The following is a 144179-nucleotide window of genomic DNA, read 5'->3' on the forward strand; positions in this document are numbered from 1 at the left end:
GTTGTTTGACTTTTATAATTTATGCCACCTACACATTTTTTGTAATTGTGTTTGTATCTCACCCCTCTACCACTACCTCTTTAGGAGTCTAAGAAGCTGACTAGTTTTTGTTTGTTTGTTTGTTTTTACTTTTTTAAATATATTTCATTGAATTTTTACGGAGAGGAAGGGAGAAGGATAGAGAGTTAGAAACATCGATGAGAGAGAAACATTGATCAGCTGCCTCCTGCACACCCCCCACTGGGGATGTGCCCGCAACCAAGGCACATGCCCCTGACCGGGATCGAACCCAGGACCCCTGAGTCCGCAGGCTGACGCTCCATCCACTGAGCCAAACCGGCCAGGGCGAAGCTGAATAGTTTTAATACTTGATGCGATTCTCTTCAGAGTAGTTGCCTTTGGATTGAAACTTGACCAAGTACATTTTCTTCTCAAACAACCATATTTGGAAGACTAGATCTCTCCTGGGGGGAGGGGGGGGGGAGAGCTTTTATAGGTATGTTTAAGTCTATGCCATTTAACAATGTCTATGATAATTCTATTCGGCTATTCTCACTGGTCCAACCAGTTCCCCAGTGTGCCCTAAAAGCTTTTAAGCCTTTTGACAGCTTCAGTAAAAATGGGCTTCCATTGCAAATCCAAGTTATTTGTGTTTACTCTCATTATTGCCTTTTGAAAAGGACTACCCTACACTATTTTATTCATGATGCAATTTATTTCATGTCAGTAATGGGGTCTTAACAAGAGGAAATTTTTGTCCATTTTGTCTGTTTGCATGTTCAAACCTCATTAATGAAAAAGAAAGTTTTTATTATAAGATCCTACCTTGCTTGTTATTGCTAGTTTTCTGAATCATTTCTGTGTGGATTACATTTTTTTTCAAATTCTGGTTCATGGCTCTGCAGTGTCAGGTCACCCTATCAGCAGTGGCATGAACTGGGAGATGTTGGTTAATAAAAGCATTCTTCCTTAGCAATTAACTTTTTTTTTCATTTCAGGAGGGCTGTTGTGTAATTCACATTTTAACAAGTTCCCATTATAGCACTTCCCTCCAGTGCTTGCTTACGAAGCTGGGAGGGTTGCCATTCCCACAGATCCCATTAAAGGATAAGAATGAACCATAGCATGAGTCATAATGATGTGTTACTGATGGCCTAACATGTTTCTTCAAGCTTGATTACTCTGGATTCATTCTGGTAATTAATTTCAGCTATCTTTTTTTAAATATATTTTATTGATTTTTTACAGAGAGGAAGGGAGAGAGATAGAAAGTTAGAAGCATCGATGAGAGAGAAACATCGATCAGCCGCCTCCTGCACATCTCCAACTGGGGATATGCCCGCAACCCAGGTACATGCCCTTGACCGGTATCAAACCTGGGACCTTTCAGTCCGCAGGCCGACGCTCTATCCACTGAGCCAAACCGGTTTCGGCAATTTCAGCTATCTTGAAAGTGGTCTAAAAACTGTCTCTACATCTTGTATCTGAATGACCAATTTAAGTCCTTTGTGGCATTTTTTCCTATGTGCTAATTTTTAAAAGCCTTAATTGATTGGTTCAGATATAAAGCATTGTTTTATAGCCTGAATTTGTTTATTTTTTGGAAGGAGGATTTTAATGGACTTACTAGTAATGCTCGTATCCTCCCAAAATTTATGTCAAAGCCCTAACCTGAAATGTGAGAGTATTTGGAGATGGGGCCTTTGGGAAGTACTTAGGGTCCCACAAGGTCATGAAGGGTTTGTGTTCTTATAAGAAGAGACACAAAAAAAGTATAGTATTGTCTAACCACTATTCTATACACCTGTAGCTAACATATAATAATATTGAATATAAACTGTAATTGAAAAATAAAATTTAAAAGTCACTAAAAAAGAAGAAATAAGAAGAGACACAAGGGCTTGCTCTCTTACTTAGCCAGTGAGGACGCACAATGAGAAGGTGGCTGTCTTCAAGCCAGGAAGAGAGCTGTCACCAGGGACTGAATCAGCCAGAACCTTGATCTTGGACTTTCCAGCCTACAGAACTATAAGAAAATAAATTTCTGTTGTTTAAGCCGCCGAGTGTGTGGTATTTTGTTATGGCAGCCTGAGCAGACAAATACAAGGATGAAGTTGGATTCAGAAGAATTGAAGGAGGACATTAGTACCTTTTGGTACTTGAAAGACACAAGTCCTACCTTAAAACATATACATACATGTAGGGTTGTTTAATTTGTAGGCGCTTATTTTGTAAATGGAAACATACTGCACGCTGTCCACTGACTTTTTTTTTTTTTCCCCACTTAGTCTATCTTGGGTGTCTTCCATGCCTGTCACTCAGATCTACCTCATTCTTTTTAAAGTCTACAGAGTATACATTGCATGGATGTCTGATAATTTACTTAACTAGTCCACAATTGATGGACATTTAGGTTGTTCCCATTTGTGTCTACTACAAAAGAAAGCTACTGTGAAAATCCCTGAGTAGATTGTCAACACAGTTCTGTAGGAGAGTCATACAATTAGGATCGCTTACCACAGAGATTATACAGCTACAGTGTTCATAGGTTCAAACCAGCCCTCCGAAATGTGCTAATTTACATTTTTAAGGGTTTGTGGACTAAATATGTTCTTGTAAGTCAAATAGTGTCAGCCAAAAATTCACATCCACCCAGAACCATGTGATTTTATTTGGAAATCAGGTCTTTGCAGATGTAATTAGTTAAAATGAGGTGGATTATGGTAGGTCCTAAACCCAATGACTGGTATCCTTATAAAAAGAGGAAAGGACGCATACACATAGGGGAGATGTCCATGTGACAATGGATGCAGAGATTGGAGGGATGCAGCTATAAGCCAACAACTACCAGAGCTGGGAAGAGGCAAGGAAGGATTCTTCCCTAGAGCCTGCAGAAGGAGAGCATGGTCCTACCAACACCTTAATTTTGGCCTTCTAGCCTACAGAAGTGAGAGACTATATTTCTATTGTTTTAAGACACCCAGTTTCTGGTACTTTGTTACAGAATCCCTAGTAAAATAGTACAGGTTTCTGAGAGAGGTTCCATACAAATGAATTAAGCTAACCTTTTAATAAAAGCTGCCAAATCAAATCCTAAACTTTCAAAAATTTGCATGAAAAGTTTAATTTCCTAATTGCTATGATTGTTTCCTTTAATAAAGTGATTTTTTTAAATCCTCACCTGAGAATATGCTTTTTGGGTTTTTTTAGAAAGGGAGAGAGAGAAACATCAATGTGAGAGAACATTGATTGGTCACCTTCCATATATGCCCTGACTGGGCATCCAACTTGCAACCTAGGTATGTGCCCTGACCAGGAATCAAACCCGCAACCTTTTGGCATACAGACGACACTCCAACCAACTAAGCCACACTGGCCAGGGCTAATAAAGTGATTTTTTTTTAAAAGTATTTTGTAGAGAAGTGCTACAGTAAAGAAATACTTGTTAATCTAGCAGTTACAAAAGAAGGACATTTATTGTATAAAATAAAAAATACAAATAAATAAAAAAGAAGATAATCAACAAATCCTTCCATGTAAAAAAATTTTTTTCCATAGATTTATTTTGATTCTTCTAGATCAGCGGTTCTCAACCTGTGGGTCGCGACCCCTTTGGGGGTCGAACGACCCTTTCACAGGGGTCGCCTAAGACCATCGGAAAACATGTATAATTACATATTATTTTTTGTGATTAATCACTATACTTTAATTATGTTCAATTTGTAACAGTGAAATTGGGGGTCACCACAACATGAGGAACTGTATTAAAGGGTCGCAGCATTAGGAAGGTTGAGAACCACTGTTCTAGATGTTTTTGATTTATATTTATACTTATTTAGCATACTGTTTTATAACACTATTTCATGAAGATGCATATTTTTATTTTTTAGAAAGACAAAAGGTATGGCTAAATTTTTATTTCAGTTTTTCTTTAAATGTCTCTTACAGCTCTGCCAGGTGTTCAGGCTCTGTTGCTTTTATCCAGCCCTGCCTATGATCAGGAGGCTCCACCCCCACCCAGCCGCAGCTGGAGCTACTTCTCTTTCCCAAGACCCCAACTAGTCCTGCGACTCTTTTTAGATAAGAGTAATTGTTTAGAATATTTGTGTTCTCCTTTTTAAAACATTCACAATTCAAGTAAGTTTGAGCAGCACTAGGCAAATCTTTCTTTTAGATACTTTAAAGGGTCTGAGAAGTGTTACAGTAAAGAAATATTTGTTAATCTAGCAGTTACCAAACTTCTGTGGCCAAGGAGGCCTTTTCTTTTTCTCTCTTTTTTTTTTTTCAACCTATCAACATCTTGTAGAACCGGTGTTCTGAAGAATACAGCTAATTTTGGCTAAGAATTCAAGCCAGCTTAGGTTCAGACTCAATTTTGTTATTGCAAGAGTGGTTTTGCCTTGAAGTGAATCTAATTGGTAATTTTCCTACTGCTCCCATCTCTTGAGCCTGGGGACCTGCGGTGTCCCTTTAAGCTCACTTCCCAAGGACATTATCCTGCTTTTGATAATTGTTGCTCTGCCCATTTCGTTCTCTTCCTGTCTGCTCCCAGTCCTTGAACTCCTCTCCTCTTCACTCCCTGTTTGTTAAGAGGCCACAGTAGTATTAAACCCCCTAAGCCAGTGGTTCTCAACCTTGGCTGCACATTAGAATCACCTGGGAATCTTTTTAAAATCCTGATTTCTGGGCCTCATCCTCCGGAAATTCTGTTTCTTTGTTATGGGGTGGGGCCACAACATTAGTAACAAAGAAACAGAATTTCCGGAGGATGAGGCCCAGAAATCAGGATTTTAAAGATTCCCAGGTGATTCTAATGTGCAGCCAAGGTTGAGAACCATTGTCCTAAGCAACTGCATGACTAGACTTATTGTGTGTGGTCATACCTTTCGGATACTCTGTACTCATTTCCTGGCCATCAGTATCACAGTGAGTCTGACTCCCCAGCATTGGCCCCACTCTGGGAGCTGGTCCTAAATTTTCTAGCTCAGAATAATTTTTTCCGAGGCAGTAGCCAACCATATTGGGTTCTCTATCTTGAGGTAAAAAAGCACTGAACAGATAAAGTTAGGGGTGGGGGGTGTTTTGCAGAGAGAGATATAATCACTGTGCTAGATACTGGTGTAGTGTTTTACATAGGTTATCTTATTTTCCAACAACCCCTGCGAGAACAGTATTATTATCCCCATTGTGCAGTTAAGTAAAAATGGTGTAGAAAGGGCCCAAAGGCAGTGATCTAGGCTTCTGTTGGGGATGAACCTTGCTCCAAAGCTAGTTTTCTTTTCCCTCTAGCTTGCTGCCCTGTACCATCTTCCACCTGGTGAGTGCACCCTAACTACAGGTAATCTACTTGGGGATTCAGATTTGAAGATCTATAAATACCAAATATTGCCACCTGCTTCTCAGCTGTATCAGAAACAAATTGTCGTAACAGGAGGATCCCCTACCATCCAACACTACCCACCACTCCTGCCTTCCACCTGCAAAAAACAAAACAAAACAAAAAACCCAAGCAAAACTGCCGCTTCTGTTGAAAAAGTGTGTGTGTGTGTGTGTCTCTATCTATCTATCTATCTATCTATCTATCTATCTATCTATCTATCTATCTGTCCATGATGTAGTATTTGTGAAATGGGAATAAGACTAAGTTATATGACAACATGTACACTGCAACCCATTTTACATGTATATTTGTACATATATGTTTACAAATACTAGTACATAGAAAGATTCATCCACTTGTTAAGAGTTATCTCTGGTACAATGTAGGGGTGGCTGGGAGGAGATTAATTACAAGGAGGTCTTTACCTTATATTTACATATGTTTCTGTACAGCTTTATTTTTGTTTTACAACCAGCATGTATTATTATTTTTTTTATAATTAAAAAGATCCCAGCGGGTGTGGCTAAATGGTTGAGCATTGACCCACGAACCAGGAGGTCATGGTTCCATTCCCGGTTAGGGCACATGCCTGGGTTGTGGGCTTGATCCCCAGTTGGAGCGTGCAGGAGGCAGCCAATCAATGACTCTCTCTCGTCATTGATGTTTCTATCTCTCTCTCCCTCTTCTTCATCTCTGAAATCAATAAAAATATATTTAAAATGTAATTTAAAAGATAAATACATATTTACACATTAGGGGGAAAAACACCCAGATGCTTCTGCCATGAAGGAGGGCATGAGTATTGTGGTGGTGTTTAAAAAAAAATCATGAATCTTGTAAACTAGCAGTGAGATTTGCTTGTTTTTCTTGCTTTTGCCTTATCTGAAATGCTCCCTACTTCCTTCCACAGTCAGCACAGGAAGGTGGGGAAGGGAGGAGCAGAAAAAAAGGAATCAACTTCTCACTTTGCCAAAATCAACCACCTGGAATTTTCCAAAGGCTCAAATGCTGAGCAGCGGATGTAGTTACTCATGGGATGGATGAGCTGTTGCTGTCTTTAGGTCTCCTCAGGCATTGTCCTTTATCAGTCCTGGCTTATCAGTCTGAGTTGATGAGAATGACATACACCACAGTAAACGCTGTGGCTCCCTGAACCTCTGGCCCGAACTATAACACTTTCATACCTAAGGTTCTTGCCATCAATCCTCCCTTCCATTTTGTATCCCGGTGAGAGATTAATACTTCTAAAGTCCTGATTTAATGCTGCCAATTCCCTGCTTGATGCCTATGCCATTTATTTTATTTATTTTTTAAAAATGTGTTTTTATTGATTTTAGAGAGAGAGGAACGGAGAGGGGGAGAGAGAGGAAGGGTAAGGGAGAGAGAAACATAGATGTGAGAGAGAAACATGAGTGAGCTGCCTCCTGCACGCCCCCTACTAGGGATCAAGCCTGCAAACCAGGCTTATGCCCTGACTGGGAATGGAAACTCAGTGCTAATGCTCAACTAACTGAGCCGCACCAGCCGGGGCCATTTATTTTTTGTTTCAACTGCCATTTAAAAAAAAATTCTTTATTGTTTAAAGTATTACATGAGTCACCCTCCCCCCCACATTGACCTCTCCCCCACCTCCCCCTCCCCGAAGCACAAGCCCTCACCCCCCATACTGTCTGTGTCCATTGGTTATGCTCATAATGCATGCATACAAGTCCTGTGGTTGATCTCTTACCCCCTCACTCCCCGCCTTCCCTCATAGGTTGTACAATCTGTTCGATGCTTCTATGTCTCAGGTTCTATTTTTGTTCATCATTTTATATTGTTCATTATATTCCACATATGAGTGAGATCATGTGATATTTATCTTTCTCTGACTGGCTTATTTCACTTAGCTTAATGCTCTCTAGTTCCATCCATGCTTCAACTGCCATTTTTATTATGTGCATTTCTACATACTGGCATGGATTGACCTACATAATATTATACTTATTATATCTCACTTTTGTTCTTAAATATACATTTGCATAGTAAAATATCTCAGAAAATCTATTTTAAAGTAGAAACAGTGCTTGTCCATGAGTAATAGACCTTCAAGGGTTTCTAATGATTTTTTTTCTTTCTCAAACACCTTTTTTTTTTTTAAATATATTTTATTGATTTTTTACAGAGAGGAAGGGAGAGAGATAGAGAGTTAGAAACATCGATGAGAGAGAAACATCCATCAGCTGCCTCCTGCACATCTCCCACTGGGGATATGCCCGCAACCCAGGTACATGCCCCTGACCGGAATCGAACCTGGGACCCTTCAGTCCGCAGGCTGACGCTCTATCCACTGAGCCAAACCGGGTTCGGCTCTCAAACACCTTTATTTGATAATTTCAGATCTTTAAAACCTCCAGGTGACTGCATACCTTTTCAATCTTCACTCCTGCTATTCTCCAGAGCTCTTTCCATTCTAATAAAATCAGGATAGACAGTGGTCCTGATGTTACTGGAAAGGGATGGGGTCTGGAGCCAGTGGCCTATAGTGTGTGAGTTCTTGCCTTCGTGCAAAAAGATTTTGAACTACGAGTCCAGGTGATTTTGAGAGTACGGTTATTAAAGCTGGGGACAGTGAAACAAGGAAGGGCCTAGGATAGAAGAAGCAACAGGAGAGAGACTAGGAGGGGCTGCTTTGGCTCTCTAGAAACATTATGGGAAAGAAGTGAGCCAAACTGAGGCTCACTAAAGAGAGAAAAGGGGGCCTTGGAGACAGGTTCAGGGGGTTAGCCCGGGAAAAGCTGCTGCTGCCCATTGCTCCCCTGGTTGTAAGTCTCATGGGGGGTCCCTTAGAGCTTTAATAGATGCACCCCCGTGGGGGAAAAAGAAGGGGAAGGGAAAGGGGAGGGCATGCTCCAAGGAGGAGAACAGCACTTGGTCCTTTGTCTTGAAGGTTTTAAAGGCTAGAGGTTTAGGGGAAGATTCAATAGAATGTTCATCGGCTTTTCCAGGTGTGCCCTTTCTGGGTCATGGTCTCCACTGATTGGTCAGTGCCAGGGCCATTCACTTGCCTGGTTTTGATGCTTTTCTGGGCCTGGAGCTGAAATACAACTGAGGCCTAGATGTTATCTCCAGAGAGGAAATGTGATATGCCGGGGGAGGAAAGACCACGCTGGGGGCGAGGTCAGGGCCAGTTTTGCCCACTGCTAGGCACCCTGGGCTTTCCACCCTGGTGACCCGTATCGGCTGTAAATTGCTCGGCCAGTTTGTTCAGCTGCCTGTCTCAGTTTCCCCAGTCCGCTTGCCACGGGATTTTCCTAGCTTTATACTATCCTGCCTCACGGGAACTTACTTTGTACTTCCCCCCACTGTCTGAACACCCTGCCTGTCAAAATCCGGTCTAACATGTCAGGCCTGGCTCCAACGTTCCTCCACAATCCCTCCCCTAACTCTCCAAGAAATGTATGTATGACTTTGCACCAGAGTTCTTTTCTCATGGGTGTGTTTATGGTGAGGGTTACTCCATACACTGTCCCTGAATGACGTCCATACCCGTAAGAGACAGGGTAAGAGGCAGAAAGGCTAACCCAGCTGCCCTTCAGTCAGATGGAAGGAATGTTTAAGGCAGTGAGAAGGAAGGAATGAGGGAATGGCCTGGGGTGAGATCCCTCAGAGACTGTCCACTGTGAAGGCTAGCAGGGAACCCACTTTCTGTGCACAAGAACTGGTAGAGGGATAATAAAAAATATATTTGATCTGCACTTTTTTATCCACCCCAAAATTAAAAACTTGACCCTTGCTGGTTGTTCAGTGGTTAGAGCATCAGCCCATGGACTGAAGGGTCAAGGGTTCAATTCCAGTCAAGGGCATGCACCTCATTTGCAGGCTCTATCCCCGGCCCTGGGTGGGACACATGTGGGAGACAACGAATTGATGTGTCTCTCTCACATCAGTGTTTCTCTCTCTGTCTCTCCCCCTCCCTTCCACTCTCTCTAGAAATCAATGGGGGGCGGGGGGCGGGGGGAGAGATTATCCTCGGTAAGGATTAACAATAACCAAAAAAATTTAAAAACTTGTCCCTGGCTGGGTGGCTCAGTTGGTTGGAGTGTCATCCCATGAACCAAAAAGTTGCTGGTTTAATCCTCAGTCGCGGGGCATACGGGAGGCAATTGATCAATGTTTCTCTTTCACATTGATGCTTTTCTCTCTCTTTTCTCTTTTTCTCTCTCTCTCTCTTTTCCTCCCTCTCTAAAATCAATTTAAAAATATCCTCAGGCGACAATTTAAAAACATAAATAGCTCTAGCTGGTTTGGCTCCGTGGATAGAGCGTTGCCTGTGGACTGAAGGGTCCTGGGTTCGATTCCAGTCAAGGGCACATGCCCAGGTTGTGGGCTCGATCTCCAGTAGGGGGCATGCAAGAGGCAGCCAATCAATGATTGTCTCTCATCACTGATGTTTCTATCTCTCTCTCCCTCTCCCTTCCTCTATGAAATCAATAAAACTATTAAAAATAAATAAAAATATAAATAAATAACTCGATTGAGCTCCAAGGGAAAATAATTTCAACTTTATTGACTTAGAAGTGTCAACGAAGAAAATTGACCTGTATTTTCATCATTAAAATAGTATATATTTCAAAAGTAGCAATATAAAGCCATTTTTAAAAATTTCACCTCAAATCCTGCTGACACTTGGCAGTCACCTGAGCTCTATGGGCCAGGGCCGCTCATCCACTGGTATAAACCGCCAAACCTGAGTCTGGAGATGCACCTGCCTGAGACACTGTGCCCTACGAAGCTCCAGAAGTGAGAACATCAAGATTCTGCTCAGGCCTCAGACCCCCTGAGTCTTCTATAGTGGAGATGCTTCTACGTTAACACAGCAGCTTTCCCGAGTCCCCGTTATTTGTCCTACCACACCATGCAGCATCCCTTGAGGGTAAGTACTGTCTCACGCCTTTTTCACCTTCTGGTGAGGGCCCAGTACAATGCCTCTTATGTAGTGGGTCATCAAGAAATTCCTGTTTATGATAATGGTGATGAAGAAATCGCTTGAGAGAAAGTGACTTCACCCATGTGTGTAGAATTTTATTTTCTTTACAACAGCACGCCTACTTAGTGGAATGTTCTAAGTTGCAGACACCTAGAACCCAGGGCTCCTGCTTTCTTCACTCACCCTGCCGGACTCTCTCGAAGAGTCCCATTTGTTAACAGGTGTGGCCCCACACATGGGCATGTTCCTGCTTGTGCGTGGTATAATCTGAGAGTAGCTCACAAAGGCATTGCTTATGCAAAACATATCCTAAAAATACTTCTCCCACGGACCTAAATTCATGCCTGAAAATTTCACCATTGCTTAATTTTTTACAGGAAGAGCCCTGTTACTAGGGAGGAAAAACACATTGTTATTCTCAGGGCCAGAGAGGAGTAGAACAGAGTGAAGCAGAATGTGCATCCGGAACAAACTGGAGCAGGACAGAGTGGACTCGACCATATTGGAAAGAAGCACCGCTGTCTAAGCAGAGAAGCAAGTCACCCTAGGGCAATGGTTCTCAACCTTGGCTGCTGGGAATCTTTTTAAAATCCTGATTTCTGGGCCTCATCCTCCGGAAATTCTGTTTCTTTGTTACTAATGTTGTGGCCCCACCCCATTAACCTATTAAATAAATAAAACAACCCATAACCTTGATCAGTGGCTTATTGTTGAAGATGGGTAGACTCTGCCTCCACTAAGATAAAGAAAATTACCCTCAGTAATTAAAAGCATGTCAGGGACAGACCCAAACCTCATACTTGAGTGTACCCCATTCCAAAGAGACTAAGCCTACTTCCTGGGGACAGGGTCTGCATCATACATATTTCTTGTGTTCTTATGAGTCTAACGCAGAGTCTGGCACACATTAGGAACAAAAATATAATAGCTAACAATTATATAGTGCTTACCATGTGCCAAATACATTCTTCTAAGCATTTTATATGTATTAACTCATTTAATCCTCACCATAGTGAGGCAGCTATTACTATTACCCCCATTTTACAGATGAGGAAACCAAAATACACAGGAATTTATGACTTACCCAACGTCACATAGTTCCAGAGTCCACACATTTAAATCCTTTGCCTAGAGTGCATTTAAATGGAAGTGACTAAATCTCGCCCTGTACCATATTTTTATAGCAAATGGTTTGAACCTCGTGGTGCAACACTTAGGGTACAGTATCCTCCCCTGCCCCCCCCCGCCCCCCCCACTAGATGGTCATTAGTCATTCTTTGACTTTTATCATCCTGTTTCCAGCAGTATTACCGCGAAGTAGCAAGACTAGTGTGCGTACCTGTGACCACCAGGGGGCACTGTGGCCACACACCCTCTCCCCCTCCCTCCGGCGCTACCCGAGAGGGGCGGAGCCAGCGTTGGGCGGAGCCTGAGAGACGCCCAAGGGGAGCAATCCCGGCGGGCCCCGCGCGCGGCCGCGTTTGAATGGCCCTGAGTGGGGCTCGGCCCGGGAGCCCGGGGACTCTCTAGGCTTCCGGGCGCAGTTGGTCAGCGCCAGGGCTCGACTGAGGCGCCGCGGTACGATGAGGCGCCGGTAAGTGACGGCCGGGCCGCGCGTGCCCCCGCCCGCAGCTGCCCTGCCGGGGCAGGACTTCCCCTGGGGCCTGGCCGCGCCCTGGGCCCACCTGCAGGCCCCGCGGGGCCTCGGCGCGGCCGGTGGCGGGGCTGCCCCGGTCGGGGACGGGGCGCGAGGCCGCGGTCTCCGGGGCGAACCCCCTGCCCGGCCGCGGCGGGGCAGGCCGGGGCTGCGGGCGCCGGGGGCGCGAGGGGGCGCGAGGGGCCCGGGCGGGGCGGGGCGAGGCGCGGACGGAACCTGCTGTCACTATTTATCTTCGGGTGGAGCCGCCGTCTGCGGCCCAGGGAGGGGAGGACGGAGCGCGCGAGGCGACCTGTCGGAGGACAGGTTTTCCCCCGCCGCCCGGGCCGGCCGCGGCGTTTCCTTGTGTTCCGACGGCTTCTCGGCTTCTCGGTGCCCGGACTGATAAGCTTTTGTTTAGCAGGACAAAAACTTGACATAACTGCATAAGAATTGCTGATTGCAACTTTAAAAGACCTCATTGTGTTTTCCGAAAAGTTGGTCAGGAACTACCTAGCCTTTTTCTTTGCTCTTAAATGGGCTAAAATATGGAGATAACAAAGAGTGGATTTGTTTTCTTGTGGCTTGTAAAGTTCCTTGAAGACAGAGTTGTCTATGTCAGTTTTCTTTGCAGATTAAGAATAGATGACTGTAACAGAAAGTCTGTAATTAGCACCAGCAGAAATTCTGAGAACCGGGTCCACTTGAGAGCTTAAACTTGTAAAGAGCTTATCCTGCTCTTTGCAAAACCAGCTCCAGTCTTGAACCAGAACTTTAGACACTGAGGCTTCTTACTAGGCTCATAACTAATGGTGCAACAATAACAATGGTTACTGTTCATTTTGTGCTTTCTATATGCAAGCACTGTTTTGAGAGCTTCGATGTGGGACAGATACTATTATCCCCGTTGGACAAGGAGGAAACTGAGGCACAGAGAAGTGAAGTGACATGTGCAAGGACACACAGCTAATAATTGCTGGGACCCAAGCAGGCTGGCTTCCAGCGTGTAACTATGCTGCTCTCTCTAGTCTGTTGCCTTCTTTGTATGTGGCTTTTTTTTTTTTTTTTTAAGTTCACAAAGTGCTTTCGTTTCATTTGCTTCTCTCGACTTGGGATATAATACAGATGTGTGCAAAGTGTATTTGTGTCGATGTATATCCAAACACTATACAATGGAGTTGTCTGCTCTTGTTAACCATACTTAAGTTTTGTACACTGAGTGAAAAATCCATTGGGTATTTTAAGATCAATGGAGTTCATAAAGTTCATGTTTGTGTTATAATGAGGAGTTTTAAGTCCTTTGTATCATTTCCTGAAAATGTAGAGAACAGTTCAAAACCTATGTGTTCCCAAAAATTTTAAAGGGAAGGAAGAAAAACACACAACACTAGGTGTTCTTGAAAATATACCATTAAATATTAATGTTTTCATTCTGAAAACTTTTTGAGGGGTTACTGAGCATTTCAAATGATTATACTTAACCAACGGCTCCATTAGGTTCAAAAGCAAATTATTCAATAAGAAAACAGCAGCTTACACTATTAGCAGCAGTGCATTTAAATTCATTCATCAGTTGTCCAGCTTTTGATTGCCTCTGTGCCCAGCACAGTGTTAGCACAATAGCTAAACAGCAGAAATGTGCCTGAGTAACCTCCCTAAAATTCTGAGGGCATGAGATTAACAAACAAATAAATATATATGTGTATATACTAGTGTAATGCTCTATATTAGTGGGTGTATGCTGAACTGAACTGAGCTAATCAGTAAAGCTTCTGCAAAGAACTGACAATTGAAGGATGGTTATAGGCCACTGAATAGAAAAGTATGAATGGGAATTTTAGTGAGGAAACTGTGTTCAAAGACTTGGAATTGAGAATGAAAAGGATTCTTCTAGGAACACTAAATAAGTCTGTCTGGTCTATTTGGAAAGTTACTGAGAAAAATAAGATGTGTGCAAGACTGAGGAACGTTGTGTAAGACATATATCAAAGAAGTTTAGGCTTGATATGTATATGAGCAGAGAGAGAGATGATTTTGGAAGTTTTATAACTTTTCTTTTTTAAAAAAATATATTTTTATTGATTTCAGAGAGGAAGGGAGAGGGAGAGAGAGATAGAAACATCAATGATGAGAGACAAACATTGATTGGCTGTAGATAAGTATGAATGATGAGTTTTAGGAGCATGTGTGCAAGGAATAGTAAGTTGGGGAGCAGTGGGCTCAGAGACCTCAAGAGAAAGAAGGCTGTTGTTAGAATCCTGGGGAAGGGAGAGACTGGAGGAAATAGGATGAGAGCAATGAGAACAGACAAGGAGTGGTAAAATGAGACAATTTTTTAAAATAGGATTTTTTTCTAAGTTTGAAAATAATGCATATTTATGGTAAAAAAAAATTTAGGAAATGTAGAGAAAGTGAAAGAACAATTGTAGAGTGATTCCTTTCAAATCTTTTTTTATGCTGATAACTATTTTCTCTTTTATAAAACTAGGATTATACATTTTTTTTCCCTATGGCGGTTGGGTGTTTTGTTTTGACTCAGCATATCATGAATATTTTTCATTTTTCATTTGAAAAAAATGTTTTTTTTTAATGGTCAGTCTTTGTTTTTTGTATGTATTCTTTTGAAATTGGGAATTTTGCTTTATAATCACAGGAGACATTTTGAAGGAGAACTATTAGAATATGATGACTGATTAACTATAGAAAAAAAATGAGGGTAAAAGTCTACGGTATCTCCAAGGTTTTAAATCTGGGAAGTTAAAAGAATGGTGGAGCTACTGAATAAATATACATGCTCATAATACTTTTCATTTTAGGTATGTAAACTGCCATTCACAGAGACACATAATAACATTTGAATGAGGACCCTTGATGCCTATCACCTCACATTCTTCCTAAAACTCCTATAGTTAATCTTCCTTTAATTTTCTTTTCTTTTAATTTTCTATTTTTTTTTTTTTTTTTTTTACTTTTTGGTTTTTTTTTGTACTAAGCTTATTTTTCAGTTCTTTCTTAGCAAGTCTTCCCCTTCACCTTTCTTGGAAAGGTTTTTAGAAATACATTTTCTGTTAGAATCCTAAATAAGGCTTAGGTTTATATTGAATTTTACTTTGAGGATTAAAGGACTAGTTTGGGATTTTTTAATGTATAGATTGCTACAGTTTATAAGCAAGGGTGAGTATAATTCTTTGTGGGAAGGAGAAACTATCTTTAAAAATGCTTGCCAAGGCCCAGTTGGTGTGGCTTAGTGGTTTGAGTTTCTACCTATGAACCAGGACTTTGTGGATGGATTCTTGGTCAGGGCACAGGCCTGGGTTGCAGGCCCGGTCCCCAGTAGATGGCATGTAGGAGGCAACCAATCAGTGATCCTTTCTCATCATTGATGTTTCTATCTCTCTCTTTCTCTCCCTTCCTCCCTGAAATCAATAAAAATCTATATAATAAAGAGGTAATATGCTAATTTGTCCATTACGGTGTCCCAGTCATGACCAGTCTGTGGGCAGGGCCAGGGGCGGGGACTTTTGCCCCCAGCGCTAACGCCTCGCTGCCTGTGTGCATCCCCATTCAGCACTGGTATGATGCTGCGGGGTGGGGGTGGGGGTGCTGGGCTTGACGGGGGACCTAAGTCCGTGCCCCCTGCCCCAGCTCCTGGCCGGGAGACCTAAGACTGCGCCCCCTACCCCCAGCGCCAGGCTGGGAGACCTCAGGTTGTGGCCCCCCGCCCAGCGGGTCTTGAGGGGGACCTCAGGCCACGCCCCTCGCGTGGCGGGGTTTGACTCGGGACCTCAGGCCCTGCCCTGGTGCCAGGCTGGGGGACCTGAGACTGCGCCCCCATCTGGAGTGGCTTGACGGGGGTGGGGGCTGGCCCAGTCTAGGTCTCACCCCATGGGGGTGGGGCCGGCTGGGTCTGGGTCTCCTGCGTTTTCGAAGCTTGTGAGGATGGTGGGCGGGGACTTGATTCTAGGTCCCACAGCATGTTCCAGACTCTTGACAGGAGGGAGATTTTATATACATTTTACTAATTTTCTTTTTTTAATTAAATCTTTATTGTTCAGATTATTACATTTGTTCCTCTTTTTTCCCCCCACAACTCCCCTCCACCCAGTTCCCACCCCACCCTCCGCCCTCACTCCCCACCCACTGTCCTCACCCATAGGTGCACGATTTTTGTCCAGTCTCTTCCCGCATCCCCCAAACCCCTTTACCCCCCCCCCCCCAAGAATAGTCAGTCCATTCCCTTTCCATGCCCCTGATTCTATTATAATCACCAGTTCATTCTGTTCATCAGATTATGTATTCCCTTGATTTTTAGATTCACTTGTTGATAGATGTGTATTTGTTGTTCATAATTTGTATCTTTACCTTTTTCTTCTTCTTCCTCTTCTTAAAGGATACCTTTCTGCATTTCATATAATACTGGTTTGGTGGTGATGAACTCCTTTAGCTTTTCCTTGTCTGTGAAGCTCTTTATCTGACCTTCAATTCTGAATGATAGCTTTGCTGGATAAAGTAATCTTGGTTGTAGATTCTTGGCATTCATCACTTTAAATATTTCTTGCCACTCCCTTCTGGCCTGCAAAGTTTCTGTTGAGAAATCAGCCGACAGTCGACAGTTGTATGGGTACTCCCTTGTATGTAACTGAGTTTCTTTCTCTTGCTGCTTTTAAGAGTCTCTCTTTGTCTTTTGCTCTTGGGATTTTAATTATGATGTGTCTTGGTGTGGTCCTCTTTGGATTCCTTTTGTTTGGTGTTCTCTGCGCTTCCTGGACTTGTAAGTCTATTTCTTTCACCAGGTCGGGGAAGTTTTCTGTCATTATTTCTTCAAGTAGGTTTTCAATATCTTGCTCTCTCTCTTCTTCTGGCACCCCTATAATTCGGATGTTGGTACGCTTGAAGCTGTCCCAGAGGCTCCTTACACTATCTTCATATTTTTGGATTCTTTTCATTTTGCTTTTCCGTATTTCAAACACCGTTGGGTGTTTTTTGCTTTTTCGTATTTCAAATCTTTGACTTGATTCTTGAGATCCTCTGGTCTGCTGTTGGGAGTCTATATAATATTCTTTATTGCAGTCAGTGTATGCTTAATTTCTAGTTGGTCCTTTATCACAACATCAAGGGTCTCACTAGATTTCTTGAGGATCTCACTACATTTATCGGCGGACTCACCAGTCTTTTCGAGGGCCTTACTAAATTTATCGGCGGCTTCTAGACAGTTCTTGAAACACCTTAAAAGTGTGGTTTTGGGGGGATGAGGACACATTTGTAATACCTTAACTAATAAAAAAAAAAAAAAAAAAAAAAAGTGTGGTTTTGAACTCTATATCCAGTAGTTTGCTTTCCTCCATTTCTGTCATTTGTGTCCTGTTTCTTTGTCTCCGCATTTTTTATGCTTTCTTGGTGCACCCCCTTGTGGTCTTTGTGCACAGTCTTGTTGTAGTTAAGTCTTGATTGTTGTAGGTAACACTGGGGGGGATTTGACCTCCAGGCCAATTGGCAGTGAGAATCAGCTGTGTCTGCAGTGGGAGAACTTCTGTCCTGATCTCTAGGGAGATGCTAATCTAGCCTCTGCCTGAGGCTATCCAGCAAATGCCTGTGTGCAAGGCTTGGGCGGCGCGGGTCCCAGGGGATCAACAGGGCGGGTGGAGCGAGCAGTTATGGCTGCTCTCAGTCCCGTCCCCAGAGGCTCTGCTTCTCAGTGTCCCAGCAATTGCTGCAAGTACCTCGGAGAGAAAGCTGCCCTCGAGTTCCGACCTATGCCAGACAGTCCCACGTCTCCCGTTTGAGTCTGGGTCCCCAGAGACTCACCCAGAGCTGGAGCTCAGAGCCTGAGACTCCCTCCCGATTGAAAAAGACAACCGCGCCCTCAGCTGCCAGCTCTCTCCGCATGCACCTCCGCACCTTAGTATTTTACTTCCGCACCTCCTCTGAGTCTCGGTATGCTTTTCTCTTTCCTTCTAGTTGTAGAATTTCTACTCAGCCAGCCTTCCTGTGGTTCTGGGTGATGTCCGTTCCGTCTTTTAGTTGTATTTTTGAAGTGGTTGTGTGAGGCAGCAATCTCCGGTGTTTACCTATGCCGCCATCTTTGTTTCTCCCCACATTTTACTAATTTTCTTTCATCTCTGACACTTCTATTATAGAGAAAGGACAAATAGCAATATTAAAATATTTCTTCTCATTAATTCTCTTGTAATGTGCATGAATTTCATGCACCAGGCCATTAGTATATAAAATAAGATGCTGTGTTTTCTACTTTGTGCTCATCTCCAAGTATCTTCTGATTGCTAATATCAATTAACTTTGGGAAAGTTTTATATTTTCTTTGTTCTTAGGACATGATAAGAGAAATAAAAGAGAGGGTAACTATTAAGGGTTCTAGTTTCAATGTATTAAGTTCAAGATTAGATGACTGTTAGACACTCACATGGAGCTGACTTGTGGGTGTTTAGAGAAATGAATCCAAAGCTTAGGGGAAACATTGAGATAAGTTGTTTATTTTTTTAATGAATAGGTTAAATTTTATTACAGTTAAGTCTTGGACCTGGGAGTCATTATACCTCCCTAAGGTAGTGTTTGACTCCTTTGCTGGAGAAGAGAGTATTCTCTAAGAGAAGGGGACATTTCAAACTTCAATATATATTCTGATCTCAGCCCAGGACATATAGTGGTAACACACCACTGTAACTGATGGGGCTGTGCAGTAATCTCAATTTAAGCATTGGAGTATAAGAAAGATTAAGAACCATTGTTATAAAAGGACTCTAGCATAATCTTTTGTTGATTTCTTTAATTCTCAAAGGGCAATTTATCCTTATATCAAGGTCTTAGGATATCCTTCACATACTTATCAGGTACTGCAGAAATTAATCATAAGTGTTAATAGATTGGTAATAGATTTGTCCCAAATCATGAAGCTAGCGTGTTAAAATTAGTGTATATTAACCTATCTTTTTGAGAGTCGTATATCTTATTGGTATATCCTTTCATACATAGAGTCCATCTATCTTGAAAGCTTCAGAAATATCTTTAGTAGTTAAACAAGAAGTCAAAAAGGATCCTTAAGGTGATATTGTTTTGTATATGTATTTACATATATTTCTATTTATGAGTTTAAGAAGACAATTAGAAAGGGTTAGAGTATTTTTCCTCCCTGTGAATATTTCCAGAAAAACATTGGAATGTTCTAAGAGGGAGAGTAAGGGATATTTACCAAAATATGCTAATAAGATAATCATCTACTTGGCTTAAGAAACTCCAAGTGTTCACAAAGATTCAGGCATTTATATAGCCATTTAAGAAGAAATGTTTAGTATACTATTAGTACATTTTACTTTCGTTGAAAGTAAAAGTCTAAAAGGGAAACATCCCCCTCTCACCTAATCCCCCAGTCACACATAGTTTCTTTCTAGAAGTGATATTTGTCCCCAGTTTCTTGTATATCCTTCCAAAGATATTCAGTGAATATATAAGCAATCACTCATGTACACTTTTTGTTTTTACCTAAGTGGTAGCATACTGTTCTGCACCTGCTCCCCCACCCGCTCTTCCAGTATAAAGTCATGGAAAAATTTAAAGTTATTGGTCCCAAACCACTGATAAAGATGATGATAAACAACCACCTAGCTCTCAGAATTTAGTAAACTTCATGTTCCCATTATTAATCCTAATTCCTTAATGTAGTGTGCTCAGTGGACCTCATTATTAAAATTGAAGAAGAGGTGGTAGGAATGGTAATTCCCCTTTAACATCAATTTTGTACTTTTTATTTCAGGGTGACTTACTTGGTCATAAGAAAGTTGGAATTCAGTTTGGTCTACTGATTGTAATGATGTGTTACCATGTTGTACCTTCTGAATCTCCAAAAATCTGTGTTTTCATGCTTGACCTGAAATTTGACATTGTTTCTCAGACCAGCCTTCCATGGGAAACTGAATTAAGAGAACGTGGTGTGATGAATCATCATTCAGCCAATACAAACACTGTCAGGGTTTATTTCAGGTACTAGGGGTTTTGAGTTGTTCTGAACATGGAATCAGATTAAGGGGATTTGTTAATTCATTTCCTATAATAAACCTAGCAAGTGTAGGAGACATTCCAGGTAACTTGATGGGGGTGCCCTTTCCCTGGACAGTGCATGAATAAGTACTACCTGTATTTGTTTCTGTGCTTCTCTTTTTCTTCTTCTCAGTGTTGTTCATCTCCTTCCCCCCAGTTGGTGCCCTCTTTGACACATTCTTTCAAAATGTTGACTTTCAATTAGATTATAACCTTAGAAGGGATTAAAAGGCTCCAAACATAACTAAACAACTCAATAGAATGTATCATTACTCCAGCAGTCTGATAGTGTCTCATATAGCTTTAAAAGCACAGTTAACATAACATTCTCTTTGTTACTTTTAGAGTACAAGTGTTTGCTGCCTTTGTAACTCCCCTCCCCACCCCTTGTCAAATATACCTAAGAAAGATATGTCACGCCAAAACCGGTTTGGCTCAGTGGATAGAGCGTCGGCCTGCGGACTGAAGGGTCCCGGGTTCGATTCCGGTCAAGGGCATGTACCTGGGTTACAGGCATATCCCCAGTAGGAGATGTGCAGGAGGCAGCTGATCGATGTTTCTCTCTCATTGATGTTTCTAACTCTCTATCTCTCTCCCTTCCTCTCTGTAAAAAATCAATAAAATATATTTTAAAAAAAAAAGAAAAGAAAGAAATATATGTCACATTTAGGGAATCATGTGATCTTTTGAATCTGGCTTCACATTAAAGAGTTTTTGTTTTTGTTTGTTTTGAATTCTTATAATACTAGAGGCCTGGTGCACAAAAATTTGTGCACTTGGGGGGGGAGGGAGGGTCCCTCAGCCTAGCCTGTGCCCTCTCGCAGTCTGGGACCCCTCAGGGGATGACCACCTGCTGGCTTAGGCCCGCTCCCCGGGGGATTGGGCCTAAGATAGCAATCAGACATCCCTCTGGCAGCCCGGCAGCCCTCAGGGGATGTCCACTTGCCAGCGGGGAGCAGGCCTAAACTGCAGTCGGACATCCTTAGTGCTGCTGAGGAGGCAGGAGAGGCTCCCACCACCACTGCTGTACTGGCAGCCATCAGCCTGGCTTGTGGCTGAGCAGAGCTCCTCCCATGTGAGAGCGCCCTGACCACCAGAGGGCAGCTTCTGCATTGAGCGTCTGCCCCCTGGTGGTCAGTGTGTGTCATAGTGATCAGTCATTCCCAGTCATTCTGCTGTTAGGGTCAGTTTGCATTTTACCCTTTTACTATATAGGATAGAGGCCTGGTACACGGGTGGGGGCCGGCTGGTTTGCCCTGAAGGGTGTCCGGATCAGGGTGGGGGGCCCGCTTGGGTATCTGGCCAGCCTGGATGAGGGGATGATGGCTGTTTGCAACTGGTCACACCCCCTTCAGGGTGGGGGTCCCCACTGGGGTGCCTGGCCAGCCTGGATGACGGGATGATGGCTGTTTGCAGCTCGTCATATCCCTTTCAGGGTGGGGGTCCCCACTGGGGTGCCTGGCCAGCCTGGATGACGGGCTGATGGCTGTTTGCAGCTGGTCACACACCCTTCAGGGTGGGGGTCCCCACTGGGGTGCCTGGCCAGTCTGGGTGAGGGGCTGAGGGCTATTTTCAGGCTGGTGGGCAAATGAAGCTCCCAGCCTCTCCTTTTTTCTTTTTTTTTTATTCTGGGATTTATTTACCTTCTATAGCTGTCACTGGAGCTGAGAGCTGGCTCCAGCTCTGAGGCCATTGCCGGCTGAAAGCAGGTATCTGGATTTGTTTAGATTCTGTAATTGAAACTCTGTTGCCATCACTGGCCGCTCTAAGGCCATGCTGGCTGAAAGCAGGCACCTGGGGTTTGTTTAGGTTCTATAATTGCAACATTGTTGCATCCAGAGCTCAGAGCTGAGCTGCGGCAGGCGGGGAACCTTGGCTTCCTCCATCAGTGGAGCAAGCAAGCCTCCTGTTTGCTTCAGCTGCCTGGCTGCCGGCCGCCATCTTGGCTGGCAGTTAATTTGCATATCTCGCTGATTAGCCAATGAATGGGAAGGGTAGTGAAGTTATGGTTAATTACCATGTTTATTATTAGATAGGAAGTTATACCAGCTCTATACTGGGTCACATGATTGTTCAGCCCAACATTTGTTTTGAACACTTGTAATAGTTATGAAAATTAGTTTTACAGATTGATTAAAATTTAGTGGAAAACCTACTGAGAATCACTAGGCGAGTCCTGCTGTACTAGAAGCTATTACTCTGTAAAATGATTCTATAAATATCTTTGCTTTAAACCATGCTCTTCTACTTCATAGCTTAACTTAAAGAGTAATTTTTCTTCCTAAGTTCTTTAGATAAGTCATTAGGGATATCACCATGCTTAACATATTGTATTACAGTTGCTTGTTTTTGTTTTTCCCATTATAAACCTTGTGGAGATGATGAGAATTTATTACAAGAGAGGGAAGTTCAAGGGTACAAGCAGAAATGAGGCAGGAAATTACCAGTTGCTATAATGTAGTTATATATAATGCCAAAAATTCAGGTCACTGAATTTTATAATTTTTACAATTATTTTGTTGTTTTTACATAAGAATTTGTGTGTTTTGAGGTTTAAGAAACTATATCCTATTAGTGTATTGTTTTCTTATGTTAAAAAAGAAACTTAATCCTTTTATTTAAAATACAATTTTTTTTACTGTAGAAAGTTGAAACAGAAAAATAAATGATCCAACTGTTAATATCACTTTTTACAAAGAACTTTTATCCTTTGTTTTTTCCCCCTCATGCTACATGCGCACATAACAGAAGAAATATAACAAATTTAGAAACTGGTAGTAAAATTTGCTGACATCACAAATCATGTTTCAATGAACCAAAGGCACTTGCTTCATTAGTGATCTTTATGTGTAACTTAATAATACCTAACATTTACAGAGTGATTAACCCAAACATCGTGGTAAGATTATTTTACTTAATCCTTACAACACTACTCTGAAAATAGGAACTTAGGTAACTTGCCTAAGATCACATAACTAGTAAATGGTTAAAGCAGGACTCAAACCCAGGAAGTCTGACTCTAGGACTGTGTTTCCCATCACAACATACTGCCTAGTTTAATACTGCTTTCAGTTTAATCAAATAAGAAAAGTACAACTTCATGTTAAATCTTTCAACAGCAAACTAAAATATGATATCTATTGTATGTCAAATTTTCAAAGGTAAAAAATTGATAATAAGGAATCTTCTGTTATTAAGGACAAATTCATGCACAGGGGGAGGAGGGATGGACCACGGGAGGTTGGCTGGCCAGGGGAGGGACCGCAGGAGGTTGGTCGCCAGCCCCAAGGAGGGAGCTGGCCCTTGGACCCCCTGGGAAAGGGGCTGTGTTTACTGCCACCTAGCCCCAGTTCCCCGTTCCAGCCCAGGCCTGAAGGTCCCAGTGGGGTCGGGAGAGGAGGCGACAGTTGCCGGGCCAGGAGTGGAAGAAACAGACGCCAGACGCCGATGCCTCCACCAGCGCCCCGCCACGTGTGGTTCCCTGTCCCTCCCTCCTCCTTCCCTTGCCACCATGCAGCCACTGTGACAGGCGGGTGGACCCGAGGGGAAGGGAGAGGATGGGAGTGAGACAAACCCTTGTGTCGAGGGCTGACTTTTTTTTTTTTTTTTTTTTGAGGGCTGACTTTTAATAGATTGCAGTGAGGGAGCTGCTCTGCTATGTATGAAACCCCAACCCAGAAGCAGGTCTCTATTAATGGTTTAGCACCAGGGACCGATGGGGGTTGGCTGTGGGAGCGCACTGACCACTAGGGGGCAGCTCCTGCGTTGAGCATCTGCCCCTGGTGGTCAGTGCACGTCATAGCGACTGGTTGACCAGTCATTCCAGTTGTTCAGTTGTAAAGGTCGCTTAGGCTTTTATATATATAGATGTTGGTAGTGGTCATTCTCTATTTCTGTTGCTAGGACTCTGGATGTGGAGGGCAGCTGTCCATCTCTGCCACATTTGCCAAGCTTATGTTGTTACCAATATAGTAAATATAACAATTTAAAATAGGACCTTAAAAACATCCTATATAATAAAAGGCTAATATGCAAATAGACTGATATGCATACTGTGGGATGTCCCACAGGGGGAGTGCTGCTCAGCCACAAGCCGGGCTCATGGCTGGCGAGTGCAACAGCGGTGGCGGGAGCCTCTCCCGCCTATGTGGCAGCACTAAGGATATCGAACTGATGGCTTAGGCCCACTCCCTGCAGTTGGACATCCCCCGAGGGCTCCCAGACTGTGTGAGGGTGCAGGCTGGGCTGAGGGACCCCCCCCCCCCCCAGTGCACTATTTTCATGCACTGGGCCTCTAGTTGGTTAATAACATTATATAAATTTCAAGTGCACAACTTTATAATACAACATCTGTATACTCTATTTTGTGCTAACTACCTAAAGCCTAATCTCCTTCCATTACCAAATATTTGATCCACTTTAATCTCTTCATCCTTCCCCACCCCCTTTCTCCTCTGTTAACCCCAAATCTGTTGTCTTTATGAGTTTTTCTGTTTGTTTTGTTTAAGACATGTACCTCTTATTCATCTCTTGACATATGATAGGTGCTCAATAAACGTATGTTGAATTGAATTACATATGCTTTCTTTCCTTTAATCATTTAAAAAAATTAACCACTAGGACTTTGTAATGTTATTCATTTGCTCACTGGAGGATATAACTTAGATTTAGATGATTTTCATTTGCTCACTGGAGGAGATATATATATAATTTTTGTATATATTTAAACTAAGAGTTGTTGAATTCCTTTTAGGTTGTGTACATAAAAGTATGAAATCAGTCCCTTCCCATGAGAAGTTTTGTAGTCTAGTTGGCAAGAGGAAACATACCTGGGTCAGTTAGTGCCAGATGTCTTACATGTAGGCCTTCAATTATTCGTTCATTGTTAAAGGCCTAAGTTCCATTAAAACAATGGTTCTCAACCTTGGCTGCACATTAGAATCACCTGGGAACCTTTTAAAAATCCTGATTTCTGGGCCTCATCCTCCAGAAATTCTGTTTCTTTGTTACTAATGTTGTGGGCCCACCCCATAACAAAGAAACAGAATTTCCGGAGGATGAGGCCCAGAAATCAGGATTTTAAAAAGATTCCCAGGTGATTCTAATGTGCAGCCAAGATTGAGAACCACTGCATTAAAAGGTGGTGAAGGAAGAGATCAGTGAAGATAGGAATTAAGAAATGCTTAAGAGAGGAAGATTTGAACTCAGTCGTTATAGTCAGAGGCTGTGATGAACTAGAAAGTAGGGAAGGGGACTTCTCAGGGAGAAGAAACAATTTGTTTCCATAAAAATCAAGTATTAGGAGAGGCAGGAAGTTTTATAGAAAAAGCTCAGAAAATGTTATAAAGACCTAATGTTCTATCCTTTCTGTGTTCAAGGATGCTTATAGTGAGTTTAGGAGTCCCTACCTTTTCCCGTTTCTTTTTGTGAAAGCTTTAATATGGTTAGTTTAAGATTTTGCCATCTTCTCAAAAACTGACTCCCTTGATCTCTTTAGTTGGATAAAGAAACCGATGTATGTGTGTGTGTGGGGGGGGGGGGGGTGGGGGAGGGGGAGGGGGGGTAAATAAGTTAACTACCAAATTATAAAACTTGAGATAATATTTTGAGTGATCAATGTGATTTCAAAGTAATGGGAAAATTCTGGGGAGAGAAAGAGCACTAAAGTTGGAACTTCACAGAGAGATCAAGGGAGTCAGTTTATGAGAAGATGGCAAAAAACGTAAACTAACCACATTGAAGCGCTCTCTCTCTCTCTTCTCCCTCTCTCTCTCTCTCTCTCTCTCTCTCTCTCTCTCTCTCTCTCTCACACACACACACACACACACACACACACACACACACAGGAAAAAGTAGAGATTCCTAAACTCACTGTACCTTTTGCAACAGCATTGATGGACCTGGAGAGTGTTATGCTAAGCAAAATAAGCCAGTCAGAGAAAGACAAATACCATATGATCTCACTTATATGTGGAATCTAATGAACAAAAGAAACTAACAGACAAAATAGAAACAGCCTCATAGATACAGAGAATAGATTGACAGCTATCAGAGAGGTGGAGAGTTGGGGGGCTGGGTGAAAAAAGTTGAAGGGGCCAAAACCGGTTTGGCTCAGTGGATAGAGTGTCGGCCTGCGGACTGAAAGGTCCCAGGTTCGATTCCGGTCAAGGGCATGTACCTGGGTTGCGGGCATATCCCCAGTAGGAGATGTGCAGGAGGTAGCTGATCGATGTTTCTCTCTCATCGATGTTTCTAACTCTCTCTCTCCCTTCCTCTCTGTAAAAAATCAATAAAATATATTTAAAAAAAAAAAGAAAAAAAAAGTTGAAGGGATTAAGAAGAAAACTCATAGACAGACAACAGTATGATGATTACAAGAGAGAAGGGTTGGGGGAGGAAGAAGAGGCTGAAGGGTGGATATATGGTGACAGAAAGATACTTGACTTTGGATGGTGAACACACAGTACAATATACAGATGATGTATTATAGAATTGTACATCTGAAACCTATATAATTTCATAACTATCATCGCCCTAATAAATTTAATAAAAAATAGAGAAAAAATTTATTGCCAGCAAGGTTTTTTATTCTTTTGGAGTGAGACAGGGTAAAAACACATCTCTGTAGTTGAGGAAAATGAGGCTCAGCTGCTTCCAAGGTTGTATAACTAGTTAAATGGGAAAGGTAAAAATTTGAACATGGGTCTGTTTGACCTAATCTTTGAGCTATACCAGTCTTTAAGGTTGGGTGAGTCTTTCATTTTTCACTCAGGTAGTGAGTTGTGATAGCTATTGCATAGTGAGCAGAAAGCTTTCCAGAGAGCTGGGAGAGACATGGGCAACCTAAAGGCCTTTGCAAATTAACCTTTTAAGGCCCACTGGTCTTCACGTGAGAGGACTCACCCCACTTTGTTGCATAGAGAGGGCACTGAGGGCATCTACCATCTTGAGTCAGACTTAGCCCACATGATTGAACAGAACAAAGAGAAAGCCAGAGGGGCTGGCCTTAGTAATCACCAGTCAAAACATAAATATTCCAGATGCTTTGAGGAACATTTCTGGAACTTCCAGGCCTGAAGGGTGGACCAGTTACTTGGAGAAAAATAAGAATGGATATGGCTTCGTGGAGCCATATTCTGTTACGTGAGTAGCTGAGTGTCCAAGGAGCCTGGTGAAAAGCCATGAATGATATGTGTTCTGCACTCCAATTTTTTAAAGTCAGGTTATTGATATACATTTACATGAGTTTTAATGTACATACAGTTGTGTGATCACTTTCACAGTCAAGATATAGAACATATTTCTCACCACAAAAAGTTGCCTTTGATCCCTTTGTAGTCAATTTCTACCTTCCTCCAGACTCTGGCAACAACTGATATTTTTCTTTCCCTACAATTTTTCCTTTCCTAGAATATCATAAAAATGAAGTTGTAGCCTAGCCATTATGGCTCAGTGGTTGAGCATTGAACTATGAACCAGCAGGTCACGGTTCTATTTCAGTCAGAACATGTGCCGAGGTTGCAGGCTTAATCCCCAGTAGGGGATATGTAGGAGGCAGCCAATCAATGATTCTCTCTCATCATTAATGTTTCTGTTTCTGTCTCCCTCTCCCTTCCTCTCTGAAATCTGATAAAAAAAAATAGTTTTTAAAAAATGAAGTTGTATAGTATTTAGCCTTTTGAGTCTGGCTTCTCTCATTTAGCATAATGCATTTGAGACTTATTCTTATATTATCTGTGTGTATCAGTAATTCATTTCTTTTTACTGCTGAGTAGTTGATAATTTTTATAGGAAAAAATATTTTAAAATCAATCTAGGAACGTAAACATTTTAAATGATTTGGGGTGACTAAAATCTCAATTTCCTTTGGGACAAACCTGATTTATGCCTGTTGACCCAGCATACTTTTTAATAATTTTTCCTTTCACTCTCAAATGTGTCCTGGTTTGGATGATAAATTATATAGTCAATGTAAACTGAGTGACAAGATATAGTTATAGTTTATTTGTTCTACAGTGTTGTCAGGTTTGCCTTCCAAAAATACCAGAATTGTATATATTTATATTTTATGTAAATATGAGTGATACTAACAGTAATAACTTACATGTAATCTCATTTTGATCTTCATAACCATATTTCCATTTCACATTTGAGATAACACATTCAGGATAGAATTAGTGACCCTGCCAAAGTAACGAGCTAGGAAATTATAAACCTGCATCACCTGTCTACACATTCACCCTTAATCTCTCATCTTAATTGAGAGATAGGCAGTATAGTATATTGGTTGAAAGTAGAGGCAATAGTGACAGAATGCCTGGGTTCCAGTCCTGACTCAACTTTATTGCTGTTTGACCTTGGCCAAATTATGTAACCTTTCTGTGCCTCAGTTTCCTCACCTATAAAAAGGGCATGATATGCTCATAATATGATAATGCCTATGGCAAACATATAGTAAGTATTTTATAAAGGCTAGCTATTATTTTTAACTGGAGGCCCAATGCATGAAATTCATGCACAGGGGATGGGTCTCTCAGTCTGACCTGCACCCTCTCCAATCTGGGAGCCCTCAGGGGAGACCTCTCCAATCCTGGAGCCCTGATGGCATAGGCCCACTCCCCGTGATTCTCTGCTCTCTGCAGGGCCTGGTCGCTCAGCACCCGCTGCCCAGAGGTTCTCCACAGCCCAGAGGCCCTCTGCAGCCAGGGTGGGACGCTTGCCTCATCACCATGGCGACGAAGCAAGCATTCCGCCCGTACACTGCCCACTCTCAGCGGCCACCCCTTCCCCCAGGACTGGGGACTCCAGCGGGGCTGAGGGGACTGGGCGCCGCCATCTTGTGGCGATGGGCGCCACCATCTCTGTGATGGAGTGATGGGTAATTTGCATATTACCCTTTTATTAGATAGGATAATATTATTGTTATTTGATTAATACCAGTGAATGGAATTTTCCTCCCTCAACAAAAACTTCCCGTCCTCCCCATATAAAAAAAATAGTGGGGGATGTTTTGCTCTTTTTTTTTTTTTTTTTTTTTTATAGGGGAAATTTCAAGGATGTTTTAATTATTCCAGATAATTGAGAATTTGATATACAATGACAGCTACTTTAAATTCATCTGGGGCACAGAGGAAATTGAAGGACATGTTGATCTTAGACTTGAGAACCAAAGGACTTGTATGCATGCATATAAGCATAACCAATGGACACAGACACCAGGGGGGTGAAAGCATGAGCAGGGGTTGGGGAGGCAGTGCAGGGATAAGGACACATGTGTAATACCTTAATCAATAAAGAAAATAAAGAGAAGTGCTGGGGTCCAACCCCAGCAGGTCCAGGGGTCCCCAAAGGTGTGGACGGGGTCGGCAAAGAAGGAAGGACACGGAGACAGCGTTCAGTTGATCAGCAGCCTAGCCAGGATCTCTAGCCAAGTTCTGGTCAGGATCTCCAGCGAAGTTCTGGTTAGGATCTCCAGCCAGGTTCTGTGTCCATGTTCTCTTGCTAGGTTCTCCAGCCAGGTTCTGTAGCCATGTTCCCTCGCTAGGTTCTCAAGCCAGGTTCAGTCACCAGGTTCTAGTCAGGTTCTCTTGCCATGTTCTATCCAGGTTCTGTAGCCAGGTTCTCTCACTAGGTTCTGTCTCTAGGTTCTGTGGCCAGTTTCTCTCCAGGATCTTTTGCCATGTTCTCTCCAGCGAAGTTCTTCTGTCTCTAGGTTCTGTGTAGGTTCTGTGGCTAGGTTCTGTCTGTTTTGCTCTTTTTTCCCCATCTAATTTAAAAAATTATTAATTTCTAATAGTAAGGTACCTGATTATAAAGGTTTTCTACATTTAGATAAATAGTTTAGTCTTGGTGTAGTAAATCAATTCCACAAACTATGTTCCTTGGAACATATGCATCTTTTTATGTATGTTTGGCAGATTTTTTTTAAAACAAGGATGGTGGCTAAGTTTGGTACCCAGAGTTAAATAAAATTATGCAGCCTTCTCAGAGCCTTTTATTTTAAACTAGAGGGCCGGTGCACGAAAATCGTGCACTTGGGGCCAGGGGCATGTCCCTCAGCCCAGCCTGTGCCCTCTTGCAGTCCTGGAGCCCTTGGGGGATGTCCAACTGATGGCTTAGGCCTGCTCCCTGCTGTCAGTTGGAAATTCTTAGCGCTGCTGCTGCACTCAGCACTCCCCCTGTGGGAGCATACTGACCACCAGGGGGCAGCTCCTGCATTGAGCTTCTGCTCCCTGGTGGTAGGTGCGCATCATAGCGATTGGTTGTTCTGCCATTTGGTTGATTTGCATATTAGTCTTTTATTATATAGGATATATACTGAGTGGCCAGATTATTATGACCACCTGATGTTTGTAGGCAAATTAGCTATAATTTCGCGCTGAAGTTGATAGAGGGCCAGATCATTATAAACATCTGAATAACACAACATACCTAAGTATCGTTGCTGATCAAGTTCATCCTATCATGTTGATGGCATATCCCAATGGAGATGGCTTCTTCCAACAAGACAATGCGCCATGCCACGGTGCTCATATTGTGCAGGAGTGGTTTCAAGAACATGAGGGAGACTTTACCTTGCTTAGGTGACCCCCACAATCACCAGATCTCAATCCAATTTAGCATTTGTGGGACGAAGTTAAAAGGGCCATCAAGCATCTGGTTCCACAAACCATCAAATCTCTCAGAACTAGACAGTGCTATTCATCAGGCATGGTGTCAGATTCCTCGCATCATCTTTCAGCATCTCGTGGAGTCAATGCCAAGAAGAATCGCTGCAGTATTGAAGGCAAAAGGTGGCCCAACGAAGTATTGATGAGGTGGTCATAATAATCTGGCCACTCAGTGTATTTATTGATTTCAGAGAGGAAGGAGAGAGATAGAAACATCAATGATGAGAGATGTTTCTGCACATCTCCTGCACACCCTACACCGGGGATGGAGCCCGAAACCCGGGCATGTGCCCTGACTGGGAATTGAACTGTGACCTGCTTCATAGGTCGATACTCAACCACTGAGCCACACCAGCCCTTTTAATATATTGAATTAATTTTCAAGAAGTAGTTTAGCCCTAGCTGGGTAGCTCAGTTGGTTGGAATATTGTCTCGATATGCCAAGGGTGTGGGTTCTATCCTCAGTCAGGTTACATACAAGAATCAACCAATTAATGCATAAATGAGTGGAATGACAAACTGATGGTTTTCTCTCCCTTCCTCTCTCTCTCTAAAAAAATAAAATAATAATATAAGAAATAGTTTAACATGCAGCATATTCAAATTTATTTGAACAGAATAAAACATCCACTAAAATCTCTCAGAATACTTTAAACATAGTTTGGAAAATTCAGTAGGAAACTATTGGAGATTTGAGGATTTTGCCATGAACACTATAGGCAGTGATTGTAAAGGATGATCTATAGGGGCCAGGAACAGAATGTTGTCAGGAAAAATCAGATAATTCTTACAGTAATTTAGGCTTGAAGTGATAAGACTGGAGATCTGACAGTGGAAAAAGGGAAGGTCAGAATGGGTCTAGGAAATATTCTGAAGGAAGATTGAAGAAGATTTAGTGATTGTTGGAAGGAAGGAGAGGGGAGTCAAATTAACTCCCAGGTTTCTAGTCTGAGAGAAGATTGATGCCAGTAATTTAAAATGTATCTAGGAAAGGCAGCTAGTTGGTTTGATATTGGAAGAGGTTGAAGAGATTTGTTTTAGATGTGTTGACTTGGACCCAGCAATGGCAGCTCAGGAAGCTGATACATAGAAGTTAGAGAAGAGACTAAGTCTAGAGAAATAGCTGAAGCCATGAAAGAATATTTTTCCAATTTTAGTTTAGAGAGAAAAGAGTCATTGAAGGTAAAGGAACCAAAAGGGAGTAAGGGAATGAGGAGAGTCAAGATATGCTGTGTCATGTGAACAGAACGATGGCATTGACATGATAAAAATGCTAAATGGTGAGTGAAGAATGAACAGTCTTTAGAGTTGGCTTGCCTGACCTTGATAAGCATTTTCATTGTTTAAAGGCTCCCTTATAACTTTAAGTGACCTTGAAGATGCAATTTTTTCAGAGGAGAGGCCAAAATAAAAGCAAGGTCATAAAGGGTTAAAAAGAAAATGGAAACTAAAAAGCCCTCATTGTAGAAATTTGGCAGGGAAGAGAAGTGGAGAAAGAGTATAGGCGTTGATAGAGGAAACCTGAGCATGGTTGAAAACAGAAGGGGAGGAATCAGTTCAAAGGGAGAAATCAAAGATAGTATATGTGGGAGCTGAGTCCTAGATGAGGTGAGAAGTCAAGAATTGAGAAAATTATATAGAGTGCCCTAATTTTGGAAAAGTTAAAATAGATTCTTCTTATAAATTGTTACCCTTGTGTGTTGGCATTTACAATGTTTTTACTTTTTTACTATAAGGGAGTTGCATAATTAAGCTACTTTTTATAAGATAGTGACTTCACTATGTTAAAAATATTTCTTCAGATTATGAAAGTAATTCATGTTCATTGTAGAAAATAGAGAAACCTATAAGTGAAGAAAAAAATCACCTGTAATTCCACCAGCAAAACATAACTTGTTAATGTTTTTATAGAGCCCTTTTGAATTGAGTTTATGTATTTTTTTAAACCAGGATTATACTATATATTCAGTTTTCTGTTCTGCTTTTGTTTGTTTTGTTTTGTTAATCCTCACCAGAGGATACTTTTTTTTTTTTTTTTTTTAAGAGAATGTGGAATGGATAGAGAGAGATTGGTTGCACGTGTCCCGACCAGGTCTAGGACTGAGCCTGGTATCGAGGGTCCCTTCAGTTTGTGGGCTGAAGCTCTATCCACTGAGCCAAATTGGCTAGGGTTCTGTCCTGCTTTTTAAGATGCTATTATTTTGGAACCTTCTTCCACTTCACAAAATAGTCCTTGTAAGTAGTGTGTTTAATATTCCATTGTAAGCACTGATCCCATTTGGATCAACCGTGGTCTTCTCAATTCTCTTTTTATCTCCTTATTTTTTAACCTGATCCAAATTCCATTATTAAACACTAGTGCCCCGGTGCACAGATTTGTGCACATTGAAAGGAAATTAATTAGAAGAAATATTTTAATATCACTTTTGCCCTTTCTCTGTAATAGAAGTGTCAACCAAATTAATGATCAACAATGACAGATCGAAACACACACGTGTGATGGCACCAGTGAGAGCTTTATATGTATCGAGCATGTGTGAGTCAACTTAGCCTTTTATATATACAGTATAAACTTGCTTAATTAGACCTGCTTTCTGATTTAGCTAAACTTTTTCCAGCCCAGTGAAGCACCCCAATTTTTCTTTCAGGTAATTGTCAGCAACACAGCAGTAAATATCACCACGAAGCAGATTATTATTGTAGATCATGCAGTGAGAACAAAGGGTAAATTATTTCACTGCAGCAGTGTTTGACTATATTCTGCACAGTGAGAAAACCTGAAGTCATTTTCAAGGTCCACCATTTCTTCTTATCAGTTGGGTCAAGTTTCTAAACTTTCTAAATCTCCATTTTCTGGCTAATGAAAAGAAAATAGGGTTCTACCGAACCTCTTACCTACCTACTCTAGGACTTCTGTGAGGATCAAATGAGACGAGGCACAGGAAAATGCTTCACAGACATTTGGTTAAAGTGTAAAATGTTTGCACCTGGCTATAAAGCAAGTTGTGTTCCTGGGCTGAAGAAACTCTAAGGAGGCTAGTCACTAGGGAGAGGAAGCCGGGTGTTGCTATGTAACATCATTACCCAGTGCCCACAGCAGCCATTTCTATGTAAATGGCCAGTGCATGTCACAGCAGCTCCTGTGTAGAGCATCTGCTCCCTGATTGTCAGTGCATATCATAGCGACGGTCAGAGGGACACAACATATTAGCCTTTTATATATATATATAGATAAGTGCTACAGATGACCAGAGGAGTTATTGAGAGTCTGAATTGGATTTAGAAGGAAGGAATCAGTATCCCCAGGCTCTAAAAATTGTCTCAGAAAATCTAATTCTTTTAAAAATATATATATTTTTATTGATTTCCGAGAGGAAGGGAGAGGGAGAGAGAGAAACATCAATGATGAGAAAGAATCATTGATCAGCTACCTCTTGCACACCCCTCACTGGGGATCAAGCCCTCAACCTGGGCATGTGCCCTTGACCAGAATTGAACCCAGGACGCTTCAGTACATAGGTCGATGCTCTATCCACTGAGCCAAACTGTCTAGGACAGAAAATCTAATCTTTACCTTCTGTTCCTTTCCCCTTCACTGAAATTCTTGAAGAAAAAAGTCCAAGTTCATTCTTCCCTTTCATTTTTTGTGTGGTAGTTGCCTCATAGAGAAACCAATGATTTGTCTTTAAGCTCTATAAATTCCCTTTGGGGCCTTAAAAGGGAGAAGAAAAGGTTATCCTTATAAGGGAAGGGGAAGAATGGATGGGAGGTAGTTCATAGTTTATGTTCATCTGTCTCTCCTCATATCCTCAGAAAAATAATACTCTTGTCTTATTTGGCTATTAGAAATGAAAAGTGTTGACTGTTCACTAGTTGGGAATGAATTGGATTCAATTAATGAAAACAAAGATGTGGTAGAATGACTTGGTGCCTTACTAACTGGCTGACTGTTGTTGGGCAGCTTCCTTACTAACTGGCTGACTGTTGTTGGGCAACTTACCTGATCTCTCTGGGTTAAAAAAAAAATTAGTCTGAAGCTTTAAACTCTAAAACCTCTTTATGTATTTTACTAGAGGCCTGGTGCACGAATTCGTGCATGGGTGGGGTCCAGCCAGCCTGCCCTGATGGGGGCTGGTTGGGCTGGGCCGGCAGGGGGGAGGAGACGAAGGAGGTTAGGGGGGACAATCGGGGCCCTGATGGGGCCAGTTGGCCACCTCAGTGCGCATCATAGCTATCGGTCATTCCAGTCGTTCTGTTGTTCTGGTCGCTTGGCTTTTAAATATATATAGACTAGAGGCCCGATGCACAAAAATTTGTGCACTCGGGGGGGAGGGGGGGTCCCTCAGCCCGGCCTGTGCCCTCTCACAGTCTGGGACCCCTCAGGAGATAACGATCTGCTTGCTTAGGCCTGCTCCCGGGTGGCAGAGGGCAGGCCCAATCCCTAGGTGCAGCCCCTGGTCGGGCTCAGAGCAGGGCCGATTGGGGAGTTGGGGCGCTGCCCCGTCATGCACAGAGCAGGGCAGATTGGGAGGTTGTGATGCCACCCTCAGTCACGCTCAGGGTAGGGCCAATTGGGGGGTTGGGGCACCGTCCCCTGTCACACTCAAGGCAGAGTCGATGGGGAGGTTGCGGCGCCACCCCCTGTCACGCACAGAGCAGGGCCAATCAGGGGGTTGGGGTACCGCCCTCTATCACCCACAGAGCAGGGCCGATCAGGGGGTTGGGGCGCCGCCACTGTCACACTCAGGGCAGGGCCGATGGGGAGGTTATGGCTCTACCCCATCACACACAGAGCAGGGCCCGTGGGGGGGGGGGACGGTTGGGGACCTCCCCCCTATCAGGCACAGAGCAGGGCTGATCAGGGGGTTGGGGCCCCGCCTCCTGTCACACACAGGGCCGCAGGGCGATCAGGGGGTTTGGGCGCTGCCCCCTGTCACGCTGATCCCGGTGCCGGGAGGCCTCGTGGCTCTGCTGATCCCAGTGCTGGGAGGCATATTACCCTTTTACTATATAGGGTAGAGGCCTGGTGCATGGGTGGGGCCGGCTGGTTTGCCCTGAAGGGTGTCCTGGATCAGGGTGGGGGTTCCCACTGGGGTGCCTGGCCAGTCTGGGTGAGGGGCTGAGGGCTGTTTTCAGGCTGGGAGTGACTGAAGTTCCCAACCGCTCCTTTTTTTCTTTTTTTCTTTTTTATTCTGGGCCAGCTTTACCTTGAGGCTTGGCTCCAGCTCTTAGGCCTCCGTGGCTCCAGCGGTATTTGTTACAGTGTTTCTTAAACTGCCCGCTCAGAGGCCTGCAGTCGCAGGCGGGGAACGTTGGTTTCCTCCAACGACCCTCCGTCACTGAGGCAAGCAAGCCTCATGTTAGTTTCAAGCTGCCTGGCTGCTGCCGCCATCTTGGCTAACAGTTAATTTGCATATCTCGCTGATTAGCCAATGAAAAGGGTAGCGGTCGTACGCCAATGACCATGTTTCTCTTTTATTAGTGTAGATTATTATAAGACTAGAGGCCAGATGCACGAAATTTGTGCAAGAGTAGGCCTTTCTCTGGCTGCTGGCACTGGCTTCCCTCCTGGACCTGGGCTTCCCTCTGGCTGCTGGCACCCGGGACCTAGGCTGCCCTTGCAGAGGGAGGCCCCGCTCACCCACCTCAGCCTGCCGGTCGGTGGCCTGGGCCTCCCTCTGTGGGGCGATTATGGGGCAATGGCCGGGCCCCGACCAATCATATTTCACCCGCCTTGGCTGGCCTGGCACCAGTGGGTGTCATAGCGTGGTCCCGGATGGTTGTCTGGATGGCCGTTCCACTGTTTGGCTGTTTGGTCGATTTGCATATTATGCTTTTATTATATAGGATAGTGGTTATAAATTTCAACCTCAAGACTCTTGGCAAGAATACCATACACACCCTTTGTCATATTGAGCGTGACTTTGGTGGTGGTGATTGGAGGAGAATTACTGATACTAGAAATATTAATTATTATAATTCTTTGTACACAATCGTGCTTTGTTTTTCAAGAAGAGGAATGAAATTGCCTAGTGAAATCTCAGGCTTAAATACAATATAAATAACTGAAATGCTATAGTATATTAATATAAAAAGAAAGCTTAACTTAATTTGATCTTGAGTTGTAAATAACTTAAGTTATTAGAGACAAAAGTCCAGACATGTTTCATTCCTGTGTGATGAGCTTTTCTCATTGGGAGTAGGTAGAGAGTACCTGAACACTTCGAGCTATTTAATCTCTTGATTTGGCAGCCATTACAGTAAATTATATGAATACATCCCTTTTCATCTTTCTGGTATGAAATGACTGATATATAAAGGCAATTCATCCATCCAGCTTCTTCTGCACGCCACTGTTTTTCTACCTTCTCAAGAGAATACCCATAGCAATTATTGTCTTTATTTAAGAAAATACACATTATTATATTAAGTGTTCAGAATAGTTAAGTAAAGTTAGTATTTTGTTCTCTTCTTGATGCCTCCTTTATCCTTCAAGGCCTTGTTTCCTTTTATTCTTTTTTCATTAAAAGATTATTCTTTCCATTTTTCTATAATCAATGTCTTCAACCACTCTTGATCTCATTTCTGATTATTCTCTTTTGTATATTATCAAAAGGCACCTCAGAAATACCTAGGAGCCTCAACAATTGATTTAAACTATCTGTAGCACTACTAAATTTATAAGGCATAAAGCAAAATGGAATTTGTAATGTAAAAACCTTTGTAAAAACAATACCATTATAATGTTGATAATTTTCTTCACCTTTTTAAGCTTTATTGAAATATAACTTACATACTATAAAATTCACCTGACTTAAATATAGTTTACTGATTATATGTAGAATTATGCAATCACCAATCCAATCAAAGTTTAGAACATTATCATCACCCCCCAAAGAAGCTGTGCTTACTTACAGTTATTCTCACTCCCATCCTGCCCTAGACAACCAATACTCTACTTTCTTTTTCTATAGATTTTACTTTTATGGACATTTCATATAAATGGAACCATATAATATGTGGTCTTTGTGTTTGGTTCTTTTCACTTAGCATGATGTTCATATATATATTGTAGCATGTATCAGTACTTCATGCCTTTTTGTTGCTGAGTAGTATTCTAAGTGGATATAACTCATATTGTTTACCATTTACTAATTGATATACATTTGGGTCTATCACATTTTTGGCTGTTCTGAATAATGTTGTTATGAACATTTGTATACAAGTCTTCTGTGGACATAAACTTTCATTTCACATGAATAAATATGTAAGAGTAGAATTGTTGGATTATATGGTAAATCTGTATTTAACATTTTAAGAAACTGGCAAACTGTTTTCCAGAGCTACTATACCATTTTATATTCCCATGCACCAGTCCTCTAGTAGTGTATGAGGTTTCTAGTTTCTCTACATCTTTCTCAACACTTACCTGTTGTTTTTATTATAGCCATTCTAGTGATTGTGAAGTAGTATCTCATTGTGGTTTTGACTTGCAATTTTCTAAGATGTAAAGTCCTTCACTCTTTAAAAAAAGGCAACATTGTATGTTCTTTAAAAAAACTGTTTTAGTCTATGAAGAAATGAATATTTTTCTATATAAAAGAGAGATAGACTATCAATAAATGTTATCTTCTAAAGGCAAAATATTTAAATTCTATAGATTTATTTATTTATTTTTTAAAAAATTTGTGTGTGTGTGTGTGTAATAAGGTTTAATTTATGAATAAAGGATTCTGGTAGTCTGTACTAGAAAAGGTTGAACTAAAGACAGAAGGTAAAAGCTGTTTCAACTAATTATCACTTTTACATAGTATTGAATGGACTTATTCATTCAATATGTACATATAGAGCACTTTGTATGTGCCAGGTGGTGGTGTAGGCCCAGGAAATGTAAAAATGAAAGCAAGCAAGATACCATTTTTCAAGGAGTTTATATTCTAGTAGAGAAGACATATGCTAAACAGACATATACTATATATCTAGTAGTAGCAAGTATTATCAAGAAAAATGGTAGGGAAGGGTAAGGAGATAGGGAAGTGAAGTTAGGTACTATTTTAGAGTATGGGTCAGGGAAAGTCACTCAGGAAGCAAACCATCCTATCTAATAAAGAGAGAATATGCAAATTGACCATCACACCATCACAAAGATGGCGACACCCATAGCCACAAGATGATGGCACCCAGTCCCTTCAGCCCCGCCAGAGTCCCCCCTTCCTTTCAGCCCCTCCAGTGGGGTGGCAGGCACACGGTGCGGCTGGACCTGCCCTCAGCCCCCCAGCTGCCCAGGGCCAGCCTGAGGTACAGGCAAGCCTTGGATGGCGGCTGCCCAGCTGATGCCCAAGGTGCAGGCAAGCCTCGGATGGCGGCTGCACAGCCACCCAGGGCGGGCCTGAGGCACAGGCAAGCCTTGGATGGCAGCTGCCCAGCCGCCCAGGGCTGGCTGAGGCTTGCACTGCCGGCAGTGGCAGCAGCAGAGGTTTGATGGGGGTGTCGCCTTCCCCTGATCGAAGGCTCGCCTCCTGCCCCGAAGACTCCCGGACTGTGAGAAGGGGCAGGCCGGGCTGAGGGACCCCCCTCCAGTGCATGAATTTTCATGCACCAGTCCTCTAGTAAGAATATATGAGGGGAAAGCATTCCTCAGGTACAGAGTACCACAAATACACAGAGCCTTGAGATGAGAAATTTTATCATCCATCCTCCAATGATTAGGCAAATTTAGGCCTAAAATAAGCATAAAACATCTTTGGTACATTAGAACAAAGAACTTAACTTAAAACCTGTATTTTTTATTTTTTAAAAAATATGTTTTTGTTGATTTAGAGAGAGGGAGGGAGAGAGAGGGAGGGAGAGAGAAACATCAATAAGAGAAATGTCCATCAGCAGCCTTCTGCACGCCCCCTACTGGGGATCAAGCCTGCAACCCAGGTATGTGCCATGACCGGGAATTGAACCAGCGACCTCCTGGTGCATGGGTTGATATTCAACTACTGAGCCACACCAGCCGGGCAACCTGTATATTTTTTAAATGTGGAATTATAATTTCTGCATAAAAAATCATCCTATATAATAAAAGCCCAGTGACGGAATGGCGGAACGACCAGTCAGCCAGTCGCTATGATGCGCACTGACCACCAGGGGGTAGACACTCAAAGCAGGAGCTGCCCTCTGGTGGTCAGTGCACTCCCACAATGGGAGTAGCTGCTCAGAGGGAGGGTCCACAGCTGCTCGGCTGACCAGGATGAGCGGCACTCCCATAGCAGGCCGATCCCCACAGGCCACGCCCCCTCACCAGTGCACGAATCCTGTGCACTGGGCCTCTAGTCTATAATATTATAAAGGCATAATATGCTAATTAGTCCGGACAGCTGAACAACCTTCTGGACATCCTTCCGGACGCCCTTCCAGATGAAGCCACAGTGGTGGGGGCCGAGGCAGAGGCAGTTAAGGGTGATTAGGCAGGCAGATGAGCAGTTAGGAGTGATCAGGCAGGCAGGCCGGCGAGCAGTTAGGGGCAATCAGGCAGGCAGGCAAGTGGTTAGGGGTGATTAGGCAGGGAGGCAAAGGGGTTAGGGGCAATGAGGCAGGCATGCAGAGTGGTTAAGGGTGATCAGGCAGGCAGGCAGGCAGGCGAGCAGTTAGGGGCTAGCGGTCCTGGATTGCAAGAGGGATGTCCAACTGCCTATGGGATTGGGCCTAAAGTGGCAGTTAGACATCCCCCGAGGGGTGCCGGATTGGAAGAGCGTGCAGCCCGGGCTGAGGGAGACCCGCACCACACCCATGCATGAATTTCATGCACCAGGCCTTTAGTATAATATAAATGAGATACTGAATATAAAGCATCTGTAGTTCCATATTAAGTGATAAAATGGTGGTAACTATTATTTTATTGGAAATTGTTATTGTCACACCACCCATTTTAAGCTTTCAAAATTAGTTTTCAAATTAGTATTCTTTTATTTTTTTAAATATATTTTTATTGATTCCAGAGAGGAAGGAAGAGGGAAAGAAAGATAGAAACATCCATGATGAGAGAGAATCATGGATTGGCCGCCTCCTGCAAGTCCTCCACTGGGGACCGAGCCCACAAGCCAGGCATGTGCGTGCCCCTGACTGAGCTGAACCTGGGATCTTTCAGTTTGCATGCCGACACTCTATCCACTGAGCAAAACCGGCCAGGGCTCAAATTAGTATTCTTCAGTAATGTTTGTTTTCTGTATCTTTTAAAATTTGTAAAATCTTAAATCAGTTACTAATGCTTTAGGAATGTCATAATCTTCCTGAAATAGGACCATTACCTCACCTTTAGGCTATTATCCTTTAATTATTATTCTATGTTTATTTTTAACATATGAATGACATTAGAGACCTCTTTCTCTAATTACTTTTATTTCTCAAGGGTCCTTTGTGAGAAAGGCAACTTCATATTATTTTATTTATTTGTATTAAGCATTTTTTTGGGGGGGGTTGTTTTGTTAATCCTCACCAGAGGTTATTTTTTCATTGATTTTTTAGAGAGAGTGGAAGGGAAGGAGGGGAGGAGGGAGGAAGGGTGAGAGTGAGAGAGAGGGAGAGAGAAACATTGATGTGAGGGCCAGGGATTGAGCCTGCAAATGAGGTAAGTGCCCTTGCCCAGAATTGATCCAGGCCCTTTAGTCTGAGGGCCAATGTTCTATCCACTGAGCAAAACCGGCTAGGGCAACTTCATATTTATTGATGAGTTAGAGTCCAAAAAGTTGACTTTTTATAGATTGTGAAATAATCAGGTTGCATCTTTTGACAGAAACAATGGTCTACCTAATAGTAATTAATTTCCAGTGGTCTTAGTTGGTTTGTTTTTTTGCCTCATTTGTGTTTCATGGATACAGTTTGTTCTTATCTCTTAAAGATTTTTTAAAAGTCAGATTTATTGAGATGTAATATATATCTAATAAAATTTTACACGGTTTATATTGCATGGTTTTGACAGTTGGGTAACTACCACCATAATCAAGATTTAAAAGTTTTTTGTGAGCTTTGATCATCACTAATGTCAATATTTTTAGATAGATGTCTATGTATGTATATGTTTCCCTCTTGAATTGAGCTTCTGCACTCTTTTCTGAAGTCTATAAGCCTGGCTGCAGGCCTCTGTGAGGCAAGTGGTAGAATAAAGGTTAGAGGTCTCAGTATTTACTATGTAAACTTTCACTTGTTCCTCTTCCCCACCCCCGTTTATAATATGTTCCTTGCACCCTCATTCATGACTGGTGTTTCCCATCCCAAAGGCTGTGTTTTAAATTTTCCATACTATAAAACTAGTCTTTTACTGGAATGGTGAAGGGAATGTAGAGACGGATCTAGGTGTCTTGAATGGATATTCATTTTACTTGTTCTTAAGTCCACCTTTATCCTCATATAGTGAGGTCCTCAGTATTGCCAATTACTGAACCTTTTGGTGATTCTCCTTTTCACCTTTACTCATTGCTGATTTAGGATTTAGCTTTCTCAGATCTGCCAAGTCATTTATCACTTCTGCTTTGCCATTTGCAAAATGTTGTTGCCATCATTTCCTCTTCTTTATCTTTATGGGTTTTACGTGTTTAAAAACTTTTTCTGTAATTGCAATGGGATCTCAGGGAAGAGTGGAAGTGTTTAGTCTGCTATTTTTAAATGTCACTCTTCCTTAAAAAAAAAAAAAAAAAAAAAAAAAAAAAAAAGCCTTGACCAGTTTTGTTCAGTTGGTTGGAGCATTGTTCTGTATACCGAAAAGTTGCTGGTTCAATTCCTGGTCAGGCCACATACCTAAGTTGCAGGTTCAATCCTGGATATCTCTCTCTCTCTCTCTCTCTCTCATCCCTTCTCTCTAAAGTCAATAAGCATATCCTCAGGTGAGGATTAAAAATAAAAAGTTTACGTCATGAACAAACCCTTTATGATCTAGATTCTGCCTATCTTTTCCAGCCTAATTTCTCACTGTGCTGTAATCCACCCCCAGCCTAAGCTCCAGTCACATGTATCTGCTTAAGATAATGCCAGACAAACTATGTTGCTTCATTCCTTTCAATTCTGCACATGCTGTTTGTTCTTTAAGACTTTCCTCAGTGAAGTTTTGCTCACTCATATGGATACCCCTTAGTCAGTGCTTATTGTTGTACTGTAGTTATTTATTTACTTTTTTAAAGTCTCATCTGAGAGGTTTCTTACCCTGGGTACATTGGATTATTTTTTTCAAAGGTAGAAGAAAGCTTTGGAGAGCTAGCTACAAGAATGAAAGAAAAATGTAAAGGTTAGGCATAAACAAGTATGATATATATAGTTTGATTTTGGTTCCTCTTTCTGCTGCTTGGGGTGGTATATGTGATTTGGTTCCAAAATTTTAGGCTTCTGTAGATTTGGATGCCATAATTACTACTACCATACACATAGACTTGATTTCATGACCTGTAAATTTAAACTTAATATATGGCTAGTGATATGGAAAATGGGGAGATTGACATTTTGTGGTGGGCCAAAATACATGCCATGTTATTATTACTGGTAGTGTCTAAAAACAATGAGAACAGAAAGAATCTTAATTTCCTGAAATGCCCTGCTCTGTATTTAAGGTTTTTAAAAGTGTGTAAATTAGAACTGTGTTCTCTGCTTTACTTATAAGCCGTTTTTACATAGTGAGCTGTTTTGTATTTTTATATTTGTATTAAGGAAATGATCAGGCTCTTTTGCTTTATGTATTTTCCATTTATTCTTTTTATTTTGTTGTCTAGGTATTTAAGAGATTATGGCATCTGAAACCCACAATGTTAAAAAACGGAACTTTTATAATAATATTGAGGATCATTCCATTGATCGTCCTAGAAAAAGGATCTCTAATTTCACTAATAAGAACATGAAGGAGGTAAGTCCACAGTTTCTAGGTAACAGGTAAGATAGTATTTTAGTCTATTCAGACTAAGAGTACGATGACAGAATACTCTAGACTGAGTGGCTTTAAACAACAGAAACTTATTTCTTACAGCTCTAGAGGCTGGGAAGTTCAAGATCAAGGCCCAGACAGATTTGGTGTCTGGTGAAGGCCTATAGATGACTGTCTTTTCACTGTGTCTTAGATGGTAGAAGGGTTATGAGAGCTCTCAGGGGTCTTTTATAAGAGCAGTAATCTCATTCATGACCCAGTCATCTCCCAAAAGCCTTGCTTCCTAATAGGATTTCAGCATGAATTTTGGGGAGACACAGGTTTTTCATTTCATCACAGTTAATTTAAACTATTAGGTGTGTGGTTAATTCTGGTTAAATTATTTAAAAAACAAGAGGTACCAATTCTGTTTAACTTGCCAGAATTAAGTAGAATTAATGAAATATTGAAAACTTTGTATTCTGAAAGCTCTAAAAAAATTTTGGCCAGTATACTGTTCTGATAGGATATAATTTTGATATTTTAGTTTAATATTAAAGAGTAATCTTAAAAGTGCTTTTTGGTCACCATTGTAAGGCATATCAGCACTGATATAATTTCTCTTAAACCACATTAAAATTCAACTTATTAAGTACCCTGTAAATATACCATAATATGTGACTAGTGGCATAGAAAATAGGGAGGTAGATATATCAAAAACATCTCTGTACAATGTTGTTGTAACTAATGATTGAGATAAAGCATTAGAACAGAAAAAACTTTAATCTGAAAAACTTAACTGTTGAATCTCAGATTTGTTAAATCAATCACAAAGTTTACATAGCTTTATTTAAAAACTTAAATGTGCTACAACCATCTATTTTAATTTTTTAGGTTAAGAAATCTCCAAAACAGTTGGCTGCTTACATAAATAGGTAAGAGCATCTTTAAAGTTTGTGGGAAACAGCAAATGTTGAAAGCTGGATAAAAGTAAAAATGGTGCCCTAACAGGTTTGGCTCAGTGGATAGAGCGTTGGCCTGTGGACTGAAAGGTCCCAGGTTTGATTCCAGTCAAGGGCATGTACCTTGGTTGCAGGCACATCCCCAGTAGGGAGTGTACAGGAGGCAGCTGATCAATGTTTCTCTCTCATCGATGTTTCTAACTCTATCCCTCTCCCTTCCTTTTTGTAAAAAATCAATAAAATATATATTTTTTTAAAATGGGGAAAAAATAAGTATTCCCTTTTATTATAATAATTAACTTATTCTCAAACATTTCCTTTTTGCTAGTCACTGTACTAATCAGTATTATCTTTAATTAGAGGCCCAGCACGAGAAATCGTGTGGGACCCCAGACCCGCCGCTCCACGAGACCCGGATCCATCAATGCACCTCCTGGTGATCGGTCATTTGGTCATTATGGTGTTATGGCATTACGACCACTGGCCTTTTATAATATAGACTAGAGGCCCGTTGCAGGAAGATTCCTGCAAGAATAGGGCTTCCAGCGGCTGGAGTGAAGCAGAGAGGGGAGCGAAACCGGCTGAGGCGGGCTTAGCTCCCACTCCGAGCTGCTCCTGCTGGGTTTCCCCTCCCGCTCCCAGCCACTCCTGCTGGGTTTCCCCCCACCCCCAGCCACTCCTGCTGGGTTTCCCCTCCTGCTCCCAGCCGCTTCTGATGGGTCCCCCCCCCCCCCCCTCTCCCAGGTGCTCCTGCTGCATTTCCCCTCCCGCTCCCAGGCACTGTGGCAGGTATCCCCTCCTGCTCCCACCCACTCCTGCTGGGTTTCCCCTCCTGCTCCCAGCCACTCCTGCTGGTTTCCCCTCCCACTCCCAGGCGCTGTGGCGGGTTTCCCCTCCCCCTCCCAGGCACTGTGGCGGGTTTCCCCTCCCTCTCCCAGGCGCTCCTGCTGCATTTCCCCTCCCGCTCCCAGGCACTGTGGCAGGTATCCCCTCCTGCTCCCACCCATCCTGCTGGGTTTCCCCTCCTGCTCCCACCCACTCCTGCTGGTTTCCCCTCCCGCTCCCAGGTGCTCCTGCTGCATTTCCCCTCAGCTCCCAGGCACTGTGGCAGGTATCCCCTCCTGCTCCCACCCACTCCTGCTGGGTTTCCCTTCCCACTCCCAGGCACTGTGGCGGGTTTCCCCTCCCGCTCCCAGGTGCTCCTGCTGCATTTCCCCTCCCGCTCCCAGGCACTGTGGCAGGTATCCCCTCCTGCTCCCACCCACTCCTGCTGGGTTTCCCCTCCCGCTCCCAGCCACTCCTGCTGGTTTCCCCTCCCACTCCCAGGAACTGTGGTGGGTTTCCCCTCAGCTCCCAGGCACTCCTGCTGGGTTTCCCCTCCCACTCCCAGGCACTCTTGCTGGGTTCCCCCCTCACCTCCCCCCCCCCCCCCCGCTCCCAAGCGCTGTGGCGGGTTTCCCCTCCACCTCCCAGGCACTGTGGCAGGTATCCCCTCCTGCTCCCACCCACTCCTGCTGGGTTTCCCCTCCCGCTCCCAGCCACTCCTGCTGGTTTCCCCTCCCACTCCCAGGAACTGTGGTGGGTTTCCCCTCAGCTCCCAGGCACTCCTGCTGGGTTTCCCCTCCCTCTCCCAGGCACTCTTGCTGGGTTCCCCCCTCACCCCCCCCCCCCCCCCCCGCTCCCAAGCGCTGTGGCGGGTTTCCCCTCCACCTCCCAGGTGCTGTGGCGGGTTTCCCCTCTTGCTCCCAGCCACTCCTGCTGAATTTCCCCTCCCCCTCCCAGGCACTGTGGCAGGTTTCCCCTCCCGCTCCCGGCCCCTCCTGCTGGGTCCCCCCTCCCCCCTCCCAGGCACTCCTGCTGCATTTCCCCTCCCTCTCCCAGGCACTCCTGCTGCATTTCCCCTCCCTCTCCCAGGCGCTCCTGCTGCATTTCCCCTCCCGCTCCTAGGCGCTGTGGTGGGTTTCCCCTCCCGCTCCCAGAAGCTCCTGCTGGGTTTCCCCTCCTGCTCCCAGGAGCTACCCCTTCCCCTCCAAGTCGCTGACCCTCCAGCTCACAGCCGCTGTGACTGGGTTTGCCCTCCCACCTCCTGCCTCCCACCTCCACAGCCTTGGCTCCGTTTCTGTCCTTGAGACCTCTACTTAGCTCCCTTCTGTACTGCTCAGCCTCCATTTTGTCCTCAGTCTTCCCTCGCAACTGGTATATGCAAATGACCACCATCTTTTAGCTCTATAATTGAAACATTGTATCTTTTGGAGCTGTTGCTTCAGGAGCTCAGAGGCTGGCAGCGGCAGGCGGGGAACGTTGGAGTCCTCCGTCACTGAAGCAAGCAAGCCTCATGTTCCGCTTCAGCTGCCTGGCTGCCGGCTGCCATCTTGGCTGCAGTTAATTTGCATCTCGCCCTGATTAGCCAATGGGAAGGGTAGCGGATGTACGGCTAATTACCATGTTTCTCTTTTATTAGATAGGATACTTACCACAGTCCTACTGGGTAGGTTTCATTGCCTCCTAACAATTGATGAGGAAAACTAAAGATAGGAGAAGTTAAGTGATTTGTTCAGGATTATGCACCCAGAAAGTGGTAGAAATGACATTCATTCTCAGATCTACCAAATAAACCACTGTTTCTCAAAGTGTGATCTGAGGACCCTGGAGGTTCCTGAAGCCCTTTCAGGGAGTTTTTGAGGTTACTATATTCATATCAATACTAAGATATTATTCACCTTTTTCATATTTATTCTCTTACAAGTGGATAGTAGACTTTTCCAGAGACTACATTTAATATCGCAATAGATTGAATGGAGAAGGAAATAATGAGAATCCATCTGTCTTCTGTTAAATAAGATATTAGATATTTGTAAAGATGTAGAATAGTGCCATTCTTCTCACTAGGTGTGTGTGTTTGTATGTATGATTTTATAAAAATATTCTATGTGAGCCCTGCTGATATGGCTTAGTTGTTTGGGAATCATCCTATGCACCAAAAAGGTTGCTGGTTCAATTCTCAGTCAGGGCACATGCCTGGATCTCTGTTTAAGGGAATTGATGTTCCACTTTCACATCAGTCTTTCTCTTTTTGTCTCCCTTCCTCTCTCTCTAAAAATCAATAAAAATATTTTTTTAATTTGTTAATCAGTAACGTCTATTATTTTTAAATTAACCCATTTTCTCAGTTTTAGTTCCTAATACAGTGAGTATCAATAAATATTTCCCACATAAAAAAATTATTTTGAGACCTTAAGAATTTAAAAAATTTTTAAATTAAATTTTTTGGGGTGAATTGGTTAATAAAATTATATAGGTTGGTTTCAAGTGTTCAGTTTTAATACATTATTTGTATATTGCATTGTGTGCTCACCACCCAAAGTCTATTGTTCTTCGGTCACCACCTCCCTTTATCCTTTACTACCTTCCCACCCGCCCCCCTTTTCCTCTGGTAACCACTATACATTATCTATGTCTATAGTTTTGTTTGTTTGTTCATTTGTTGTTTTCAGTTTTATATCCCACATATGAGTGAATTCATATGGTTCATGACTTTTTCCATTTGACTTATTTTGCATAGCATGATATTCCCAAGATTCATCCATGTTGTCAGGAATGGCGGTATTTCATCTTTTCTTGTGACTGAGTAGTATTCCATTGTATAAATGTACAACAGCTTCTTTATCAAATCATCTCTCGAAGGACATTTCCGTTGTTTCCTTATCTTCACTACCGTGAATAATGCTGCACTGAACATGGGAGTACATATATCTTTTAGAATAAATTAAGTTTTTAGATACCCAGAAGAGTGGTTGCTGGATCATAGGATAACTCTATTCTTAGTTTTTTTGGGAACGTCCATAGTGTTTTCCATAGTAGCTGTACCAGTTTACAGTCCCTCTAGCAGTGAATAAGGATATATTTTTAAAAAATATATATATATTTTATTGATTTTTTATAGAGAGGAAGGGAAAGGGATAGAGAGTTAGAAACACCCATGAGAGAGAAACATTGATCAGCTGCCTCCTGCACACCCCCTACTGGGGATGTGCCCGCAGCCAAGGTACATGCCCTTGACCGGAATCGAACCTGGGACTCTTCAGCCCGCAGGCCGACACTCTAGCCACTGAGCCAAACTGGTCAGGGCGAATAAGGGTATCTTTTTCTCTACAACCTCTCCAACACTTGTTATTACTTGTCTTGTTAATAGCCATCCTAACAGGTGTGAGATGGTATCTCGTTGTAGTTTTGATGTGTGTTTTCCTAATAGCTAGTGAAATTGAACATCTTTTCATATATCTGTTGGCCATTTCTATGTCTTCTTGGGAGAAGTGTCTGTTCAGGAGACTTCAACAATTTTTAAGAGTGCAAAGCATCCTGAGGCCAAAACTTTTGAAAATCACTATACTAAACCATGAGATGTGTTCTTTTGTGGTTTCTTATTCAAATAAAATTAAGTATACTTTAACTTAATAAAAATAAACTTTAAAATATTCAAATATGTATAATTATTTGTCACTTTGTTAGAAAACGTTTAGGTGATTAGAAATTGTTATAATTTTCTTCCTCCAAAAATGGCCTGTAATATTTCATTTTAAAAACATCTAGTTATTATGCCTCTTTATTTTCATTTGGTATAAAGTATCGTCCTGTTCATTGCTTTTCAAATGGTTTGTAATTTCCCTCTTTAATCTAAAATTTAAGATTTTTAAAAATTCTGTTTACTTCTAATTTTACTGGATTGTAATCACTAAATGTGACCTATTAAATCTTTCTGTTTAAAAACTTTTAAAGGTTTTCATGTGGATCTTTTTTCATTTTTACAGAACAGTTGGACACGCTGTTAAAAGCCCAGATAAACTACGTAAGGTGATCTACCACAGAAAGAAAGTTCATTATCCTTTTCCAAATTCTTGTTTTAAAAAGAAACAGTCCCCTAGAAGTGGGGGCTGTGACATGGCAAATAAAGAAAATGAACTGGCTTGTGCAGGCCACCTGCCTGAAAAATTACACCATGATAGTCGAACATATTTGCTTAACTCCAGTGATTCTGGTTCTTCACAGACAGAAAGCGCATCATCAAAATACAGTGGTTTTTTTTCTGAGGTAAGTTAAGTTTGTAAACTTAACTTTATTCTTGCTATACTCTTGTTTTTTTTCTTTGCCATATTCTGCTATTTGAATAATTGTCACCCATTGAATTCAGATTTATTTGAATGATCGTAACTCCTGACACAATTTTCCTGATTAACCAAATTTGACTCAGTAGTTTATTCCATTTCTCTTAAGTTAGTGATATCTGAGGTGACTTCAAATGATTGACAAGCTGCTGTAAATACCCAGAATGACAGGTTGGCCAGTAGAGATTTAAAGGAAGGTAAAAGGAATCTTGCTTACAAAGTAGACCGCCAGCCTGGCTGGCGTGGCTTAGTGGTTAAGTGTCGACCTATGACCCAGGAGGTTACGGTTCGATTCCCATTCAGGGCACATGCCTGGATTGTGGGCTTGATCCCCCCTGGTGGGCATAAAAGAGGCAGCTGATTATAGATTCTCTCTCATCATTGGTGTTTCTACCTCCCTCTCCCTCTCCCTTCCTCTGAAATCAATAAAAATGTATTTTTTTAAAAAGGGGATCACCAAAACCAGTTATTCAAACACATTTTGTTGGGCTCTCAAAATTACCTAGTAGAAGTTTTATTTTGGCAAACCTACTAAGTATGCTGTTCTTCTGGCTCTGACAAAATTAATTATTCGAATAGGCTCAAGGGAATTTTGAGGGAATGATAAAAACATTCTAAATTGTGGTGGCACAATTCTGAAAATTGGTTATAATAATTGAATAACATACTTTTAATGGATGAGTTTTATGGTCTGTAACTGATATCTCAAGAAAGTCTTTTTTTATAAGAATCATTTTAAAAATGGTTTAATAAAATTGGTAAACACACATGAATTTATAATAATTACTAGTAGCCCGGTGCACGAAATTCCTGCCCTGGGGGGAGGGGGAGGGGCTCAGTCTGGCCTTCACCCTCTCCAATCTGAGACCCCTCAGGGAATGTCCAACTACCTGTTTGTGCCCACACTTTTAACAGATAACAGCTCCATTGTTGTTTCTTTCTTATGCTTAAAACCATTGGAATTAGTAGGTATTCAAAGTGTGTATACATTTTGGGGGAACACTCTGTATATCTCTAGTCAGCGGTGAAAGAAACCAACAGCAGATTTGGAACCCCCAGACAGGGAACCTCGCTCACTCCCCACATGTCTCCCCACTTCACTTTCCACCTTTGTGGGCAGCAGGAGAATCAACGTTTTCTCTCATTAATTTGGAAAAGCACGTCCTGTCACCCGCTGCCTGGCAGGAGTGCGCTAGGCCCCAAGCAAGTGAGGCTCAGTCAGGGCAGCCTTCGCTCATGGGTGCTGGCACCCAAAGTGCACATTCCTCCTCTACAGTCGCCGACTATCCCACTGTTTCACTGAGAGGATGGAATTCCTCTTCACCTCTGGGTTCTTGATCTTGAACGCTGACCGAAGGCACCTCAGCGAGGGCCACCCACGCCCACCGGGTGTGTCTGTCTGCATCTGCTACCGCCTCAGCACCTGCATTAACCCCCTAGAGGTGATCTCGTAGCTGCACTGGCCTCCATGGGAACAGGACATCACCAATCCGCCCTCTCACTGCCATCTCCCAGGTGCCCACCCTTAGCACCCAGAACACCCAGACACTCTCCAAAGGACGTGAACGCATCAGAGGGGATGTGTGCACATCCTGTGGGGGTGTTAGGCATGCTGGGTTGATGGAAGTGCAGTGGAGAGGCGGGGGGAACTTGTGCACGCCTTGGTTTGCAACTGTTGCAGGCGCAGGAGGGTGACAGTGTGCTAGGGGATGTTCGCATGCCAGGGGGGGATGTGCACACCGGAGGCCTCTGGCTTTGCAGATCCGCAAACCCCTGTGGTGCGTCCAGGAGGACGTCAGTCTGGCCCGCCACGGTGGCTGTCCCTGCGATCCTGCACCTTCTGGGCCAGGAGGCGGATCTTGCACAGCCACTCCTGGGTGCTGATGGCCTGCAGGTGCTACTTCAGCTCAGCCTGCAGGCTCCGCTTGGGGCGCTTACAGCTGTCACCATTGCCATGTGGGGCGTACAGGCCACCCTATGCTGGCCTACTTCCCCTGTTCAGAGGCTCTCTGCGCTGCTCACCTGCCCAGAGTGACTGGGGCTGGGTGGAAGCCAGGCGTCCTGCCCTGCCCAACCCTGGCCGATCCGCCCCTGTGCGAGCTGCCACCCTGCCGGGAAGGGTCACGGATCTGGGTCCCAGGACCGCGGACAGCCTCAAGCACTGCCCCCCGCCCGGCAGGGTCACAGATCCGTGTCTTGGTCCCGTGTACAGCCTCAAGCGCTGCCCCCGCCCGACAGGTCATGGATCCGGGTCCCAGACTACCGACAGCCTCAACTGCTGCCCCCCACCCGGCAAGGTCATGGATCCGGGTCCCAAGACAGCAGACAGCCTCAAGCGCTGCCCCCCACCTGGCAGGGTCACAGATCGGTCCTAGACTGCAGACAGCCTTGCCCGCTGCCGCCTGCCTTCAGTATGCAAATTAGCCACCATCTTGTTGCTTCAGGGTGGGGGTCTCCACTGGGGTGCTTGGCCAGTCTGGGTGAGGGGCTGAGGGCTGTTTTTAGGCTGCCCACACCCCCTTCAGGGTAGGGGTCCCACTGGGGTGCCTGGCCAGTCTGGGTGAGGGGCTGAGGGCCGTTTTCAGGCTGGCGGGCGACTGAAGCTCCCAACTTCTCCTTTTTTTCTTTTCTTTTTTTTCTTCTGGGATTTATTTACCTTCTATGGCTGTCACTGGAGCTGAGAGCCGGCTTTAGCTCTGAGGCCCGGCTGCAGCTATGAGACCTCGGCCGCTGAAAGCAGGTCTCTGCGTTTGTTCTATAATTGAAACACTGTTGCAATCCTGCTGGCTGAAGCCCGGCTGGCCGAAAGCAGGTTTCTGGGTTTTGTTTAACTTCTATAATTGCAACATTGTTTCTTAGAGTGCAAGCTCAGAGGCTGGCAGCGGCGGGCAGGGAACCTTGGCTTCCTCCTTCACTGGAGCAAACAAGCCTCCTGTTCACTTCACTGCCTGGCTGCCGGCCACCATCTTGGTTGGCAGTTAATTTGCATATCGCCCTGATTAGCCAATGGGAAGTGTGTCGGAGCTACAGTTAATTACCATGTTTGTCTGTTATTATATAGGATTACTTGTTTATTGTATATGTTGTAGAAAATAAACCCAAAGGAAAAAATTATCCATAATCTCAACATTTGGAAATAACAGCATTAAATTTTATTTATTTATTTATTTATTTATTTATTTATTATTTTCAAAATAAATTTTTATTGATTTCAGAGGAAGTGAGAGAGAGAGAGAGAGAGAGAGAGAGAGAAACATCAGTGATGAGAGAGCCCCACACAGGGGATTGAGCCCCTAGCCTGGGCATGCGCCCTGACTGGGAATCGAACCGTGACCTCCTGTTTCGTAGCTCGATGCTCAACTGCTGAGCCATGCCAGTTGAGCTTTATTTATTTATTTATAACAAAGCAAAACATTTTTTTTCACTGTAAGAAGGATTTTAACAGAAACAGTATACCTGAATGACACATATATGTGAGTTTAAATTTAAGAACAATATACACTACACAATGCATAATTGTTATTAGTGTATAACATAGTATGGGTGAACTAAAAACAATTTATTTTATAAATTATTGATATTTAAAAGAAAAATGGTAGCAAATAAGGGAAAATACTGGTAAAAAAATAAACAGGTCCTAATTGTATTCAGATCCTTTTTTTACAGTGCTCAACTGTAATTTATATACAGGCAGTCCTCTAGTTATGTCGGACTTGATGTACGTCATACGTCCTTTCGTGGTTACATTGCCATCTCCCATTTATTTATAAAAAAAAAGTTCCGTCATTTCGACGTATGTACATATGTTTTTTATTATTTTTGTACCACAAGTAAAGGTCAGGAACTGTTATCTTTCTTTTAAAATATTTTTACTGTTTCACTTCATTACTGCTGTGTATGTGCTCCATTTGAGTGATGTAGGTGCTTATGTAGGTGGGTTCCTACTTTCGTGTTATGTCACGCCATAGGAACGGATCTCTTATGTAACCTGAGGACCTACTGTGTATTTATTTATTTATTTATTTATTTATTTATTTATTTATTTATTCATATGTTTTGTGGGTAAGTAAATGGAGTCACCCTTGTATAAGTTTTTTTCTTTTTAATTTTTATTGAATTTATTGGTGACTTTGGTTAATAAAATTGTATAAGTTTCAGGTGTGCCTATAATACATTATATGTATGTTGTATTGTATGCCTACTACCTCAAGTCAAGTCTCCTTCCATCACTGTTTATCCCCCAATACCTTCTTCTATCTGCCCCCACCCTCCTTTCCCTCTGGTAATCACTACCTTTGTTTAATTTTAAAATATGTCTACCAGAATAATTTAATTAAGAAAATTATTTCATGTCATGTTTCAGTGCGCTTTTTAAGAACTTAGATTATTACCTTTCAGGTTTCTCAGGATCATGAAACAATGGCACAAGTTTTGTTCAGCAGGAATTTGAGATTGAATGTAGCTTTAACTTTCTGGAAAAAGAGAAGTATAAGTGAACTTGTAGCTTATTTGGTGAGGTAAGTGTGACCTTTTTGTTCAATAAAAGTAATTTCTAGTATGCTATTTAGAAGTGCCTCTTCTTTTTGTTATTACTGGCTAAAATTGTAAACTTCTATGTTTAGCTTCAATAGAAACAATATAGTTTAAATTACATTCAACTCCAGTCTAAGAGTAACCAAAATAAAGGAAACCATCAATTTTATCAGACCAAATAAAGCTGTTACCTTCTCTAAGATTCTTATCCATTATACCAAGAGATACCAGTATTGGAAAACTAAACCTTTAAGAATCCCCTTTGAGTAAAAATTTTAAATATTACCTTCTCAAATGTTACCTTAGTGAGGCCTTCCTTTGCCATCTTATTTAAAAACTAGAGGCCCGTTGCACGAAGAGATTCATGCAATAGGCCTTCCTTCCCCTGGCTGCTGCCACCGGTTTTCTTCTGGCACCCGCGACCCAGACCTTTGCTCTGGCCGTAGTGGAGAAGCCAAGCCTCTTCAGTCTTCAGTTGTCTTCAGTCTTCGCTCTGCGCTTGCATATGCAAATTAACCACCACCTTTGTTGGGTTAATTTGCATACTCATCCTGATTGACTGGTGGGCGTAGTGGAGTGACACCAATTTGCATGTTTCTCTTTTATTAGTGTAGATATACATTTCTTTATTCCCTATCTATACTTCTGTTTTATTTTTCTCCGTAGCACTTAACTACCATCTGCATGTTCTATATATTTTACTTGTTTATATGTTTAATAGAGGCCTGGTGCACAAAAATTGTGCACTCGTCAGCCCAGCCTATGCCCTCTCACAGTCCAGGAGCCCTTGGGGGATGTCCGACTGCTACGGAGGCAGGAGAGGCTCTCGACAGCCGAGAGCCTGGCTTCTGGCTGAATGGCACTCCCCCTGTGGGAGCGCAGTGACCAGTCGTTCCGCCATTCCGTCGATTTGCATATTAGCCTTTTATTACATAGGATTGTATGTCTCTGCCTTCTCCGACCCACCTCCAATTCTCTCTCTCTCTCATACACATACTAGAATGCAAGTCCTATCTCTTTGTTTACTGATGTACCCCCAGCATCTGGCTAATCATACACACTTGGATTATTTGTTGAATGAGTGAATTTCTCAAAGACAGTGTGAAGGTCCAGGGAGCGGGCCTAAGCCAGCAGTCACATATCCCCCGAGTGGTCCCAGACTGCGAGAGGGCACAGGCTGGGCTGGGGGACCAGCCTCCCCACCCGCCCCCAGTGCACGAATGTCGTGCACCGGGCCTCTAGTATGAAAATAATTGAAGAAATTATCTCTCTAAGTAATGCTATTCTTTTTGTACCCACAGGATAGAAGACCTTGGAGTGGTGGTGGATTGCCTTCCTGTGCTTACCAATAGGTAAAAAAAAATATTTTTCAGAAAATAAATTAGTTTAAAAAAGACAAATTATGACCGATTCATATTTTTATGACTTGTAATTATTTTAGTTTACAGGAAGAAAAACAATACATCTCACTCGGCTGCTGTGTAGACTTGTTGCCCCTTGTAAAGTCACTACTTAAAAGCAAATTTGAAGAGTAAGTGCTGATCTGAATCTCAAGTCATTTTTCTTTTTCAACAGTATGTGCCCTGTGAATGCGTTAGTAGTAGATTGAGCTCCATAAAACATACATGGTTTCTCTTTTTAAGTTGCTTATAGTCCAGTTAGGAAAAGAATATGAAATGACTAAAGACAATTACAGAAGCATCTATAAACAAGTTACATAAAATACAGTTTTGTGGCCGAAACCGGTTTGGCTCAGTGGATAGAGCGTCAGCCTGCGGACTGAAAGGTCCCAGGTTCGATTCCGGTCAAGGGCATGTACCTGGGTTGCAGGCACATCCCCAGTAGGAGATGTGCAGGAGGCAGCTGATCGATGTTTCTCTCTCATCGATGTTTCTAACTCTCTATCTCTCTCCCTTCCTCTCTGTAAAAAATCAATAAAATATATTTAAAAAAAAAATACAGTTTTGTGAAATAAACGTTTAAAAGAGGGAAAGGTCAATGTAATATATGCGTTGGGTTATTTTTGAGTAGTGGAAATATTTTTTGTAAAGGCTTCTTAGATGAAAATACTTGAATTTTGTAACCAAATGTCATTTCAGATATATAATAGTTGGTTTAAACTGGCTTCAAGCAGTCATAAAAAGGTGGTGGTCAGAACTATCATCCAAAACAGAAATTATAAATGATGGGTGAGTATACCTTTAAGGATAACCTTATGCTTCTAAATTTTATTTCATTTTACTTTTTTTTTTTTTTTTTTTTTTTTTTTTCAGAAAAGCAGTTGGATTTAACTAGGTGATAATTTTATTCTGTGATCATCCTATCTAATAAAAGAGAAACATGGTAATTAGCGTATGACCGCTACCCTTCCCATTGGCTAATCAGGGCGATATGCAAATTAACTGTCAGCCAAGATGGCGGCAGGCAGCCAGGCAGCTTGAAACTAACATGAGTCTTGCTTGCTTCAGTGATGGAGGACTCCAACGTTCCCCGCCTGCCTTGCCGGCCTCTGAGCCTGCAGTTTGAAACATAGTTACAAATATAGAAGCTAAACAAAACCCTGGAAACCTGCTTTTAGCCAGCCGGGATCTCAGAGCTGGAGTTATACATTGTTTCGATTATAGAACCGAAACAAACCAGATACCTGCTTTCAGGAGCGGAGGCCTAAGAGCTGGAGCCTCAGAGCTAAAGCTGGCCCAGAATAAAAAAAAAAAAGAAAAAAAGGAGTGGTTGGGAGCTTCTGTCACCCGCCAGCCTAAAAACAGCCCTCAGCCCCTCACCCAGACTGGCCAGGCACCCCAGTGGGGACCCCCCACCCTGAAGGGTGTGTGACCAGCTGCAAACAGCCATCATCCCCTCACCCAGGCTGGCCAGGCACCCCAGTGGGGACCCCCACCCTGATCCAGGACACCCTTCAGGGCAAACCAGCGGGCCCCCACACGTGCACCAGGCCTCTATCCTATATAGTAAAAGGGTAATATGTCTCCCAGCACCGGGATCAGCGGAGCCGCGAGGCCTCCCGGCACCGGGATCAGCGTGACAGGGGGCAGCGCCCAAACCCCCTGATCACCCTGCGGCTCTGTGTGTGACGGGTGGGGCCACAACCTCCCTATCCGCCGTGCTCTGTTCGTGACAGGGGAAGGCGCCCCAGCCCCCTGATCAGCCCTGCTCTGTGCCTGATAGGGGGGAGCTCCCAACCCCCTGATCGCATTGTGGCTCTGTGTGTGACAGGGTGCGGTGCCCCAACCCCCTGATCGGCCCTGCTCTGTGTGTGACAGGGTGCAGCGCCCCAACCCCCTTCCCCCCACAGGCCCTGCTCTGTGTGTGATGGGGTAGAGCCATAACCTCCCCATCGGCCCTACCCTGAGTGTGACAGTGGCGGCGCCCCAACCCCCTGATCTGCCCTGCTCTGTGGGTGATAGAGGGTGACACCCCAACTGCCCCCCACAGGCCCTGCTCTGTGTGTGACGGGGTAGAGCCATAGAAGTTGAATTTCAGAGCCCAGTAACCTCTTCTTCTAGCAGAATCCTGCTCTTCGTTTTAGAAGGAAAAAGTATAGCAGTGATTTAACCATTGTAATGTGTAAGAGAGAGTCTTTAGTGGAATAAGTAATGAGGCTCAGGAATGGAGGTATCCTGCAGAGTCCTTTGGCTACCTAGACACTAACCTTAGAATCCAATTCCCAAAACTATATTAAAATCATCACTATAGGCCCAGTGCACAAAATTCGTGCACGTGGTGGGGGGGGGGCGCCCCTCACCCCCAGCCTACACCCTCTCCAATCCAGGACCCCTTGGGGGATATCCAACTGCCTGTTTAGGCCCGATCCCTAAACCGGCAGTCAGATATCCCTCTTGCAATCTGGGACTGCTGGCTCCTAACCGCTCGCCTGCCTGCCTGCCTGCATGCCTGCATGATCGCCCCTAACTGCCCTCCCCTTCCAGCCTGATTGCCCCTAACTGCCTGCCCCTGCCGGCCTGATTGCCCCTAACTGCCTGCCCTTGCTGGCCTGATTGCCCCTAACTGCTTCTGCATACCCGCCTGATTGCCCCCTAACTGCTCCCCTGCCAGCCTCATTGTCCCCTAATTGCTCCCTTGCCAGCCTCATCACTCCCTACCTGCCCTCTGCTGGCCTCATCGCCCCTAACTGCCCTCCTCTGCCAGCCTCATTGCCCCCTAACTGCCCTCCCCTGCTGGCCTCATCACCCCTAACTGCCCTCCCCTACCGGCCCCATTGCCCCTAACTGCCTCTGCCTCAGCCCCCACCACCGTGGCTTTGTCCGGAAGGACGTCTGGAAGATGTCTGGTCTAATTAGCATATTACTCTTTTATTAGTATAGATAATTTGAGTATTGCAATTAGATTTAGTATTGCACTTTGAATATTGCAATTCTAAAAATTATATTATAGTCATCATAATTTGAGTATTAACTTGCTGTGAAAATATGTAGGTACTCTACCAAATGGACAAGATTATTATGAAGCTACTAAAAATATCTCCCAATGGGCTCCTTAAAGTTTATGGTTTTCTTTTTAAACTCTCAAAATGTCCTACTTTATACCCAACAACAAGTTGACTATTAGTAAATGCTTCATGCCTAGTATTCCTATCTGCATTAACAAATACCTTTAATTTCTGTGTTTGGCATGTACTATTTTAAAGAGTTGCCTGACTTCAGTAGTATAATATTCTCTGATAAATACTTGAAAAATTTAAAACTATTTTCATTAAATGTATTTACTACCAAAGTTCATATCATATTATATTTGCATTTTCTTTTTTCCTCCTAGAAATATTCAGATTTTAAAACAACAATTAAGCAGATTGTGGGAACAAGAAAACCATCTTACTTTGGTTCCAGGATATACTGGTAATATAGCTAAGGTAATCTATATTTAAGCTTAAAAATTTAAGGTTTAAATCAATATTTAAGCTTAATTAAAATTTAGAAGTAATATGTTAATATTATGCATTTATAAATGAATTCTTTCAAATCGAGGTAAAGTAATTCAGTACTATTCAGTAAGATCTAGAGTCAGTTTCATATTTGCAAATGCTTATGGTCTTCTGGGTATGAATGTGACTTTGACAGGGAGCACAAAATTACCCATTGAATGTGTTTGATATACAGCCACAGAAATAATGTGCTGGAGGTTGTTTAATGACCTAGTTCCAATCAAAGAAAAATATTTGAAAAAGTTAAAAATCCAGGTAAGGAAGGCATCTGAAGATTAAGTGAGGAATACAATTAAATGGTCTAATTAAATGGTTTGGGGGTGTTATATTTTACTTGACTATTGCTAATATCAAGCTCTTTGGGAAAGTACACTGTTCAAATCACAATATGAATTTGAGATTGGTCTTTATTGATTTATTTGTCTTTTAAAGGAAAAGGTACATTAGATTTTAATATTTAAACTCCAGAAAACATTGGTATGTAAAACACATATAATTGCAGAAAAAAGTCATTGTTAAATGTTTCCACCCTTTTACTGAGTATATTGCTATCATAAATGGGCATTAGTCAGAAATATAAAATTGTTTTTTAATTTAAAAAATATGTACTGAATAAGAGGATTTATGTTATAGACTTACTTGTAAAAATTTTCTTGGATACTTTTCAAGGAAAGAAGCAAAATGATCTACCAAACATGTGTCTTACCACTGTGTGTGATTTAACTTTGTAGAATTTTTAATGATTAAAATATTATAAACAGATATCAGTTTCCCAGAAGTATTTTTATTTTCTGACAAATCAATAAAGACCAATATCAAATTCATATTGCGATTTGAACAGTGTACTTTCCTATTGAGTGATTAAAAGTTCTATGAAGTTCCTTAAGCTATGATATAAAAAACCTCTTTTACAAGATTAAACACTCAATTGTAATTTTCTTAAAGTTAGAAATCAGAAAGATAGGCTATCATCAAACTGAAAGAATTGTGAATGATTTAATGATCTTGCCTAGTTATAAAGACAGAATTGCTTGATCACAAGAACCAAATCATTTACTCAGCACTTAGCAAACATTTATTGAGCCCTTGTTGTGTGCCAGGCCCTGTGCTAAATGCAGATTAAAAAGTTGAATACACCACATCTTTTACCCTCAAAAGGTTACAAAGGGAAACAGGCAAATCAAGTGACAAAAAGGGAGAAGAAAGGGGCTGTGTATATATGTGTTTACTAGCTAATGAAATGTTTTTGTTTCATTTTCTAAGGATGTAGATGCTTATTTATTACAGTTGCATTGAAAGACTTCATCTACTAAAGAGCATTTGGTTATTCAAAACATCCCTGGACTATATGATTTCCAAACAAGTCTCATTGGAGAACTGTGAACTATGAAAGAAATCAAAACCGTTTTCTTCTAAAGCCACATATGAAACCAATAACAAAACCCTAGCAATCTACTTCACATTGAAGTGGAAAAATATCCGAAAGGAGCAGCTTCAACTTTAATAAGGTGAAAGTGCACTATGAAGATTGTTCACCTTTGCTGCTTTTGGGATTTACATGGTTACTTGGCAAGAACTACTGGATCTTAATGCAATCCTTCATAAGAATATACTTTATACTATGTGGAAAAAAAACAAGACAAAACTTATTACTAGGAAAAGCAAAGACCAATCATTACTTTTTTTTAAGATTGTGTTTTATAAGAAAACACTCAAATGTGTGCAGCTATTTTCTTATGTTGAAAGACTTTAAAAGTTTTAAACATCATAGCAAATAATCAATACTAAAAGTTTTTTTGTCCACACTGAGATACTGTGTAAACAAAATGCCTTAATTATTAATAAGCCAATGTATATGATACCAAGATCTGTTTTAAAAAAGAGTAAAACAAACCATGCTTCTGGCATGAAAGTTATGGAATTAAATCAGGGGTTTCCATTCATGTGGAATATTGTTAAAACTTATTCCACACCATCTTTAAAACTTGAGAATATGTTTAATATCTCTGAAATCGTTTTGCCAGAATCGTCATGTCATGTATGTATGTGTTATTCTTATATAAAAGAAAGAGGTGAATATGTATTTGTATGTGTGCTTAGTTGGAAATATTCATAGAGTTGGCTAATTTATATTCACTTTTACTGTATATAGATTTCTAATATTTTCAGTTCTGTATCATTTAAGCTTCATTTGAGTAAATTTACTAAATATTTCCATTTTTTGCTTTTTAAAAATCTGGTTTTATATGAATTCTAATTGTTTTTCACTACATTATGATTTAAAGAATTACATACAATGCTTTAGAAGTGTTTACAGTTAGTGCTGACCTTATATTTTGAGTTCCAATACTTTATATTACTACCTCCTCCAATGGTTGGTATGAAATGCCAGCAGACTGTATGAGGTCTTTTTTTTCTTAATACCATTTTTTGGTGTCAATGACCCCAATTGTGGAATGTCTTCACAGCTGTACTTTTTAGCCTGTCTTGAGAGTGATTGGGCTTTAAATACCACTATTGGTTCCTACATCATCTCATCTTGAATGAGCCCGAGCAAAGATTTTTAGTATCAAATTTCTGTGCAGTAATCCTTCAAGCACTTGAATGTAAGCCTTTAGCATTTACCCAATTAGTGACTACTGATGTGAATCCTAAACAAGCATTTTATTGGTTTAAAAATATTAAAAACGTTCTCTTTTACTGAGTTCTCCTTTTGTGTAGCTATATTTCATATAGCTGTGTATTCTTCACAGTAGTAATTGGCTATTTTCTTAAATCTTTAGGATAATTTCAGAGTACTGCACTCCCGTGATTTAAGAGTTGAGTTATTTAAGAACTCATTTTTCAGGAGGTGGGAATTTGAATCGGAAACCTGCGTCATCTCTGTGAAACCTTAAGATGATGAAATATAACCTTTCTTTGTTCCTATTTCTTTAGTTATCACTTTATCTAATAGTTTGAACCAGTTAACTCAGAGCATGGTGCTACTGAGGCTAAGGACAGGAGCTTTACAGGTTCATTCACTTTACACACATACACAGAACTATTCATAGTTACAGACTGCACCTTTTCTTAGGTATCTGTCTCACAACTTCAGCTTTTGGTCACAAGGAAGATGGTGTGTATACTTAGCATAAACCCTTCACCTCAAATAGAAAGATATCTCAAATAATTGGTATATGTAATACTGTAGACTTTGAATCTAATATTTAAAACAATATAATATTAAAAATAATATCTAAAATACTGTGTTATTATAATTTTCTCTGGTAAGATCATTGACTAAACAATATCTTCTAAAATTAAACTTCAATAAATCAAACTTCAGTAAAAATTAAGTACAAATGAAACATATTAAGAAAATGTACTACCTCGTTAACACTGAGTTTTTGTGCCTAACTTTGGGTTTGTTGAAGGAGAATTGATACTCCATTTTATTTACTTGGAGCTATATAAAGCAGCAGTCTTTAGCTCACAAAGATTATTCAATACCACACATTCCCAATTGTTGGCCTTTGCAATTTGCCTTAATACCTACCTCTCACTGACTGAGTTATGATTAGTATTAGTTGATTTTAAGATTCTTTTTTTTTTTAAATATATTTTATTGATTTTTCACAGAGAGGAAGGGAGAGGGACAGAGAGCCAGAAACATCGATGAGAGAGAAACATCGATCAGCTGCCTCCTGCACACCCCCCACTGGGGATGTGCCTGCAACCAAGGTACATGCCCCTGACTGGAATCGAACCCGGGACCCTTCAGTCCACAGGCCGATGCTCTATCCACTGAGTCAAACCGGTCAGGGCGATTTTAAGATTCTTGATAAAAAATATTAGATAAGTAAATAGTACTGAACACTTCTGTTGCTATTAAGCTCTTAACATGCTATTTAATCAGAACAGTGTTGATATCCAGAAAGAGCCAAAGAAAGTGTTTATAAAGTATTTTGGCTGTTGTATGACCTAGATTAGGACAATCGCTGTCTGTCATCACTCATTTGTGGCTGTGCTGCTAAGCAGTCCACAGAACTGAGGGACTACCCAAAGTTTCTATGCCTTACTACCTCTTCTACCTTTTAAGTTTTCTGTACTGAACTTTGCTAACTTTGCAAGTCTAAGGACAGTTTATTGAGGTGATAGAGGGTTATAATCAAGTAATTTCTTTCTACTAGAAATAAAGTGGATTTTGTAATAAGTGATCATGATCAGAAAAAGGATTAAAAGTTAGGAAGCAGGCATTATCAGATGGTTTTAAAAATTAATCTTTTGGCAGTAATTTTAAAGGTAATTGACAGATTATTTATTTACCTGAGTCCTGAGATGTGAGGATTTGGATATCTGTATCTACTTTGGAGAATCATTAATGTCAGCACTAAAGTCTAAGGGCAACTGAGGAATTAAGTCCTTATCCATCCCCCTAAACATATTTGGTACATGTCATATCCTAACCTTAAAAATTGTGTGTGTGTGTGTGTGTGTGTGTGCGCGCGCGCGCGCGCGTGTGTGTTCAAGGCTATATTTTTGGCCTTTGAAATAGTAATTTTCTCAAACTTGGAGCATTTCTACATTTGGCAAGTTATTAATATAATTAATATTAATGGATAACTAATTTGAGTAATGATTATTACCTATTAAATACTGATAATATAAATCATGTAAATGTTTGTTTAGTTAGTTAAATGAGTCAAGGAATCTGAAAAAACAACAACAAAATTTACATTAATATTTTGTTAGTCATTCTCAAGTATCTCTTCATATTTAAGAACAAGATGGTAATGTCAGTTGCCTTTATTGATTTAAAGGGGAAAAGTATAGAATCACAAGCAGCTGACTCACTGGAGTGGTCCATTTGGATGCACTACTTCTTATCTTTCAATATAGACTATTATTTTCTGGATTACTTCAGGTGAAAAAAGTATTACTGGACATTTGTCGGTAGGTATTAACTCCTTTTTCCCCCCTCAATTTCCATTTCTTCTATCTGTGAAAATTGTCATAAAACAACACTATTCCCTCCTTTTTTATTCTGTAACAGGAATATAGAATAAAAAGTTCCTCCCTAAACACTGTATGCTTCTAGTTTGTAGTATAGCTTGATTGATTCAATAACAGCACTGACTATAACAATAAAAATAAGTACTGCATATCATATACCCAGTATACTGAGTACACTTTTGTTTTTTGTGTTTTGTTTTTTTAATTTTTTAATTTATTTTAATTTTAGAGAGTGAACAGGGAGAGAGAGAAAGAAATTGTCTCCCACACTTGCCAACATGAAATCAAACCAACACCACCTTTTTGGTGTACAGGACAATGTTCCAACCAACTGAGCCACACCGGCCAGGGCCCGAGTACGTTTTTCAATGCTGTACTTATTTCAAATATTGTAGGCATTATTTTCTCAGGGTTAGATTATTGATTTAATAGTATCTGCTAAAATCAAACTTTAGTAAAAACTAAGTACATAATACAGTTGATCCTTGAACAACCCTGGCTCCCCCACCTCCTGCAGTCAGAAATTCACATATGACTCTTGATACCCTGAAAACTTAACTACTAGTAGCCTTCTGTTGACCAAAAGCCAACATAAACAGTTGCTTAACACAGATTTTGTGTTATATGTATTATTTGCTTTATTCTTTTTTTTCAATTTAAATATATGTTATTTTTATGTTCCTGGCATCTTCATTTCTCCCTCCATCATACCACTTCCACACAAAAGCATCTTGGTGATTTCATAGTAAAAAGAGCTGATTTTTCCAAAGCTCTAAGGGAAGTTAGCAATGTACACATAAAACACTTTCAAAAATTATTTAAATTCATCAGTCACAATTGTTCTTTTTTATTGACATAAAACAGCTAAAGATGGGCTTTCCAGAGAATTCCTGTAAAGGCTTTACCAGGGGGAAAATTGTAGGACACACACCACTAAACCAGAGGAAAAGTTTACACCAGGTCAGTGATTTATAGGTCCTAGGTTAATGAACTAAGACTTGGGATGAGGAAGCATAACAGTAGCAAGAATGCATTGTTGGCAGACTTGAGTAGAGGAAAGGAAATGTTGACCTGAGGAAGGAGAGGTGGTGCTAAGTATGACAGCTGGCAGGTGGGTCATCAAAGGCCCACTTACACCATCAATACCTATGGGTCATCCTCACCACTGCACAGAAGATGTCTTTTTGAGTACAGTGGGGCCTTGACTTATGAGTTTAATTCGTTCTGTGACGGAGCTCGTAACTCAAATTACTCGTATGTCAAATCAACAGTGAATGAGTGAGACACATGATGCTGGGCTGATGTTGTGGTGTTCACTGTGATGTTCGCTGTGCCAAATAGCGGTGGGGTATCTGAAGCTGGCTTGTAACCCGAATTTTACCTCACAACTCGAAGCAAAAAATCGGCCGAGAAATGGCTCATATCTCGAAAAACTCGTTAGTCAAGACACTCGTAAGTCAAGGCCCCACTGTATTAAATTGGCATCCTCTAAAGCAGTGGTTCTCAACCCTCTGGCCCTTTAAATACAGTTCCTCATGTTGTAACCCAACCATAAAATTATTTTCGTTGCTACTTCATAACTGTAATGTTGCTACTGTGATGAATCGTAATATAAATATCTGATATGCAGAATGGTCTTAGGCGACCCCTGTGAAAGGGTCGTTCAACTGCCAAAGGGGTCGCGACCCACAGGTTGAGAACCACTGCTCTAAAGTATCTCTCCCCCTTGGGAAAAAATGTCCTGGTATTCACCACTCCAACCTCCCTCATTTTTCAGAATGCTGCTTGAGACTTTCTTCAAAATCATTTTAGTTGGTTGCGCATTTTACAATCGGCACAGGGAAACTGAGGCACAGTTGGAGACTTTTCTACAAAGTGTTCCAGTGTAACACCATATTTCTATACAAAGCCTTTTGAGAGTATTACATATGTCCCCCATTTTACCCCCTTTACCTCCCTCCACTCATTTCTCACCCTGCCCTAGGCTTTCACCACCCTATTGTCTGTCCATAGGTAATGCATATATGCATATAAGATCTTTGGTTGATCTCTTCCCACCCTTCTCCCCCTTCCTTCTCAGATTCAGTAGTGTGTGCCATGCTTCCATGCCTCTGATTCTATTTTATTCATCAGTTTATTTTGTTCATTAGATTTCTTGTTTGTTTATTTTGATTTTTAAATTCAATTATTGATAAATATATATTTGTTGCCATTTTGTTGTTCATTTTTACCTCTTCTGTTTCTCCTCTTCCTCCTCCTCCTCCTCCTCCTCCTCCTCTTCCTCTTCATAAAGAATATCCTTCAACAATAGTTTGATGGTGATGAACTCATTTAGCTTTTCTTGTTTGTGAAGCTCATTATCTGACTCTCAATTCTAAATGAGAGCTTTGCTGGGTAGAGTATTCTTGGTTATAGGTCCTTGCTATTCATAACTGAATATTTCTTGCCACTCGCTTCTGACCTGCAAAGTTTCTGTTAAAAAATCAGCTGACAGTTATATGGGCACTCCCTTGTAGGTAACTAACTGCTTTTAATAATCTCTGTTTGTCTTTAACCCTTGGCATTTTAGTTATGTGTCTTGGTGTGGGCCTCTTTGGGTTCCTCTTGTTTGGGACTCTTTGTGCTTCCTGGACTTGTAAGTCTATTTCTTTACCAGGAGGGGGAAGTTTTCTGTCATTATTTCTTTAAATAGGTTTTTAATATCTTGCTCTCTCTATTCTCCTTCTGGCATCCTCATAATGTGAATGTTGGTATGCTTGAAGTTGTCCCAGAGGCTCCTTACACTCTCTCATATTTTTGGATTCTTTTTCTTTTTTTTTAAATTAAATCTTTATTGTTCAGATTATTACAGTTGTTCCTCTTTTTCCCCCCATAGCTCCCCTCCACCCGATTCCCACCCCACCCTCTGCCCTTACACTCACGCCACTGTCCTCATCCATAGGTGTACAATTTTTGTCCAGTCTCTTCCCATGTCCCCCACACCCCTTCCCTCTCCCCGCCACGAGAATAGTCAGTCCACTCCCTTTCTATGCCCCTGATTCTATTATAATCACCAGTTTATTCTGTTCATCAGATTATTTATTCACTTGATTTTTAGATTCACTTGTTGATAGATGTGTATTTGTTGTTCATAACTTGTATCTGTACCTTTTTCTTCTTCTTCCTCTTCTTAAAGGATACCTTTCAGCATTTCATTTAATACTGGTTTGGTGGTGATGAACTCCTTTAGCTTTTCCTTATCTGAAGCTCTTTACCTGACCTTCAATTCTGAATGATAGCTTTGCTGGATAAAGTAATCTTGGTTGTAGGTTCTTGGTATTCATCACTTTGAATATTTCTTGCCACTCCCTTCTGGCCTGCAAAGTTTCTGTTGAGAAATCAGCTGGCAGTCTTATGGGTATTCCCTTGTAGGTAACTGAGTTTCTTTCTCTTGCTGCTTTTAAGATTCTCTTTTTGGTGAAGTAACATGCAGAGGCTTCGCTTTTTAAAATCTTCTGGGGTCTTTGTCTTGCAGATATGGTTCTGCCCCCTTTCATAGGATTACAGGAAGGCCCCAAGGTGTTCGATAACGACCTCTCCTCCTCCCCCCAGGGCAGTGACATGCCTTACAAGACCAGTTTCTGGGAAGGAGGCAATGACCTTAATTATAGGTCATCCAGAATGCACACTGAGCCCTGACTGGTTTGGCTTAGTGGATGGAGCCTCAGCCTGCAGACTTGGGGGTCCCGGGTTCGATTCTGGTCAAGGGCATGTACCTTGGTTGCGGGCACATACGCCGTGGGGAGTGTGCAGGAGGCAGCTGATCGATGTTTTTCTCTCATCGATATTTCTAGCTGTCTATCCCTCTCCCTTCCTCTCTGTAAAAAATCAATAAAATATATTTTAAAAAAAAAAAGATTCTCTCTTTGTCTTTTGCTCTTGGCATTTTAATTATGATATGTCTTGGTGTGGTCCTCTTTGGATTCCTTTTGTTTGGGGTTCTCTGCGCTTCCTGAACTTGTAAGTCTATTTTTTTCGCCATGTAGGGGACGTTTTCTGTCATTATTTCTTCAAATAGGTTTTCAATATCTTGCTCTCTCTCTTCTGGCACCCCTATAATTCGGATGTTGGTATGCTTGAAGTTGTCCCAGAGGCTCCTTACACTATCTTCATATTTTTGGATTCTTTTTGCTTTTTGTTTTTCTGGCTGGGTATTTTTTGCTTCTTCGCATTTCAAATCTTTGACTTGATTCTTGTGATCTTCTAGTCTGCTGTTGGAAGTCTGTATAATATTCTTTATTTCAGTCAGTGTGTATGCTTAATTTCTACTTGGTCCTTTTTCACAGCCTCTAGAGTCTCGCTAGACTTATTGTGGATCTCATTAAATTTATTGGTGTTCTCACTAGGTTTCTTGAGTGTCTCAGTAAGTTTATCGGCGGTTTCTAGAAAATTCTTGGAAAACCTTAAAAGTGTGGTTTTGAACTCTATATCCAGTAGTTTGCTTTCCTCCATTTCTGTCATTTGTGACCTGTTTCTTTGTCTCAGCATTTTTTATGCTTCCCTGTGTTGATAGAGTGGCTTTCTGTGCTAGGTGTCCTATAGGGCCCAGTGGCTCAGCTTCCCCAATTACCTGAAGTGGACACTCTTGGTGAACCCCCTTGTGGGCTTTGTGCACAGTCTTGTTGTAGTTAAGCCTTGATTGTTGTAGCTATCACTGGGAGGAATTGACCTCCAGGCCAATTGGCTGTGAGAATCAGCTGTGTCTGCAGTGGGAGAACTTCTGTGCTGGAGACACCCTTCTGGGGCAAGCCTTGCTTCAGTGGGGCTTTGGTGCTCACTGAGTCTGCCCCCTGGTGTGTCTCTTATGGATCTGAGGATTTGTAATCTGGATGGTCCCACTCTGACCACTGGGTACACTAGCTCTTGGATCTCTAAGGAGGTGCTAATTTAGCCTCTGCCTGAGACTACCCAGCAGGAGCTCAGCTGTGAAGGAGTGCAAGCTGCTGTGGGGCCTTGGGCCAGCTGCAGTTGGTTAGGTAATTTTCAGATTGCAAAGGGCCAGGCCTTTCATATGCAAAAGCTGGCACACAGCTTGGGCAGGGCGGGGTCCCAGGGAATCAACAGGGCGGAGCAAGCAGCTATGGCCGCTCCTCAGTCCTGCCCTAAGAAGCCGCGCTTCTCAGTGTCCTGGTAATCACTGCAAGCACCTCTGAGAGAAAGCTGCCCTCGAGGTCCGACCGATGCCAGACAGTCTAGCCCAGCCGTGGGCAAACTACGGCCCGTGGGCCAGATCCGGCCCATTTGAAATGAATAAAACTAAAAAAAAAAAAAAAAAGACCGTACCCTTTTATGTAATGATGTTTACTTTGAATTTATATTAGTTCACACAAACACTCCATCCATGCTTTTGTTCCGGCCCTCCGGTCCAGTTTAAGAACCCATTGTGGCCCTCGGGTCAAAAAGTTTGCCCACCCCTGGTCTAGCCTCTCCCCATATGAGTCTGGGTCCCCAGAGATTTGCCCGGAACTGGAGTTCAGAGCAGTCGGGAGCCTCTGAGTCTCGTTATGCTTTTCTCTTTCCTTCTAGTTGTAGAATTTCCACTCAGCTGGCCTTCCTGTGGTTTTGGATGATGTCTGTTTTATCTTTTAGTTGTATTTTTGAAGTGATTGTGCGAGGCAGCAATTTCCGGTGTTTACCTATGCCGCCATCTTGGTTTCCCCCTGGATTCTTTTTCTTTCTGCTGTTCTGATTGGGTGTTTTTTGCTTCCTTATATTCCAAATCGTTGATTTGATTCTCTGAATTCTCTACTGTTGAATCCCTGTAAATTATTCTTTATTTCAGTTAGTGTATGCTTAATTTCTGACTGGTCTTTTTTCATGTCTTTGACATTCTCATTAAGATCCTTGACAGTCTCATGAAGATCCTTGAATAACCTTGTAACCATGGTTTTGAACTCTGTATCCAGCATTTCTTTTATTTGTGACATGTTTCTTTGTCTTCACATTTTGGCTGCTTCCCTGTGTTTATTTCTATGTATTAGGTAGAGCTGCTATGTGTCCTGGAATTGGTAAAGTGGTCTTGTGTAGTAGGTGTCCTGTAGGACCCAGTGGCTCAGCCTCCTCAGTCAGCTGAGCTGGGCACTCTAGGTGTGCCCCTTTGTGGGCTATATGAACTATCTTCTTGTAATTGATTGCTTTTGAAATCACTGGGAGGAATTACCCCAGGCCTATTGAAATCACTGGGAGAAATTACCCACAGGCCTATGAGGACCAGCTGTAACTGCAGTGAAAGAACTTCTGTGCAGGAGACACCCTATGGAGCAGGACTTGCTTCAGTGAGGCTTTGGTGCTCACTGAGTCTGCCTCTTGAGTGTGTTGCTTGTGGTTGTGTAGAATGTAATCTGCTATGTCTGAAGCAGTTCACTGGGTGCACTAGCTCTAGGGCCTCAGGGAGGTGCAGAGTCAGCTACTGGCCGGGCCACTCAACAGGAGCTACAGAGGGAACTGCAGAAGGCTGCCATTTGCTATTTGTATTGGGCTTGGAGGTGCCCAGGTGAAGCCCAGCTGTGAAGCAAGGCAGGTTGGTGCTAGTGCTGGGTCTTGGGTCTTTTAATGATAGTTTTGGGGCACTCTGTCACCAGCTGCAGCTTGTTTGTGAGATTTTAGCAAAGTCTGAAGCCTGAGCCAGGACAGGCCATTCATATGGAAAAGCTGCTGCAAACAGCTTGGTTTGGGCTGCAAATTGGATGGGGCATGGTGTCCGGGAATCCCCAGGGTGGAGCAAACAGTGCTCCATGCTGATGGAGACTCAGATATGGCTACCAGCCAGCCCTGTGATAAGGGAGGTCCCAGCACAGGAACAATGACCCCTGCAAGCACTCCTGTCTGGGAGAAAGCCAGACAGTCCAATTCCTCCCTGAGTTCCTGCCCTGATGCCAGACAATCCAGCTCCTCCCTGTATGTGTCTGGGTCCCCCAAAGCCGACCAGGTGCTGGGAGTTCAAGTAAGTTCGTGCACCGGCCCTTTAAAAGGAACACCTGGATCAATCTCCAGGTCACTCAGTCACAATCCCCACTGGTTTTTACAGCCCATAGTTTTAGAGACTTCTTTTCCCAGTTCTGGAACCCTGTGCTGGGGATCTGGGGGTCTGATGTGAGGTTAGGACTCCTTGCTCCTTACAGGCAGCCTGCACAGAGACTATCTCCCTCCCAATTAAAAAAAAAAAAAACAGTTCATGTGGGTATAGACCAGCCCATTCCATGCCTCCGCCACTCCTACTACCAATCTCAGTGTGCTTTCTTCTTTACTTCTCTAGTTGTAGGACTTCCATTCAGCCAGCTTTCAGGCGGTTCTGAATGATGGTTCTGTATTTTAGTTGTAATTTTGATGTGGTTGTGGGTAGCAGCGAATATAGGCATTTACCTACATCGCCATCTTGGTTCTCTTTGTATATTCATATACTATATTCTTAAATAAAATAAACTGGAGAAAAGAAAATTGTTATTAAAATCATAAAGGATAGAAAATACATTTAAAGTATTGAAAAAAAATATGCATATTAGTGGACCTGCACAGTTCAAAACCATGTTGTTCAAGGGTCAATACCACAGTATTTTCTTTTATAGCCTGTAATTAATCATAAAAAAGGGCAGTTACTGTACAACAGTAGTTCTATGAATAGGCAGCCCCATAGTTGCCAGTGTTTTTCATAGCAAAGCTAGTTATATAGTATTGCTTTGATACACAAATGATAATTTTCTGAATTACAAAGTTCTCAGATAAGAGATGCCACGAGCCTGAATAAGGATTTAGCCCCTAAATACACTTGATTCTTATGTTTTACAGTATTCTGTATTTTCACCCAGATTTAAATCAGGATTTTTTTAAATGTCCTAGACCCAAGCAAGTCTGTTGTGACTCTGGATTTACACCAAAGCTAAGAAGAGTTGATCCAAAGTACTTTATAGGATAAGGAAGAGTTATTGTGGGTTTCTCAGAATACACTGAATTGCCAGATTTACTTGTTTCTAGGGTTATTTTATTGCATTTATCAACCAAACTTTCATCATGGAGCCTGGACTAGAATTAGACCTCATCTTACAGGAGTTAGAAGCTAAGTTAGCATCCATTTACTTTCCTACTTTATTTAAAAAGAAAGCAAGAAGCAAGAAAGAATAATAACTGCAGCTTAGCCTCAACAACAGCAGGAGATATGAAGGTTGATACCTTTCTTTTAGGCAGGTTCTAAAGCTTATGAAATGTTTAGAAGAGGCTTATCATTTTTCCTTAGCCATCCAGATTCCTTTTCTGCTATTCAGAATAGATGATAAGAAATCATCAAAGGGGTGAAACCAACTCACTTTTTAATCTCTTCTTTGAAGGTGCCTCTGCCTGTCCCTTAGACATCGGTGTTCTTCAAGTTTCTGTTTTATGGTCTTTCTCACTGTACCATTTCCCTGAAAAATCCTCTTATTTTCATGGCTTCCTTTACCATCAACATTAATTCTTCTCATTTTGAGAGTGGAAAAAAAGGTCATTTTGGGGTTCAACTAGACATGGATTTTTTTAAAGATTGAGAAATCATTGAACTGTATGTTTATCATTCTCAAAAACATGTCTTGTCCTAAACCTAACTTAGCCCATAAATCATTTATTCATTGCCTACTGGAAGCATCCATTGGGATATCTTGTAGATATATTAAATGCAATATATCCAGAATTGACTTCATTCTCTACCTCCACTTCCCTCCACCAACCCTACCCCACCCCCGCCCCCACCCCCACACAGAGGGACAAAAAGTCTATTCTTGCTGTATCCTGGGTTTCCATTCTCATTGAATAGCCCTAACATCAGCATTTATCAAGCCACAAACCTGTGAATCATCTTTGAATCATCTCCAACTCACTGAAATCCTGTTGGAGCACTCCCCTAAATTTTACCTTTCTATATCTCTCCAGCTTTCCTGCCATTATCGTAGTCTACATTGTTACAGCGGCCTCCTGACTCTGGCGCTTGTCCTTCATTCCTACAGCTCGGTCTCCATACATGCTGCCCTGGAGTAGTCTATAAAGCACAAGTCTTACTGTGTCACTCCTGAGGCCTCTTAGGACAGAGTCTGAACAGTGGGAATTACAATCTTTTGACAACATTTCCTCTCCTCCCAAGTGCTCTAGCTAGAATGAACTTGTTTCAGTGTCCAGAAAGCATTACACTTTCTCTGCAAATGCTTCCTTTGTCTGAACACTATTGACCCCCAAGTTCACACAGTTATTCCTTTCTTAGCCTTGAAGTCTCAGCCTAACACAGTTCCTCTGGAAAGCCCTTTCTGGAGCCTCTTCAGCTATTAGAGGTCTCTGGCCACAACTCTTATCTCAACCTTGTTCTCTTAACACTACTTATCAGTGTTTTGTAATGTTTACTATCTATCTTCCCAGCTAGATTAATAGTTTCATCTGATTAGAAACTCATGTCACATCCCCAGTATCTAACATAAAGCCTGGCAATTAGTAGGCATTTGAAGGCCTGGGGTGGGGCAGGAGCCTGGGGGAGAGGAGCAAAGAGGGAAAATGGGGGACATCTGTAATACTCTCAACAATAAGAATAAATTTTTTAAAAATGCAAGGGTGTAGCATCTTTGGGAATACATTGTATGAGGAAGTAATTTAGTAGTAATCCAAAGCTATTTCTGATAGCATAGCAGCTAAAAATGAGTGGTTCCAAAATAAATATAACCAGTTTTCTTCTCTCACTTTTTTTTGTTTTAGATTAGTTTATAAATGCTTATGCTATAACAAAATAAAACTTCAGCTAACATGTGTTTGATTCTTAAAGGTTGTTACATTTGTTTTTTGTATGGTATGGTTTCTACATTCCACACAAAATCCATGCAAATGAGGACCATATATACAGTGCAAAATTAAGATATTTCTGATAATATGTAAAATACATGTTTTTTTCTTGAAATTAATGTTATCCCTTTGTGTTTGTTTCTTTTCTGTTTTTATCTTAGAATTATTAAGAATCATGTGAAATAGTATGTTTCTTTTTTAAATTACTATTATACTTTCATACCTACTTATGAAAGTATAATAATGAAAAGAAGAAAATTAAATAACCATAATATCATCCACCTAGAGGAACAATTATATCTCGCCTAGATTTTCTCTTATGTGTATGCATTTTTAATACAAATGAATTTCATATATTTAATATCGTTTCCTACTTTCCATACACTGGAAAGCTTTTTGTTTAAGCAAATACACAAAAGGGTTTTTTCCATGGGAAAAACACAAACAAAAAATATTTTCTACAAAGTCTGTTTATTGAGGTGCTTCTAACTGAATACATTTCTCTTCTGCCTAAATAATTGTTTTTTTTAGTTTCTACATGCTTAGTAATCTACACCTGGCCCTGGGTGGGGTTAGCTCAGAGCATCGTCCTGATATACCAATGTTGTGGGTTTGATCCCTGGTCAGAGCACATACAAGAAGCAACCAATGAGTGGATAAATAAGTGGAACAACTAATTGATGTTTCTCTTTCTCTCCCTTCCTCTCTCTCTAAAATCAATGAATTAAAAAACTTTTTAAAAGTAATCTCCATTCTGTCCTGGAGGAAATTTAATGCTAGAAATGGAGAAAAATATTAATGGTGAGTAATATCAACAGAGGTAGGTAAAGCTAATATATATGTGACTATTACCCTTTGCCTAGAATCAACCCACTATTCTGTGCTGTAATCAACCATAAAGATTATTATATCTTGCCCTAACTGGTTTGGCTCAGTAGATAGAGCATCGGCCTGCGGACTCAAGGGTCCCAGGTTCGATTCTGGTCAAGAGCATGTACCTTGGTTGCGGGCACATCCCCAGTGGGGAGTGTGCAGAGGGCAGCTGATCAATGTGTTTCTCTCATCAATGTTTCTAACTCTCTGTCCCTCTCCCTTCCTCTCTGTAAAAAATCAATAAAATATATTTTTTAAAAAAGAGATCATTATATCTTTATGAGGGGCCCAGTGCACGAATTCGTGCACCTTGAAAGAAACTGGGCCGCAAGGCTACGGTGGGCACAGGGGCGGGTCTCAGCCTATTTTCCGTGCCCCTGCCCAGCCCTTCCCATCACAGCCTCTGGTCCCCTGTCTGCCTGCTCCCATGCGCTGATGGCGCTGGCTCCGCTCGCACCCGCTGACGGTGCCGAGCGATTGGGACCAATGCTGGGCGCTGGCAGTGGATGTGAGCGGCAGCTCTAGTGCCAGCTGCAGGTGCAAGCAGGGCCGGCGCCAGCAGCAGATGTGAGCGGCAGCTGCCAACCCTGATCGCCCCTCAGGAGCAGCGGGAGGTGGAGAAGCCGCTGATGGCGCCGAGTGATCAGGGCCGGTGCTAGGCACCGGCAGCGAATGCGAGTGGGGCCAACACTGGCAGCAGGTGCAAACGTTGGGGGGGACCGCAGTGCACGGGAGCAAAGAATTTTCAGTAACCACCAGAGGCTCACCCCAATGACAGCGACTGGTGCCCCACCTTGGTCTGGCACCCCCGCTCACCTGCTCCACCATTCCACTGCTGCCGATGCCTGCCATGGTCCGTGCACCCCCTGGTGGTCAGCACACATTATAGCAACCAATTGTTTGGTTGTTAGGTTGTTCCTTGGTTCGGTCTATTTGCATATTAGGGTTTTATAGAGAGAGATAGATGTGGAATAAAAAGAGGGTGATTTTCTTACAAATGGGCACACTATCGAATGATCATTCTCCTATAGTGTATTAGTATTTTTACAGTACTAACTAGGCAGAATTCCCCAGTCTTCATCAACTCTAAGATCACACTTTATATTGGATTGCTTTCACAAAGTACCATTGAAATGTTTGTTTTAAAGAACAATTAAACTTTACTCTTTACATAGTTATTGGTGATTTAATCTAGTATAGTTTTGTTTTGCTTCACACTTAATAAACCAATTAACAGCAAAACAGATCAATAGAAAAATGTTAGTACTCTTCTAACAAATTACTTTAAATATTCAAGTATTTTATGAAAGATGACTATATAGCATTGAAACAAAATAAATCTGTTAGGCTTTTAAGAATGTCCGATTAAGTATTGATTCAGGGCCATTTGATTGTTGTCTTAATCTATTAACCACTCATTTATGTCTTGGCCTTTACCCAGGAGGGTGGCCTGAGAGTGAATGGGTATGGGGTTTCTTTTTGGGGTGATGAAAATATTTTGGAATTTCTAGTGGTAATGGTTGTACAATTTTGTTATCATACTAAAAGCCACTGAATTATATACTTTATTTATCTTTATATTTTTTATTTTTAAATATATTTTTATTGATTTCAGAGGGAGAAAGAGATAGAAACATCAATGATGAGAGAGAATCATTGATTGGCTGGCTGCTGCACGTTCCCTACTGGGAATCAAGCCCACAACCCAGGCATGTGCCCTTGACCAGAATCGAACCTGGGACCCTTCAGTCCACAGGCTGATGCTCTATCCACTGAGCCAAACCAGCTAGGGCTGAATTATATACTTTAAACTCCACTGAATTGTGTGTAAAAAAAAAAAAAATCATATACTGAATTTTATGGTATGTGAATGATATAGCGAAAACAAATAGTTGAAATCTTAAAAAATCATTTCTGCTTTGTCAGAATCCATATGGTTAGATTAATGTGTGTAATAACTTCATTCTACAAATCTTCAAAATATGAAATAGCTAAAGTTTGCTTTAAAGTTTCAGGTGATAACTAGAAATTATGTTTTGGTACATTATCTAAACTAGTTATTTTCTATAAATGTCATTAAATATAGATATAAGTTTGAAATTAATGATAGCTAAAGTGATTTGAATAATTGTCATGTGCTTGGTGTGATCTTCAGAATAGCTAAAGTTTTAGATTAGTATTACACCATATATTTTCTTAAGCTTTTCTTGGACAAATGATATAATTTTGTAATTAGAACTAAATGAAAATAGCCTGGCTTGTTGTTGTTATCTTTATTAGGTTAGCGGAACCTAATAATTCTTTGAAACTATGAGTTGATATGGGGGGATTCAGTATAAACTTTGTGTTTAAATGACATAAAAATTAGGGCTTTTCTTTTAAATGTTAATTCAGCTGTTAAACTAAGGAACTATATTTGAAATCAAATACTTTAATTAAAAGATATTTATAAAATGTCCACAGCTTCCATGAGCTGCTTGTAACAGCTGGCACACCCACATTTGTCATATCACATGTGGTATGAGTTTCATGTCTGCTACTTTTATCTCTTGATCCATCGTTTCTTTAAAGAAAAAAGCCACAGCTGACCATATAGAAGAAAAAGCTTCCTCAAGGACAATCTAGTAATATTTATTATCAGTGATCTGAGTAAATTGTAACATTGATAATTTATAAATACACATATACAACCACTGTAAGCCAAATGTTAAAGATAGCAAAGAAACATATTTGGTTCAACATTCAACAGTTAAGTTGTTAACAAGTGTTTAAATCTATATGAAGAAAGAACTTCAAAATTAAAGTTGAATCTATGGGACTTTTTTCTTCTTCAACTTAGACTAACAAAAATTTATTTTCTCATTCTGATTATACAGCTCTCTAAACGTCATATATCAATTACGTTTTTCAAAACATTTATTAGAAAATTAAGAAGTTGGTTTTCTGTCCCAGTGACTGCTAACAGGTATGATTGGGGCTATGTCTAAAGTTCTCTATTTACTGCATGTCATTGTTTCTGGTAATGAGCTGGTAGAGGCAGTGAGACTGTATGTAATAAACATATTACTTGCTATATGCTTATTGATGTTAAGCACAAAGGTAGGTACAGTTGCTGTCCTCAAAGAGCTGCTCCCTTTTTAAAATTCAGATTCCCCTTTATTTATTTTTAATATATTTTATTTATTTTTTATAGAGAAAAAGGGAGAGGGATAGAGAGTTAGAAACATCGATGAGAGAGATACATCGACCAGCTGTTTTTGTCCTGAGTTCTTTGTATCCTTTCCTGTATATTATGACTTGTTTAATGGGAAGCTGCTTGGAAGTTATCCTTATAAGAACTTGATCCAGAAGAATTCTGATCACACCATTTCCAGATCATCTTAAATGTATCTCAGTTTTTAAAGCTTTATTGAGGTGTAATTGATATACAAAAGCTGCACCTATTTAATGGACCTATTTGATGGGTTCAAACATATACAGAAGTGTATACCTGTGATACCATTATTATAATCAAAGTATTAACCTTGTATCATTTTGTGTGTGTTAAGAACACTTAACTATGAGATCTACCTTCTTATGAAAATTTTTTTTTCTTTTTAATATATTTTTTATTGATTAAGATATTACATATGTGTCCTTGTCCCCACGTTACCCTCTACCCCACCCCCCACCCCCGCTCATGCCCTCACCCCCCCGTTATCCATGTCCATTGGTTAGGCCTATATGCTTGCATATAAGTCCTTTGGTTGATCTTTCCCCCTTACCCCCACCCTCCCCTACCTTCCCTCCAAGTCCCGACAGTCCAATCAATGCCTCTCCGTCTCTGGATCAGTCCTTGTTCATCAGCTTATGTTGTTCATTATATTCCACAAATGAGTGAGATCATGTGGTATTTATCCGCTCTCCAGTTCCATCCATGCTGTGGCAAATGGTAAGAGTTCCTTTTTCTTCTTCCTCTTCTTAAAGAATACCTTTCAGCATTTCATATAATGCTGGTTTGGTGGTGATGAACTCCTTTAGCTTTTTCTTATCCGTGAAGCTCTTTATCTGACCTTCTATTCTGAATGATAGCTTTGCTGGATAAAGTAATCTTGGTTGCAGGTTCTTGCTATTCATCACTTTGAATATTTCTTGCCAGTCTCTTCTGGCCTGCATGGTTTCTGTTGAGAAATCAGCTGACAGTCGTATGGGTACTCCCTTGTAGGTAACTGACTGTCTTTCTCTTGCTGCTTTTAAGATTCTCTCTTTATCTTTTGCTCTTGGCATTTTAATTATGATGTGTCTTGGTGTGGTCCTCCTTGGATTCCTTTTGTTTGGGGTTCTCTGCGCTTCCTGGACTTGTAAGTCCATTTCTTTCACCAGGTAGGGGAAGTTTTCTGTCATTATTTCTTCAAAAAGGTTTTCAATATCTTGCCCTCTCTCTCCTTCTGGTACCCCTATAATTCTGATGTTGGTACGCTTGAAGTTGTCCCAGAGGTTCCTTACACTATCTTCATATTTTTGGAATCTCTTTTCTTTTTTCTTTTTCGGTTGGGTATTTTTTGTTTCTTTGTATTTCAAATCTTTGACTTGATTCTTGGGATCCTCTTTTCTGCTGCTGGATCTCTGTAAATTATTCTTTATTTCAGTCAGTGTATGCTTAATTTCTAGTTGGTCCTTTTTCATGTCCTCCATGGTCTCACTATACTTATTGAGGGATTCATTAAATTTATCGGCGGTTTCCATAAAATTCTTGAAAAACCTTATAAACGTGGCCTTGAACTCTATATCCAATCGTTTGCTTTCCTCCATTTCTGCCATTTGTGACCTGTTTCTTTGTCTCCGCATTTTGGCAGCTTCCCTGTGTTGATAGAGTGGCCCTGTGCGCCAGGTGTCCTGTAGGGCCCAGTAGCTCAGCCTCCCCAGTTACCTGGGGTGGACACTCTTGGTGCACTCTTGGTGCCTTGGTTGTTGTAGAATCACTGGGAGGAATTGACCTCCAGGCCAATTGGCTGTGAGAATCAGCTGTGTCTAAAGTGGGAGAACTTCTGTGCTGAAGACACCCTTCTGGGGCAAGACTTGCTTCAGTGGGGCTTTGGTGCTCACTGAGTCTGCTCCCTGAGTGTGTCCCTTATGGGTCTGAGGAGTTGCAGTCTGGATGGACCCCCTCTGACCACTGGGTACAGTGGCTCCTGGATCTAAGGAGGTGCTAATTCAGCCTCTGCCTGAGGCCACACAGCAGGAGCCACGAAGAGGCTCAGCTGTGAAGCAATGCAAGCCGCTGCGGGGCCTTGGGCCTTCTCTTGGAAGTTCAGGGTCTGCCTGGTTCGGCTGCAGTTAGGTACATTCACATGCAAAAGCCTCTGCCGCAGCCTGGGTGGGGCGGGGTCTCAGGGAGTCAAAGGGCGGAGAAAGCGGCCATGGCCGATTCTCCGCCCGGAGTCGCGCGTCTCAGTGTCCCGGTAACGGCTGCAAGCACCTCTGAGGGAAAGCCGCCCTCAAGTTCACTCGCTGCCAGACAGACCAGCCTCTCCCCGTATGAGTCCTTGGTCCCCAGAGACTTCCCGGAACCGGAGTTCAGAGCAGTCAGGAGCTTGTGACTCAAAAAGTCAGCCGCGTCCTCAGGTGCTACCCCCTTTGCTCGCGCGCGCGAGCCGCCGTACCTCTGCACTTCACCTCCGCAGCGCCTCTGGCTCTCAGCGTGCTTTTCTTTCCTTCTAGTTGTAGAATTTACACTCAGCCAGCCTTCCTGTTGTTCTGGATGATGTTTGCTCAGTCCTTTGCGGTAATTTTCAATTGTTGTGTGAGGCGACAATTTCCCGGTGTTTACCTATGCCGCCATCTTAGTTGCTCTCCAGACCAAATCTTCTTATGAAAATTTTAAGTATGCAATACAGCATTTTCCACAATAGTTAAGGTAAGGAAACAACCCACATATTCATCAACAGACAAATGGATTAAAAAGAATGTGTTATGTACATACAGTGGCATATTATTCAGCTTTAAAAAAGAAAGTCCTACCATTTGTGACATTACTCCAAGTGAAATAAGTCAGTCTCAGAAGGACAAATACTACATGATCCCACTTAAATGAGGTATTTAAAGTTATAAACTTACAAAACAGAAAACAGAATGGTGGTTGCCAAGGCATGGGGGCAGGGGAAAATTGAGGGTTGCTCAGTGGGTATAAAGTTACAGTTATACAAAATGAATGTGCTCTGGAGATCTGCTGTATAACATGGTGCCTATAGTTAACATTAATGACTATCTTATTTAGCCATTAATGGCTTTGGAAGCTGAGGTGAATGCTCCATCTAAGAAACTAATATAATGCAAATTTTTGCTAAAAAGGTTTATTTTTTTCACCTCCCTTTATTTATGATACTTTTTTTTTTGCTTGCTTTTTTCTGACATGCCATGTACAGCTGTTAGTGTAGGTAGCTAGTTATTAATAAAAGAAGGGGTGGGTAGAAGCGGACATTAAGCCTGATTATCTAGGGAGTTGAATCAGACATTAAATCTGATTAACTAGGAAGCTGTAGCATTTACAGACCCCCCCAAGGGATAGCCGCATCCTCCACCAAATGGATGCTAATCCCCAAGCAGGCAGGAAGAACAGAGAATTGGCTTTCCAATATCCTCAGGGGACAGCGGCCTGTTAGCTGGGATTATGGGGTGTGTGTGTGTGTGTGTGTGTGTGTGTGTGTGTGTGTGTAAAACAGTAGGGGAAATTTCTTTGCTGAGCACATGGGTGGTGAGAGCAAAGATGGCACAGAGGAAGGTAAGTACTTGTGCAGTAGAAACCAGATGTTAAGACAAATTTAGGGCATGTGCAATAGGAGCAAAAATGGCGACATAAAGGGGAGGAGCCTAGCCTGGGAAAATTGGGGAAAGGATCAGATAGGACCCAAGAAAGGGATTGGTTAGGGGGAGGGCCCAGCATAAGCCCACAAAGAATTAAGAAGAAGATTGGTTAGTTTGAAAGAAAGCTTATCCTTTTCCAAACCCAAGGAGATGTAATAAAAACTTTAAAAAGGATCATTTATTCGTGCTTCCCACCTCCCATCCCCACCCTCCCTCAGAGCAGCTCTGTGGGCCGATGTGCAGCACCTGGGAATAAATACTATGCTAGACTACTAGAGCCTATGCCATGATGGCAAACCTATGACACGCGTGTCAGAGGTGAAACGCGAACTCATTTTTTTGGTTGATTTTTCTTTGTTAAATGGCATTTAAATATATAAAATAAATAGCAAAAATACAAATCTTTGTTTTACTGTGGTTGCAAATATCAAAAAATTTCTATATGTGACATGGCACCAGAGTTAAGTTAGGGTTTTTTAAAATGCTGACGCGCCGAGCTCAAAAGGCTCGCCATCACTGACAGTGATGTTTTTACAGTTCTGTATCCTTACCTTCCTGGTGGGCACTTGTGCTTAATAAACCTGGACTTCTTCCACAGCAGAGGTAGTTGAGCCACCTGGTCATGGATAAGACATTGGGCACCTGGGGACAGTCCATTGTTTCCATCCCAATAAACCTCGCCACTATTGCTCACATCCTCCTATGTGTGAGTCCCTGAAATGCTTTTCTCTGACTCTGTGGAAGAATCCTATTTCACTGGCAGCACATCCTTGTTCGTATTTAATTTAGATTATAAATCTGCTATACTACACATGCCCTCAGTGCTTGTGATGCCGAGGGGCACCAGGGAAGGCCAAGGGAGGCCTTGATCTGATATTGATACTAGAGCCCAGGATCTTGTCACCGCATAAGAAAGGGTTCAAGAACGAGATGGAAAACTTTAGGAAAGCACAATAGATTTATTAAAGTGAAAGTATCCACTTAAGAAGTGAGAGAGGGCGGTCTCAGAGAATGAGACTTCCCTGATGGGGACTGGGTGGAAGGTTTTTATTAAATGTAGGCAAGGAGGGGGAATAGGGTGGTCCTTGGCTTTTGACACTGGTAGGGTGACTGCTGACATAGCTTGTCCTCATCTCTTCTCTCCAGATAGCGATTTCTTTTTTTATTTTCCTAGAACTGTCATGGTGATTCTGGAAATGGAGTGGTCCTGGAACTGCAATGCAAATTTATTATAAAGATATTATAATGGCCCTGTTGATCACTTTTAGGTCAATATGGCAGTCTAATCTGGTTGAGACCAGTTTTTGTTTGTCTCAACTACAGGAAATTGGAGAAGGAGAAAGGAGGGGTATGCAGAAGGTAGGAGAACAGGTGGTTAGTAAAAGTCACATCTGCAGTGTTCCAGCCAGGACAGAAAAGCGAGGAAGTATTCCCTCCCCTTTGTTCCCTATTCTAACTTTCCTGCCTCACTTATGTCCTTCATCATACTGAGTAATGGCTGCTTGGCAAATTCTAAGTATCCATTTTTCACTTTTTCTTTCATGAGTTGCTACAGCAGCATTCTTCCTAAATTGCTATTTTTGGCTCTTCATAAAAAGCCACATTTTAATTATAAATGATATGCAAAAGTAAAGCTGTAGATCTCCTTTGGACTTCTAATGCCATCACCTTTTATAAGAAAAAATGTATATATTATTTGAAATCAAAGACTTTAAATATACCTATCCCTCACCTTCTCTCTAAGATACCATTTTAGCTCAAGTATCACTGCCTGGGGGAATTGGCATTATACAGTGGTTATGCAATGCCTGCAGCTTGTGTTCCTAATGCACAAGATAAAGCCATATGCCAAAAGCACTCCCTTTGTAGGGGTGTGGTTAGCCTAGAATAAATGCATTCTGTGAACTCTCTCAAATGAAATTGCTGAACTTTCCATTCCAAAGTTGCTTAAATTCTTGGGAATTTGAGTTTTCCCTTTTTTTGTTTTAATTAATTTTTGATCTTTCTTTTCAATTACAGTTGATATACAATATTAAATTAGTTTCAGGTTTACACCCCAGTGACTAGACATTATAAAATTTACTAAGTGATCATCTCAAAAAATCTCATACCCATCTGACACCATGCCTAGTTGTTAAAAATATTGTTCCATAAGCTGTACTTTACACCCCCATAACTCTACTATAACTACTAATTTGTATTTCTAAATCCCTTCACCTTTTTCTTCCATTCCCCCATCCTTCTCCCATCTGGCAACCATCAAAATGTTCTCTGTATCTATGAATCTGTTTCCATTCCACTTGTTCATTTATTTATTGACATTTTATTGTTCATATTTTTAATCTTTGTTCTTCTTTTTCTTAAAAGAAGACCCATTAACATTTCATGTAATACTGGTTTGATGTTGATGAACTTCTTTAGATATTTCTTATCTGGGAAGCTTTTTATCTGACCTTCACTTCTAAATGATAGCGTTGCTGGATAGAGTAATCGGATAGAGTAATCTTGGTTGTAGGTCCTTGCTTTTCATCACTTTGACTATTTCTTGCCACTCCCTTCTGGCCTGCAAAGTTTCTGTTGAGAAATCAGCTGATAGTCATTTGTGCGCTCCCTTTAGGAAACTAACTGCTTTTCTCTTGCTGCTTTTAAGATTCTCTCTTTGTCTTTAAACTTTGGCATTTAATTATGATGTGTCTTGGTGTGGGCCTCTTTGGGTTCCTCTTATTTGGGACTTTCTGTGCTTCCTGGATTTTTATGTCTAGTTCTTTCATTGGGTAAGGGAAGTTTCTTTTCATTTTTTCAAATAAGTTTTCAATTTCTTGCTCCCTCTCATCTCCTCTGGAACCCCCAAGATGTGAATGCTGGTACACTTGAAATTGTCCTGGAGGCTTCTTACATTATCTCCATATTTTTGGATTATTTTTTCTTTTTGCTGTTCTGATTGGGTGTTTTTGCTTCCTCATATCCCAGATCACTGATTTGATTCTCAGTGTCCTCTACTCTACCATTGATTCCCTATAAATTATTCTTCATCTCAGTTAGTGAATTCTTCATTTCTAACTTTTTTTTTTTATGGTTCCTAAGTCCTTCTTCATGCTGTTGAAGTCCTCGCTAAGTTCCTTGAAGTTCTCAGTAAGTTCCTTGAGAATCCTTATGACCATTGTCTTGAACTCTGCATCCGGTAGTTTACTTGCTTCTATTTCATTTAGATTTTTTTTTTTTCTGGAGATTTCTCCCATTCTTTCATTTGTTACATGTTTCTTTGATTCCGCATTTTGGCTGCTTCCCTGTGTTTGTTTCTATGTATTATGTAAAACTGCCATGTCTCCTGGAATTGGTAGAGTGGCCTTGTGTAGTAAGTGTCCTGTAGGGCCCAGTGGCCCAGCCTCCCCGGTCACCTGAGCTGGGCACTTCCAGGTATGTTCTTGTGTGGTCTGTGTGCACTGTCCTGTTGTAGTTGAGTCTTGATTGCTCTTGGTGTCACTGTAAAGGATTGATCCCCAGACCAATTGGCTGTGAGGACCAGTTGCAACTACAGCAAAAGAGCTGCTATGCAGGTGTTGACCCTATGGAACAGAACTTACTTCAGTGGAACTTTGGTGTTCACTGAGTGTGCCCCTGGAGTGTGTCGCTCTTGGAGGTAGTTGGGTTGTAATCTAGCATGGCCTGAAGCTGACTATTGGGTACACAAGTTCTGGGGCCTCCCAGAAGGTGCAAAGTTGGCCACTGCCTGTGCCCTGCCTGGGGCCACCTGGCATGAGCTACTGAGCGATCTGCAGATGGCTGCTACTTGGAGGTGACCAGGAGATGCTAAGCTGTGAACCAAGGTGCTGCTAGGGCCAAGCCTAGGGACACTTAGTGAGAGGTACAGAGTACGCTGAGGCCAGCTGCTGCTTGTTTGAGAGACTTCAAGAAAGTCCAAAGCATGAACTGAGAGAGGTGTATGAAAAAGCCACTGGAAATGGCTCATGCCCCAGTGTGGGGCAGGCAGGAGGCAGCTAATCAATGATTCTCTTTCATCATTGATGTTTCTATCTCTCTCTCTCTCTCCCTTCCTCTCAGAAATCAATAAAAATATATTTAAACTAGAGGTCCAATGCATGAAATTTGTGCAAGAGTAGGCCTTCCTTTTCCCAGCCGCCGGTGCTGGCTTCCCTGTGGCAACCAGGACCTGGGCTTCCCTCCTAGCCCCAGCTTCATCCGGAAGGTCATCTGGTCTAATTAGCACATTACACTTTTATTATTATAGACTAGAGGCCTGGTGCACGAAATTCGTGCATTGGGGTGGGGGGTGGGGATGGAAGGGGGTTTGTCCCTCAGCCCAGTTTGTACCCTCTCCAATCTGGGACATCCTTCTCACAATCCAGGACTGCTGGTTCCCAACCACTTGCCTGCCTGCCTGCCTGATTGCCCCTAATCGCTTCTGCCTGCCAGCCTTATCACCCCCTAACCACTCCTGTGCCAGCCTGATCGACACCTAACTGCTCCCCTGCTGGCCCAGTCACCCCTAACTGCCCTCCCCTGCCGGCCTGGTCACCCCCAACTGCCCTCCCATGCAGGTCTGGTCACCCCCAACTGCCCTCCCCTGCCAGCCATCTTGTGGCTGTGGGCGCCGCCATCATAGAGGGCGTGACAGTAAATTAGCATATCCCCTCCTTATTGGCTGTGGGTGTCACCATCTTTGAGGGTGTGATAGTCAATTAGCATATTCTCTCTTTATTGGCTGTGGGTGCAACCATCTTTGAGGGTGGGTCAGTCAATTAGCATATTCCCTCTTTATTAGATAGGATGAACACTTCAGAGAATTGAGGCTCAGAGAGATTTCCAGGTGAACTCAATTTCATTTGTTTAGATTAGGAGAAATGAGTTTGACTTCAGCTTAATACCACCAAATAATAATTAACTCTGGTTTGTGATGTCTTATATATACTACACAACTTCTGCTTTGACACCACAGAGGAAGAGTATCTTGATAAAACTATGCCAATTTTGGCTTGGAAAGACAGATTTAGACAGTATTTTATATTAACTGAAATCCTTTTTATATTTCTGAAACTTGGTCGAGAAGCTGAGCTAAATCTGCAATGCTTAATAAGCTTAGCTCCTTCACTATAGCCTGCCCTGCCCATTTTTTTGTATACTTAAGATATTAAAGACTTCAGTAAATGCACAATAGCCAGTTGATTATAAACTTTGACTATCCATATTTATGAAAACATTACAACACTTTGTTTGGAAGAGCACTCGGTACATGCATTCATTACCTTCTGAGAGGATTTGCTGAGTCACTTGATTCTGTTTGTGATCCTTCAGGACATTTAGAGGACTTAAACATTATTTCTATGAAGTACCTCAAAGCTATAATTGTGTTCCGCAAGCACGTTGTTTGACTCCTACATTCAAATCTTAATTTCCACTCATGAACTCTTCTAACATTTTATACCTATTTACCGAAGAAAAGTCAGATTTGTGAGAATCAGGTAATCTCTCCCATTTATTTTTCTCCCAAGAGCTCTTAGTATTTGATTGCAGTTTTATATTAATAACCATGCTAGTTATTTTTAAATTTTTAATTTAATTTTAGTTTTTCTATCACCTTTTATCCCCTCTATGCCCGTTTCCACCTCCACCCATTCCCCCCCACACTTTTCTAATTATTTGACCTGTTGATATTGTACATTTGTTATTGCAGATCAAAGGTAATGCTAAAAAACACAAGTATTTCACCCTTTTTATTTATTTTTATTTTTATTTTTTTAATATATTTTATTGATTTTCCACAGAGAGGAAGGGAGAGGGACAGAGAGCCAGAAACATCGATGAGAGAGAAACATCAATCAGCTGCCTCCTGCACACCCCCCACTGGGGAAGTGCCCGCAACCAAGGTACATGCCCCTGACCGGAATCGAACCTGGGACCCTTGAGTCCGCAGGCCGATGCTCTATCCACTCAGCCAAACCAGTCAGGGCCATCCTTTTTAGAAGCCCTTGCTATAATGGAAGGCCCTCAGAATAAAGAGTTTCTGGAAGTTATAGTAACTAACACTGACTGCTGTGTGCCAGGCAGTACTTCACATGTACTCATTCATGTTGTCCTCACAAAAACCATTTGGTACTATAATTGTCCTTATGAGGAAATGGGAGTACAGAGAATTTAACTGACTTGTCCAAGTGGCAAAGCAAGCAATCTGACTCTAGAGTCTGTGCTCCTAATCATTAAGCTATAGTCCCCTCCCAGAATAGTAACAGAAAGAAGGTGGGAAAGAGGGGGGGGATGGGAGCAATCTAAGCAAAGTTTGACCTTTGAAATGGCATTTAATTAAATAGGTATTACTATCATTCTTGGAAGTTATGTGAATTTTGTACTTCTTCAAAGAAAATCTATTTTATTCTTCCAGGATATGTGTGTAATGTTTTTCCTTTTGCATTATACATATTAAATCTTACATGGATGTTTTGATTCGTTTCTATGAAATTTCTATTGTTCTTCATAGCAATCTCTTTTCTATAAGATCTAAAATATATCTTACATGTTTATACCTGTTTAAAAATAATTTTAATAATGTATCTTTGCTACCACAGCACCAAACAGATCTTTCCCATAGTGCTGTGCCTTCCCAGATATAGGTGGAGCAAGAAAAGAAAAAGTTCCATTTAAAATTAATTTTTCTAAATATAGCAAGAAATAAAAGATGTTCCTTCTATTTTTCCTTAACTGTGGACATTTTAGAAGATATAAAAACCTCTTTTGCATTAAAATTGACAAGATCAGGTCTAATCTGATGCTAAATTATAATCCACCAATACCCTAATGGAGGTAAGCAAAACTAAAAAATTGATGCTGAAATAACTAATTAGCCTGTGCCTTAAGTTAAAGCAAGGAAAAGAAACAATTATGCTGCTATTATATCTAAAGCAGTTTTTTAAATTATAGTTTAATCTGTGAAAGGTCTTCATTATTTGTATATGCGAAAGTTCATTATTCAAATATAACCATAGGGCAGAAAATCTCTAGGAAGAGTAATATTCCCAGATCAGTGTGACTCAGGTGGTTGAGCAACATCCCATGTACTGAGAGGTCACAGGTTCGATTCCCAGCCAGGGCACATTGCCCAGGTTTTGGTTTGGATCCCCAATAGGGAGTGTACAGGAGGCAGCCGATTGATGTTTCTCATTGATGTTTCTCTCTCTCTCTCCTTCTCCCTTTCTCTCTCTCTCCCTGTAAAACCAATAAGAACATATAAAAATGTAACTAGGACACCCTATAGTAAGAGTCACAAAATGAAAATAAGACTTCTATTCTGAAGGTAAAGTTAAAGTGATATTGGATTCCTTTCTAATCTTAATTCCTTAAATTAGGTTTGCATTCTGCCTACATCACCCTTACTCCCCATCATAATATCCTTAAAATGAACAGGAGCCTAATTTTCCTGGGAAGTCTATTTCCAGAGATACAGGTTTCATGAGTGAGAGTCAGTTTAACAAAAGGCTGCCTCCTTTGGCCCTAGCTGGTTTGGCTCAGTGGATAGAACATCAACCTCTGGACCGAAGGGTCCTGGGTTCAATTCCAGTCAAGGGCACATGCCCGGCCCTGTAAGGAGCATGCGGGAGGCAGCCAGTCAGTGATTCTCTCTCATCATTGATGTTTCTATCTCTCCTCCCTTCCTCTCTGAAATCAATAAAAAATATATTAAAAAAGAAAAAAGACTGCCTCCTTTGATCCTGGGAAGCTTAAGGATGAGGAGTAAATGGTTATATTTTCTGCCTCTTCCCCAAAAGTGAGTTTGGAGACTAAATTCTTAAGTTAAACCAACCTTTTCAAGCTTCAAATTCTTGTCCTCCCCTCTTTCCCTTGGACACTGTTTACTGGTGTTCTAGGTGTTAGAAATATAAAGATCAGTCAGACCTGGCTCTGCCCTCAAGCAGTTTCCAACTTCGGCAGAGTGTGTTAGGCTCAGTAGTGGAGGGAAATATAGGACTTTGTGGGGCTCACAGAGCAAGAACACCTAACCAGACTGTGGGAAAGGAGGCCGTATAGAAAAGATTCACAGAAGTAACCCAAGTTGAAGGCAGATGAGTAGGAGTTAGTTAGTTGAGGAATGGCAGTCCAGGCAAAGTAATCAGTGTGTCTGAAGGCATTGTGGATGAAGCAAAAGGCACACTGGAATGTGACAGTAGATTTATATGAGGGGGCAGATAATTAAAGATTTTGTGAGCTTTGAGAATAATATTCCAAGTCCTTAAATTTGAGTCAATATTTAATAATTCAAAGCAAGTAAGTTGCATGCAAATTTATGTATTAGACAACTTATTCTGTCAATACATACAACTTTTTCTGTGGAAAAAGACTTGCAGGAAGCTCAATGGAAGGAAAATGCTCTGTTAGAAGGCTACAGGATGACCCAGGCCAGGTGGGGAGTCATCTTGAAATAAAGCAGAGGCAATGAATAAAGAATAATATAAGAAGGAGATTAAACTGGACATGGTAGGAATAAGTGAAGTTGGTGTTTCAGTTGTCCATTGTCCTAAATTTTATTGGCATACCAACAAGGTTACAGAATATAAGATCAATATAATAATATTTTTATACAATAGCAATGAGAAAATTGAAAATGAAATTTTAAAAAACGTCCATTTACAAAAGCACCAAAAAGAATAAAGTACTTAGAAATAAATTTAACAAAACGCAGTTTTATACTCTGAAGACTATAAAACATTGTTGAAAGAAATTAAAGAAAACCTAGATAAAGGGGAAAATATCCCATGTTAATGGTTTGGAACACATTGTTAAGAGAGAAGTACTTCTGATATTGATCTACATAGTCAATGCAATCACTATCAAAATCCCAGCTGCCTTGCAGAAATGGATAAGCTGACCCTAAAATTCATATGGAAATGCAAAGGTATTAGAAGAGTCAAAAAATCTTAAAAATGAAGAACAAAATTGGAGGACTCACACTTTGTGACTTCAAAATTTGCTATAAAGCTACAGTAATCTGGACAAGTAGTACTGGCTTATGAATAGATGTATAGATCAAAGGAATGGAATTGAGGTTCTCAGGGGAAAAAACCCATAGATTTATGGCCCATTGATTTTCCACAAAAACAAATGGGAAGAGGATAATTTTTTTTCAAGAAATGATCCTTATCCACATGCAAAAGAATGAATCTGAACTGCTCACATCATCCACAAAAATTAACTTAAAATGAACCAAAGACTTAAATATAAGAGCAAAAACTATAAAACTTAGAAGAAAACATAGGTAGAATTGGACTAGTCAATATTTTGTTCCATATGACACCAAAGGCACAAACAACAAAAGAAAAAATCAGACAACTTCGACTTTATCAAAATAAAAAACTTTTGTGCTTCAAGGGCTACCATCAAAAAAGTGAAAAGACAACCCACTGAATGGGAGAAAATTTTTGTAAACCATATATCTGATAAGAAACATATCTAGAATACATTTTTAAAACTATTATAACTCAATAATTAAAAGTCCCAATTGAAAGATGGGCAAAGAATCTAGAATAGACAGTTCTCCAAAGAAGATATACAGGACATATAAGCATATAAAAAGTTGCTGAACATCATTAGTCGTCAGGGAAATGCAAATCAAATTCACAATGAAATATCACTTCAAACTAACCATGATGAAAAAAGACAGACGATTACAAGTGTTGGCAAGGATGTGGAGAAATTGGAACACTCATATACTACTGATGGGAATAGAAAGTGGTGCAACCACTTTGGAACACAGTCTGATAGTTCTGCAACAGTGAAACAGTTACCATATGATCTTAAATTCTGCTCCTAGGTATCCAAGAGAAATGAAAACATATGTCCTTAAAAAACTTGTACATGAATGCCCATATAAGCATAATTCATAATGTTAGGGGCAGAAATAGCATATTGGGGACCAGCTAGAATCGTAAGAAATATAAATCATGCTCTGTTAACCATGAATGTTTTATGCTAATTAAAGAAGACACATTCTAACCTGGCTGGGAGCTCACCTGGAAATGCAGCCCATCCTCCCCATGAGAGCTGCCTATTATCATGGAAAGATTAACAACTTCCTTGCAGAAACTAGAATCACCAGTCCTTTGAAGACTCCCAGCCCTTTACATATCACTAAGCCCTTTTAAGATCCCTAGCCCGTATTACCTGTTAACTGTCCATTTGGCATACCCTTTTACCTACTTCCCCATGTAATCTTTGTCCTTCTACCCACTATAAGCAGCTAGCTTATGGGAAGAGGAGAGTAGATTTTTGTGGATGACCTGCTGCTCTCCCATACTGCCAGCAGTATTGGAATAAATGCTCATATGTGATTCAACCCTGTCTCTGCTTAATTGGCTTAGTGACAGACAGCATGGACCCATTGATTGCCTGGTTACAATAATAGCCCAAAAGTGCCTATGGATAATGTTTGTTTCAACCCTTCCAATTCATATGTTGAAATCATAACCCCTAGAGTGATGATATCAGGAGTTGGGGGCCTTTGGGAGGTGATTAGGTCATAAGGGTGGAGTCATGATGGATGTAATTAATGACTTAATAAAAGAGACCCTAGAGAACTCTCTTGCCCCTTCCGATACGTGAGGATATAGTAAGAAGACAGCCACCTCTGACCTGGAAAGCGGGCTGGCACCAGATACGAAATCTGCCAGGATCCAAAACTGTGAGATACAAATATTTGTTGTTTAAGCCACCTACCTATTCTATGGTATTTTTTTTTTGTATTGGCCTGAATGGCCTAAGACAAAGGATAAACAACCCAAATGTCCACCAACTGATAAATGGATAAACAATGGTATCATAAATGCAGTGTATACATACAATGAGACATCATTTGATAATACAAAGGAATGAAGTATTGATATATGCTGCAACATGGATGAACCTTGAAAACACGCTAAATGAGTGAAGCCAGTCACAAATGACCACATTGTATGATCCCAACTTATATGAAACGTCCAGAACAAGAATATCAATGGAGACAGAAAATCTATTATTGGTTGCCTGGGGGTGAGGTGGGAAGATTGGGAAGTGGCAGTTAAGGGGAATAAGAGAGATAACCTAAATTTGATTATGGTGATGATCACATAACTCTACAGATATACTAAAAGCCATTGAATTTTATACTTTAAGTGGATGAATAGCTCGATGAAGCTGTAAAAAAAACCAAAACGTAGTGAAGTAAAAAAAAAAACCTAGTGAAGTAAAAAAAACCAACTGTTTTATTACGCTCACAATTTTTGGAGTCAGGAATGTGGGCAGGGCACACAGCAAGAACAGTTCCTAGCTACTCCCCATGACTGGATCCTAAGCTGGAGTGACTTGACTGGCTAGAATTGTCTGGTATGGCTCAACTCAGGTCACAGGCATTGGTATGCTGGAACCAGCTTGTACCAACTTCTGGGAAAGCCAGCTGTGCACAGCCCAACTCCACCATCAGTGGCATGACCTGATAGCTGTAATTGGTCACGGTGGGAGTATTTACACCACACAAATTGGAAGATCAAGATTTCCCGATTGGAGTGTTAAAGCAAAGTACAAAGAAAAAAACCCACACTGATTTCAGAAGCCTCTCTAAAAAATGCCTGTAGTTGTTTTGTTCTTTGTTATTTTTCTTTGTTTTCAACTGAGATCTTAACAGAAGGAACAAGCTGTTAGCATGAAGGAGGTGTTAATAAGATGGCTGAAGGAAAATTAAGACTAGAACATCCTCATGCTAAAATCAGGCAGGCTTCTACCAGCCTTGTTTTCCATGTGACTATCGCCATGTGACATGCTCTTTCAGAAAAATAAAGGATAGTAGCATAGGTTGGGAGTACCACAGACCACTGTGAAAAGCCCAGAAACCTGTAATTTACCCTTCAAGGACAGCAATTATAATTTCGAATATTTTAAATATCAAGTTATTTCAAAGGGAGGGGCACATGAAATCAGGACAGTGAGTGTCCCTTTGACAACCCTTTTGTCCATGGTGAGGATGAAATCTTTTGGGTTGATCTTTTTAGAAGTTCCTACTACTTCACTGTTTCCCTCCGTCTCAACACAAAAGTTTGGGAGAATATGCACTGTGAGTTCAATTTTCAAGTGTGTTTTGGCTAACAGATTGTTATGCATGTAAACACAGAGAGTTAAAACCATATCTTCATTGAAAAAGACCCTGTAATGGGTGCCTGCTGTGTGCTGGCCTTTGTGGGCTCTGTACTAGGAAGCAGGTGCACACGTGGAAAAAGGAAGTGAAATAAGTGGCAGAAAGCATGTGGAGGGAGGAGTGTGGCTGTGTGTGCTGTTGTTTTGTTTTTTTTTCCGTATTGGTGGGTGTAGTTGGATACTGTTTGATTGTTTCAGATTGAAGGATTCTGGGGAAGAAGTTCTTTGGACTCAAAAAGCAACTTCAGATAGTACAGATCAGCGATTTCCATTCTCTTTCATCTCATGACTCACATAAACTAATTATACTAAAGTTCTGTGGCTTACCAAAAAATATATTTTTTGCCAATCTGGCAAAAAAACAAAGGCATAATTTTGATTCAATCACACCAGATGGCTGTTGTTGTGTTGGCTGTTGTCATTTTATTTGCTCAGAATCTGTCTGATTTAATCACTTCAACTCACTGCTGCTAGTGACCTAACTGGACCTTCCTTGCACCTTAATGTGTACACGGTTTTAATAAATTTAGAAAACACTATAGGCTATTATTTTGGGTAGCAAAATTTTATTATCCTATTAGGCAAGTTGTCTGAGGTAGGAGTTTAACAGAATTATTAAGCTTTGTCCCTTATCTCATGCAACAAATAGCTCGAGGGATTTTTCCACTTTACAAGAAAATCAAGTCATTTCCTGACTTAAAATATGTATTTCAGTGGTGGTGTGTTGCCTCAGGATAAAATACCTTGGCTTACTAGGCCTTTCATGTTCTTGGCTTTGCTCATCTCATCTTGATATCACACACACACACACTACACACACACACACCACACATGCACCACACACACCATATAACACACACAGCACATATCACATACCACACAAAAACCATACACCACACACACAGTACACACCACACACCATGCACACATACCTCACACACACCACACACACCACATACCACACATACACCACACACCACACAAACATACCACACACACACCACACACACCACACACACACCACACACACACCACACACACCACACACACACCACACACACCACACACACACCACACACACACCACACACACCACACACACACCACACACACCACATACACACACCACACACCACACACACACACCACACACACACATACACCACACACACACACCACACACACACCACACACACCACATACACACACCACACACCACACACACACACCACACACACATACACACACCACACACACACATACACACCACGCACACACCACGCACACACACCACACACACACATACACACATACACACCACACACACCACATACACACACCACACACACACACCACACACACACCACACACACCACACACACCACACACCACACATACCACACACACCATGCGCACACACCACACACCATGCACATACACCTCACATACACACCACACACACACCACACACACCACACACACACCACACACACACCACACACACACCACACACACACCACACACACCACACACACACCACACACACCACACACACACACCACACACACACACACACCACACACACACACCACACACACACCACACACACCACATACACACACCACACACCACACACACACACCACACACACATACACACACCACACACACACATACACACCACGCACACACCACGCACACACACCACACACACATACACACATACACACCACACACACCACACACACACCACATCACACACCACACACACACCACACACACACCACACACACCACACACACCACACACCACACATACCACACACACCATGCGCACACACCACACACCATGCACATACACCTCACATACACACCACACACACCACACACACACCACACACACACCACACACACCACACACACACACCACACACCACACACACACCACACACACCACACACACACACACCACACACACACACACACACACCACACACACATACACACACCACACACACACATACACACCACACACACCACACACACACCACACACACACCACACACACACCATACACACACCACACCACACATACCACACACACCATGCGCACACACCACACACCATGCACATACACCTCACATACACACACACACACACACACACCACACACCACACACACACACACCACATACACACACCACACACACCACATACACACACCACACACCACACAAACATACCACACACACCATGCGCACACACCACACACCGTGCACATACACCTCACATACACACCACACACACACCACACACACACCACACACACACACACCACACATACCACACACACCATGCGCACACACCACACACCATGCACATACACCTCACATACACACCACACACACATCACACACACACACACACACACACCACACACACACCACGCACACACACCACACACCACACACACACACACACACACACACACACACACACACACCACACACACACACACACACACACACACACACATACCACTAGGTGCCAGTGTTTTCTTTAGCCAGTTTGTCTGACACGCCCTGCAATTTCAATTCCAAGCTTTCAAATTTGCTATTCCTTCTGCCAAGAACACTTCTCCCTCTCTCTCCCTCTCGGCTTTTCCCCTCCCCACCTTCTAAAATAACTTTCTTGAATCTATGAGTCTCAGCTTATTCTTCACTTCCAGTTTTTGTTTGTGTCAGGTGTGCCACCTTTGTGCTCTGAGAATGCTCTGCTCCGCGCCCCCCCCCCCCTTAATGGCACATAGGTATACCTGGCTATGCTGTAGTTTACCTATTTGTTAATAGCTTCTTAGGTAGGATCAGTTTGTTTAATTCAGCACTGTATCCCCAGCTCCCAGCACCATGCATCCTAAATAAGAAATATTCAATCCAATTTTTTTTGAAGAATGAGTAAACAAAGGAACAAAGGGCTACTGGGTGCTTTTAGTCGACCAGAATATTCAGATAAGACCCAGGTGCCTGTACGTATCGGTCTCTCATGCTTCTTGGCTGTAGCCACCAACTGGCACCTGCTTTTCTATGAAGGGAAGAGTCCCAGTAATGGAGCTCCTGTAACAGGACCCCGCCGCGCTGTGGATGGGCACATCTGCAAACCCTCTGTCACTGCCATGGGGACTTGCTGCCTTACACATGGGTCATTCATTGTAAGACTGCATATTTTGTTGCAGAATGAAGGTAACAAATAGACAATAGTTGTGACAATAAGACACCCAACACAGTACCCTTTACAGCTTCATTGTTTGATAGATGTGCTGATAATTCTGTTAAAACCCAGGGGACCTTTAGCAGCTCATCCGGATCTCTGCTGGCAGATCTTCCGTGGAGGTTGATGCCCCCACCACACGGGTTTCTTTCCTCTGACCCGTTCCCAGGAAGGGGTGTGAATAGGGGGCTCGGTAACTGTATTGTCAGCACTCTCCCGCTCTGCCAGGGACTTCACTGTCAGCTTCTGCCCTTTTTCTGCCTCGCCTCACCCGCCACCTCCCACCGATGCAAAATCATAAAGTGTTTGGGAAATGAAAAGTTGTTTCATAGAAAAAGATTAGGGACCTTTGAGAACCAGAATTGGGTAAGTCTGAGATAGGGCAATTGAACTGCTGTATTGGAATTACAGTTGCTGAAGATTCTTTATCTGAACATTGTTCATATTTAGTTTAACCCAATGGGTTAGAGCATCTGGCTAAGAGAACTATGATTAATGCTGTTTGCCGATTACTGTTGCTGCTTTTCTATCCGGTATCAGGACATAGACCTCTCGCCACTGTAAGACTAATTTTTTTTTTGTCTTAGGAAAGTATGCTGGTTTTGAGGGAGATGTTTGGTCAGGGATATAACATCAGCCTCCCAAATCTTGTATTCCATAGTTGTTTCTGCTGTGTGGCCTCAAATATGACACATGTCCATTTCAGGCCATTAATGTCTTTCTGTAAAATGATCTCCTTGTGTAATTATAGGGGAGTTTATGAGGAATGGAAGGGACTAGATAAAATTACTTACTTTAAAATAGATAAAATATTTTGTTGTAATGTGTATAATGGAAACACATGTATATTTTGCCCTCTCCTGGAACAAATATATGCCCACAGAAAGCTTATTAAATTGATCCTATTTCTAATTCTGTATTAATCATAACAAGGTCACATTGAAATAATCTCGTGATTAGTCACCATAATAATACTTCCATTAACTGAGTGCTTTCCACATGCCGGTAGCTGTGCTACATGCCCATTCTATCATCTCATTTAATCTTCATAACAACCCTGTGAGGTAAGCACTCCAATTCCTGTTTTCTCTCTATGAGAAATCGAGGCTCAGCAAGGGGAAGCCACTTGGCCAACATCTCACTGTTAGCAATGGACACAGACAAGATTCAAACTCTGGTTTGACTCCAAAGCCTGTGTATATATTCTTCACCCCTGCACTGTTCTAAGCATTGAGTTGAGCTGGAGAGAAATTTGTTAGTATCCTGATATATGGACATAATAATTTTGACTTCTGGAAATTTGCTACTAATAGCTACACAGGAATCCTTCTGCTTAAAAATAAAGCATTTTGCCCTAGCTCAGTGGTCGGCAAACTGCAGCTCGTGAGCCACATGCGGCTCTTTGGCCCCTTGAGTGTGGCTCTTCCTAAGCTTTAGGAGTACCCTAATTAAGTTAATAACAATGTACCTACCTATATAGTTTAAGTTTAAAAAATTTGGCTCTCAAAAGAAATTTCAATCGTTGTACTGTTGATATTTGGCTCTGTTGACTAATGAGTTTGCGGACCACTGCCCTAGCTGGTTTGGCTCAATGGATAGAGCGTCAGCCTGCGGACTGAAGGGTCCTGGGTTCAATTCTGATCAAGGGCACATACCTGGGTTGTGGGCGCCCCCAGTAGGGGGCGTGCAGGAGGCAACCGATCAATGATTCTCTCTCATCATTGATGTTTCTATCTCCCTCTCCCTTCCTCTCTGAAATTAATAAAAATATATTAAAAATTTTAATACTTAAAAGAATAAAGCATTTATATTATACTTTGTTTTCTAAGAGCTTTACTGGTCTATTTATTTAAAAACCAGGGGCCTTGTGCACGAATTTGTGCACCCTGAAAGGAACTGTGGGCCATGAGGCTGCGGTGGGCACAGGGGCGGGTCTCAGCCCACCCTCCGCACCCCTGCCCGGCCCTCGGTCTCCTGTCTTCTGGCAGCCCCGCTCCTGCTGCCACCGCTCCCACATGCTGATGGCACAGAGTGATTGGGGCCAGTGCCAGCAGCAGATGCGAGCAGGGCCAGGACTGTCAGTGGGTGCAAGTGGTGGCTGCTGCCCGATCGCCTCTCAGGAACAGGGGGATGTGGAGAAGTCCTGAGGGGCAATCAGCGCCAGCAGCTGCCGCTAGCATCTGCTGACAGCACCCAGCGATTGGGGCCAGTGCCAGGCGCCAGCAGCGGGTGTGAGCACTGCACATGACTGTGGCGTGTGGGAGCAAAGAATTTTCAGTAACCACCAGAGGCTCGCCCCAATGACAGCGACCGAAGTCCCGCCTTGGTCTGGCGCCCCCGCTCACCTGCTCTACCATCCCGCTGCAACTAACGCCTGCCATATTCTGAGCTCTGCCACCTGTTGCCAATGCCTGCCATATTCCATGTGTGCCCCCTGGTGGTCAGCGCACGTCATAGTGACCAGTTGTTTGGTTGTTCTGCTTTTCGGTCTATTTGCATATTAGCCTTTTATTATATAGGATGCTTACTCCTGTGATGGGTCAGTAGCTCTCCAACGTGGTGCATTAGTCACCTGGGGAGCTTGTAAACATGGGAATACTCAGGGCCCCATCCCAGACCCATTGAGTCACATTCCCTGTGGGTGGGGGCCAGGCATCTGATATTTAATAAGCTTCCCAGGTGATTCTGACACACATAGAAGTTTGAGCATCACTGAGGTATGTGAACAGTAGGAGGGTTATTTTTAGGAATGATAATTCTCATGTTTGTAGATTTACTTAGGACCTCACAGGAAATTTGGGAGTGACTAAACTACAATGCATAAATTCCAAGCCATTATCCTATCTAAATTTATAGGATAATTCTCAACTGGCAACATCGGTGGGTATGACCTCATGTAATAGAACTTACTATCTCATTTTTTTTTCCTGTTGAAAGATTGTTTATGAATGATAATAGCTAGCACTCTGGTTTATATATGCTGAGTCTTTTTCATTTGGCATGTGAGAAATGATGATTGTATTTCCTGAAATCACTATTAATAAGATCTCAAGGAGTTTAAAACAACAACTGTTCAGACTCCAAATAAAGAACCACAAAATCCCAAGATTAAAATCGTCATATACAGCCATATGTTACTTGAATTCTCCTTGATGGCATCTCCACCAAGTGGCTGAATGGCCTATTTCTGCTAGATAGCTGCCACTTCCTGGCAACAGTCCATTCCGTCTTAGAAGGTTCTAACCCCTTCATAAGCTGAAATCTATTTTTCTAGGGCTTTTGGTCCTAGTTTTAACCCCTCATCAGAACTTCTTACTCAAATCAGTTGAAACCTTTGCCCAAGGAAGTTACACCCTGACTGCTGTGTTCTGGAAGTTCTCAGATGCCTTGTTGTTTGATGTAAGCTGTGTGCTCCACGGCCAGGCCACCTGTCAGGCTGTTGTCTGTATAGACGAACTTAGAATTGCAGGCTTAGACGAAATTCATGATTCATTTTTTAAACATTGTTTAGTAATTCTATATAGAGAGATTTGTTAGGGGGACTTAAATATAGCGTACCAAAGGCCAGAGAAATGGATGTGATTTTACATTTTGTCAAAGCATTCTAAGTGTTCCATTTTACATTCATCTCATTAGCATAGTGTTGGATGTAGCAACCGGATTAAGTTTTACACACCGCTTTCTAAGTTGTTCAGAACCTTCTAAAAACCTGGTGGTTGTTAATAGGTCTCTTTTAAGTGAGAAATATAAGGTATCTCGGTTCCCTTTGGTTCATTTGCTTTTTTTGAGTCTCAAAAGGAAAAGAACATTTGTGTTCTCATTGCCAAAAACATTCTGGTCTAATACTCTTTTTTCAAGGTATACATTTTCTTTTCACCATCCTTTCTCACAGACCAAAACTTGATCTGGCGCCCAAGAGAAAAACAGCAAATGCATCAGTAACCAGTGGTCCAGTTGCCACCAATGTTAACTTTCAATGCTCTGGATACAATGAGAGTCATATGCAACCTAAGATAACAAGTCAGGTTATTTTTGGGAAGTTATATTTTCTTGACTGTAGGTACTTTTGGATATAAGGTCCAAATTTTAGAAGCTAAGCCAGACAAATGTTACTATTATAACCATTCAGATAGGCTGGCCAGGATGAAAGACACTAATTTCAGATGGAAATGACACTGAATAGTAACAGAAAAGAGAAATTGCAGTTCAATTATAATTTATGGCAAAGGTCAGCTATGCATCCAAGAGCCAGTCTGTTCTCTGATATTTTCCTGGGGACAGAATTAAAGAGCATTTTCCTCTATTTCCACTGATGCTTCCAGACTTTTTCCCTTCTATCATGGATCATCTCTCCTGAAACTATTGTGATCTCTTTTTGTCACTCTTAGCCTATTCAAGATATTTTTCCACCACCTTTTTAGCATCAGGTTCTACTTACACTCACTGATGACACCTTCAACATTCACTTTGAATCTTCAGATGTAAAACAAAGTACAAGCAAATCCCCAGGTCTGAGTCACTTGTATTTATTTTATAAGAGATGAATATGAAGTTATAGACATGTTCTGACAACTGAAAAACATGGTGGGAAATTCTATATCTGCTTTAGTATTAAGGGACTGAATGACATTTGAACTATAATAATACGTATCTTATAAAGTCTGGTTTTTGGAAAATTATATTGATTTGTATCACTAAATTTTCTAGGGTTAACTCCCATGTAGATGAACAGATAAAGTACATTAACAGTGATGCATAATTAGGAATAGGAATAGCAGCAACTGAAAATTATGACCAACTCACAGCACTGCTGATGCAGTGTTTCAGTCAGCATCCTGTCTGAAAATTGTAGGAATTCTAACTATCTGCCTCTGCTCACTAACTGTGGGAGCACAACAGTCTGCCAAGTATTGTGTGACTGCCAGTCTTTCTCTTGGAATTCTTAGAGTCTTCAGTAAACCAAGGCCAACTCATGTATTAGACACAGTAGGCACAGTGCCGAGGGCCCAGCATACTTTTAGAAGCCCTCAAAAATTGAATGGTAGCCGAAACCGGTTTGGCTCAGTGGATAGAGCGTCGGCCTGCGGACTGAGGGGTCCCAGGTTCGATTCCGGTCGGGGGCATGTGCCTGGGTTGCGGGCACTTCCCCAGTGGAGGATGTGCAGGAGGCAGCTGATCGATGTTTCTCTCTCATCGATGTTTCTGGCTCTCTATCTCTCTCCCTTCTCTCTGTGAAAAATCAATAAAATATATTTAAAAAAAATTGAATGGTTCTTAATAATTCACAAAATATAGCATTTAGTGTTATATGCAATTCTATGGAACTGCTTGTGTGTGATCAAAAGAACTAAAGAAAGACCTTGTATTTTAGTATCTGGACTGGGGGATCCTCATAGTCCACCCATAAGTAGAGGGCCATACTTTGATGATCATAGCTCTTCCCCACAGATCCCTGCTCAAAGTGTAGTCCAGAGCAGCATAATACTACAGACCCGATGCACAAATTTTGTGCAAGAGTAGGCCTTACTTCCCCTGGCTGCCGGCACTGGCTTCCTGCCAACACCCGGGACCAGGCTTCCCTCACAGAGGGACCTCCTTCTGCAGTGCGATCATGGGGCGATGGCTGAGCCCCCGACCAATTGCATCGCATCCGCCTTGGCTGGCCTGGCGCCAGTGGGTGTCATAGCGCGGTCTCGGGTGGTTGTCTGGATGGTTGTCCTGCTGTTCGGCCATTTGGTCGATTTGGGTATTATGCTTTTATTACATAGGACACACACACACACACACACACACACACACACACACACACACACACAATTAGCTTCTCCCTTTATTTTTAAAAATAGCTTCGTATCTGTATAACTTATATTTATGAAAAACATTGCTAAATCAGAAAAACAAGAAAAAAACAAAATAAATGTTAACTGTAAGACCTGGAGTGAGCCTCTGTTGGTAACCCAACATTTATAAAAATTCTGTGTTGTTTTTTTAGTGTCTCTGTTCCTATCCTTGTTCGCCCCCTTGTGGCCATGATATGAAGAAGCCAAGAGCCAGGCAGCAAAAAAGGAGAGAAAAGCAAAGGGCCTGAATAATAAACAGGTCACCTCTCACCTTCACAGTATTTTCCATAATTACGATATATGGATCTCCTTGAAAGATATATGGATTAGGGTCTTGACCGGAAATACATGGGGGACTTGAAGGGGTGGTTGTAAATTATCTTTTCATTAACCTTTCTTAGAAGTATGGGCAGTGGTAAGGGAAACAGAAAGGGATGTCCTACTGATATCTCCTATGGCTGAACCCAACTGGGAGCACCCAGAGGACAAAGGAAACCAATCATTTATTTAAAATATGGGGTTTTTTTTATTTCATAGAGAGGAAGGGAGAAGGAGAGAGAGAGATGGAAACATCAATGATGAGAATCATAAATTGGCTGCCTTCTGCACACTCCCTACTGGAGATGGAGTCTGAAACCGAGACATGTGCCCTGACCAGGAATCAAACCAGTGACCTCTTGGTTGAACCAAGTTTTTGCAGTCCTTCACAATCCAGCCTTCCAAGGCACAAAGCAGTAAAGGTTAGAAAGTGGATCTAGCTGGGCAAACAGAACAAGTCTACTACAAAATCTTTCTAACATAGTTCTTTACAATTATAGTTTCTTTTATAAGGTGTGAATCCAAGGGCTACATTCTGGAATAATCCTATCTAATAAAAGAGAAACATGGTAATTGGTGTACGACCGCTACCCTTCCCATTGGCTAATCAGCGAGATATGCAAATTAACTGCCAGCCAAGATGGCGGCCGGCAGCCAGGCAGCTTGAAACTAACATGAGGCTTGCTTGCTTCAGTGACAGAGGACTCCAACATTCCCCGCCTGCCTTGCAGGCCTCTGAGCCTGCAGTTTAAGAAACATTGTAACGAATATAGAAGCTAAATAAAACCCCAGAAACCAGCTTTCAGCAAGCCGGGATCTCAGAGCTGGAGTTGATACAGAGTTTCGATTATAGAACCGAAACAAACCAGATACCTGCTTTCAGGAGCGGAGGCCTAAGAGCTGGAGCCTCGGAGCTAAAGCTGGCCCAGAATAAAAAGAAAAAGAAAAAAAGGAGCGGTTGGGAGCTTCCGTCACCCGCCACCCTGAAAACAGTCCTCAGCCCCTCACCCAGACTGGCCAGGCACCCCAGTGGGGACCCCCACCCTGAACAATGTGTGACCAGCTGCAAACAGCCATCATCCCCTCACCCAGGCTGGCCAGGCACCCCAGTGGGGACCCCCACACTGAAGGGTGTGTGACCAGGTGCAAACAGCCATCATCTCCTCACCCAGGCTGGCCAGGCACCCCAGTGGGGACCCCCACCCTGATCCAGGACGCCCTTCAGGGCAAACCAGCCGGCCCCCACCCATGCACCAGGCCTCTATCCTATATAGTAAAAGGGTAATATGCCTCACAGCACCGGGATCAGCGTGACAGGGGGCAGCGCCCAAACCCCCTGATCGCCCTGCGGCTCTGTGTGTGACAGGGGGTGGGGCCACAACCTCCCTATTGGCCCTGCTCTGTTCGTGACAGGGGAAGGCGCCCCAACCTCCTGATCAGCCCTGCTCTGTGCCTGATACGGGGGAGCTCCCAAACCCCCTGATCACCCTGCGGCTCTGTGTGTAACAGGGTGCGGCACCCCAACACCCCCCCCCACCCCCATGGGCCCTGCTCTGTGTGTGACGGGGTAGAGCTATAACCTCCCCATCGGCCCTGCCTTGAGTGTGACAGTGGCGGCGCCCCAACCCCCTGATGGGCCCTGCTCTGTGTGTGACGGGGCGGTGCCCCAACTCCCCTATCGCCCCTACTCTGTGAGTGACAGGGGGGAGCTCCTCAACCCCCTGATGGGCCCTGCTCTGTGCATGACAGGGGGGAGCTCCCCAACCCCCTGATCCACCCTGCTCTGTGCGTGACAGGAGGCTGCGCCCCAACCCCCTGATCGGCCCTGCTCTGTGCATGACAGGGGGTGGCGCCACAACCTCCCTATCGACCCTGCCTTGAGTGTGACAGGGGGTGGTGCCCCAACCCCCCAATCGGCCCTACCCTGAGCGTGACTGAGGGTGGCATCACAACCTCCCAATCCGCCCTGCTCTGTGCATGACAGGGGGCGGTGACCCAACTCCCCAATCGGCCCTGCTCTGAGCCCTACCAGGGGCTGCACCTAGGGATTGGGCCTGCCCTCTGCCACCCGGGAGCAGGCCTAAGCCAGCAGGTCGTTATCTCCCGAGGGGTCCCAGACTGCGAGAGGGCACAGGCCAGGCTGGGGTACCCCCCTTCCCCCCCCCGAGTGCACAAATTTTTGTGCACCAGGCCTCTAGTCTTATATAATAAAAGCCTAATATGCTAAGTGTCCAGTTGGCAGTTCAACCAATCAAAACGTAATATGCTAATGATATGCTAAGGCTACTCACCACTTGCTATGACGTGCACTGACCACCAGGGGGCAGACGCTCAATGCAGGAACCGCCCCCTAGTGGCCAGTGTGCTCCCACAGGGGGAGAGCTGCTCAGCCAGAAGCCAAGCTGGGCTCACAGCTGGTGAGTGCAGCAGCGGTGGCGAGAGCCTCTTCCGCCTCCGTGGCAGCGCTAAGGATGTCTGACTCCTGGCTTAGGCCGGCTCCCTGTCAATCGGACATCCCCCGAGGGGTCCTGGACTATGAGAGGGTGCAGGCCGGACTGAGAGACATCCCACCCCCGCCCTAGTGCACAAATTTTGTGCACCAGGCCTCTAGTTCTTGTATAATTTTTCATTGAATATCTATGCAATTCCTGGATATTCCAAAAAACAGATAAAAGTTCACGCTCCCTGAAAACATTGCTTAGGCTTCTCTCCTCCGTCTAATGGCTGTGGAGGTATAAGTTTTAGGGGTTCAACACATTGGGTACTCTGGTAAAAGAGTGAGAATAAGGTAGGGGAAAAAATAGAAAGGAAGAAATGGGGATATAGAGAGCTCAGTTGCTGTTTGCTGCTGGTCTTTATCCACTCTTGCCCCACATAGAAAGTAAACTTCTCAGATCCTACTTGGGGTATTGAGACCAGCATTGATTATTAGTCAGACTAAACAGGGGTCTAAGATACCAGCAAAGCAAGGTCACCAAAAATATGTGAAAGAAAATCAGAACATTTGGGGAGGAGGCTATTTTTATCTCAGCATATTTATAAATGTTGTATCATTTCAGAAAAGTGAAAAGTTATTTCATACTTTAGCATCGTTTTGATGCTTGCTGGTGGTGGGAAAGGTTATAGCACACGATAATATTTTTATAGCAGACTTGCTCCTTCCAAAGACCAAATGTGAAAAAAATGGCTATCTTCAAAAGACTGAGGGAATGTACTCCTAAGAGGCAGTTGCTGATTTTCAAGACAATTAGAGTATCAATCTTTCTTCCCTCCCTCATTGCCCCCCTCCCCCAACACACACCTTCTGGGCCAGGAGCTCAGAATTCAGAGTCTCTCTCTCTCTCTCTCTCTCTACCTCTCTCTCTCCCCCCTCTTCCAGTTTTTTTTTGCTTTTCTCCCATGTGAGCTAACTCTAAGAGTGCACAGAGCAAAACATGCATTTTCCTTGTTAATCTTGATTAGGGATTTGTGATACTAGAGAGGGCAAAGTTTAAGGACAACAGAAACCTTGGGCAAATCATTTTCCTTTTTATCAAGAAAATGAGAGAGGATGGGGCAGGTGGAGGAGAGCAGAGGGGGGATAAATGGTGATGGAGACTTGACTTGGGGTGGTGAACACACAATACGGTGTACACACAGATGATGTGTTGTGGAATTGTGCATTGGAAAACTGTATACTTTTGTTAACCAGTGTCACCCCAATACATTCAATAAAAAAGAAAAGAAAATAGAAGGCTTGCTGATCTCTGAAATCTCCGGCTTAGCCCCAAGATCAACATTGGCAGGTTTACCCCCTCCCCACAATGTTGTTATGCTCACCAAAAAGCATTCACGATAGGACGAATGGTGTAGTGTCAGATCCATGTCTCCCAACTCTTTCCCTTTCACCAAGAGGCAACCCTTGGTAAACAGTTTACGTATTTTTCCAGCTGTTTACTCTGTAGAGACATTCTCTCTCTTGAGCACACAAACGGGGGCCTTTTCATCTCATAGGTCTTGGGGAATCTCTAGAACAGTGGTTCTCAACCTTCCTAATGCTGTGACCCTTTAATACAGTTCCTCATGTTGTGGTGACCCCCAATTTCATGGTTACAAATTGAACATAATAAAGCATAATGATTAATCACAAAAACAATATGTAATTATATATGTGTTTTCCGATGATGTTAGGCGACCCCTGTGAAAGGGTCGTTCGAGCCCCAAAGGGGTCGCGACCCACATGTTGAGAACCGCTGCTCAGAAGTTCTTTTACTAAACGTTTTTTTCTGGATCTATGTCTCCCGAAGCCTTCGCCTCATTTGCAGACACTACTGCAGATGCCCGGCCCTCTGCGTCTTACCCTCCGTTACTCCCCTGTGGTCCCAAACCTCGGTGGTTGCCACAGCAACATACATTGCACTACTGTCCCGGAGCGGGCGGTCTTTTCCTTTGACAAGTTCCTCAGCCCGCCGGCCAATCACGAGCGCGGGTACGGCCGCCTCCTCTCCGCTTCGCAAGTCGATTGGCCAAAGCTTCCGGGATTGAGCCCGCAACTCGCGCCGAGGCCGGGCGCGCAGTGATGACGCAGCCGGCGGCGCGGTGCCTGGGAGACGGGGAGGGCTTCCGGGGCCGCGGGTCGGACCACGGAGAGCTGCTGTCATGGCGGCCACCCGGTGGGGCTTGCTCTGCGCCCTGCTGCTGCTGCAGCTGTCAGGGAGGACCCGCAGCTCGGAGGCGCCCGGCGCTTCCGCCGAGGGGTCGGCGGGGCTTGGGGTCGGCCTAGGAGATCGCTTCAAGATTGAGGGGCGCGCGGTTGTCCCCGGAGTGAAGCCTCAGGACTGGATCTCGGCGGCCCGAGTGCTGGTGGACGGAGAGGAGCACGTTGGCTTCCTTAAGTGAGCGTCCCGAGGGCGCTGGGGGCGCTGGGATGGAAGCCGGAGGGGGGATCCCCCCGGGAGAGCGAAGTGTCAGGCCCTGGCGGCGTCGCTGTCGGAGGGTGAAGGGGCGGGCGCCCCAGCGGTCTGTGCCCGGGGACCTCGGGAGGAGGCGGACGCTTCCCCTCCTAGTCCCCGCGGCTTAGAAACGCGGCGGCCGGCAGGTGCCGGCCCGAGGGCCGGAGCCGGCTGGGGGTTGGGGGGACCGGGTATCTTCATCTCCATTTGGCCCCGTCTGGGGACCACCACTCCAGCGCCCTGGGGACAGAGGGACCATTATTTGCCGCTTGCTGAACTCTTTCCTTTGAATCTCATCGGGCTTCCCTGGAATCTGGCCTTTTTTTTTTTTTTTTTTTTTTTTGCATTCATTTCAGTCTTTTTGTAGCTTGATGTTGTGTAGAAAGATGCTAAGCAAGTGGGAATTATGAAAGCCCAGCGGGCTTCTAGTGATGACATCGATTGGGAGGCTGATGCTGCTTCTAAAATTAATAGGCCCCGAAGTCCCTAATGAAAGCACCTTTTTCGCCTGGAGGTGGGGTGGTTGTTCTTTTTTACACTTGAATTCATCGAGGGATTTGCAACATCGCAACTTGGCATTTATGTCAGACTAGGGTTTCTCCGTGTTGCTTACACGCTTCTGTCCTCTCTAGCTGTTAGCAGAAATGGGCTTTCAACCTATCTTAGAAGGCGTGTCGAATTTGTTAGCACTCTCGTTTTGCGGCAGCCTGCTTTGCGGATGTCAGGACAACAAGTGTGATGTTTTAAATTTTTCAGTCGCTGCTTGGAAAGGGAAACGGCTTACTGAAAGGAAGTATCTAGGAAAGGAAGTGTTTATCTGGTGGGTTTGTGCACCACCAAGCACTAGCTGAAAACCAGACCAGTTAAATGTGGACATTGAATTCTGAATTTGATTTGCAAAATATTCAGATCATTCAGATGTCTTTGAATGAGACTTTCAACCTTAGATTAATAAATAATGACAAGAAGCTTACAACCATTACTTTAATGCTATTTGTCATTAAAGATCTGACTTCAGGGTGTTCTTTAGGTTTCCCCTAAATAATGTTTTAATGATAAGGTTTTCATTAAGCTTTGGAAAATTAGCCTTACTTGGCCACTTGGCCTCTCATTGATGCTGTATACAATTATTTTTCAAAGCATTTATTATTTCCATTTTAAAATAACATCTAAGTAACATATATGGAAGAAAATATCAATAATAGAGATAAACCTTAATATTTCATTGTGTCTTTTCCAGCCTTTTTGGAATCATATGTCCTATATTTTTAATAGTAAAACACAACATACACACTTTGTCACCTGCTTTTTTTTGCTTAATATTTTGTGAGCAGCGCCTGATACCATTTTATGTTTTTACATCTGTGTGTAGAAAGTTTGATTAAGCATTAATATAAGGAGTTTGTCCTGGCAAACTTGTTGGAAGAGGGATAGGTAATTTGTCTTGTACCTGTTATGCATAAGCAGCATGCAGTTTTGATTTCTCTTTATGCTTGTTGGAGGTTATTTGGGACTTGATTAGTAGAGATGAAAGGAGTTTGGCTTGAGGATTTCCCATGCCACTTCTCGCTTTTATCACTATGGATATAAACCATAATTTATATACATCCACTGAACCAAACTGGCTAGCACGGTAGTTTTCAATTTTTGACAGGAAGATTATGTACTGTACTTTCATTAACTTTTTATTATGGACAATTACAGACATGAACTAAAATAAACAGAATGGCTTAGTGAATCCTTAGGTACCTATCACAATCTACTGTTTGTTTAATGTGTCTTCTATACTTCATTTGTTTTTTTCTAGACTATTTAAATATCCTAAAGATGATATGATTTCACTTATAAAAACATTATTTTGTATCTCTAGAAGATAAAGTCTTAAAAAAATAACACAATATCATTATTGATTCAACAAAATTATTAATACCATAACTTCATCTAATAATACCCAGTCCATTTTTATATTTTCCTACTTATCTTAAAAATGTTTTTATGGCCCTGGCCGGTGTTGCTAAATGATTAGAGCATTGGCCTGTGCACTGGAGGGTCTTGGGTTTGATTCATGGTCAAGGACATGTACCTGGGTTGCAGGTTCAATACCAGGCCCTGGTTGGGGTGACTGTAGGAGGCAACCAGTGTGTCTCTTTCACATCTATTTGTGTCTCTCTTCCTCCTTCCCATTCCTTCCCTCCCTTTCTCCCTCCCTCCTTCCTCTCCCACTCCCTTCCACTCTCTCTAAAAAGAATAAATGGAAAAATAATCCTAAGGTGAGGATTAACAAAACAAAGCTATAATAATAAAAGCGTAATATGCTAATTAGACTGGATAGCTGAACGACCTTCCGGACGTCATTCTGGACGTCCATCTGCACGAAGCCACCGCTGGGAGTGAGGCAGAAGCGGTTAGGGGCAATCAGGCAGTCAGGTGAGCAGTTAGGGGTGATCAGGCAGGCAGGCAGAGTGGTTAGGGGTGATGAGGCAGGCAGGTGAGTGGTTAGGGGCCATGAAGCAGGCAGGCGAGTGGTTAGGGGTGATGAGGCAGGCAGGTGAGCAGTTAGGGGCCATGAAGCAGGCAGGCGAGTGGTTAGGGGTGATGAGGCAGGCAGGTGAGCGGTTAGGGGCCATGAAGCAGGCAGGCGAGTGGCAAACTACGGCCCGCGGGCCGGATCCGGCCCGTTCAGCTGTTCTATCCGGCCCGCATAGCCGAAAGAGTGGAGGGTTCTCTTGCTCTCCCCTCCGCTCCTTCACCAGCAGCAGTGTTAACATATATTAGTTCACACAAACACTCCATCCATGCTTTTGTTCCGGCCCTCCGGTCCAGTTTAAGAACCCATTGTGGCCCTAGAGTCAAAAAGTTTGCCCACCCCTGGGTTAGGAGCTAGCAGTCCTGGATTGTGAGAGGGATGTCTGACTGCCGGTTTAGGCGATCCCGCAGTGGAATGGGGCCTAAACTGGCAGTCGGACATCCCCCAAGGGGTCCCGGATTGCAAGAGGGTGCAGGCCGGGCTGAGGGACTTCCCCCTCCCCCCCGCCTTTAGTAAGTAAACAAACGAACAAACAAATAAATAAATGCTTTTTTGTATTTGTTATTTCAAATTCTTTTTCCTCAGAATGCAGTTTCTCATTATCAAAACAAATTAATTTTGATCTGTGACCATGAAATTAGCCCTTAATAGGGTGGTTTTCTAAACCCAGAAAGTTTAGAAGAAATTAGTTAGGAAAAGATAGATGGTATTTTTTGTTATTGTTGTTTGTTAATCCTTACCAGAGGATAGCTTTTCCATGTTTTTTTTGTTTTTTGTTTTTGTTTTTGTTTTTTGTTTTTTTTTAGAGAGAGTAGAAGGGAGAGGGAGAGACAGAGAGAAACATTGACATGAGAGAGAAACATTGATTGGTTGCCTCCAACATATGCCCTGACCAGGGTGGGGATTGAACCTGCAACTGAGGTATACGTGCCCTTGACTGGAATAGAACCCTCAACCCTTCAGTCCAAGGTGGATGGTTTTAACTACAAAAAAAGAAAGGAGAACAACAGAGTGCAAATTAAAATTAGAAAAAAAAAAAGCCATTTTAATTAAGAATTTGTTGGAGAGGATTGGAACTACTAATATTGTAGTAATAAATATATATAAAAGCCTAAGTGACCTTTTGACTTAATCACTATGATGCGCACTTGACCACCACGGGGCAGATGCTCAACACAGGAGCTGCCCCCTGGTGGTCAGTGTGCACCCACAGTGGGAGCACCACTCAACTGACAGACAGGTGCTAGATGCTGGGCTCACGGGTGAGTGGGCGGGTGAGTGGGCGAGTGCAGCTGGGGCGTTGTGAGCCTCTCCCGCAGACACTCTGCCTGCACACCCCTCCCCCATCCAGACCAGACTGGGATCAGACTGGCATCGGACTGGCATCAGGACTGACTGGGCACAAGCCCACAGCCGCTTCTTGGTCAGGGGCATGCCGGTATTGCCCTAGGATGGGCGCTCGGAGCGCAGCGAACCTACTAAATCCTTTGGGGTATGTTGGACTGCCGGTTTTGGCCCGATCCCTGCAGGCCACGCTGAGAGACCCCACTGGTGCACAGGCCTCTAGTAATGTATATTGATAGTTTCCCTTGAATGAAGACATGGCTTCAGAACAGGAACTGTGCTTCTGTGCCTGTTATCTCTGTCCCACAGAGGGAGTGTAAGTACTTTCTGTGTCAGGGTTCTCTGTACTGTGGAGTGTCTGGGTATTTTCAGAACCCATTCAGTGTAATTATGGAAGCTGAAGCCTGGGGCAACTTTTGCTAATTTGGGAGTATTTTTTTTCTAATTAGTTCTGAATGTCATTCTTGGGGGAGTTGATTTGCAGGTTAACAAGATGATCTAAAACATTAGAAAAGAATAAGCTGCTGATCAGAAATGACTAAATATGATTTTCATTCTTCCAGGACAGATGGGAGTTTTGTGGTTCATGATATACCCTCTGGATCTTATGTAGTGGAAGTTATATCTCCTGCTTACAGGTTTGATCCCATTCGAGTGGATATTACTTCAAAAGGAAAAATGAGGTGAGAGCAGCTGATTTAATTTCTACCAAAGTGTGGGCTACAGGGTTACTTAAAACATCCTTACATTGTTTTGATCTGAGGATTGATAATATTGTAAAGTTGAACTTCCTTCTGCTCTGGTTTAAAAGTTATTTTAAATGTCCTAATGTGGTTATATAGAGAAGAGATAAGATTACTATAAAACAAAAGCACTGTGAAAGTTGTAAATGAAACGTGATTAAAGTTGGAGATAATTTAATTTTTCTAAGTTGGAAATATTATTAATCACCTGTTTTTTAATTGGGATTTTTTTGAGAGAGTAAATCTTTTATTTATTATTATTATTATTATTATTATTATTTTAAAAATGTATTTTATTGATTTTTTACAGAGAGGAAGGGAGAGAGATAGAGAGTTAGAAACATCGATGAGAGAGAAACATCGATCAGCCGCCTCCTGCACATCTCCCACTGGGGATATGCCCGCAACCCAGGCACATGCCCTTGACCGGAATTGAACCTGGGACCTTTCAGTCCGCAGGCCGACGCTCTATCCACTGAGCCAAACCGGTTTCGGCAATATTTATTATTATTATTATTTTTTTATTTATTTCAGAGAGGAAGGGAGAGGGATAGAAACATCAATGATGAGAGAGAATCATTGATTGGCTGCCTCCCACATGCCCCCCACTGGGGATCGAGCCCCTTGGGCATGTGCCCTTTACCAGAATCGAACTCAGGACCCTTCAGTCCCTCGGCTGATGCTCTATCCACTGAGCCAAACTGGCCAGGGCCATTGAAATATTTTGATAATATCTTAGTACCTATTTGATAGTGTGTTGACCTAGACCAGTGATGGCGAACCTTTTGAGCTCGGCGTGTCAGCATTTTGAAAAACCCTAACTTAACTCTGGTGCCGTGTCACATATAGAAATTTTTTGATATTTGCAACCATAGTGAAACAAAGACTTATATTTTTTATATTTATTTTATATATTTAAATGCCATTTAACAAAGGAAAATCAAGCAAAAAAATGAGTTCGTGTGTCACCTCTGACACGCGTGTCATAGGTTCGCCATCACTGACCTAGACATTTCTGTTTTCTTTTTTGGAATATTTAATGTGCAATGGAAATTTAGTATTTTCTTGGGAAAATAATAGATTACATTGTAGAGTTTATTTTGAAGTGAAATCATGAGAAGAAAAAGAAAAGCACAGCATTAGAGGCTGGCAAACTAGGAAAAATTTCAGAATTTGAGGTGAAAAGAATGTTGGATTAATTCAGGCTGTGAATATGGAATACCACAAATAAATCAGTTGTGTAGATATCCACAATGTTCACATTCAGCCTTCTGTTATAACCTCCAATATGTTTATTTGTTTTATTATTGTATTCTTTTTGTCTAATTTCACCAGGAAGTATATGAAGCAGTTTTATATATTTACTTTTTTTCTAGCTTTATTGAGGTATAATTAACAAATATGAGGCAGTTTTAAATAGTAATCTCTCTTCTTTGTTTGAGTTACCACAAAAGTATTGCATGTTGCTGTAATAAAGCACGAGTCATGCAATGGCAAAAATAATTTGGGGGTTAGAGGAGCTACATTTTCGTGCTGACCTTTTCAGTATGTGCCAAGCCTATCCGGGTTGATTTGTAGCTATCCCAAATTGAGATGACATAGAGGTATGTTCACTTAGTACCATAATATTTACAGTTGGGATAGTGTTTACTTTTAAAATGTTTTTCTTCTTTTTTTGCTTTCTTTTAATTGAAAGTTTTTAAAGTATGATATGTAAATATGCTATAATTCAAATAGAGTAACACACAGAGCTCTCTTATCCTTTATATCAGCTGCGTATTAGACCATGAGTCCACTTGCTATCATTTTCATAACCAGCTCCTACTGGTAGACATGTAGGATTTTATTTCTCTCTTTTAGCATGTATAGTGAACAGGGACAGTTATTCTGCAGTATTTTAAGTTCTTAATATTATCACGAAACCAATATCAAGATGTCACTAAAAATACATTCTTTTTTTTTATATATATATTTTTTATTGATTAAGATATTACATATGTGTCCTTGTCCCCACGTTACCCTCTACCCCCCACCCCCCCCACCCCCGCTCATGCCCTCACCTCCCCGTTGTCCATGTCCATTGATTAGGCCTATATGCTTGCATATAAGTCCTTTGGTTGATCTTTCCCCCTTACCCCCACCCTCCCCTACCTTCCCTCCAAGTCCCAACAGTCCAATCAATGCCTCTCCGTCTCTGGATCAGTCCTTGTTCATCAGCTTATGTTGTTCATTATATTCCACAAATGAGTGAGATCATGTGGTATTTATCCGCTCTCAAGTTCCATCCATGCTGTGGCAAATGGTAAGAGTTCCTTTTTCTTCTTCCTCTTCTTAAAGAATACCTTTCAGCATTTCATATAATGCTGGTTTGGTGGTGATGAACTCCTTTAGCTTTTTCTTATCCGTGAAGCTCTTTATCTGACCTTCTATTCTGAATGATAGCTTTGCTGGATAAAGTAATCTTGGTTGCAGGTTCTTGCTATTCATCACTTTGAATATTTCTTGCCAGTCTCTTCTGGCCTGCATGGTTTCTGTTGAGAAATCAGCTGACAGTCGTATGGGTACTCCCTTGTAGGTAACTGACTGTCTTTCTCTTGCTGCTTTTAGGATTCTCTCTTTATCTTTTGCTCTTGGCATTTTAATTATGATGTGTCTTGGTGTGGTCCTCCTTGGATTCCTTTTGTTTGGGGTTCTCTGCGCTTCCTGGACTTGTAAGTCCATTTCTTTCACCAGGTAGGGGAAGTTTTCTGTCATTATTTCTTCAAAAAGGTTTTCAATATCTTGCCCTCTCTCTCCTTCTGGTACCCCTATAATTCTGATGTTGGTACGCTTGAAGTTGTCCCAGAGGTTCCTTACACTATCTTCATATTTTTGGAATCTCTTTTCTTTTTTCTTTTTCGGTTGGGTATTTTTTGTTTCTTTGTATTTCAAATCTTTGACTTGATTCTTGGGATCCTCTTTTCTGCTGCTGGATCTCTGTAAATTATTCTTTATTTCAGTCAGTGTATGCTTAATTTCTAGTTGGTCCTTTTTCATGTCCTCCATGGTCTCCCTATACTTATTGAGGGATTCATTAAATTTATCGGCGGTTTCCATAAAATTCTTGAAAAACCTTATAACCGTGGCCTTAAACTCTATATCCAATCGTTTGCTTTCCTCCATTTCTGCCATTTGTGACCTGTTTCTTTGTCTCCGCATTTTGGCAGCTTCCCTGTGTTGATAGAGTGGCCCTGTGCGCCAGGTGTCCTGTAGGGCCCAGTAGCTCAGCCTCCCCAGTTACCTGGGGTGGACACTCTTGGTGCACTCTTGGTGCCTTGGTTGTTGTAGAATCACTGGGAGGAATTGACCTCCAGGCCAATTGGCTGTGAGAATCAGCTGTGTCTAAAGTGGGAGAACTTCTGTGCTGAAGACACCCTTCTGGGGCAAGACTTGCTTCAGTGGGGCTTTGGTGCTCACTGAGTCTGCTCCCTGAGTGCGTCCCTTATGGATCTGAGGAGTTGCAGTCTGGATGGACCCCCTCTGACCACTGGGTACAGTGGCTCCTGGATCTAAGGAGGTGCTAATTCAGCCTCTGCCTGAGGCCACACAGCAGGAGCCACGAAGAGGCTCAGCTGTGAAGCAATGCAAGCTGCTGCGGGGCCTTGGGCTTTCTCTTGGAAGTTCCAGGTCTGCCTGGTTCGGCTGCAGTTAGGTACATTCACATGCAAAAGCCTCTGCCGCAGCCTGGGTGGGGCGGGGTCTCAGGGAGTCAGAGGGCGGAGAAAGCGGCCATGGCCGATTCTCCGCCCGGAGTCGCGCGTCTCAGTGTTCCGGTAACGGCTGCAAGCACCTCTGAGGGAAAGCCGCCCTCAAGTTCGCTCGCTGCCGGACAGACCAGCCTCTCCCCGTATGAGTCCTGGGTCCCCAGAGACTTCCCGGAACCGGAGTTCAGAGCAGTCAGGAGCTTGTGACTCAAAAAGTCAGCCGCGTCCTCAGGTGCCACCCCCTTTCCTCGCGCGCGCCGCCGTACCTCTGCACTTCACCTCCGCAGCGCCTCTGGCTCTCAGCGTGCTTTTCTTTCCTTCTAGTTGTGGACTTTACACTCAGCCAGCCTTCCTGTTGTTCTGGATGATGTTTGCTCAGTCCTTTGCGGTAATTTTCAATTGTTGTGTGAGGCGATAATTTCCCGGTGTTTACCTATGCCGCCATCTTAGTTCTCTCCAATACATTCTTTTTTTAAAAAAATATTTTTTTATTGATTTCAGAGAGGAAGGGAGAGAGAGAGAGAAACACCAATGATGAGAATGAATCATTGATTGTCTGCCTCCTGCACACCCCCCACTGGGGTCCAAGCCCGCAACCCAGCATGTGCCCTTGACTGGAATCGAACCCAGGACCCTTTAGTCTGCAGGCCAATGCTCTATCCACTGAGCCAAACTAGCTAGGGCTGAAAATACATTCTTTAGAAACAAATTACTTTCTTCTCTTTTTGAAGTTCAGTTTTTATCTTAGATTATTCTACTTTGTCCAAATTCTAATCATATTTCTTGCTGTTGGCTATTTAGAGCAAATGTGAAGCTTGAATTGAAGCTAATACCTTGCAAATATATTTATAAATAACCTGATGAAATAAATGATAAATGGATTGCTTTAAAGTACATGAACCTTGTTAGGTATCAACTTTCTCATACTTTTTAGGGACATAAAGATCTTGTTTTAAATGTACAGGTAAAATTCTAGTATGTAAATTTAAATCTTAAAGGACTTATCATGACTTTTTATACATTTTGAATTGCAAGCTTGGAGATGGGGGGGGATATGTAGATTACAGTATATATTATATACAGGTTAGAAAACTTTTTCCCCCCACTTATATGTGGAATCTAATGAACAAAATAAACTGACAAACAAAATAGATCCAGAGACATGGAAGCATGCAACAGACTGAGGACTCCCTGAGTGGAAGGAGGAGAGAAGAGATCAACCAAAGAAACTATATGCATGTATACGTAACCCATGGACACAGACAGCAGTGGGATGAAGGCCTTGGGAGGGGACGGGAGTGGAGATGTCCCTCCTGTTGCCCCATTGCCCCCCTCCATCCTTAAAAAACTTTTTAAATTGCAAACACTGAATACTGGAGGGAATGAGAATTGTTAAAAGGGGATACTTGCCTGTTAAAAACTAAATTATTTTCATTCTTTTTACTCTGTTTGAATTTTCAATTTGTAGTCTAAGCAAATAGAAATACTTTTCTAAATATGGAAGTTTTATTTGCTTTTTTACCTTGGAAAAAGAGTACTTCATGCTTTAGCATTGAAGGTCTTGTTGCAGCAGTGGGACTCATACTCTCAGATCCATTCCTGATGATTGGATGCCTGAAGCATAGATAAAAAGAAAACAAGGACCTCATCAAGTGGGATTCATATAAGATCCTAATATTCTTGCCCTGGCTAGTGTGGCTCAATTGGTTGAGCATTGTCCCATACACCAAAAGATTGCTGGTTCAATTCCCGGTCAGGGCACATACCCAGGTTTGGGGTTCAATAGCCAATCAGTGTTTCTCTCTCTTTCTCCTCTCTCCCTCTCCCTCACCCTTTTCTCTCTAAAATCAATAAAAAACATATTTTTTAAAAAAGATCCTAATATTCTTGACCAATGTTTTATAAGCATACTTGGTAAGTTACGTTAAAGTATATGTGGGACTTCCACTTCTGACATTTGGCAGAATGTAAAACCTTAGAATTCTGGATAAAATATGTATAGCTATTTCTTTTAAATGTGTAGCTTGATTCCAAGTCTTGTGTTTTTTTCTCTACGTTTTGCTAAATATTTTAGACATACAGGTAAAGCTACTTTGATCAGACTTTCAAGTCAAAAGTTTAGATATCTAAGTATTTGGGAAAAGCTAAAGGTAATTATAAATCATTGCTTATATATTATAGGCAGTTCTTTTAACTAGTAATGTTTTTAGTAGAATTACTGATTTCTTTTTCATGTTTTATCAGAGCAAGATATGTGAATTATATTAAAACATCAGAAGTGGTCAGACTGCCCTATCCTCTTCAAATGAAATCTTCAGGCCCACCTTCTTACTTTATTAAAAGGGAATCATGGGGCTGGACAGACTTTCTGATGAACCCAATGGTATGTATCAGGTTATAACAAAGTATCTTTACTAATCTCTAATTGGCTTCTAGGCAGTTGAAAACTTTTAACCCCTGTGAGATAGAAAGCTGACATCAGATTGTTGGATGAAAGTGTAATTAGTGGATTTTAGGAAAACAGTGTCTTGGGAATATATAATGAGAATTGCATGGTAGATATGACATTGAAATTCCCGGTCAGGGCACATACTCAGGTTGTGGGTTCAATCCCCTGTCTGGGCGCTTGTGGGAGGTAACCAGTATTTCTCTCTCTCTCTCTCTCTCTCTCTCTCTCTCTCTTTCTCTCCCCCTCCCTTTCCTCCCTCCCTCTTCCTCTCTTGCTCACATCAATAGAAAAAAAATTAAGAAAAAAACACTAATAGAGTACATTCTTTAGAGATAAATTGACTTTTTTTGCTGCTTTTGAAAGTTGAGTTATTGTTAGAATTGTCTAAGTTTTGATCGTTCTTTGCTGATAGCTATTTAGATTACAAATAGGAATGTTTGGGGCTGTACATCCTCTAGAGAGGAATAAATTAGTACCTAGAATTTCCTATCAGTGATAAAGAAACAGAAGGATAGAGTAGATAGGAGAAATCAGCAATGAGATTAATCACAAAAACATGTTCCAGTTTCTTTCTTTCTTTTTCTTTTCTTTTTTTTTTTTTTTTTGTTGATTTGAGAGAGAGACAGACATTGATCTGTTTTTCCACTCATTGATGTTTTCATTGGTTGATTCTAGTATGTGCCCTGACTGGGGACCAAACCCACAACCTTGGTGTATTGGGACAATGCTCCAATTGAGCTATCCAGCCAGGGCTATATTCTGATTTCTGAGATTCATGGAAGCATATCCAAAGCTATAAGCTTCTAGGACATCTTTTGAATTGATTTGCTAAAGTAGTTGCCTAGAAATATATTGCTCTAGAGGATGTACGTTAATGAGAGGTACATTATAGTTTTTTCTCCAAGAACCACAAAGTCATCTGGAAAGAGCAGCCCAGCTGGCTATCAGAATCACCAGTCCCAGTGCCTGACTACAGATTGAAGAGAGTGAACAGATAGTTCTGTTTGCAAACTATTTGTGTTAACTAAAGCTATAAACTACAAAATGGTAGATGGCACAAACTCAAAGTAAGGTGTCTATAAAATCCAAACACATATGTATAAATAAAGCTTTTATATTCTGCAACAGTCAGACATTGAAGAGTACCTTGCTATCAACAGAACTGGTTCAGGAGAATTGAGTTGGTTGCTATCAGTTTTATTCTATACCAGGAGCCCAGTGCATGAATTTGTGCACCTTGCAACGAACTGTGGGCTGTGAGGCTGCAGTGAGCACAGGGGTGGGTCTTGGCCCATCCTCCGCGCCCCCCGCCCGGCCCCTCCCACCGTGGCCCCCAGTCTCCTGTCTGCTGGCAGCCCCGCTACCACTGCCACCACTCCCATATGCTGACGGCACCAGCGTTGTCAGTGGTTGTGAGCGGTGGCTGCTGCCCCAATCGCCCCTCAGGAGCAGGGGAAGGTGGAGAAGCCCTGAGGGGTGATTGGGACCGGCAGCCGCTGCTCTCACTTCTGATGGCACCGAGCGATCGGGGCTGGTGTCAGGCGCCAGATGTGAGCAGCGGCACCGATAGCAGGTGCAAGTGGGGCTGGCGCCACCAGCAGATGTGAGCATCTGGTGGGACCGTAGCACGCGGGACCAAAGAATTTTCAGTAAACACCAGAGGCTTGCCCCAGTGACAGCAACTGGCGCTCCGCCATGGTCTGGCACTCCTTCTCACCTGCTCCACCATGGCCGATGCCCGCCATGTCCTGCATGCGCCCCCTGGTGGTCAGCACATGTCATAGTGACCAGTTGTTCGTTTGTTCTGCTGTTTGGTCTGTTTGCATATTAGGGTTTTATATATATAGATACAACATTTAAATCTTTAATTTTATCATTGATTTGGTGCAGATTTTGTTCTGTTAAGTCAGCGGTTCTCACCCTGTGGGTTGGGACCCCTTTGGGGGTCGAACAACGCTTTCACAGGGGTCGCCTAAGACCATCGGAAAACACATATATAATTACATATTGTTTTTGTGATTAATCACTATGCTTTAATTATGTTCAATTTGTAACAATGAAAATACATCCTGCATATCAGATATTTACATTATGATTCATAACAGTAGCAAAGTTACAGTTATGAAGTAGCAACGAAAGTAATTTTATGGTTGGTGGTCACCACAACATGAGGAACTGTATTAAAGGGTCGCGGCATTAGGAAGGTTGAGAACCAGTGTTAAGTGGAAATAAATGTTTTCTGATTTTTTTCCCCTCACAGGTTATGATGATGGTTCTTCCATTGTTGATATTTGTACTTCTGCCAAAAGTGGTCAACACAAGTGATCCTGACATGAGACGGGTAAGATGATTGCCTAGCTGTGGTTTTTTGAACCATATTCTGATGCCTGCTCCATCTGTTGTGGCTGGATGGGTTGGATCTTTCAGCTTTATCCTAATTCCCAAGCCACATTCATCTAGAGGTTGTGCTAATACAGTATTATGTTCCTGGCATTTAGATAGTCATTACCATTGCACCAGATAAATTCAGTTGTTTATGCTTAATAAAGGCTGGTGTCTCTTCATATAGCTCAAACATTCTACTTAGTATTAGACTCTGTGCCTCACATGTTATAGAGTTGAAATATGTTATAATCCTGGTACACCTAACCCAAACATTTTACAAAATGATAGCTTCCTATATTCTATTTTTACTTTACAAAACTCTTTAGAATACACATTTAGTTTATGTGTTCAGACACATGAAAGAAATTTGAGTAGACCAAGGGAGAAAAATAGAAAAGTGGCTTTCAGACCTTGTATCACAAAACTGGACTGGGGAGAGGAGTTGCCAAGTAGGATGCTTCAAGTTTAGTGCCACAGCTTTGTCTCTTTTATATTGGCTTCCATATAAAATCTCCAGTTTTTTAAAAATCATTGTCCATTCTTCCACTTAAAACAATCAATAAATATCTTCTTAGTTCCAGGTTTTCCCATTATAATTAATGTATTAATATGGTGACATCTTATTCATTGCTGAAAAACATTTACTAATCAATTCTAGGTTCTTGGTACTGGAGAATGTGCAAATGAATTATTATGTCATCAATAAGTTCATAATCCAGTTAAATGTAGTATAGGAAATAGAATGGATTTGTAAAAAATTCTTCTTGCTAAGATAAACATAAAATAAATAAAAATGTTTGCTGAGATAAGTTCTGTAGAAGGTGAGACATTTTATTCCAAGCTGGAATGACAGAAAAAGCTTCGTGGAAAAACAAAGCTTTATAATGTTTTATAATATTTTATTGCTAAATTTTGGCATCTCTGCTTCAGTGTTGGCCAGAAAGTGTACATCCTATATAATCCTTGTATCAAGCCAGTTAACTCTCTGTGGCATCAACAGAGGCAGCATTAGAAGTCACATGGGATTAAAAATTCATTTACTTGCAAAGTACTTTGCACATGGTGAGCAATATAAAAAGTTGTTTATTCAAGAGCTTCAGGTGTGCTCCCTCTCCCAGGAGCATGCCTGTGCCTTTCCCTTTACCCTCTTCTCTCTCAGGGATGCATCTTCTAGACTCTAAGGGTCCCCATGAGACTTGCAACCAGGGGAGCAATGGTCAGTGGCAGCTCATGCTGGGCTAATCCCCTGAACCTGTTTCCAAGGCCCCCTTTTTTCTGACTTCTCATTGGGCCAAAGCACCCCTGCCTAGGCTCTCCTGTTGCTTCTTCTGTCCTAAGCTATTCCTTGTTTCACTGTCCCAGCTTTAATAAACGTAACATCAGAATAAAAACAAAAAGAGCTTCAGAATTGAATGGATTAAAAAATAGAGTTGAGCCCTAGCTGGTTTGGTTCAGTGGATAGAGCATTGGCCTGCGGACTGAAGGGTACCAGGTTCGGTTCTGGTCAAGGGCACATGCCCAGATTGTGGGCTTGATCCCCAATGTGGGGCGTGCAGGAGGCAGCCAATCAATGATTCTCTCTCATCATCAATGTTTCATCTCTTTCCCACTCCCTTCCTCTTTGAAATCAATAAAAACATATTTTTAAAAAAGAGTTGATATATTTTTGCAGGGACTCAAGACTTATTATCATATACATTTAATTCTTGATTATTAGGACACATTAATATATTTGATTTATTATAATGTTTCTTTTCCTGACCTTATTTGTAAAAGCACTTTCTCCTTGAAAACCTATGTATATAAATTCTTCCTTTGGAGAGAAAGTCCAAGCTAATACCCAAAAGGTATTAAATTTTAAGTAATAGGTAATATAATATTTGCTATTTTTTTCATGTCTGAACTAATACAGTATTAAGTTCACTTTTGGAATGTCACATAAAATTCAAATAAAGTAGACATTATATTGATATTGCGAAAGTGGAACAGTACTTTGTGGGTTTTGGCTTAATAAAGGGGAAGACAAACCTCAAAATAAGTGTCAGACCCTTATCCTGTCCTGCCAGTAACTTGTTTGTAGCATTTGTGTTGCTTGCTTTGGATGTTATAGTTGAGGTCACCCAGGTCATATGGCATAAATGTATTACTAAGGGCCTTAGGAATCAAGTCTTAGAAATACTGCTGCTCTCTTCCAAATTATGCTGATACCTTGATAGATAATTAAAGATTGATGTTCTGGTTATATGTATCTAAAGAAAGCATGAGTTTAAAAAACACTTGTCAAAACAATAAGAAAGCATTGTAATCAGAAAACAAATAAAGTGGCAGGAATATGATTACATATGTCCATTATCAGAGGAAATGCCTTTTATAAAAACACTAGGGGCCCAGTGCACGAATTAGTGCACCTTGAAAGGAACTGTGGGCTGCGAGGCTGCGGTGGGCACAGGGGCAGATCTTGGCCCATCCTCTACACCTCCTCCCAGCCCCTCCCACCGCGGCCCTAGTCCCCTGTCTGCCAGCAGCCCTGTTCCTGCCACCACCACTCCCACGCGCTGATGGTGCCAGCTCCGCTCACACCCACTGATAGGGCGGAGTGATTAGGGCTGACTCTGTTAGCAGGTGCAAGCGCTGGCTGCTGCCCCTATTGCCCCTAAGGAGCAGGGGGGAGATGGAGAAGCCCTCAGGGGCAATTGGGGCCAGCAGCTGCTGCTTGCACCCACTGATGGCGCCAAGGGATTGGGACTGGCGCCTGGTGCCAGCAGCCGCCACTTGCACCCGCTCACAGCGCCGAGTGATCAGGACCAGTGCCAGGAGCCAGCAGTGGGTGCAAGCGCTGGGTTGGACCGCCGCGTGCAGGAGCAAAGAATTTTCAGTAACCACCGGAGGCTTGCCCCCAATGACAGTGACCGGTGCCCCACCTTGGTCTCGCACCCCGGCTCACCTGCTCAACTATCCTGCCACGGCTGATGCCCGCCATGTTACCTGCTCTGCCACTTGCTGCCAACGCCTGCCATGTTCCGTGCGTGCCCCCTGGTGGTCTGCGCACGTCATAGCAACTGGTTGTTCGGTTGTTTGGTTGTTCTGCCATTTGGTCTATTTGCATATTAGCCTTTTATTATATAGGAAGGATAAGCTGAGTCAGACCCTAGGCAAGCATTTATTGGACATTTACTAAAGATCAAAATGCATCTATAATAATAAAAGGGTAACATGCTAATTAGACCAAATGTCACTGCAGACGAAGCCAGTGCCGGAGCGAAGTCGCCTGGGTCCCAGGTGACTGCCAGCAGCTGGAGGGAAGCCGCCTGGGTCCCAGGTGCCTGATGGAAGCCGGTGCCGGCATCCAGAGGGGAAGGAAGGCCTACTTTTGCATGGATTTTCGTGCATTGGGCCTCTAGTAGTGGTACAAAGGAGGCACGAAACATGGTTTCTGAAGTGCTTTTGGATATGACAGTGCATCATTGCTTAGAATCAGTGCCTTTCACTTGTTCTACTCCTCTCCTTCTTCCTTCATGGAAGTGTCAGTTGTTCAGTGACCCCAGGGATCCCTGTGTCTTTCATGCCATTATGCTTTCTCTTCCTGCAGGAGATGGAGCAGTCGATGAATATGCTGAATTCCAACCATGAACTGCCTGATGTTTCTGAGTTCATGACAAGACTCTTCTCTTCAAAATCATCTGGCAAGTCTAGCAGCAGCAGCAGTAAAACAGGCAAAAGTGGGGCTGGTAAAAGGAGGTAGTTGGGCAGTCCAGAGCTGGCATTTGCACAAACACGGCAACACTGGGTGGCATTCAAGTCTTGAGGGAAAACCATGTGAAGCAACTACTGTAAACTTGAGTCATCCTTAAAGTTGATCTCCTATAACTGTTGTGTGTGATAACTCTTCAGTACATGTTTTGAACTTGGTACACAAGAAAACCCAGCTTTTATCCTTGTGTGAGGTCAATGTTGATGTCACTGAATTAATTACAGTGCCCTATAGTAAATGACATTAATAAATTATATGAAGTACTATACATTATGTATATTAAAATGTCTTAACCCAGAGATAAAATTATCTTGTCATTTTTTCCACTTAATGTTTCTTTTATTCCTGAAAGTTTTCTTCTGTCTTTCATTATCTGAGGCTTGAAGTTGATCTTTCCTGTTTAAAAAGAAGTGGTTGATATTTTTAGAACAGCATACACCATGTTCTTTTAGCCAGATGCTTCAAAATTCTCAGCTCTGTCCTGCCATTTAGCATACCCTGATGATTGAGGTAAAACCATGCGTTCCTGATGTACTTTTAGATTTTATTATTATAGTTCGTTTCAGAGTATGGACATATGAATTAGAATACATGTTATCGATTTTTAAATTCTGCTTACCAACTATGGTATTCATTATTGAGTATCGGCTTTGTGCTGTGATTGATTCAAGATGCCTGTCTCAACAGAGTTTACCACGAAGAGAAGAAGCACAGCTAGTAATAGGGAGTGAATGTCCAGGGGAAGGAAACCCAGCAGTAGGAGAGCCTTCTAGAGTCTGAAGATAGAAAACCACCCTTAGAACTTCATGTAATATTGGTGGTATAGCACAGGTAGCTTTTCAATTCCCTTATCTCTCCATCTCTGATTCTCAAGAGTTGTTGGAATATAAATTACTATTTTCCAATCAGGGGTATCTCAAAAACTTATTATTTAAATAAGTTACAAAAATTTCACACCTTTTCTTATGGGTTGTTTTAATTAAAGAGGAACTCTGAGGCTATCATATTGCTTCTAGTAGAGGGCTCCTGTCCTCTCCTGTGTTAAAGACCTCTCCTATTGCTTTTTTTCAGGTTATTAAATCAGCAAAAAACAACAAAAAAGATTGGTTCCAAACGTTCATTTTCCCTTTTGTAATAGGTGCCATTGTTCATTTTGAAATGAGGTACGTAGGTTTTCTTTTAAAGAAATAAGTCCCAATTCAGGATATTTACATTATATAAAGGAGGAATCATATCTCTGTTTGTATTATAACACTAAAGTAACCAAACTGGTTGTTTTATGAATGATTAATGTGAGAACTAGGTCTTTTAAATAGGGTAATTTATTGAAAATAAAATATCAGAACACTAGTTAAGTGAAAGTTATAATTTAAAGTAGAAAGTATATAGTAGTAAGAGTCGTAATTATATGACCAGATCCATCTTGAAAAAATTTAAAAATCAGATTGTCAGAATTTGTATATGAAATCCCTAATGACTTATGACAAAAAAATTAGAAAGCACTTCCAAGGAAATTACCATTTTCAAGTGTTCATGAAGAATCTATGTTTGGTTATTTTACATAGATTCTAACACCATCTGAATTTTATATATATATAGATATATATATATGTATGTACATACATATATATCCCTTATGTTGCGGAATGTTATTATATCACTTGTATATGAAAAGCTTATCTTTGCATAGAACCTTCATCAAATGCGTAGTGTACTTACAGGTACAGAAATGATTGTATATTATTAGAAAATAGGGTTTAGTGCGAAGAGCCCCTGTTGACCTGCGAACTTGCTTTGTGGCTTTGGGCAAGCCACTTTCCCTCTTTGGACCATGTCTTCTTCACTGTATTTCCAACACTGAGCATGTAGATACATAATAAATATTTGTTCAATGAGTAAATAAGTGGGCCTCAAGTTTCCACATCTGTGAATTGAGGATTGGGATTCGATCTGTAAGTTCCTTCTCATATCTAAAATTCCACTTGTAACCCAGACCTATTATTTCCTACCCTTAAGAATCATATGATCAGTGATCAGTGCCAGCTTTCTCATTTTTAAAAAAATGTAGTTTTATTGATTTCAGGGAGGAAGGGAGAGGGAGAGAGAAATAGAAACATCACTGGATGAGAGAATCACTGATTGGCTGCCTCCTGCATGCCACCTATTGGGGATCGAGCCTGCAACCTGGGCATGTGCCCTTGACCAAAATTGAACCCTTCAGTCCGCAGGCCGATGTGCTATCCACTGAGCCAAACCAGCTAGGGCTAGGGCCGCTTTCTCATTTCCTACTTTCTTGAGTTCTTTCTGCTGTTCCCCATTTGGAGACAGAATATTATTTTGCTGTTGTTTAGGGCCTTTCTTAGGTTCAGTTTACATGTAGTATCTCCTTTGAAATGTAAGCTTCATGTTTTAAAATATTTTAAATCTACTAAATTAAACCTGGGTAGTGACTTTGCGCAAAACAACTTTTTTTTTTCTGCCCATTCTTACAAGGAAGTCCTGATGGCCCAGGATGTATTCATAGCATCCAAGTTTTGTTTTGTTTTTTTAAATATATGTTACTGATTTTTGACAGAGAGGAAGGGAGAAGGATAGAGAGTTAGAACATTGATGAGAGAGAAACATCGATCAGCTACCTCCTGCACACCCTCTACTGGGGATGTGCCAGCAACCAAGGTACATGCCCTTGACCGGAATCAAACCTGGATCTTCAGTCCGCAGGCTGACGCTCTATCCACTGAGCCAAACTGGTTAGGGCTGCACCCAAGTTTTTAAAAAATATATTTTTATTGATTTCAGAGAGACAGGGAAAGGGAGAGAGAGAGAAACATCAATGATGAGAATCACCAATCAGCTGCCTCCTACACAGCCCCCACTGGGGATCGATCCTGCAACCCGGGCATGGGTCCTGCCTGGGAATGCAATTGTGACCTCCTACTTCAAGCATGTCAAACTCAAAGGCTAACACGGGCCAAATAAACAAGCTTTAAGTTTATGTGGGCCACAAAAAAACAAAAGCTTCAATTTTCATAGAAACATAAGGTTTATTTCGATAGAGACATGTTGAATACAAAGGGCTGAAATAAATGAGTAATCATTAACATGAAATAATAGAACATTTTAATAAAAATTAATATTTTTTCTTGAACATTAACTTGCCAGACACTGAATAACTGCACAAATTAATAAGCGTAATGTAAATAAACCTATTTTTCTCGTTCTCCAAAAGCAAAATATTTCCTGTTGTGCACACCAAACAAGTCAGCGCAAGACTAATGACGTGGCAATCGGCTGCTAAAATATCCGCTGCTAGTATTAATGGAGAGAAATGGTGCACTTGCACGTAAGGGAAATGAATGCAACACGATGATAGTAATCAGTCATTAGCTAACGTAGTTCGTTATTAATAATTATGTATAACAGGATATTGTAAAAATTAAATTAAGGAATTTTTATTAAAACATTTCTTACTGTTATATTTGTTAGGCTGCAAAAATATTCATTGTGAGCAGCAAGTTTGACATGCTTGTCCTAGTTCATAAGTCAATGCTCAACCATTGAGCCACGCTGGCTGGGCAGGGATTTTTAAAATACTTGATAATCCCTTTAAAATGAATTCTGATCAGCTGTGTACCACTTCATGAAGTCCGAGAAAGGAAATGGACTTAAATTGCAGCAGAAGGAATTGCAGTTGACCCTTGAACAACACGAGTGTGAACTGTGTAGATACACTTATATGCAGAGTATTCACTTGACCACCCAGTTCAAATCTGTGTTGTTCAAGGGTCAGTTCCATGGTTGGGAAACTGTGTGCAGAGGGCTGACTGTAGTTATATAGATCTTTTTAAAAATATATATATTGTATAGATTTTTTACAGAGAGGAAGGGAGAGGGATAGAGAATTAGAAACATCGATGAGAAAGAAACATTGGTCAGCTGCCTCCTGCACACTCCCTACTGGGGACGTGCCTGCAACCAAGGTACATGCCCTTGACCGGAATCGAACCTGGGACCCTTGAGTCCGCAGGCCAATGCTCTATCCACTGAACCAAACCGGTTATGGCTAGTTATATAGATCTTTGTGAGGGAGGTCAGCGCCCCTAACCCCCAAGTTGTTCAAACGTCAACTGTAGTTTGTTGTCAAGTTCTTGGCGTGGTAAATAAAATTGTGGAATCCCACTCTCAGACTTACTTTTCTTGGAGTTCTTAAAAAAGGGGGCAAAAAGTCAGCTCTTAGGATGGTTTATAGATGCAGCTATCTGGTGGTCTCTCAAGTTCCCTCCTATTGCAAAAAATAAATTATTTTATTCTCAGAATGTGAAGAATGGTAGGATGGATAAAATATCAGTGGGAGAGGAAATGAGATATAACATCAAAATTGGACTGTGGGGAAGGAGAGTGGAAAATCTAAACTCTTACAATAAGAGATTTCCTTTAACACACATCTGTTGATTGTCATCCAGTTTACCCCCTTGTAACTGGTTCTCCCCTGAAGAGAGGGTGCAACCTGAAGGAGTGTTCTCCCAGCATCTGTATTTGTGGAATTTGGTCCTGTTTTTATAGGCATAGCTGATCGTTCCAGGGGGGACATCCCAACCCAGGCTATGCTGAAGGCTGTTCCCTGGGAATTTGAAATGAAAACTGAGGGACTAGAGGAGTAGATGGCAACATATAAATTTACAAGATGTTTACGGCTATGTATTCTGTCATGTAAACTGCAAAGAAGAAAAAACAGGTTCAGAGAGAAAGTATAGGATGAAGCAGATGCATAGAGAGGAGTTGAAATGGGAGGTGAATTTTGAGAATAGTACCTTCTGTCTTTTCCTGAGGTGACTGTGTTCTTGCCCTTGGGTTCTGTGGAGCACTGCTGTGTCCTATAGTATAGTGCTGCTGTGTCTTAGTTAAGCTAGCACCAGTGGGTTTCTAAGTGTTCTAACTTATATACTTTTTCAGAACTGACCAAAATGATGTCCAACCTGCTAAAAGCCTCTTCCATTTCCTTTAGTCATACAAAATTGACTCTGTTGCCTCCATATTCATCTTGAATGAATGCTCAGAAGGGACTTTCTGACTTACGTCCTGCTCATCACTTATTAATTGTATGACCAACGTGTTCACTCTTTGCCTACCTTTATTGGCATGCCGCTCTCCTTTCAAGCTCTCCTCAGAGAGAAGGGGTGGTGTAGTCAAGAGAAATTGACTTCCGAGAGAAAGCAATTCTAGTCCTAGTCTGTGGTGCCTGGAGCTTCGGACACTATAAAACTAAAGGTTGTTCTAAAAGGCAAATCTGATGGAGTCATTCCCCTATTAAAACCCCTTATAGACGCTCTATAGACTCCAAGATAAACTGAATCCTGACCACTGTCCCTCAGGATTTGCTTTTCCCCCCACATCCTGAATTTTTCGCATTTCTCCACTTTAAGCTCTATATGCACACTCATCTGTGGGTCTTTTTGATTATTTCTTACTCTTAACTCTCTATCACACTTCCACCCTATCTTTTCCCCTGTCTACCTCTTACATCTTGTTTACAACTTAGTATAGAAATTACCTTCAACAAAAGTCTTCAGGTGCCCCAAGGTTTGGATAAGAGCCTCTTCTTTGTTCCCCTTTATGCCTGTACTTAATACCATGATAGCCCTTCACTGTATGGGATTCCTTGTTCTGTCTTCCCTGTCTGGACCCTAAGCTACCTGGGCTATTTCCTGTTCTCAAGGAAGGGTAGAAGGAACATCAGTTTCTCCTGTAAAACAGTTCTGGAGTGGCTGCCACATAGAGCTTTATAATGTATTGTTGGGATCCCAACTCAAATTATTAGACAAAGGTAGAGTTCAGAGACCTATGGCGAATTAAGCTTCTACCTTTAAGGGAACCAGAAAGGTACTAGCCTTGCCAGAAAAACAAAACAAACAAAACAACCCCTCACAAAACCCAGGAATCTTGTCTTGCAACCGTCTCCTACCCCAGGTATGCACATCCTTACTTAGTAAAGAAGACATTGTGAAATACCTATACTATTATATGTTCCAAGGGCTATTAGGTGAAATGACACCATGATGGGCAAAATAGCATGAACTCTGGTCTCAGAGCTTAGAATTTAGTGGGAGAAATAAACCAAACTCATACAGATGTGTAGTGAAAACTTTAATAGGTACTCTAAGGAAAAGTCGGAAGTGCTATCAAAGCTCATAACATGGGACCCGGTGAGAAGGTAGAGGACAAATGGAGGACCACTTCCCTGAGAAAGTGACTTGTGAGGTAAGATGAAAGAGAAGGGGTTATACTGAAAGAACAGCGTAGCTGGAGCATTCCAGAGGAGATTGGGGGGGGGGGGGGGTGCGGGCCTACCTGGAGATGCACTGCAGGCCCGAATTCACCTGATCCCTGAGAGCACACCTGGCTCCTCTTGGGACAAACCATAAGGGAAAGTATTGTGGGGGGAGTTCTTGGGTCACCCAGCCGTGCCTACTGCTAATCGATCTTTGAGCAAACTTTTATGTGAAAATTGTTGCCAATAGCCTAGAATCTGGTAGGAATCTCAGAATTCCAGAACCTTTGAGATAATATAGTAATTGGAAGAAAAGCAAGCCTTGCCTTCCCTCTTGCCTTGCTCCCTACCCACCTCTGGTTCAACCTCAGATCTTTGAATGATGTGGCCCAGCAGACATCTGTGGCATAAAGATGCCTTTTCCCTTTTATCCTCTTTGGAGCTGATGGGGGTTGGTGGGGAAGGCCTCTCAGTGGGCCCTCAGCTCCTAGGTGGCATGCTCCGTCCTCTGACTCCGAACTAGCTGCTCAACTTGAGACTTGCCTGTCTTCACTGCTTCAGGCTGTCTGTATAGAATTATGTGTGTGACTTTATGTATTTGATTTTCAAAGTGTTCTTGCAGGATCCTACTGACAACTCTAATTTCTGCATTACCACCTGACCGCTGCTCTAGAGAAGGGTTTGAGATAAGGTATAGGAAAGGCTATATCCAGACGGGCAAGACTCCTTTCTGAAAGGCATAGCATCCTGGCATGTGGCCCAGGAAGTTGGAACCAATTGGGAAAAAAGACCAGAGGACTGTGCTCCTAAGAGCTTCTAAATGGAATGTTGCATGTAATCCAGATTCATTTTGTTACTCTTCACTCACCCTCTCTCTTCAATCAGGTAAGGGCTCTACCCTTTGTAGTTCAGACTTTGGTGCTAATTTACTCTTCTGTGCCAAAGAGCGTGGTGAGAGAAGCCTGGAGAAGGGAAATGTTTGTGTTTGGGGAGGAGAAGAATCTCAAGCCATCACTGGGATGATTCTCTGTCCCGCATTCTGTTAGTTTCTATTTCTGAAAGGCAGGGACAGTGTCTTATTTCCTTTTGCATCCCTAAGGTTCACACATAGGTCAATAATCATTTGCCGAACAAATGGAAGTTTTTAGGTTGCCTGGATGGTGGTTCTTGGATCTAAGAAGACGGTGAAGGAAAGGGTGCAAAGGTTTGGGGCATTTGGAGGAGGTGGCTCCAGTGACGAGTAGAGGACAGAGAAAAAAATGACTGATTAAAAATGAAACAGGGGTTACTGATTCTGAATAGAACCTATTCATTGTGGAGATAAAAACCCAAGTGCTTTCATTACTACTTTTATAGGTCAGGGTCAAGTTAACAATCCATTCATCCTGGCTATGGATAGTGAATAGGTTAAGGTCTTTCTTTTGTTCCAGTCTGAGATTTAAACCTTCAGGGCCCCTGAGAGGTGGTTCTGGGAATTTAGGAAGGAAACTTTCCCTTGAATTTATTTCTGAGCTGCACACTCAGAGAGCTTAGCTCAAACTAGGCTCCAGATGTGTGGGCCTAAAGCCTCCAGAGGTGCTCCTTGCAAACATAGAAGGAGCTTTAAAAATCTGGTTCCATTCCATTTGTTTCCTGTATTTTCTCAGGCCAGGAGAGAAGAAGCCAGCATGTACTTGAAAAATGCTAGGTAACTGTCCCATGCCAGTCAAGACTGCCTTGCCCTGCCTGGTCTCTGTGCTGGCGTTGACACTACATATCTTAGCAGTGGCTCTGAAATCTCTCCCATTTGATACTGCCCAGCATTGCTCTACAATTTGTTCATCTATAACAGTGATGGCGAACCTATGACACGCGTGTCAGAGGTGACACACGAACTCATTTTTTTGGTTGATTTTTCTTTGTTAAATGGCATTTAAATATATAAAATAAATATCAAAAATATAAGTCTTTGTTTTACTATGGTTGCAAATATCAAAAAATTTCTATATGTGACATGGCACCAGAGTTAAGTATGGGTTTTTCAAAATGCTGACATGCCGAGCTCAAAAGGTTCGCCATCACTGATCTATAAAATAGAGTGTTTTCTTTCTTGGATATTGTTATGGGTTGAATTGTGTCCCCAAAAATGTTAGAGTCCTAACCCCCAGTACCTCAGAATGTGACCTTATTTGGAAATCGGGTGTTTATAGAGATAATCAAGTTAAAATGAGATCATTAGGATAACCTAATTCAGTATGACCAGTGTGATTATAAAAGGGGGCAATTTGGACACAGAGAAAGACATGCACAGGGGAAGATAACATGAAGAAACCCTGGGAGAAGATGGCTATCTGCAAATGCCCGAGGCTACCAGGAGCTGGGAGTGAGGCCTGGAACAGACTTTACCCAGGCCTTCTGAGAGAGCAGGGCCCTGCTGACACTGGACTTCTGGCCTCCAGAACTGTGAGATAGTACATTTCTGTCTTTCTAAATCATCCAGTTTGTGGTACTATATTCTGGTAGCCCTAGGAAACAAATAAATCTTTTTTTTTATTTATTTATTTATTTATTTATTTATTTATTTATTTATTTATTTATTTATTTATTTACTAGAGGCCTGGTGCATGAAATTCATGCACGGGTAGGGTCCCTAGGCCTGGCTGATGATCAGGGTTGATTGGGGCCTTCCAGCTGCCGGCCGGGGCCTCCCTTCTCTGGCTCCTGCTGCCGGCCAGGGCCTTCCTTAGTTCCACGCCACTCCCTGGTGGTCAGTGCACATCACAGTGAGTAATCGAACTTCTGGTCTCCCAGTTGAACTCCCGAGGGGACACTTTGCATATTAGCCTTTTATATATATACTAGAGGCCCGGTACACAAAAATTTGTGCACTTGGGGGGGACGAGGGGTCCCTCAGCCCAGCCTGTGCCCTCTCGCAGTCTGGGACCCCTCGGGAGATAACGACCTGCTGGCTTAGGCCTGCTCCCAGGTGGCAGAGGGCAGGCCCAATCCCTAGGTGCAGCCCCTGGTCGGGCTCAGAGCAGGGCCGATTGGGTAGTTGGGGCGCCACCCCCTGTCATGCACAGAGCAGGGCGGATTGGGAGGTTGTGATGCCACCCTCAGTCACGCTCAGGGTAGGGCCGATTGGGGGGTTGGGGCACCGTCCCCTGTCACACTCAATGCAGGGTTGATGGGGAGATTGCAAAGCCACCCCCTGTCATGCACAGAGCAGGGCCAATCAGGGGGTTGGGGTGCTGCCCCCTGTCACGCACAGAGCAGGGCCCATCAGGGGTGTTGGGGCTCCGTACCCTGTCATGCACAGAGCAGGGCCCATCAGGGGGTTGGGGAGCTTCCCCCTGTCACACACAGAGCAGGGCGGATCAGGGGGTTGGGGAGCTTCCCCCTGTCATGCACAGAGCAGGGCGGATCAGGGGGTTGGGGCGCCGCCAATGTCACACTCAGGGCAGGGCCGATGGGGAGGTTATGGCTCTACCCCATCACACAGAGCAGGGCCCGTCTGGTGGGGGGGGGGGGGGGGGGAGGTGGGGTTGAGGCGCCGCACCCTGTCACACACAGAGCAGGGCCGATCAGGGGGTTGGGGCGCCGCACCCTGTCACACACAGAGCCGCAGGGCAATCAGGGGGTTTGGGCGCTGCCCCCTGTCACACTGATCCCAGTGCCGGGAGGCCTCGCGGCTTTGCTGATCCCGGTGCTGGGAGACATATTACCCTTTTACTATATAGGATAGAGGCCTGGTGCATGGGTGGGGACCAGCTGGTTTGCCCGGTAGGGTGTCCTGGATCAGGGTGGGGGTCCCCACTGGGGTGCCTGGCCAGCCTTGGTGAGGGGATGATGGCTATTTGCAGCTGGTCACACACCCTTCAGGGTGGGGGTCCCCACTGGGGTGCCTGGCCAGTCTGGGTGAGGGGCTGAGGGCTGTTTTCAGGCTGGCGGGTGACTGAAGCTCCCAACTGCTCCTTTTTTAAATTTTTTTATTCTGGGCCAGCTTTAGCTCTGGCTCCAGCTCTGAGGCCTCTGTTGCTGAAAGCAGGTATCTGGTTTGTTTGGGTTCTATAATAGGAACACTGTATCAACTCCAGCTCTGAGATCCCGGCGGGCTGAAACCAGGTTTCTGGGGTTTTGTTTAGCTTCTATATTTGTAACAATGTTTGAAACTGCAAGCTCAGAGGCCAGCAAGGCAGGAGGGGAACGTTGGTTTCCTCCGTCACTGAAACAAGCAAGCCTCATGTTAGCTTCAAGCTGCCTGGCTGCCGGTCACCATCTTGGCTGGCAGTTAATTTGCATATCTCGCTGATTAGCCAATGGGAAGGGTAGCGGATGTACGGCTAATTACCATGTTTCTCTTTTATTAGTTCGGATAGATAGATTTATTTTCAATTTTCAGTCTGTGACTCATTGATAAGTCACAATTAGCAAAGTTTTTGTTGTTGCTGTTTTTTGCTAATCCTCACCCAAGGATATTTTCCCATTGATTATTAGAGAGAGTGGAAGGGAGAGGGAGAGACAAAAAGAGAGAGAGCAACATTAATGTGAGAAAGACACATTGATTGGTTGCTTTCTGCACATGCCCTGACCAGAGCCAGGGATTAATCCTGCAACCATGGTACATGCCCTTGACCAGAATCAAACCCGGGACCCTTCAGTCTGAGGGATGATGTGAACATGAGGATTGCTGAACAGTACGTAGCAGCACTGTGTGTTTTAAAAAGTGTATATGTGTAGAAAATCATTGCTAATGCAACTCTTTGGAGGATTGGGAAAGAAAACTCTTTGGAGGACTGCTCTTAGCAGGACCATAGGGCATTTGTTGGGGGGAAGGGACTCTGGTGGTATGAGGCTTATTTGAGGACCATCCTATTTAATAAAAGGGTAATATGCAAATTGACCCTAACAGCAGAACAACTGGGAATGACTGGTCACTATGACACACACTGACCACCATGAGGCAGACGCTCAATGCAGGAGCTGCCCCCTGGTGGTCAGTGCGCTCCCACAGGAGGAGCTCTGCTCAGCCACAAGCAAGGCTGATGGCTGCTGCCAGCACAGCGGTAGTGGTGGGAGCCTCTCCCGCCTCCTCAGCAGCACTAAGGATGTCAGACTGCAGCTTAGGCCTGCTCCCCGCTGGCAAGTGGACATCCCCCGAAGGCTTCTGGGCTGCCAGAGAGATGTCTGACTGCCAGCTTAGGCCCAATCCTCTGGGGAGCGGGCCTAAGCCAGCAGGTGGACATATCCCGAGGGATCCCAGACTGTGAGAGGGCACAGGCCGGGCTGAGGGACCCCCCTGAGTGCCTAAATTTTTGTGCACCAGGTCTCTAGTATAAAATAAGAAGATTAGGACTTTTTGGACAAATAGATTGCCATAAAGCACACTAATGTAGATAAGTCTGGATGATGGCTTTTCATTATTGAAGATAAACTTAAAATGGTTGCTTCCCCCACTCCACACATTAATTCATTGAGGGAGATGGGGGACAGTGCAGTTCATTGGGAGGATACTTTGCCCAGATGGATGGGCCCTCTTTGATTTTAATAGGAATATTTATTGGAGTGTCAGTCTTTTGCTTATTATTACTTGATGGCACCAGAGTTGTTCAACTTGTTCTACTTGTGTCCTAATTAACTGAAGCAATTTTTGAACATAGTAATTTGATGGTATTCCTTCAATCTTAATCCGAAAAAAAAAAACTGCAAATAAATATTGGAACTTTACTAAAAGGTTAGTTTTTCACAGTGATATGGGAGTGGCAATTCTGAAACTCTTAAAGGATTGAGCAAATTGAGCAAGTGAGCAAATGAGCAAATGATGATTCTCACTGTTGGAGAAGGGAGATACACATATGGAAAAGGAAGGATCCTGTCATGTAGGATTGGAATTGCAGATGTCAATATGAATTCATTGCTTTTAATAAGTGTTCACATGTACATATTTCTTTTTAAAAAAATATATTTTTATTGATTTCAGGAGGGAAGGGAGAGAGATAGAAACATCGATGATGAGAGAGAATCATTGATTGGCTGCCTCCTGCACACCGCCTACTGGGGATCAAGCCCGAAACCTGGGCATGTGCCCTGACTGGGAATCAAACCATGACCTCCTGTTTGTTTGTTTTTTTAAGAATTTTTTTTTAATATTTTATTGCTTTCAGAGAGGAAGGGAGAGAGAGAGAGAGAGAGAGAGAGAGAGAGAGAGAGAGAGAGAGAGAGAGAGAATGATGAGAATCATTGAACAGCCTGCCTCCTGCATGCCCCATACTGGGGATCGAGCCCACACCCCTGGCATGTGCCCTTGACCAGAATCAAACCTAGGACCCTGCAGTCCAAAGGCCGACACTCTATCCCCTGAGCCAAACCGGCTAGGCCTAGGGCAACCTCCTGGTTTATAGGTCAATGCTCAACCACTGAGCCACACTGACTGGGCCATATTTCTTAGTTTCAGTCTAATAGTAATGAATATATCCTGAGTCCAGATCTGAGTCAGTACCATTCTCTACTTAATGAAACCAGGGCTCCTTGAAGAAATGGCTGATTCCTGGGCTGGGGTAGGGAGAGTCAAGATGAGCCTGGAACTTTTTATTGTACCAGAAAGTAAGGGAGTGCTAAGATAATAGGATATGTCTAAGGGTCAGTCATCTTGTAGCTCTCACTGCTTAAATTTGTGACAGTTTGAGCATTAAAATGATGATGGGAATGGATTTTTTTTCACTCCTCACCAGAGGATATTTTTTCCATTGATTTTTAGAGAGAGTGGGAGGAAGGGAGGGAGAGGGAGAGAGGAAGAGAGAGAAGGAGAGGGAGAGGGAGGGAGAGAGGGAGAGAGAGAGAGAGAAAGAGAGAGAGAGAGAGAGAGAGAGAGAGAGAGAGAGAGAGAGAGAGAGAGAGAAACATTGTGAGAGAGACATGTTGATTAGTTGCCTTCTGTACACACCCCAACCAGGGTCGGGAATTGAACCTGCAACCCAGGTATGTGCCCTTGACTGGGAAACGAACCCATGACCCTTCCGTGCGCAGGCTGCCCCTCTAACCACTGAATTACACCAGCCAGGGTTGGTTTTTTAACCCAATTACTAAAATAAGAGTCATGCCCTGCCAGCATGACTCAGTGGTTGAGCATGACCTATGAACCAGGAGGTCATGGTTCAATTCCTGGTTGAGGCACATGCCCGAGTTGCAGCTCAATCCCCAGTAGGGGGCGTGCAGGAGGTAGCTGATCAACGATTCTGTCTCATCATTGATGTTTCTATCTCTCTTTCCCTCTCCCTTTCTCTCTGAAATCAATAAAAATATATTTTAAAAAAGAATAAAAGAACAGTTATGAGTTCATAATGATAATAAATACATAAATAAATTAGAAAGGAGGGGAAAGCATTCCCACAATAGAATGCCAACCACTTGGCAATTATAGTAATAGCATGCATGGGTGAGAATAATAAATATATGCTATACTTATTGGGTGAAAACCTAATTACCCACAAGAAATTTATATAGGCTTAGTTTCTTTCCCCAAATTATTAATTGCAGAGAGAAAAATAGTAAATTTATAGTTGAGAAACCTGGCAGGGTGTTGGGGGGGAGACCTAAACCAAGTGATCATTGTTAACATCAGCAATAGGATTTTACATCACTTCCTCCTGATCTATGTGATACACAGAGGATAATTTTCCCAGATGGATGGCAAATTATCACACAGTGTCATGTGTGATACTCCTGCCCAAATCAACACAAACATTAAACTGAACTTAATGAGGGAAGATCAGACAAACCCATGAATGATGGAAATTATTTTTAAAAATTAGATTGAATGTACTCTTAAAAAAATGACCATGTTATGAAAGACAAAGGAAAGCTGACGACCTCTTCCAGATTAAAGGAGTCTAATGAGACATGACAACTACGTGTAAGTGTGATCCTGGATTAGATCCCGACCTGGAAAAGAAATCATTATACATCATTTGGACAACAGGCAAAATTTGAGTATGGACTGTATTACATAATATTGTAGCAATGCTAAATTTCCTGATTTTTATATTTGTATTGTGGTTATGTAATATAATATCCTTGTTCTTTAGAAATATCCACTGAAGTATTTAGAGATCAATGGACACAATGTTTGCAACTTTCTCCAAGTGGTTGAGAAAAAACATGTGTGGGCACACACACACACACACACACACACACACACACGAGTGTACAAATATAGCAAAATGTTAACTGTGGGGTGCGGGTAAGGTGTTTTGACCAGGTTTAAGCCTCGGACTAATGAAAGGACAGGGTCCTCTCATTGCCACGTGCAAGTCCCAGCTGGAGGGCAGGGCCCTCCCAGCACAATTATAACCAACGGCTGTGGTTGTAAGCTTGAACCTATGGTCCAAACACGTGGCCCCACGTGCCTTGTGCTAGAGTTCAGGTGCTTGAATATAGTTGAGTAGCGTTGGAGCTCACGAGAATGCTGTAAACAACGTGATCACGCCCCTACTTTGCCTCGTGGCATCTGCTATAAAATAAAGACACAGCTTGTGGGTGCTGTCATTGTCTCCTCATCAGGGAGGCAGCGTCCCACCGAGACCCAGCTATTATCCTCTTATCTGTCTTTCCTTAATCCTTTCGCCCCTCTCCCCGCTCCCTCCCCCCCTTGGGATCACCCTTGGTCGTGCTGGCCTGGCACAGTTAACAGTTGGGGCGCATGGGTGAAGGATATAGGAGTTCTTTGTACTATTCTTGTTCCTTTTCTCTAAGTTTAAAATTATTTTGAAAAATTTTGTTTTTTAATTTCCTTCTGGTTCCTTCTTTGATACTTAAAAAATGTATTTCCCCTCTCCCTCCCACTTGCCATCTGAGGTCCTTATTAGGTAAGAGTATGTGTAATCTCACTCTTTACAATTGAGATGTCCTGGGGGTGGGGGTGGGGGCGGATGGGAATTGGTATCACTTACAATGGGGGTGAAATGACTAGGGCTCCAGCCTTTTGAGCAGGTGAAGAGGAAATGCTGCTGTGGTTTTATTGCAGGGTCTGTACCAACTAAAGGGCTGTGGTTTGGGGTCTGCCCCACCTCCCTTGTCCTGGAGGGAAAGGGAAGCATTTTAGTCCCAGGAATCTTGTCATCATTATTTCATCTTAATTTGGTCATTGGTAACTGAGAGGAAAGGAGGAAATCACAGAGGTAGAAAGAGGGATGTGTATCCATTCTTAAACGGCCAGGCCATGCAAATGTGTGTGGGATCTCTAATATAGATGGATCTATCAAGCTAACCTGAGACCATTTTTATATTTAAACTAGAGGCCCAGTGCACAAAATTTGTGTACTCAGGTGGGGGTTCCCCAGCCTGGCCTGTGCCCTCTCACAGTGCAGGAGACTTGTGATTGATCTCCCCAAAGAGGTAAGTCCCGCCCAACCATCTGGGGCTACTCGATGGATTGCCCCAAAGAGGTAGGCCAGAGCTGGGGGACCCCACCCTGTGGGACCCTGGCCTCACTGTGCAGAGCCAGAGCTGCCGGGATCCGCCTTAAAGGCTCCCTGCGCATGCAGCCTCGCCCACCCACACACACCCGTTGCGCACGCAGCCTCCTGGTGATGGATTGTTATGGCATGAGGGCATCATGGTGTGAGGGCATGACAACCACATAGGCTTTCATTAGTATAGATGCTTTGTATTGGACTACTGCGTGGTTAAATTTCTTTAATTTCCAGAATGATGCTTGTACAATACAAAAAAGCAGCCCAGTCCCCACATCCTTTGCTACAATTCCAGAATTTATAATAGACAACTGGATATTCCAATCCAGAGATTAGGTACAGATTTCACAATTACAAAGAACCAAACATAAGCAACTCCCTCAAAGGACATTCACCAAAGGAGCAAAGCAGAGGCAGGAACATTGACAAAATGCTTTAACCAAAAACTGTACTGAAAGGAGATTGCTTAACAAGCCATCAAATCCACAGCCAAAGAGAAACACGATGTTAGCAACATAGCAGCATCCAGTAGGTAACTAGTCAAACAAAGCTGTACACAGTTTATCATAGAAGAATTTGGGAGTCAGAGGGCATAGAAGGTCAAAGATTTGAAGTTAGCACACCCTACCCACCACCAGGTTCCTGCCGTTTACCATTGGGCCTTCATTCTGAGGACCCCACCAGAGGCCCAATGCTAGTGCCCTCTAGTAGTTTGGGTGTTTGGGTATTTATTTATTTATTTATTTATTTATTTATTTATTTATTTAGGTCTATGTCAAAGGGCATAGGTAGTCTGCAAAACTTACTGTCTCCAAAAGGGGGTCCTAATATCTGGGACAGGAGAAGATTTGACCTTGGGTAGTAGGCACACAGTGTAATAAACAGATCTTATAACATAGAAATCCACACCTGAAATCTATATGTTCATGTTGACCAATGTCACCCCAATAAATTTTTAAAAAGCCAGTGATAAGGAAGCATAGGCCTCTCCATTAATTTGACTATGATGACCAAAAAGTCCCAGGTTATTGTGGAGTGTGAAAGTGTACCTTCCTCTCCGCCACCCGTCCCCACTTCGAGTTCTGCATTCTTTTGTTTGAACTGGCTTGTTTCTCTTATCTCTCTGTGAAGAGCGAATGCCCAACGTGGGCTTAAAGTGCTGTTATTCTGGAGGGATTTTCATTTTTCTCGGGAACCCAAAGCCTTAACCTAAAAAACCCAACTGCTTATCTAGAGCTGGTGGAGCAGGTTTGCTCATGAAGTTACACCCTGTTAGCATCACATAGGCCGGGGAGCTCTCTCCTGGAGAACTGAGCCAATTAAGAGTCTCTAGCAAATTCGTGGCAGGTGTCAACCTGCCCTCACAAAGGCTCAGCAGCTACATCGCTTTCAAGATGTTACACCTCAATATTGGTTCCCTATGAGGCTGGAGGGGCGCCCTGGGCTTCTGCTGCCCTGGGGCATTCTTGGGACTTTGTAAGAGGCAGGCTTGCTCTTCAGGTGTGAGGTGTGTGTAGCTCTCCTATGCCCAAGTACATGCCTAATTCCCAGGATAACTAAGCCAGCTATTTTTACATCTCCTTAACAAAGGAGGTTAAGAAAGAACTGGCCTATATTCAGTGAAATGAAGTCTAGAGATTTTTAAACACACTGCAGATACAGTCAACAGGTTAAATAAGGAGACCCGTCGGGCTCATCTTTAAATTTCTCCTCAGACCTGCACTGTTGCCTTCTTTGTGGATCTTTAATTATATGCACTATTTTATAGTTTCAATTTCTTGCACATTGGTTTATTTTCAAAATTATCAAAGAAACATCTTAGATTCAGTTTGTTTATGCACACAGATTTCAATTAAATTTGGATTTGAATAATCCTGATACTCTAACGCAGTGGTTCTCAACCTTGGCTGCACATTAGAATCACCTGGGAATCTTTTTAAAATCCTGATTTCTGGGCCCCATCCTCCGAAAATTCTGTTTCTTTGTTATGGGGTGGGGCCACAACATTAGTAACAAAGAAACAGAATTTCCGGAGGATGAGGCCCAGAAATCAGGATTTTAAAAAGATTCTCAGGTGATTCTAATGTGCAGCCAAGGTTGAGAACCACTGCTGTATGTTATGTAGATATAACTGATATATTTTCATACATTATTATGATCTACATTTTGTTTTTTTAAAGCCTCGTCTTTCCTTTTTAATGGCCATGGCCAGCTTTAGTGGACTCAACTGTACTTTTCTGGACGTCTCATCTTTGACCATGAATTTGGAGAGGAATGAATAAGTAAGTCATTTTTGAACCATGATTCAAGGACCTATTTAAAAAAAGTAATAAAACCTTTCCCCTGCTGTCTCTCCACTTTTGGCTGGAGGCTCCACAATGACCTGCTGTGCCTGGGTGTGAACTGGGGTCTGTGTGAACTGAGGGAAATTGGGGGCCTGCTAAAGGACCAAGGAATAAGTTCAAAATCATGGGGTGAAACCAAATTTGTTTTCCACAATTTGCCTCAGGTTTGCCTTTCAAAGAGATTAGAAATTAAGACCGCTGAAAACAGTTTAAGAGAACCCTGAGGAATAGCCTGGAGAAGATCTTTAATCAGTGAGGGACTGTGTTACAACCCGTCTTCCCAAGAACAGAACATGAATAAATGGGTTTACATGGGCACAAAATAGAATGCACAATATTTGTTAAGAAAAAAGGGAAAATCCCTACTGGTAAAACCTAAAATAAGTGACTGTGGAGACTGGACCATATTTATTAGTAGAATAGAGTCCCCTCTCTAGGACTGGGTGTGATCAGGTTTCAGGTCCTTCCAGTCGCAGGATTCTGAAAGGAAGGATGGGGACCAGCTTGATTTCAATGGATACCAGGAATTGGCATCAGCTGTAAAAAGGACTAGCAAGCGCTTTGCTCAGGTGTAGGAACAGGAAAATATACCACGGCACAGAACACATAACAGCTGTATAATAAATACTTTGTAAATAAATACTGATCGGTTTATAAAGAAAGCCTTAGAAGCCAACTGAATACCACTCTTGTTGACAGGTAACACTGACTTACATTCCCCTGGTTCTCACTGACACAAGACGACTTCATAGACACATACACACTGCACAAAAGTCTATGACATGTTTCCACAGGGGAGACGTCTCCAACTGGTCCCTGCTGTTCCCCACAGAAGGTTAGATAAAAGTCCCCTCAGTCACTGTCCACCGTGACCCAGCATGCCTCCCGCCTGTGAAGCCACAAGCCCATTCACTTCAATGGCA

The 144179-nt window shown here is 42.4% G+C and overlaps 3 protein-coding genes across 9 annotated transcripts in view; 2 read left to right on the forward strand and 1 right to left on the reverse strand.

Moving 5' to 3' along the window:
• The first annotated feature begins 11794 nt into the window (after positions 1-11794).
• On the forward strand, positions 11795-77853 carry KATNBL1 (katanin regulatory subunit B1 like 1). Of its 7 annotated transcripts, none has more exons than XR_004965628.1 (14): positions 11795-11943; positions 43451-43581; positions 44473-44513; positions 49349-49628; positions 54101-54219; positions 55537-55587; positions 55677-55766; positions 56335-56424; positions 59027-59120; positions 60456-60700; positions 63995-64127; positions 65052-65147; positions 74759-74835; positions 77765-77853. XR_004965628.1 is itself a non-coding variant. In XM_036296316.1 (10 exons), the coding sequence occupies exons 2-10, from the start codon at positions 43465-43467 to the stop codon at positions 60486-60488; spliced, it is 915 nt and encodes a 304-aa protein (XP_036152209.1). In that variant the 5' UTR covers positions 11795-11943; positions 43451-43464; the 3' UTR covers positions 60489-62436. The 7 variants fall into 7 exon arrangements, 2 of the variants coding, with proteins under 2 accessions (XP_036152209.1, XP_036152239.1); XR_004965625.1 differs by having other exon boundaries at positions 74759-74816; XR_004965626.1 differs by lacking the exon at positions 65052-65147 and having other exon boundaries at positions 74759-74816.
• A 30042-nt stretch (positions 77854-107895) lies between these two features.
• Positions 107896-125525, forward strand: EMC7 (ER membrane protein complex subunit 7). Its single transcript, XM_036296361.1, has 5 exons — positions 107896-108195; positions 112687-112806; positions 118854-118992; positions 121319-121399; positions 125033-125525. Exons 1-5 carry the CDS (start codon positions 107960-107962, stop codon positions 125183-125185), a joined length of 729 nt encoding a protein of 242 aa, XP_036152254.1. The 5' UTR covers positions 107896-107959; the 3' UTR covers positions 125186-125525.
• An 18303-nt stretch (positions 125526-143828) lies between these two features.
• CHRM5 (cholinergic receptor muscarinic 5) overlaps positions 143829-144179 on the reverse strand; it is a 2284-nt gene continuing 1933 nt past the window's right edge. Inside the window, exon 1 of the mRNA XM_036296375.1 lies at positions 143829-144179. This exon is cut by the window's right edge and continues 1933 nt beyond it. The gene's annotated coding sequence lies outside the window, so the exon portion shown is untranslated.

The sequence above is a fragment of the Myotis myotis genome, unplaced genomic scaffold, assembly GCF_014108235.1.
Source record: "Myotis myotis isolate mMyoMyo1 unplaced genomic scaffold, mMyoMyo1.p scaffold_m19_p_1, whole genome shotgun sequence".
NCBI classification, from domain to species: Eukaryota; Metazoa; Chordata; class Mammalia; order Chiroptera; family Vespertilionidae; genus Myotis; species Myotis myotis.

Coding starts and splice junctions, on each gene's coding strand:
- KATNBL1 (XM_036296316.1), top strand. CDS start 43,465: ATGGCATCTGAAACCCACAATGTTAAAAAACGGAACTTTTATAATAAT. Junction 43,582..44,472: donor CTAATAAGAACATGAAGGAG/GTAAGTCCACAG, acceptor TTAATTTTTTAG/GTTAAGAAATCTCCAAAACA. Junction 55,588..55,676: donor CTTCCTGTGCTTACCAATAG/GTAAAAAAAAAT, acceptor TAATTATTTTAG/TTTACAGGAAGAAAAACAAT.
- EMC7 (XM_036296361.1), top strand. CDS start 107,960: ATGGCGGCCACCCGGTGGGGCTTGCTCTGCGCCCTGCTGCTGCTGCAG. Junction 112,807..118,853: donor ACTTCAAAAGGAAAAATGAG/GTGAGAGCAGCT, acceptor ATGTTTTATCAG/AGCAAGATATGTGAATTATA. Junction 121,400..125,032: donor GTGATCCTGACATGAGACGG/GTAAGATGATTG, acceptor CTCTTCCTGCAG/GAGATGGAGCAGTCGATGAA.